Source organism: Perna viridis, chromosome 14 (genome assembly GCF_037379345.1).
Source record: "Perna viridis isolate PV_CMFRI_1.1 ecotype Kerala chromosome 14, ASM3737934v1, whole genome shotgun sequence".
In the NCBI taxonomy this organism is placed as follows: Eukaryota; Metazoa; Mollusca; class Bivalvia; order Mytilida; family Mytilidae; genus Perna; species Perna viridis.
This window is the reverse complement of record NC_142458.1, coordinates 32,255,431-32,399,609: the sequence shown is the minus strand read 5'-3', so window position 1 is coordinate 32,399,609 and position 144,179 is coordinate 32,255,431. Positions and strand designations below refer to the sequence as shown.

The following is a 144,179-nucleotide window of genomic DNA, read 5'->3' as shown; positions in this document are numbered from 1 at the left end:
CAATAATTGTGTTCATAAAAATTCATATAAGTAACTCATTTTCATGAAGAAAATGAATAAACATGTTATAGAATTATAAAGAATATTGAATATTCAACTTGAAGGGATGCGTTTTATGCAGGCCCAAAAACGAACTTACTCAGTGTGAATATTCGTCATATTAAGAAATGTGTGCTTACTTTGCCAACAAAGCCTTTTATGCAGTTCATCGACGAATTACAGGTAAACCGTAGTGCAAAACGGAGCCAAGAAGTATAAAGTTTGTTAAATGCGCAAAATACTTGATTTTATACCATTTTTCTTTTGACCAATGTGTTTTAGGTCATCGTAAATATATGCATTTCTTCGTTCATTGCTCCTTTTTTCCACTTCTACTGAAATAATGTTACAAAAAGATTTTGCATTTGGTAATCATTCGACTTTAATTCTTAGGACACAAACGAATGATGATGTGCGCATTTAAAGAAAATGAAAGCAATGCTCACACGGTAACATCCCCGCTCCCCTCCCTAGAGAAGATAAAGGAAACCAAATATTTCATTCAGATAGAAAAACAAGGAATGTTGTGCACAATAACAATATGTGATAAAGAAGGTATGATAAATACATAAAAAAAAATATATGCAGCACTTAAACGAGAGCTGCAGATTAAAATGTTTTGAATCCATAAACCAAAAGAGTCATTCAGATGGAAAAACAAAATAGGATTTGCACAATGACAACATGTGATAAAGATCTTGACTTTGGTATGTATCAATTCGTCTGTAGGCGTTCTTCCTCCGGAACATGTGCAGTTATTCCTGTTTTATATATTCGTAGGCTATTTTAAAAATGCCAACACTTAAGAAAGCAAACCATTGATACTTTGATGTTACTAGTAACAAGCTACAACAAGTAGAAATATTTGACGTCCGACCGTCTTGAATAAAAATACTCTTCCCACGAAACGTTATCTTTTATATTCAGTTTATACACAGAATAATCAAGCTAGACCTCCGTAATTGAAGATGTATATGTATTACTACTGTAAGGATGTAAATTTCATCATTTCATTCCGCACTCTCTTAATCCAATCACAAAGAAATGACCAATTAAGAATCAAACAAATACAGGAACACACATGTTTATAATCTTAATAGCCACAACAATAGATGGCTAAGACTAGAATGTATCAATAATATATGTGTACGGATAACAGGAAACCAGTGTTTCTACCATAAATGAATAAATGCATTTTTATGAATGAAACGACAAAGGCCACAAAACAACCAGAAATTCTGTTTAAAGCAGTGTAAAAAGCAAACACTAGTCAATTTTTATTTATTGGAAACATTTTGATCTGGGTGTCATTGATTCTTGTCACACCAATAATAATTATTAAAGGAAATAACATGCCCCTTGAATTCAAGATAATACCGTATAGTGGATAATTTTTGCGGATGCCAAATTTCCCGATTTGTTCTATAATAGGAGGGTTAAATTTCCCGATTTGTTCTATAAAAGGAGGGTTAAATTTCCCGATTTGTTCTATAATAGGAGGGTTAAATTTCCCGATTTGTTCTAAAAAGGAGGGTTAAATTTCCCGATTTGTTCTATTATAGGAGGGTTAAATTTCCCGATTTGTTCTATAATAGGAGGGTTAAATTTTCCGATTTGTTCTATAATTGGAGGGTTAAATTTTTCCGCGTCATTGGATTTAATGAATGAAAATTATACGTAAAATATTTAGACTTAAATTATGAGAGCTGTATTTTTTTGCAGTTCCCGTAACCTCACAAATATCGCAAAAATTAAAACCTCGCAAAAGTCCCCGCTATACGGTAAATATCTGGAGCAGTTACAGGTAAATAGCAAAGAATTATACTATTTGATTCGACAGAAATAGAGGCAATGTCGAAAATTGATTTTTCAATACGTTGAAAACACTTTACAAAATGATTAATTCAAAATTTCGAACATTACTGAAGTATGAACTATTCCCCACTATCACTCGTTTGTATCACATCGTCCCATGGTGTTACATAGCCAATATCTAGTCGCCCAAGATGTCAATAAAACAACACTAAGATAGAGAATAGTAATTTAGTGTTAACATAACTGCGACAGTGTTCAAAGTTCTATGTTTTGTTTGAAATACCCCAGGATAGCACATCTAACTCAAAGTAAGTATGATCAAAGGGAAAGGCCACCTTCACATTAATTTAGGCTCTCATGAAAAATCAAACACGTATAACTAAAATAAATAACGTTTAATGCACCTTTGTAATATGAACATAGTCAGTAAAGTCATTTTTGTACTAATAGGTTCATCTTAAAGAAATGATTTTCGTAATTTATTGTTTCTGTTATTCTGTATAATATTGTAACTGATATAAGTTTGTTATATAAAACAATGTTCCATATTTGGACCCTCATTACAAGATGTGATTGTACAGACGTCAGAGTCAGAGACCATCATATACTATATGACGACAAATCTCTCTGTACAATCTCTTCAATGGTTAAGGAGAAGTTAATTTTCTTACGAGGATTTAACATAAAAAACAATTGTTAGATTATCTCCCTTTAGGATTCCCCGACAATAATTACAATCCATCATGCACATCTACATAAAATGCTCATGCTTTCTATTTAGTATCAATAAAATTAAAAAACATATAAAACATTAATGTTATTAATATCATGAATATCTTCCTTTGGAAATAAACAGAAGCCGCTTATCCCACTGGTGCACGTGGTCAATGCTCCCAGTTTTAAGCGGAGTCCGAGTAACTTATCTCCTTTTGTTTTTTCTGTGTTATTTTGGTGATTGATTACACGTTCTTTGTTGTGCGAGTCTGGTTATCTTTGGATTATATTATTGTGATTACAGATCGAATCTAGGTTCCTTTGATTACTCATACATTCATTTATGCACATCTAAATACGATGCCCATAATGACTATAAAATTGCATCGAAATCCATCGATAACGGCAAAAAAATAATACCGAAGCGTCAGTTGTGTGCCAATTTAGATAGATCAAAATCCATATACATGGCCTTTACGTGAAAACAGGAAACGGTTTACATAAATAATGTTCGAGACCGAATAAAATAGATAACATATAAAAAGGAAAGAACAAGACGTGACACAAAAACTGTAACGCACTGGCAATATGGTCATGACATACCACAAAAAAACCAAGAGTGACATCAGGTATAAGTGAAGGGTAGTCACGTCCTGCTTCGATAGGGGTAACCGTCTCATTAAAAGTAAATACTCCGGTAACAAAAAGAGAATGGATATGATGAATATGTCAAAGAAACAACAACTCAACCGGGATGAAAAAAAAAATGTCAGCCCATGACCACCATGGGTCTTCAATGAACGACGAGGAAACCCTCACACCGTAGGGTAGGCTCCAGATGGTCCTAAAGCTACAGTATACAGATGTACAGCGCAATAGTTGCCCTCCATACTCCAACTACATAAAAGTAGACTGAAAGTGAGAACGAAACAGTGTAGCAACAATTCTATATAAATAAAATTTGTGAAGGGAAATGGTTTAATATTATAAAAAAACACAAATTTACGTAAGATAAATCACTATTACATTAAACATAAGATAATACTAAATTTGTATAAACGCGTGAATATTTGATCTTAAAGATGATATGACATAGCAATATCATTTGTAAGCTGACAACGTACAATTTCATCTCGAGCAATTTCAGAATTGTGCTTACACAATATGTTGACAGGATGTACAGACTGACAATTTACAAACAAGTGTAGGAAATGGAATTTTGAAAGCCCGGTTCCCGGATTTGTTTCCGTCCAATTTTCATAATTTTTTAAAAATATTAAACAACAACAATTTAGTTTCCATTTGAACTAAGATCGATTCAATACCATAAAGTCAGTTCTAGAACTCATGAAGGTCAATTCGGTGAAATGTCTTATAACATTTTGAATGAACTGAACATCAAAATGCCATCTGTCTTTCAAATGAATGAATGCGTATATTTTACTTACGCTTATTCCCAATTTATATGTCGGAAACCAAGTGACAAATGAAGGATGACAAAAAACAACATCCCATTTCTTGCAATATACTACGATTGTGGCATTTGTGGTTGTATGATAAAAAGTACTTGTTTATAAATAGATTTGACGTACTACTATAAATTTAGCACGAAATAGTAAAATGGTATTGCTGACCCAGTATTTTACGTAAATATAACCATGACGCACATTCTTTCATTAAAAAATCCGATGGGTTTACAACTGTCCTTAGTAGACTTATTCGTAAAGGAAACGATTTTCAAATCATTTCCTATTCTTTGAATCTTGTTTTCATAAATACAGATAGTCGACCATTATCGCATCTTTACGTAAAAACTGGGTAATATTGTAGTATTGAACTATATCAAATCCTGCTTAGTTAGTACTTGGCGTCAACAATCGAAATCCGGTCCATTGGAATTGTAATGATCAAATATTTTTAATTCTGTCCATAGGAATTGTAATGACCGAATAATTTTAATCCTGGCCCATAGGAATTGTAATTACCGATTATTTTTAATCCGGTCCATAGGAATTGTAATGACCGATTATTTTTAATTCTGGTAGTTTTGATGATATAGTCGAGCTTTCTTCAAGTAAATATCACTTGTGTCTATATTGTGTGTGATGACTTTCTGAACCAAAATAAACAAGAACGACAAAAGGAAAAGTATAAAATCATCTTATAGGTGGCGTGAAAGATGTTTTGACATCATCTAGCACAAACGGAAACGAAACTACATGTATTTACAGGTATTCAAACTGCAATCGTTTCCTTTTCCACGGAAAAGTACTTTAAACATACAACCGAAGTCTTAGGAGAAATTACCTTCCACTGAGTATTATAAGCGTGTATTGTGCCAGCAAAGAAAACTAATAGAAGAAATCATTTAAAAGTATTATAATCATTGTTTATTTCCAAAGATAATACAGACATTACTGCATATCCCCTTAATATTGATCTAGGGAATAGTTTCGAAGAAACCTTCCTGGTTAGATTCTTCCAGGTAATGATATCTGAAATTGTAAAAGACATACATTATTTAAATTAAGTAAACAGTTCACAACTGAAATTCCTAGTTTCTTATTTCATTTGTAAGTTTTTGTAGAAAACTATAAAAATAGTAGATTTGGATGACTGCCAATGAGATATCAATTCATCAAAAGCTAAGCAACGAACAAGTAAACTTCTACAGGTCACCACATGGTTTTCGATGATTAACAAAATCCATACCATAGAGCAAGCCAGCTGTAAAAGGCTCCAAAATAAATGAAGTGAAAATATGGGAAAGATACATTAAGTATGTGCCGGGGTTAAACATTCAAACATGTTTATTAGCGCTACACCATCCTCCTTAACTTGGACAGTGGTGGGAAAATACCACAGTAAAACGAAAAATTCTGTTGAATCCGGCTTTAATTCTTGAGACCGATACAAACTACAAACACTCTAACAAATAGGACAAAAGACAACAAATTGTATCTACAACGAAAGAGTAGTCGCTTTTTCTGTACAAAATCCAAATAGAACTCATAAACACACATTGTAGAATCAAACACAAAATATCAATAAGACACGTCAAATAGGACTTAGTGAAAATGTATCATAAAATGTCTAAGTAAAACAAGGTCTTTGTGTAAATACCTAGATAAAAAGCAATGGCGCTCACATGCACATTAACATAATAATATAACGTGGCATTCGTTTATCTTGAACTTAGTAAAGAATTATTAAACCCAACCGGCATACAAGAAAACATGAAAGAGTCTTATTAATTCAATTAATCATATAGGTGTTTATATGTTAACCAACGGGATTTATTGAAAGCATATACTAAAATGTCTAAGTAAAACAAGTCCTTCTTGCAAATGCCAAGATAAAAACAATAATGGAAGGAAGTAGGATGAAATATATATTTAATTTATTAAAAAGAAGGTCAATGTAAGAACCGATAAAAACAAAATTCAAATATTTAACAATGATACGGTGAAAAAAAACCCCTGTAGTAAAAGGGTTCAGTCGAAACTTTCGAGGTTTATTCATTATTACATAACCATATAGACTAGGATGTGAAATCCAACATTTGATTAAGTTACGACAAATATAGCAAAAGTTCTACATCATTGTATTCAGATAAAAATAGAATTTAGCGTCAATCTTTATATCTTATGGTAACGAATACCTTGCCTCAACAATTTACCGGTAATACAGAAAACATTTAGGATATGGTATGTCAAATTAAACCCTCCTCTTCGGAATAAATTATAAAGTACAAGTGTCTCATTTGTTTGCTAACTTTGATTTGTTTTTGTTGATAAAACATATTTTAGAACCTACCTAAATAATTCTTCTTCTCTTAAGTAAAGAAACAATAAGGCATCTATTAAAGAATGACTATGAAACAATCCACAATAAGGACACCGAAATACTTCCTGTATTTCCTGTGAGAAACCTCCTCTAGGAAATCTTTGGAAGTCATCCAGTACTTCTCTACGCCAATTCATGATGTTGTTATCTTTCTTGTATATCCTCTTGTAATACTTCGCGTTCCGTTTTGCATTCCGTCTCTTTCTTTTTAAAGTCTTTTTTCGCCTTCTCCTGTCTTCTGGATTTGAATGTCTCATTGCATTTGCTACGAAAAGAAATATAATATAACTACTTAATTTACTTTCAATTGATGTTGCAAAGAGTAGCTAAAATACCGAAAAAAACAAATCCTTAGACATAACACCTTCAGGAAGACAAAATAGAAAACAGAATGAATCAAGCAAAGAAATCGAACTAAAAACATACACACAGAAACGAGCAGAAGAAATCTAATATTACCCGATGTGATCTATATCGCTTGGAAATGGTGAGCTACCCTTATATCTTTTATACAGCCGCCGAACGGTTTTACTCATGTTCCTCGAAAAATCGAACAGTTAACATAAAATGAATGGGGAAAAATGAATTATCAAATTAAAGCAGTAAAGGATGATCTCCACTTTTTGTTGTTGTATAATAACTAATGATGCATCTTCTATGATCACGAAATGTAAATGTATTACCTTAATTGTAAAACATATTTTTCTCCATGATGTGTTGTGTCGTTGTAAACATTATACTTACAATCCTCGAAATCATTGACGCCTTATTCATGCTAAATCAAATGACCCAATTTCCCACAAATGTAAAAATGTAATAAAAAAGTAATAAAGTAAAATTATTGTTTCATTGTAATCTGTCTATAGTTAGGTCCTGGTATTTATTGATGCAAAATCTGGAAAAATGTTTACTGTTCTTTCTTTTCTAAATGAGACCGCTGAACAGGTTGTCGTGTGTTGTTTGGTTACGTCCCTTTGAAAAACTTGCTTAAATGGCCTGCATGTTGTAATACTATTTAGCGTCATACTTTTTTCACATAATACAATTAAAGTATTTACACTTACCGAATTCTTTACGTACATATGTCAGCTGATTCCTTAAGAGTGATTAGTGAATTAGCACTCATATACAATATAGGAAAAATGTACATATGTAGACTTCCTTTGCATTACCTCCCCCTCTTCACCACTAATCAATCAATCAAAACTAATCCACTGATTTGTTCAACTATAGCATGCACAGCATAACAGTCATAAATGCCTCCCCGCCTACCTTTCAGCCGGAGTAGGCGGAACCAAAGGTCAAAATAGAAATTTCAATACACCCGAATGCACGCGTTTCATGTTTTAATGAAAAACGTTTTTTTATACATGTGATCATGATTAAACAAACCATCAAATGTTACCTCTCATACTTCCCATTTAACATCCTTGTTAAATTCGTATAGCCATCTTACATACGATAAAATGTTGTATTAACTAAGCATACCTTATAAATAAGATCATTAAGAGTAATCACGGGAACCAAGGTTATATCGGTAATCAAAAGAATGTAATCCAGGAACAAAGACCAGACATGGAAAACCGACATACACAACAAAAAACATAAAGTAACTAAAATAATATACACAAAATAACAAAAGAAAATGAGCAACTCGATTTCCACTAAAAACTGGGAGCATGGACCAGGTGCACCGGTAGGGCAAGCGTCCTCTGCTTATCTAGAAACTCCCGCACTAGGCTAGTAATTAATTTTAAAAAAAACCGTAAAACATGAGAAGAATTTTAAGTGCTTAATGTTATTATGGCGTACAAGAAATAATAAAATTTAACGCTAAGTCTTATTGTTTGAGGCATTCTAAACAGGAGTAGAAACTGTTCAAAAGTTAACATTATGACTTTATGATTACCTATATTTCACCATTCGAAACTGTGTATAACTGATATACATATTATGAATATCAATAATTCTTCGTTTTAATGCTTTCCCTCCCTTTCTACTGAAGGTTACAAGCCATCTTTTTAATTGGCGAATCCAGGGGCGGACGGCGGGTGTGTGGCGCCCCATTTTTTTTCTGGAAAGAATATTTCCAATAAATTGACTGCACCTGATACCAATTCTCATCAGAAGTTGTTTATGTTGATTCTATATGTTACGGACATCCTTTGAGAAAGGTGATTCTTCGACACGGTCATCATGTCAATATTTTTACCTTGTAATTTACATTATCCATTATGCACCGATGCGTCCCGTTCTTCAAATTCCATGTAAGGATGAATTACGGACTATTTAGGGTAGTTATTTTGTTCAATATCTTAAATAAACCAATTTATGAAAGAAAAGTGTTCCAACCTTAATTTTCTTCTGTCGTCATGAGATTACCGTAACGACCGTTACGGTCATCAGCATTACCGAAGTAGTTTTTACAACGTAATAAATCTCTCTTTCAATGAACTTGTATTCGAAATTTGTACCCATGATCGTAAATTCACAAGCTAAAATTACGACTTATTTTCTATAAAAGTTAAGCACAATATTTATACCATTGACGAATATAAAAAAATACAACCCGTCGAACCCGGGTCCCATTACACTTAACTCTGGAGTCCAACTCCAGTCAAGTGTAATTGGTGAGTCAAACCCTGATCCCTTTACACTGAATTTGTGAGTCAAATCCAGATCCAGACACTACATGAACCTTTGACTCGACATAGGGCCTATTAATAACAGCTAATCATCTAAAAGTAAGCGGTTGAGAATTGCCACGGATGTATTGGTAGGCGGTTATGTGTGAACAAAATTCATTCTGTAGAATGTGCATTTTTTAAGCATACACTTTATTTATTTTCTATTATTCTACCACCAATATCGTATGTTTCCCTTAATACTTCTATTTTTTTTAAATTTTTTGTCTACTACGTGGTGTTTGTCATACCTAATCATGGACAGTATTGGGTACTCCACAATTTCTGGAAATATCCACTGTCGTATGTTGATTGCAAGTATTGATTGTTTTGCACATTAGTTTTCACTTGTAATCACCAATAAATACAAGTCCGTCACGTGTCTGGAAGCTTCATTATTATTTCTTGATTATAACCGGGTTATACACACTTGCAATATTGCGGATGCCAATGTAGGAACAGGTCATGCGTACACTTCCGGAGCACCTTCATATTAATTAATAGGAGGACAATATTGAATTTAATATGCAAGTGCAAATGCCGTATCTGATCGTGGTCAATATAATGAAAGACATGCTATTGGTCATGTTGAAATATGCATTCTGGGAATAATAAATCACCTCGGGCCTCTAATGAAAGAATGCTCACTTTATACAAGCCGATCAGTTATACTATAATCTATTCTATGATTTTAAAGAAAGAATTTTGTAGAAAAAATACATATCCGCAGTAAATAGAATAGAATTGGCTGGGAAAAAAATGTTTTCAGTAGATAAATAGAATAATCTTAAACTTGCATAAAAATCCGTTTAACCGACATTTAATGTTTCAATATATACAGACAAAGTAGGTGACATCATACTATGTTTCCCGCCATCTGTTTATTTATAATTAATACACAATTGTTCAAGCCGACCTAACACGCTAAAAACGGTTTTTGTTATGGAAAGTGCTAACCACTACGATATCAATGTTTCATGTTTCGATGTGGGAAAGACTAGAATCCTTTTTGGATTATAAAAAAAGTAATACTTTTAGAATAACTTGCATAAAAGGAGAACAAAAAATAATTAAACAGCCCAGAATCAAAGAATGATTAATTATGGATTATCGCGGTATGAAAAAGTCGATAAACGAATTTACATGACAAGTTGTCAAAACAAAATCAGAATCGCCATATCTAAAATTGAGTGCATTTTCTACATATTGAAATATATACATAAACGTGAATAATAATAAATAGTTTTAGTCTAGTGTAAGTCTTTCCTTTTTTGCGAGACATTACAAAACATCTTTGTAAAGAGCACATATGACTTTAAATGTATTTCTTATATGATTAAAGTAGATATGAATCATACAAAGGATGATGAGGCTTTGCATTTTGAAAACATGCTTCAGTTGTGTGTTTATTATTTATTTCAGTACCAATCGAAGAAATAAAACGGCAAGGAGTGGAAAAAAGGACTTGGTAGAACTTTTATGGTACACAGTCCATAGAAATGTACTCACGAGTTAATGATGCATATATTATCTATTTATAGACGTCACGAATCGATTACTGTAAAAGTACTTTAATTCGTGGATACACATTGTTGTAGATTGGGGGAAGAAATACAATTGGATTTTTGAATACGTGATTTTGAGGTTTTCAGGATACACACACATCAATTTGAATCTTCTTTTCGTTGGAAACCAAATATCGTTGTTTAATATGGTTCTCTCTAATCTTCTGATGTATCAATCTTATGTCCCATTCATTAAAATCCGGCTTGAATAAAAGGAAATATCACCGGATCAAATTGTTCCGATTGCTTTTAACCACACTTTTAACACACACATACATGTACTACTAATCTTGCTGTCATGCGAAAAGATAGTGAACAGATTGATATTTGAAAAAAGCATTGCAGCTTATTCATGATCAACGGTGTTGTTACTTTTTCGACAACCCCAACAACCCTTAACAGCTATCAAGGATCCCTTGAAAGTGATTAACATTTGTGACGGAAACTTGTTTGTTTGTTTGTTTCTTGGGGTTTAACGTCCGAGCAGCAATATTTCAGCTATATTTAGACGATGAACATGAAATTGATGATAAAATGAACATGAAATGATGATGAAATGAAAAAGGATGGGACACAAGGACAATGGGGTCGACAAATTTTGATTACCACTGGAAATAGGGAGAGATGGGTAGGGTCGGGCAATTTAGCCTCCTGTGGTGGAGCCCTATGGTTCCTACTCCGGAAGAATACCACAGTAGGGTTCTTTAACGTGCGACGAATGTGGCATCTTTCCCAACACGGTGCAGCATTATGGTTTGCGCTCAGGTTTTCCGTATTATAGCCTGACAACCCCAGCATGTAACACACCAGGGATATCCCATTCCACCACCTGGGGCACACATCCCAGTTGCTCTGTGGGCAGAGCGCCCTAGCCCCCGGCTAGGGTTCTGAGCACTATTTAGTCGCCTTTTACGAGAAGCTTAGCGCTGCTGCAGGCCTATTCTTTTAACACCCGGACCTGCATGGGGCTTTGTGACGGAAACAATTTCACCGATATTGCCAAAAGAACACGTTAATTTGAAGTCATTGCTTGTACGCTAAAAGTGCAACGTTTACTGATTAGAGTGCATGACTACTTTTTGGCTCGGGTAAGAATAATGTGTAAGTGCACACGATTTCTTATATTGCCAGATTATAAAAATCCGGCTCGGTGTGTTCAAAGCAGGGTCTGCATTATCGACAGTAAATAAATAAAATATTTAAACTCATCAGCCATAATTATATGTCGTTATCAGAAAGTATTGACCGAAAATGTAACAAATTTTTTTCTGACAAAAACAAACATTTTGTGAGAATATCACCATGTTTCGTATTGCATTTTCATCTCTTTACTTTTTGTTTGAATTTCATGCGTTAGATTTTCCTAAAAGTCAATGGAATTTATGCTTAAAATAGCATCCGAACTTGGCACATAATATTAGCACAAGTTTGAAATTTAGACGACAGTGAGTCACTCATCATACTTGTACGTGTATGTTATTTAGGGAAATATAATAGTTTTAATGTTTTTCAAATTATTGTATTCGGAAAATTATTATTTTAGCATGCTGCATTTGTAATTAAAGAACACCATTATGAAGTAGAAAATTTTAATCTCACTCTTGAAATGTCTGTACAAATGTACCACCCACTTATTTCTCCTTTATATTAAGTCAAGTCACAAGTAATATTAATGAAAATGATAAATGGATGAATGTCATATGAGTAACGAAACCAACAATGTGTAAAGCAAAAAATCGAATGAAGGTCAGTGCTGTTGCGAAAGGATAAACAACGGCATTGATTGTAAAGAAACCAAAATCAAGTTACACTATTTAGTAATCAATATACATGTATTTAAGATTTTAAGATATTCCATATTTTTACTGAGTTAACACATGTAATGTGTTGACTTTTCTATCAATTATCTATTATACTCCAAATGTGTCATGGTCATGAATGTGTCAAGAAACATTATTGGTCTTCTCCTAGGTATTTACACAGGTATTCATATAGGTAATCGAACAGGTCATCACATACGTATTCTGTGATATCAATTACAAAGAGTAATCAAGGGAACCAAGGCCATAGCAGTAATCAAAAGAATGCAATCCAGGGACAAAGACCAGACATGGAAAACAGACAAACACAACGAAGAACACAAAGCAGCCAAAATCATACACACAAAGCAACAAATGCGAATGAGCAACTCGGACTCAACTAAAAGCTGGGGAACATGGACCGGGTGCACCGGTAGGGTAAGCGTCCTGTACTTTTCTAGAAACACACGCCATATTGTTCATAAAAAGTCAAGTCCGGGGTAGACAAAGGAGGAAGGGAAAACTAGGACCTGTTAAATAAATCAGTTTTCATGGTTTAGATGGATACCTCGTAACGATCCACAAGTTCATCATGACGACCATAAAACTTCTGTAGTGATGACTTCAATCTTGTAACAGCATGACCCTGTTCCTGAAGGCCATTTGTTAGTGTTCTTTGCCCATTTGATTGATGTAACTCATAACTTCAAGTAACTTTGAATTTTATAACCCACTGGAAAGAGAGCAGATTCGTATTTTTTAAGCATCCATCCGGCGAATGATGAATGAAAGTTAATACAGATAAATGAAGCTTATTGTTATATAAGAACGGATGATTCATTTCGGTCAGTCAGGACAAAGTAACGGCAAGGCGAAGATATTCTCCCATAAAATTTGAATGCATGCCCTTTGAGAGTTTGTGTTTTACAATTTGTCTCTGTAATCGTTAAGAAGAAATTACAAAAACAACTTACCTAAAGTCTCCAAACTTCCAAGATGTATAAACTTTAAAAATTTTGTTTTATATACTATGATGTTCGGTAAATAGGCGTAATAACTCCTCCTTCTTCCGGGATAAGGTCCAATCCCTGAAACTATGATCTTGTTATAGCATGTTGAGATAGACTAGATCAAATTTCAATACAAAACTAAGTAAGTTATTGAGTAAATTAAATATTTTTCCCGGTAGAAATCTTTACTACATTATAACAGTGCATAAATCCCTTTGTAATAAATAGATGTCAAGAACAGAATCTATAATACACACTGTACGAGACGTTGTTTATACGTCAAGTTATATATTTAATCAAAGAATTATTTTACGTTCAGACGATGTTAAGAACGAAATGGGAAACAACTCACTCATTTCAGTGATATTAAAGAAAGTTACTTTCCATAAAATTATTTTCAAAGAAGTTGAAAAAAATTATTTAGGTTTTAAAGGGACAATATTTTATCAAACGACTGTTCTATATATACATGTAAGTAATAATTTTTGTAACAAATCGTGTTTGATATTATGTCAAGTAGTCGTGACAAAAAAATGAGGGCTATTTCAATGGATTAATTTAAATAACGCAATATTCAATTTTCATAAGTTATTTAACCTATTTCTCTATGATTCCTTTGAAATATTTTGGCGTTTGACATTCGGCATCTACCATGGCGACATTTCTAGCAAATGTACGTTTAGCACCTATAGTTTCCGTAAAATATCTTTAGAAACGTCAGATTTCCCTTCCGACGGAACAAATTTTACTGAAAATGATACACAATTATACAACAACCAAGCACATCACCGAACTCTTCATAACACCGGGTCATATCACATTGTAGATGATGGTATATCGCAAAATATCTAAACGTTCAAAAGTAGATACAACAAAATCATAGAGAACATACTTTATCTAAAAGAAAATTGCATTTTTTGTTATTTTAATCACTTTTAATACCTTATTGATGAAAAACTGTAAGTTTTTTATTACTCTTCTAACTTTTTTGTGTCCACACAATCAGGTTAATTAGGCGTATGTAGGTGTCACCAGGATGCCACCTTCAAATATCTTGAAGTGGAACCTCGAAAGTTGTGGTAGCACTTACGGCCTTGTAAGAAAAATGCAAAATATGTAACCTATCATAAACAAAATTCGCATAACTTTACAACTTTTTCAATGTCAAAACCCCTAGAGTATTCATGCTCCAGGAAAGTTGGTCAGTTTGGTATTTTCTTCTATAACCATCACAATTTATACTTTTCCGATTCCTTTGATGCCTTGTGGCGATCTGCATAGTCAGCCTAAATCAGGATGTATAAAAATTGCTTAAAATTGGATCATTGATTTCGACATCTCATTCGCATTAAATCGACTCAACAAGTTACGTGCAAGTTCCTGAAATAAGCCGATATTCAATTCAAAAGCTAAAACATTGGGCTACATGATGACACACACACACACACGTATAAGTATATGAAATCTCTTTAAGCATGATGCCCTATGATGACTAGATGCCTGAACAATTGAGTCACAAAAAATCTTGGATTTTTTATCCGGTGGTACATTTATTTCAGCTTCAACTGAAAGAAGAGTTCGAACATATTCCATGTTGACAAATTAATTTGGTAATGGGAGTATAAATGTACCTGAATATCACCATGAAGTTGAGGAATATGCACGGTGGGACCTCAAAGCCCATGAACTGTTAAGAATCTTAACGTATTGCTAATTAAGACACGATCAAATGGATATAATATCAAAAATTATAATATAGATGACTAAAGCCATATTGTATTAAGGTTACAGACCACCAATTCAACCAATGAGCATTTGGAACGTACGCAAAAATAGTCCTACGCAGAAATTACCCCTGTTCCTCATAGTGCTGTGAAAAAAGTTCTCATCTTATTTAAAAAATTTAAACAGTTTCTGAAAGGAAAAACATTTCTGTACATTTTATAGGTGCATTTTGCTTCTTGTGATGTGAGGCCTAATCTCCATAATGATTTTTAAATATACCCCTATCTTGTGAAAACACTGGGATTTCCCATGCTATTTATAGACCCTTCACTTCTGGTGACCAGTACTGCACTGCAAGTCTGCTAACCCCACATGCCATTCTGAGGATTGTGAGCTGACATATGTAGAATCATGCTGATATATAGTCCTCTGCAGGTTAAAGTTAAGGTAAAGTCCAGAGAAGCCATTGAATATTGTGAAATTAGCATAGAAGCCTATGGAAAGTGGAATTGGTGGTTTTTAGCCTTAAGTTGAAGCCATGGCAAAATGAAAAGTTTCTTGAAATAGCTTTAAACTACTTGAAGATCTTGTTAACTTTGCCATGAGAGGAATACACTACAAAAATCCTTCAAAATATGCATTTTTTTAAGTTATAGGTCCAAATTATGGAAAATTGGTCTTTTTGGCTGATTTTCATGTCCTATCTTGTAAAAAGTGTAGAAAATTTAGTAAAAATATCAAATATTAAATTTTGAGGGCTATATTTACCTAAATATGGTGGTAATAAGCACTTGAAATCAAGTTTTGTGTAGATTTGAGCAAAAATTAGGTTAGAAATGAGGAAAAACTCACTTTCATTACTGCGGTTAAGGCCATATCAGCATTTCCCTATGGCAACATGGAAAATCCATTACTGAGTACTTTTTTTGCTTTAGGTGCCCTTTACTGGTCATGTTTTAATGTGAAAACACTGTATTTACAAATGTAAAGCCAAATATATCACCTTTTGTGAAAATTTAAAGATTTAGGATTTTTGACATGTGATCAAGAAAAAGGGGGAGGCATGTCAGAAATAAATTTTTAAAAATAGACCAATTTCTCAGAAAATGATTACTTTTAAAACTATTTCTTCATTAATATTGTTAAAAAACAAGTTGTGATTGATATTTTTTATTTGAAAAGTCAGAAAAAGTTCTTTGCAAATATTTAATGCATTTATGTATGGTAGAATATTGTCACTTTTTTGCTCGCACAACTTGGTTACCCTATATTTAAAAATCAAATATTTAAAAAAGTGCTTGTCACATTTCACTGAAACTTTGCAAATGCATTCAGTATGTGTGTAGGAAGAAACCTGTATAGTTATTTATTTTTTCTAAGACAAAAAGTGACCCTTTAGGTTACAGACCACCAATTCAACCAATGAGCATTTGGAACGTACGCAAAAATAGTCCTACGCAGAAATTACCCCTGTTCCTCATAGTGCTGTGAAAAAAGTTCTCATCTTATTTAAAAAATTTAAACAGTTTCTGAAAGGAAAAACATTTCTGTACATTTTATAGGTGCATTTTGCTTCTTGTGATGTGAGGCCTAATCTCCATAATGATTTTTAAATATACCCCTATCTTGTGAAAACACTGGGATTTCCCATGCTATTTATAGACCCTTCACTTCTGGTGACCAGTACTGCACTGCAAGTCTGCTAACCCCACATGCCATTCTGAGGATTGTGAGCTGACATATGTAGAATCATGCTGATATATAGTCCTCTGCAGGTTAAAGTTAAGGTAAAGTCCAGAGAAGCCATTGAATATTGTGAAATTAGCATAGAAGCCTATGGAAAGTGGAATTGGTGGTTTTTAGCCTTAATCATATTTTTTAAGAGATAACAGGAAACAAGTATTTCTGTAGGAATGGGAAAAAATCATTTTTCATGAATGAAACGTCAAAGGAGAGACATCAAAATGAAAACATTAAAACGTGTAAATTAGTGTATCAGAGTTAACACATAAACTAGTCTATTTGGTCGTAGTAACATTCATATCAGAGGTAACATATAAACTAGTCCATTTGGTCGTAGTAACATTTGTATCAGAGTTACCACATACACTAGTCCATTTGGTCGTAGTAACATTTGTATCAGAGTTAACACATAAACTAGTCCATTTGGTCGTAGTAACATTTGTATCAGAGTTAACACATAAACTAGTCCATTTGGTGCGTGTAATATATTATGTCCATTGAAAACTAAAGCTTTAAATCGTTGCTGCTTTTATAAACAGAAATGATCTGACAAAGATTCTACTTGATAGTCATTAAACTTGCCTGATGTCGTCAATTTTAATAATGCCTAATCAGCAGATAGGTGAAAAGACCAATAAAAGGTTTCAAGATAAGTCGGTAAATTCAGTCCACTTCCTACATTTTTGTCATTAACATTTGCTGATGAGTAAGTTTACGTATGCATTTACACAAAATGGCTTACATTTTTATGTTTTGTTTTATGTTTTGTTATATAACAATGCTTTATGATTGGACTTTTTCGTTAAAGTAAAGTATTATCAAGTCAAATAAAAATAGTCCCTTTCCTTTAATGTTATAAATACCAGGCTAAGAAACATATCTACAGTTTTACTATTCCTGTTACAATGTCATAATGTTTTATACGATTTAACATTGTTTTGACCTTGACGGAAGACTTATATAGCTCAGTCAATAAAGAAGACATAATTTAACCTTGATGTCGTGACATAGAAAGTTCATTACTTTTCCTTTACCATAGATTTCTAAGTGTAGATCAAGATATGAGGCTGACTTCAGTGTCTGTAGTATCCTTTATGTCAAGTTCTTTGGGGTAGATGCAATGTATCAAATCCCCGAAATTAGGATTGTTTAAGGATAATACGTTAAGCATTTTCAAAAGAATCATTAAAGGACAACGGGAAAAAAACTCCCTGAGTACTTCAATTTTGGTGATAGGAAATTTAATGTTATACATACCAGGCTAAGAAACATGTTCAGTTCCCTAAATGCTGATTTACATCGTATAAATGTAGTGTCAACCCCTTCTTGTAGTTGTGGACATCCTTCCGAAGATTGCATCCACTTTTTTATGGAATGCAATTTGTATAATGAACATGGAAATTCTCTGTTGCCACAGTTAGGCGGTTTTAATGTTGGCTGGTGACGAAAACCTCACATACGCTGAAAACATGGATATTTTTGCTTGTGTTCATCATTTTATCAAATGACTGCATGTACATGTATATATGAAATTACTATCTCTCACGTTACTGCCACCCCGCTCTTTTGCCAGACCTCCCTTTTATTCCATTTCCTTGTTTTAATTTCATATCGTTCATGTTAATTTGCATTACCTTTTCATTTCTATTGTCATTTTTAGTTATATCTAATTGCCGTCATTATGCATTCTTTGTAATCATAATTGTTTGTATGGGAGAGGACCTCCATAATGTTGTTATAACTTGAGTCCAATCCCCTTGCTTGTAATTTTTATCTAATAAATATGTTTAAACTATACTAAAACTAGAAATGTTTATAAGTGGTTGTAGTGTAACAATTCTGGCGTGAAATTTTCCCATATATTTTCTTTAGTAGAGCATAATCATCTCCGTAAATTAATCGTTCGATAGTAAATTCTGTGCACACAAAAACAATCATGATAATTGTGTTCATATCATATTCACAATTTAATAAACCTAAGAAAATGTTTTTGTAAGCATGCGTGTTTATAAGACAATTACATTTTTAACTTCAATTTTCATATGTTTTTAGATAACGTTTTCAATTAGTTTCATTTCTTTTCACATTCAATTTTTCATTGATAATTTTACATAGAAATCGAATTGTAACCTTAAACTAGTTAAGATAAGATAGTCGTTGAAGAACTAATTGATTATTTTGATAGCAGTCAGCTGCTTAACATGTTTAATGATCTGTATCAGAAAGACACTGAGATAATAAAAATTCAAATTGATAATTTAGGGAATTTTCCGTTACATTTAAGTAAATTGGGTTCATTAGTTCAGGTTCGGCATATAATTATTGATAGTTGAAAATCAGAGTTCGATCGGTAAACATATTGTGTAAATAAACATTGTATTAGAAAGATCGTTTTTAATCGAAACCATAGTCGTAGAAAAAGGTTATAATGCTCAACGTCTAGCTTTCCAATTACATAAATGAACAAATAATCGTAAAATCGCTTCCACTGCGCAACCACTCTGCTACATTTTCTGGTAGCAGAGCGTTGTTAATATTCATAAAACAGACTTATCGAAATCGTATCGAAATTATAATTCATAATCGGAATTAATATTGATATTAAGTGATCGTTAATCGAAAATGAGCAATTGGGAGCTAGATCTTAGGAACGAAAAATGGAAGAGACAATGATCGAACGACAAAACGAAATAATCGAGGATATTAAAAAGAACAAGGCAAAAGCTAAATCGGCCTTCACAAAATTGAGACATAAACTTCTGTAGTTAATCGATTAACCGGATCACGATACCATCAAAGAATTAAGACAAAAACTTACAAATTCAGAAGAAAATGCTATGAACATTATGGAATTATTATATTACGAGTATAAGAAGAGAAACCAAATATCCAATGTGTGGAAAACAGCAAAAGAACTAGAACTAATGGAATTAGAATTTTGTGAAACGATAAATGAATGTCAAAACTTCTTGATAAGTACAAAAGACGGTTCTAGTGTTTCATCGCGTGCCTCGAACTATAGAGAATAAATAGATAGACAAGATGTTCCAGTTGCCGATGATAGTGTCGATAGACGTGAAATTACAGATGACATTGAACAATTAGCAGATCGAATTAATCATGACATACCAGTTCAAAGTGACAATCGTATCGAAATTGGAAATGACATGTGAATGCAGTTGAAACGAATTGCGATTCCAATATTTTCGGGTGACAAACGAAGTTATGGAGCATGATTATAATTTTTTGCAGTTAAGACAATATTTATCGGGAGAAGCATTAAATCTTGGATATTCGGAATTAGCGTACGTGGATGCAAAAGACAGATTGGAGCGTAAATATGGAGGTAAACGACGACAGATCGCACGTTATCTAGAAGATCTAGAAACTTTCAAACCGATTCGAATGGAAACTTCAAGAGATATTGACAAATTCGCACATTTAATTGACATAACTGTTGTGAATCTAAAGGATGCCGGTCGTAGAGAAGAACTTGGTAATGGATCGTTGTACAATAAATAACAGCAAAAGTTACCTGAGTTTATGCTTGCGCGGTACCATAGATGGGTATATGGAAAACGGAAACCGGAATCAGTCGAATCGTTAAGAGAGTGGATAATTCAGGGAGCGGAATTCCAAACTATCGCGGGCGAAACTGTCCGAGGATCAGACAACTTGAAAAAAAGTGACTTCAGGCGTCCGAAACCGGATACAAACAGAAATTTCGTCTGTAACATTGAAAACAAAGACAGAAATGCTCGTAGATGACTATGTAAAGTATGTAATGAGCCGCATGGTGTGTGGAACTGCGAAATGTTCAAAAGAATGGATGTGCGAAAAAGGTAGAATGTTGCAAAAGAGCATAAACTTTCCCATCGGTGTTTGGGAGTAATCACCTCCTACAAAGATGTCCGAGAAGTAGAACGTGTGGAATCGATTGTTGAAGGGAGCTTCATAATAGAATGTTACATTGTGCGAGAATTAACAACTTTAAACAACGCAGGCGAGTGGACAATAACAATGTGCATAGACACTCAGAAATATTCAAAAGTTTTTCAGAGTCGAACACTAAAGGGGAGCGTCAAAACAGAACAATGATCGCTAAAGACCGAAAAAAGGTAAATAATGTATTTTAATTGCCAGAAATGGTAATCGAAAGTTGAAAGCACTACTCGATGATGCTAGTACAAAGACTTATATTAATTCGGATGTAGCTGCAAAATTAAGTCTCCATGGACAGTTACAAACTATGACATTTTGGGACTTAATTTATTGTGACATGTAAATCTTGTAATAACTCGTAAATCAATTTTTGTCTGGATAAATTCATCTTTGAAACACATCAATCTATCAATGAGTAATCAAAGGAAACAAGAATCTAGCGGAAATCAAAAGAATGTAATCCAGGGACAAAGGCCAGACATAGAAAACAAGTATACACAACAAAGAACATAAAGTTCGTAAAATAATGCACACAAAGTAACAAAAGTAAATGAGCAACTCGGACTCCACTAAAAGCCGGGAGTATGGACCAGATGCACTGGTAAGGTAAGCGTCCTCTACTTTTCTGTAAACACCAGCTGAGTGGCTCATAGGAAGTCAAGTATAGGGTAGACGAAAATGGAAAAGAAAACTATGACACCTTGAACAAATCAGTTTTCATGGTGCAGATGGATACACCGTAACGATCCACGAGTTCATGTTGATGACCATAAAACCTCTGTAGTGATGACTTCAATCTTGTAGCAAAATAAACCTGTTCTTGAAGCATAATTGTAAGAAGTTTAGTGCGATACAAAAAGTCTGCGTAGTTACGGCAAGCTATGGTATAACGTATCAAATGTGATATGAAAACTCCAATGTTGCCATTGATGAAAGGAAAGTAGGAAAGTAAACAATTCTGAATGAAAAGTCATCATGTTTGTTGAAACGTTTTGTCAATAGTTTTATTTAACCATCGACCATCGATCTCTAAGTGTATGTAAAGATATGAGGTTGACTTCATAGTTTCTGTAGCATCCTTTATCTCAAGTTCTTTGGGTTAGATTCGATGTATCAAATCCCCAAAATTAGGATTGTTTATAGATAATACGTCATCTTTATAGTGGAGATTAAAGGATCTAGCTAAACGATGTTCTTTCTGTCGGATCAGATCAGCTATAAAGTCAGCCTCAAAAGAGTGAAGGAACAGGTCAGCAAGCAGAAGAGCACAATTTATTCCCATTAGAATGTCAACACACTGGACAAATATGTTATCGATAAAAAATTCCAGCGTTTTTAAAACATCTTCATCAGTATCTTTGGAAGACGACTGGGAATTATTTCTTACAAAGTATGAGGAATCTCTACCAAGAACAATATATTTGTATCTAGGTGTACCAACTTTTTGAAGAAACAACGATGTATAATGTTTTTGAGTCGGGATTTTAACTGAGAATCGGGAATATAATTAGAAAGTGTTGAAAAAACACTATTATTACTCTTCTTTAGAGAGTACAGTGGCAGTAAAGGTCTTATCACTGCTATTATTTCCTACGTCTACCTCTGATAATAAAATTTGGATGTAATACGTTTTGAGACAAAAACATTGTTGGTTTGGGATTTGTCTGCTGATACGACAACATATTTGTAATGTATAGCAAATAATGTTTTAGCTACATCGGTGTCCTGGAAAACTCATTGACATACTTAAAATGTTCATACGTTTCAAAATTAAAGACCGCACGGTCTTTACCCACTGACAAAGAATTAATGGCTTCTAGTTCTCGTTTTATCCATTTTCTTGCGTAGTCCACGGCATCTATAAAAACTTTAAAATTATAATTCCAATTTATGGAGCGTGGTTCACGGGGTTTGGGACCTTTAAAAAGGACCTTACACAGAGATTCGTTTTTGATTATGCTTTAATATCCCGTAACGACGTGACCGGAAGGACCATACTTGAATGAGAGTTTTTCAAAGAACAGTCAGGTGGTTTAGCCTTGCAGTCCTCAATCTCGAGGTTCTGCAATAGCCTTTAGTAATTGAAAATTTTGGATGCAATAGGTGAAGTATCAAAAAATCCTTACAGTGGTTAACTAAACGTTTCGGAAAACTATAGAGTCAGAAACAGATTTAAACAAATATACCTTTTTGTTGTAAAATGTCTTAAACAAAAAACTATGTAGGGCGCGAGAAGGACATCTGTATGTTACAAAAGACTGGTAATGCTAAGACTTCTTTCACATTTACCGACTAGTGCGAGACATCTCGCAGTTCCAACATATAGTAACGCAAATCCCCCACCCAAAATTTCAATGTCATCGAGTAAATCAAACAAACGATACTCGATTAAAATGAGCAATATTTGTGCGTTTACAGTATATAACAACCTCTCATAGATGGCACATGTGAATTTTTGACACAATGTTTTTGATGATGTCTTAGGTATACATAAATTATTGATTTTTTATATAAAAATAATATGATGAATTAATCATTTTTTAAAAAAAAAATTTTAAGTACAATCTTAAAAACCACTTTCCAATATCTTCATATGCATATACAAAACACATATATGATACGTGAGCTTGTTCCAGGAGTGATTTCATACACTTCAGATTAAAGGATGTGGTTTCTATATGTATACATGTATAAACAAAGGAAATTATAGACTTTACTAAATTTTCGCCTTTTTGATTCACCAACCAAAACGAACTCACTTTTTTACTTCAGGAATGTATCTATTTTTTTCATATGTTATTAGAATTAACCCGGCATACAGCAGTTTAATCTGCAAATTATAAACAAGTGTGAATTAACCAAAACCAGATTATTGCGTGTGTAAACTGTTAAAACATTGGAGACATTCTAATTTGTTTTTAATTTCTTTTAGGTTCCACGGTCCAATAACCAAAACGCAGACCAACCGACGTTAATGACTTTTGGACTATTTCGTGTGTATTGGCCGTTCAAACAATGACGTTGAAAATTACAATGTCATGTTCAAGCGATAACAGTGTTGCATCCACTTGACGGAAAGCTATGATGTTTTTCCCTATGGAAAATTTAGATCTTTTTAAAGTAGTCTTTCTACTTTTCTTGTCTAGATTTGAAGAAAAAACATAAGATTAATTAATTTTTTACGTGCAAAAAATTGCAGACACTTCCCCACATGACCTGAAAATAATTTACGCGAATTAGGTAAAAAACAAAAATGTTATCTCCTGTATTTTCTTGAAGGTTGGCAATATGTAAATTGAAATTCCTAGCTACATTTTCGTTTATGTCCGATTGAGAGTCACCGTTGAACAAAAAATGTACCTTATTTTAAATGAGGATTGTATTTTTTGTTAGATTTTCCTATATATGAAATCTTATATTTCGGTCTGATGCTTCTGGGTGGCAATCCATTTGATAATTTAAAACTACTAATCTACAACGACAGCATAAAAAATATCATTACAAAAGCATTGCTGTGTTTTTTATAGCCGTAAACTGGCTCGACCGCTGTCCGATTTTACTTTTAAATTACAGGCGACCGAATTGTAAACAATGTCGTTGCATGTGTTTGGTGTTATTCGAAATTTGACGGATGAAAGGGCTTGTCCATTATGCAGATCTACAGTCTAATCGGCATTTCGGATTTTGTTAAATGGACACAATATGCATTGTTACTACAGTCTGAATTATGACAAAATTGCTCCAACAGGTAGGTAGGAATATTCTCATCAGTCCAAGCATATGTCATGCAGCACCTAGTCTTGGTTACAGTTACTTGTACATATTTTCCTGTTTTGCCACCTTTTTTGTATTTTTGTTAAAATTGTTTTTAATTTACCAAAAACAACTTATAGACGTTTATTAAAAAAAAATTCAAATATTTTACTGAACTGGTATAACACACTCATACATACAGTACCTCAGTATGTATGAAAGAGTAATCAAGGGAACCAAGCTTATAGCGGTAATCAAAAGAATGCAATCCAGGGGAAAAGACCAGACATGGAAACAATACATACACAACAAAGATCATGAAGTAACTAAAATCATACATACAAAGTAACAAAAGCAAATGAGCAACTCGGACTCCACTAAAAATTGGGAGCTTGGACCAGGTGCACCGGTAGGGTAAGCGTCCTCTACATTTCTAGAAACACCCGCCGAGCTGCTTATAAAATGTCCATTCCAGGGTAGACGAAAGAGGAAGGGAAAACTATGATACGTTGAACAAATCAGTTTTCAAGGTGCAGATGGATACACCGTAACGATCCATGATTGCATGATGACAGCCATAAAACTTCTGTAGTGATGATTTCGATTTTGTAGCAACATAACCCTGTTGCAGAAGCCTAACTGTAAGCGATCTGTCGCGATACAAAGTCTATTTAGTTACGGCAAGCTCTGGCATAACGTGTGAGTTGTGATATGAAAATCCAGACGCAGGTGCTGAAGGGATGTTGCCACAGATGAATGGAAAGTTGACAATTCTGAATGAAAATTCACCACGTTTGTCGTAAAGTTCGATCAATAGTTTTGATCTACCACCATGGATCTCTACGTGTATGTCAAGATATGAGGCTGACTTTACAGTGTCTGTGGTAACCTTTATCTCAAGCTCTTCGGGGTAGATGCAATGTATCAAATCCCCGAAACTAGGATTGTTTAAAGAAAATACATCATCTATATAGCTGAGAAATTGAAATTAATCGTTGGTATATGCTTAAAAGTGCATTATCAAATATTTTATTGTAGTGAATATATACATTCCTTGTTTTCAAGTGATCTGAATAAACAAAAACAAGAAATAATTTATCTATATCAGTTCATGAAGAACTTACATTTCGTTTTTGTGCTTACTTAAATTCTTGCATGGTGTATCCATTATGGTGTATCCATCTGCACCATGAAAACTGATTTATTCAACGGGTCATAGTTTTCCTTTCCTCGTTTATCTACCCCGGACTTGACTTTTTATGAGCACGTAGGCGGGTGTTTCTAGAAAAGCAGAAGACGCTTAGTCTACCGGTGCACCTGGTCCATGATCCCAGTTTTTAGTGGAGTCCGAGTTGCTCATTTGCTTTTGTTACTTTGTATGTATGATTTTAGTTACTTAATGTTCTTTGTTGTGTATGTCTGTTTTCCAAGTTTTTACATTCTTTTGATTACCGCTATAACCTTGGTTCCCTCGACTACTCTTGCAATAATTAAATCATTTTTGAATGGCTTTTGCTTTTTGAAAGATATTTCTATCTTTTTTATGATTGAATTAATGTTTCTCACGACAAGTCATGTAAAACCATTTTCTGTAATCAAAACACACAGTTTATGAACAAGTGAATTATATTACAATGTTGTGAATTACGTTACACCTTAATAAATACCAATGCTTGATTTATATATCATACATAACAATATCATATTGTCATAACATCTTACCAATACATGTATTCTTCGTTTCTAAGTTAAATTAAACTGAAAATTAATAATATCTAAATAATTGCGATTAGCCTGTGGACTAAGTCTATTACATGTTTTATCTTTGCACATTTGGTTTTCATTGTATCTTTGTGACTTATTTCATTTAAAAATATCAAATGAAAAAAAAATCCTACCTACCGACCCTACAAATTTTAGAATAGTGCTCGGAAACATAACATTATTTTTTTTCGGCCTTGGAAATCTTTCTTCGATTGACTGGCATTCACCAATATCTCTCTTACATGCACTGGAAAGTGTTGATTTTATCCCAAAAAGTATTTTGATGGGTCAAAGATTCAGCAAATGCTGCTGTAGGCTAAATAACGCTGTATATAACGTGCATATTACAAACCGAATCACTACGTCACCGATCGACATTAAATCACGCAATAATGCATTAATTTTAATGAATTTAATGACTGACCGTGGTCACATGACAACTAATTTCCCCTAATACACAATGACCAACATTCACGGGTTTAACTATGCCCGGGGACGCTTTGATGCTTTACACCGCCCGTGAGAGACCCCAACCGATAGCCAAGAACGTTAAGAAACACCTCAGTCCGTCATGTATTACACAGATGAGTGCAAACCGGGTCTAACAATTTCGAGTATATATGTTAGCACGAAAACGACAATTAAACCAAGTATAGGAACAGTCAGCTGATTATCAACTCACTCATGTCGTGCAAATGATTAGCTAAAACTGTGTCACGAACGATTTTTTTGGGGGGGATTTTAGTGGTTTATATCCGCAAAGACAATCGAGTTATCTCCTAGAAGCAACGATGTTCTAGCTTCTAAATCTGTATTATTTGGCATATGTGTATATCAACCAGACTCTTTTATTACCCAAAGGGCCGCCGGATGATACCAATTTGTGATACAGGTTTTAACATATCGTATATTTTAACTCCCGGTTAGGGGTGTGATATATGGTATTTGATAGAGGTGTGATATATGGTATGCAATATACAATACATGATACAAGTTCGTGTCATAGTTGTTAAGCATATACAAGAGATAAATACTTGGTCCTTTTTCGATGTCCACTTGTCCTGAATATAATACAGCTCAACGTTCAATAAAGATGTACAATAATAATTCGCAAATAAAACAGAGAAAAAGTCCTTGACATATGCACAATGTACATGGACGTCTAATTTTATATATATTAAACTATTATACCTTTTTCAGGTTTGTTTTATAAGGAAATGAAATGAATCTATATTTATGATTTTCAGACGTACGCAGCCATTAATTTAAAAGAGTAATCAAGGGAACCAAGGTTATGGCGGTAATCAAAAGAATGTAATCCAGGGACAAAACTAGATTTGGAAAACAGACATACACAACAAAGAACATTAAGTAACTAAAATCATACATACAAAGTAACAAAAGTAAATGAGCAACTCGGACTCCACTAAAAACTGGGAGCATGGACCAGGTGCACCGGTAGGGTAAACGTCTTCTTAAGAAACGTTCTACCGTGTGTATCCAACGAATAATTCCTTAAGTTAGTTTTACAATAAAATCGATAATGAGGAGTGTATGCGCCGAGCGATTGAAATTGAGTAAGGATCTGTCATTGACAACCGTTAATTCCAGAGATTCTAGGTCGTATGTTTAGTCACGTTACAAACAGAAATTGTTTCTCAGCAGCAAATCTGAAATATTTGCCAGCTCTACTTGTCAGCCTGTTTAAGAAACATTAACACAGAAGTTTGTTTTCGGTTTACATCCGAGATATACATTTACACAAACATGATAAATGGAAATCTGTATTTATGTGGACAAATTATATTTTATTATCAAATATAATCATTAAATTTTCGTTGACTTTATCATGATGCACACTAATTGTCTTAGACGTTGATCGGGCAATGTTCTTGGGTGTCGTTTTTCCGGTCTTTGTATGGGTTAACATTAAATTCTTTAGCAAACTTTTAAAAAAGATATATTCGAAATGCAGACAAGGCAATGCTGAGAATGATCAGTAGAAGGGTTACCGCTCCTAGCCCCTTGCAGATTTGTTCATTGCTTGAACATCCAGGTGTATCGTTTAAGCTTGAACATCCTTCTAAGACTTTCGAAGTTCCAAAAACAACAATTGAAACTAAAAATCCGACCAGTGTAAACACAAACACAACCAAATGGAAAATTACCTGTAGATTAATGTCATTTATTTCTCTTATGTATAGTTGATTGATTTGCATAAACATTAACTACTAGAAACCCCCCCCCCCCCCACTCACACACTCCTCCATTTTATAACATGCACCATTTTGATTTGAGTCCAAATCTAAATAAAAATGCTGTGAAAGTTTCATTCAATTTCATTCAGTGATATAGAAGTACTTGGATTTGAAATTTCATCTTTTGACAGCGTTGTTTACGGAAATTTCCAGCCATTTTAAATAATGTTTTAATTGTAACGTTTAAGAAAATGAATATACTTTTTTTATTGTGCTAACGTCACCTCCGTCACATAGTCAAGCGAGAGAATGGTACCGTGATCGTGAAAGGAGTTTATCAGGATCGTTAACAAAGCTTTTACTACTTTTTGACAAAATTAGGAAATCTGAAAACTTTTCATGGTTGAAATAGCTGTCTCTATTCGCAAAAACCATACATGTATGTAGTAGATAGTTTTGAACTAAGGTACATGTATTAGCATAACGAGAAATGACCATTAAACAAATAGAAATATAGGCACATTACCAAGCTCTAAAAATACTTAATATTTGATTCAGAAAAAAAAATACGCCGAGTGAGTAACTATCCAATTCACTGTCATCTTGAATAGAGGGGCATTTCCGAGTGTATGTACTTTCTCGATTACTTTTGTTAATGGTGTTACAATCGAAGGCCACTTAAATTGAAATTTATTTCTATCATACACGGAAACAATAAAACCGGAAGTTAAAAGCCCCTTGAAGACTTAAATAATGTTTTCATTACTTCTTATGTAGTAATTGACATTAAAAACCACGGAAACATTAGCTAGCATTAAGGATGCAGCTACCGTTACTGTTAGTACGGAGGCTAAATGTCGTTGGTACTATAATTAACACTAAATTAAAGTTAAAAACGAGTTGTTTTTTGTTTTATTTCCGCAACCATATAAATATTGACTCCCCTCTTTCGTCCGCGGAATTCGTCGTGCTGATACAAATTCAGGTGTTTCACTTTTAAGGCAACAAATTCACTATCTCGTCTATTTGGAAAATATTCTTTTATTTTTTTATGGAAAGGCAAAATTGCTAAGAAAAATTGGCAGCCGCATGTCTACAGTTTAAGGGGTGGGGCATAGATTGTATGTAGTATGTATGTAAGAGTATATAATTCAATTCTGTTTACCTATGGTGTAAAAACTCCACAGAATAAACGATGCTTCTTTTGTTATCATATACTATATATTTATGTCTGCTCTGTATTTAGATCTGCACTTTCGAGAAAATTACACTCTGACCTCCGACTTAAATCGATTAAATCAAACCAAATAGTGAACGATAACTCTTACAAAGTGCTAAGTTCGTGTACAATCTATACAAAGGTTATCTCAAAAGCGCAAAACTCAAAGAGAAAATAAGACTGGTTATGTGGTCTATAGCTGCTTCTGAAACAAGAAATAAATATGAAATTGGTGGGTTTTTTACATGCATAAATCACCTTCTGTCTGATTTTTATAAAGACCGGTACTTAAAATCAAGACTTGCCGCCAGTAAGTTTGATTATAGACAATGACTACCTTTTACTCAATTCAAATAATTAAGAAGTTCGCTGAGATATTTTTTTCATGCAGTAAGGCGATCAAAATCAAAATCAGCCCCTCAAGAGGACATAGATATATAGAATACTCTTGGTTAAGAACGTCCATGTTTACATATAACCTTAGAATAATATTTACAAATGTGGAAATATAGTTTTGTATATTTACACGTATTGATAATTTTTATTATTTTTATCAGATACTTATGGCGAAAGTACCAGTGCTGTTTCGGGTTCATCCGGTTTTGTCCTTGACATAAAGTCCAAAGACCGAAAAACAACCACCAACCGTAGCTTTTGCCATTATCTGTAATAGAACATCGACAAAACAAATCATAAAAAAGGCAAGGGTTTTACCAAATGTTAAAAAGGCACCTAATCTCACCGAACAACTTTTTTACCTGAAAGAAGTAGGCAGATTTTTTTCTATATTGGTTCCGGCTCTGTCTTGGTACATATTCTATCAACAATGGATTTATAAATGCATAAATAGTAGCAATTGCGTGCTATGTATTGCTTCGAGGGTAGGTAAGCCTGGATTTTTAAAAATTAATGTCTGATCTGTGTAGTTACATGTACATTCTGTGCGATGTTTCGAATTTTGCACCGCGTACATATGTATTAAGCCAACCCTGTTGTTTTAATGGTTTATGGTATATTAATATGTGTATTATAAGATAATATGATACTCTAACATGATTAACAAATCACAATATCACATACCACGGTGGCCGACAAAAAAGATGCTACATAGGATGGTGGCGATGAGTAGTTCCCTCCATCCATATAAACTACCCCGGCGATTCCACATACCAGTAGTCCTGTCATCATAATTGTGCCCAAAACAAACAGCAGAAAGTGGGATTTGAAAGCGAAAACAGTAGCCATCATGCTATTCTCTGACATGTAATTTTTCGCACGTAAGGTAGCTCGAATCAGGTTTACCTTGATTACTCTTAGTTACAACCATAGTTATCTTAAAGTATTCACTCGGTCAACATAAGATTAATTCAATATAGTGTAGCGAAAGGAGTACTTTACTTACAGATGTAAAGAATGGACTGAGTACGATCTCTACTTTTTGTGGTAGTATAATAACTAATAATGCATTTCCTATGAAATATGAATGTATCGCCATAATTGTAGGAAAGTTTTTCTCCATGATGTGCTGTGTCGTTGTGGACATTATACTACCAATCCTTGAATGAAATTGGAAATCTGAGGCCGAGTCAGATTTCGTAGTAAAAAAATAAAATATGTTTTATTGTAAAGAGTTTGATGTAAACAGGACAAATAAAATCATTGACGCCTTATCAAGGCTTCATCAATTGACACTATCTCGCATAAAAATAAAGTTTTTGTTCCACCGTTATCTGTATATAGTAAGGACCTGTAGTAATTTTCACAAAAAATTGTAAATGTAAAATTAGTCGTAAGTTATGATGGCATAATAGATCAAAGTATTGTGACTTCACAACTTACAACTAAATTTTATTCTTACGATTTGTTTGTGAAAAGGGCTGCTGAAACTAAATAATGTGATTAATTAAGTACCTAATCTTAATTGGAATTGATTAAATTCTGGTATTTATTGATGCAACATATGGTTTACACTATTTTTAAAGATGAATTATTTCATCTTGTGTCATACCGAATCAACCGTTCAACTGAAAGATTATTGTGAGTAGAAATGTATAGGTACGTTTTTTCTATGGAAGAGATTATCTACAAACATCGGAGATACATTATGCAGACAATGGGGGAGAAGTGTCATGTCTATGTGATTTTACAAAATAGTGTATACAAAAAGTTTTTATACCACACCAAACAATTTAATCCTTACTATACTATAAACATCGACTCAAATTGCTATGATAAAGACAACTCTACAAGTGGTGACAATTAGATGTGGGTTTATAAAAACAAAACAACAAAGACAAAAATCAGAAGTCCTATAGAAGTGTCTCTTCCGGAGGCCTACCATTTGTAATACTAGTAGTATAAAACTGTTTCATATTTTTACGTTGTTCAACACATTTCCACATGGAAAGCTGAAGTCAGTTCTATGTGATGTATTTACTAATGTTTTTGAACTACGTACGACACTAAGATATTCACTGTCTAGTATTTTGAAGAGATAATTTTTATTCATAAAACAAACACACTTGTTTTGACAAGAAGTACACTAAATTTAATGTTGTTAGATAATTAAGAATTTTAAGACGTCAATATTTTTGTCGAATTAAAAAATAACGTGCGTTCTACCAGACAATAGGAATATCTTTGTGATAAAATTTTGAGACACTCTTATGAATCTGTAACTTAACAAAATAGAAACAGATAGACCAGTCCTTTATTTTCAGTATCCGTTAAATAAATTTAAATAATACCTATCATATAAATTCTGCAAATTTCAAATTAGTTTCATCTCTAAGAGTAATCAAGGTAACCAATATTCTAATGGAAATAAAAAAAAGTAATCCAGAGATAAAGAGCAGAGAGGGAAGGGTAATCAAGGGAACCAAGGTTATAGCGGTAATCAAAAGAATGCAATCCAGGTACAAAGACCAGACATGGAAAACAGACATTCACTACAAAGAACATAAAGTAACTAAAATCATACATACAAAGTAACAAAAGTAAATGAGCAACTCGGACTCCACTAAAAACTGGGAGCATGGACCAGGTGCACCGGTAGGGTAAGCTTCCTCTGCTTTTCTAGAAACACCCGCCGAGTTGCTCAGAGAAATCAGACAATACAACAAAGAACATAAAACAACCAAAATAATGCATACAAAATACCAAGAGCAAATTAGCAACTCAAACTCCACTAAAAACTTGGAGCATGGACTAGTTGCACCGGTAAGGTAAGCATCCCTTGCTTTTGTAGAATCCTACTTGTAAGAAACACAGCGCGGCACTAAATGTCTGCGTAGTAACGGCAAGCTCTAGTATAATTAAGGAGTTGTTATAAGGAAACTCCAATGTTGGTGTTGAAGGGATGTTGCTAATATGGAATTAAAAGTCATCACGTTTGTCCTACAACTTGGTCAATAGCTTTGCCTTCCTATCGATCTTTAAGTGTAGGTCAAGATATGAGTCTGACGTCATGGTGTCTGTAGTGTCCTTTATCTCAAGTTATTATTATTATTGGGGTAAATGCAATGTATTACATCCCTGAAACCAGGATTGTTAAATGATAATAGCGGTAAGTGATCTCAAATGATCTGTTTAAAATGATGGCCACAAGTCTGTTTATTGAGGAGGTAGGTTCAAAACAAGAGTGTCAAGACTTGTTTTGTAAAAGGGAGTATTGTAAAGTGAGAGGTATAGAAAAGAGCTTAGTTCGGATGTGATGAAGTCCAAGAGGTTATTGTATACAAGGAAGAAGACAATATATGGAGGCATCATGCATCTTAGACTTCGTTTTTTTTTAATTTTGAGCAAAGAAAGTAACTTTCCAACCCAACAGTCTGGTTAAATGTCTGATTGGAGCAATGTACACCAGTATCATATTGGTCATAAATTACACGTGTTATAGTTCTTTGATTGAAAAACTACAAGTAAATGTTAAATCATCACAAAATTAGTTGATAAATTGTCAAAACAAAATCAAAAATCGCCATATCTAAAATTGGGTGTTTTTTTCTATATATTAAGATGTATACATAAACATGTATAAAATTGAATTATTTTAGTTTAGTGAATTCCTGGGGGTGTTTTTTCAAGACATTTAAAAAAAACAACTATTGATCTCGTCTATATGCGTCTTTGTAAAGTGCACGTGTTTTATGTACATATGACCTTAAAAGTATTTCTGATATGACGTTAAGTAGATATGAATTATACAAAGGACGATGAGGCCTTGTGGTTTGAAATTATCCTTCCGGTGTGTGTTATTATTTATTTCAGTACTAATCGAAGAAAAAAAGGTAAGCAGTGGAGCAAAGAGACTTGGCAGAACTGTTGTGGTATACTGTTCATGGAAATGAACTCACAAGTAAATGAAATAATTTGGCTCTTCAGAAACGTCACAAATCGATTACGTTAAAAGTACTTTAATTCGTGGATACAAATTTGTGTGGGTTACGGAAGAAACACAAGTCCTTAGATTTTTGAAAGCTTGGTTTTGAGGTTTTCAGGATACATATCAATTTGAATTTTCTTTATTGGAAACCAAATTTCGTGGTTTTGCCACACTTCCCCTACCATAAGAGTCTTCATTTCGTGACGAACTCTTACAAAACTACCTAAAGCAGCAATTAAAAACCCATGCGTTTTTCCGACGCAGTCGTTATAGCTTCGCTTTTTACCCTTTGACCTTAAGGACGCTCTTCTATGGAAACACAAGTCACCTTTTTCCAGATTGGCCAAATACAGATAACTTAGTGGCGGTCGAAAAATCTGTATCGAAAATATGGAATTGCATTCTTTTGATTTCCGCTAGAATCTTGGTTCCCTTGATTACTTTTTCTAGGTAGAAATGTTTCCTACATTATAACAGTGCGCTCTACCTCTTTAACAGCAAACGCTTTTGTGTTAAATAGACGTCACAGAAACTGAATCTATAATACAAAATGTACTTATGTTGTGAAAACGTACTTTCCATATAATTATTATATAGATAGCAGTGTGTTATCGAATGTTTCCAATGAAATAGATTTCGATAATTCACACTGTGAAATAAATTTCGTAATTTTTGAAATTTTTGAAATCTTATTAATCTATACAATAAATACGATAACCAATTGGTTATCGTGAATAACCAAAATATGATTACCCATGCCAAGAACGCAGTAAGAGTTAATTCGTGCGCGGAACGAGTTCCGCACACTCGTTAAATCTATGGGTTCTTCGGCACTCGTGATCATATTTTGGTTATTCACTCCTTCCAAATAGTTATTGTATTATTATTTCCAAAGAAGTTTTAAAATAATTTAGGTTTTAAAGGGGCAATATTTTATCAAACGCGTGTTCTATATATATACATGTTAGTGCTAATTTTAGTAACAATGCTTCATGTTTGAACACGCCAAGAATTTATGACAAATACCAAAAATTAGCAATTCTTATAAAGTAACGTTTTAAACGGATTAAATTAAATAAAGCGGGTTGATATTGTTGCGATATTCAACTTTCATGAATTTCTTTATATTTCCTTCGAAATATTTTGGCGTTTGACAATTGGCATCTACCATAACTTTTCATATCATGCCAAGCTGTTCATATAACATCGTTGATGATGGACTATCGCAAAGTCTCTAAACGTTCAAGAAGTAGATAAAACGGTCAAATCATAGAGAAGAGACAGTATCTATACTAGAAAATTAGCAAATGTTTTTGTCATTTTAACCACTTTTGTACCTCATTGAGACAAAACTTCAGAAGTTTTTTTATTACTCTTCGAACTTTTCTGTCCACAAAACGAAGTAAATTAGGGGTATATAGGTATCACTAGTCTACCAAATTCCACGGCCGTCTAATTGAAGAATAATACAAAATATGTACCCCGATCCTAAACAAAAAAATTGGCAACTTTTTCAATGTCAAAACCGCAAGAGTATTCATGATTCTGGAAAGGTGGCCAATTCGGTATTTTCTGTCTATTACTACCAAAATTTATACTTCTCGGATTCCTTTGATGACTTGTGGCATTTTGCATAGCCAGCCTAAGTCAGGATGTGTTAAAAATTGCTAAAAATGAGATAATTGATTTCCCTATAATCCTCGCAAATTATTGATTAAGTGCCTGAAATAATCCGATTATTCAATTAAAAAGCTGAGACATTGGGCTACATGATCACACACACACACACACACACACACACACACACACACACACACACACACACACATATATATATATATGTTTGATGAGGTGGTGTGCTTGATGGAACCTTCCAGCCCATGGGCTATTAAATATTCTTAATTTTTGGTAAATAAGACGCTATCAATTTCACTCAAAAATCACAATATACATGACTTTAACTAGATTGTAGTTATCATATTTGTGTCGAGATAACAGGAATCAAGTATTTGTCATGGATGGATGAGATAATGCATTTTCATGAATGAAACTGCAAAGGCAAAACAACAACCGGAACTCACGATTAAATAAGTGTATAAATGTTAAATGCATAAACTAGTCCATTTATGCGTAGGAATATTTTATTCTGGTGCCATTTTTTTTCTTTTCACACTGCTATGAGCTATTTAAAAATGACATGTTTCTTCAATCATAGATCAGAAATATCTAGGTCAATGACAGATAAATTATAAAAAAATACTCTCCCAGAATAGAGGCAAAGTCAAACTTCGAGTTGTAAAATATAACATGATTAATTATATGTCTCGTGCGTGAAATGTGATATATCATCTGCCATTGAAAACTAAAGCTTTTTAAATCGTTGGTGCTGATAGTCTGACAAAATTGCTACTTGATACTGTTACTCATAAAACTTGCATGATGTCGTTAATATTAATAACGCTTAATCAGCAGATAGATGAACAGACCAATGAAAGGTTTTTAAGATACATCTGTTAATTCAATATTAACGTGCAACGAACGTGGCATCTTTCCCGACACGCAGCACCACTATGGTTTGTGGTAAGGTTTTCCGTATTATAGCCTGACAACCCCAGCATGTAACATGCCAGAGGTACCCCATTTCACCATCTGGGACACACATCTCAGTTGCTCTGTGTGCCCCCAGCTAGGTTTCTGAGCACTATTAAGTCGCGTTTTACGACAAGCTTAGCGCTGCTGCAGGCCTATTCTTTTGACACCCGGACATGCACTGTTCAATTAAAATTATTGAAATTCGAATTTGTTTCTTGTCTACGGAACCCTTTTAAGAGGTTATTTCTTATTTTGACTTTTACTTGAAACATTCTTCAAAATACGATATTACAGTGTAATGTTTCTATTAAACGTTTAATACAGTTTTGAGGTTTGCATAATATTTGTTGGTTTTTTTCATACACACAAATACAATGTACAAGTATTTACCTCTTGCTAAAATGAACTATATATTTTAGTAAAACTTGTTATGATTTGTTTTTTTAGTTGCATAATGAAAGTTTTCGACGCGTGCAACCGAACTCCGATGCAGAAGAAAGTGGAATACGAGAGCTTATGATATTGAAAACCTTGATGTAGTAATTTCTTGGTTATGTAAAGATTTCCGTAAAATCCGAAACATTGTTGCAAATACGAGCAAATTGAACCAATTCTGATATATATGAGGATGACTAGGAGAGGTCGCCATCTAAAACGGACAGATAACAATAGGTCCTGAAAAGTCGTCTCTTTAATCGTTGATTTTAAGTTTACCACTATTGATATGAATACTAGGATCAATATGAATTCGTTATTATCTGTATTTGCTTTATTCAAAGACAGTTCTGCAGGATATAAATCTTTAGTATAAATATCGAAGTCATCTTTGTTAAGAGCCAAAATATTGGCCAAACATTTAATAGTGTTGTAATTTTCTTCTACTAACTGTTGTTTGTAAGGGATTTTACTTATTGGTTTCCATAATTTGTGATTCATAACAATACAGAAAGAGGCCTGCATAAGTGGTGCATCGATGTTCCTCATGTGAATTCCAATCGGTATTTGTAAAATGAACGGAAAAATTGTCTAACAATATTGTTTAACAGGAATTCGAGCGCTGTCAACAGAAGTCCAATTATCGTAGTTTTATGTGTTTTCTTACTTAAAATGATCTAAAATGATTCAAACAAATTTATATCCATATCCCGATTTATCAAAGAACCATATGATATGCGAATTTTGTTTTTTGAGATTATGTGGAAGTGTTGTGTACAGAGTAGGAAAATCAAACCTTTAAATAAACGTATTTGAAAGAGTAATCAAGGGAACCAAGGTTATAGTGGTAATCAAAAGAATGTAATCCAGGGACAAAGACCAGACATGGAAAACAGACATACACAAAAAAGAACATAAAGTAACTAAAATCATACATACAAATTAACAAAAGTAAAACTAAAAACTGGTAGCATGGACCAGGTGCTCCGGTAGGGTAAGCGTCCTCTGCTTTTCTACAAACACATGGCATGTAATTTATCAGGTATTTCAAGCAAGTCTTTAACTCTTCTAAATAGTTAATTCCACTATTTTCATGTGCTTTTTTTATTACAGAAATATATTTTCAGATTTTTATGGCATCGAACGAACTACATGTAGTAAGTAACATAGAAAACTTACACATCATGGTTCAATCATTCACTAAGGTTCCATGTTATGTATGAATGAAGTGCCATAATATGTTAAACTAAAATCAATCAATCAATTAAATAATAGTCCCTATAAAAGGCAGACAATGCCTTTGGTACAGGTAATTCATGGTGTGGAAAAACCCTCCGAACAAACAATGTCTTTTCGGTCTTTCGATGCTATATATTTAGGTAACATTAGTCTTTTCTGTATTCCGATCTACACTTTTCATCATACATTCATCTCACACTAAAATCGACCAACTCAAACCAAACGAAGAACAATAACTCTGGTAAAGTGTCAATTTTATGTACAATTAATATAAATTTTATATTAAAAAGGCAATCCACCCAAATGAGAAACTAAGACTGGTTATGTGGTCTGTAACTGATTCTTCTGAATAGGAAATAAAAGTAAAGTTGGTGGTTTTATGACATGCATGAATCCCCTTCTGTCTGAGGATATCAAGTTTTTCATTTTACATTTCTCTTTGTTTACTTTGTTTTAGTGTTATACTTTGTGCTTCAGTTTTTCTCAAAAGTCAAGGGGATTCATGCACACAATATCATCTTAGCCTGACATGTATATAAATATTTATACCCTTGAAAATCACGCTATGTTGAGTCATATAATGACGGCATCATATTTACATCATTGTGTTCAGAAATTAATAATTCGATTGAATGAAATATTTTTGGGATCTCTTTGTCTCCCACACTGCATTTAGTATTAAATAAACACCACTATAACGATTAATATTTTAATCAAACTTTTAACGACGCTTCAACTGCTTATTGTATAGACAAGACTGTAACAAGGAATGTTAATGGCAAGGATAACTGTCATCTAAACGAACAGAAACAATGTTGCAAAAAGAAAAACGAATTCAATGGCATTGTTGCGAAAAGATAAACGGAGTTCTTATTCAAATTTTGCCCTTGATATAACCTCAAGTTACACTGTTTGTAAGCAATAGCTATATAAGTCATTTAGGCAATGCACATTTGTATTGATGAGTTTACACATGTAAATGTTATGCAAAAACATTATATGTTATTAAGTATATCTATTTACTTATCGGTCAATTAATAATCATCCTCTTAACGTTTCATGGTCAAAGAATATGTACAGAAACGTTATTGGCCTTCTTGATAATAGGTAATCAAACATGTGCCCAATCGAATTCCACCATGGCCGGGTGTCATTTTCTCTTTGGTTCATCCTCTTGTGATATCTTGCGTTTCGTTTTGCTTTTCGTTTCTTTTTCTTGAGAGCCTTTATTCGTCTTTTCTTGTCTTCGGGATTTGAATGCCTCATTCCTACAAAATATAGTGGTGATTAAACTATTGACCTTTATATTTTGCACATGTTTCATCTTAATTTTTCATATTTCTCTTACACTGTTTTGAGAATTTTTTCTGAAACACTAAAGGAAATATTAACATGATAGTTGTTCATTTTATTGTTGATAATTAGTAAAGTTTAAATGACCTTAGTCATGACTCGGTGTTATTTGTGCCCTGTTTGTGTGCATACAGTAAGTTTTCATATTAAGAGTTGTTTGATAATGTACAAATAATGGGGACAATGGCGCTTAGAGTATATACGGCTTTGGAAAATGAGGCAATGAGTTGAAGTGATAGACGGAACGGGGTGAGAGGCAATGGGTAGAAGGGAGTTAGGGAATGAAGTAAAAGGCAATGGGTTGAAGGGATGGAGGGAATGTGGTAAAAGGCGGTGGATTGAAGGAATCGAAGAAATGGTGTAAGAGGCAATGTGTTGAATGGATCGGGGGAATGGGGCAAGAGGCAATGAGTTGAAGGGATCGAAGGAATGGAATATGAGGGAATGGGTTGAAGGGATCGAGTTGAAGGGATGGAGAGAATGGGGTAAAAGACGATGGGTTGAAGGAATTGGGGGAATGGGGTAAGAGACGATGGGTTCAAGGCATCGAGGGAATGGGGTAAGAGGCGATGGGTTGAAGGAATCGAGGGAATGGGGTAAGAGGTAATGGAATTAAGGAAATAAAGGATGAAAGTATATGATTAAGGAAATGAGTGAACGGAGTTAAGGGAATTTAGAATGGGGCATATTCAAATGGGGTATAGGAAAAGGATGATATGATATGGGGCAAAGGAGAATAAGGCTTGGGTCAAAGCAGGAAAGGGTAAAGGGAAAATGAGGATAGGTATGGGTTAAATGATGATACGGCGTGGAATAAGGCGTTGGGCGAAGAATGATATGGTATGAGGCAAAGGCCGATATAATATAGGTCATAGGATGAATGGATATAGGTAAATGTGGATAGGGGTTTGGCAATGAAGAATGGTACGTGACGCAAGTACGTGAGGATATGGAAATGCAAAACGTAATTTCCCATTATTGTATACTTTATTATTTGTAATTTACCTTGTGAGAATAAAAAAAAAATCATTTATGTCATTTGTTGAAGGTTGTTGTTTTTATTCATTGCTTGATGGTAAACATGAACACTGGATGAACAAAATGAAATATGGATTTTCAATGAAGGGAAAGAAATTTCACCTTGTAAACACCTACAGACTGTCTTCAGCTAGCCAGTGAATTAAAATAAAACGGTTACTAACGTTACCTATCTGCATATACACGTTATACCAAAACTCAAATTCACACATGAAAATCAAAAGCAGGAGATAAAAATGAACTCTTAGCGAAATAGACAGTCAAATTTGGAAGAAACAAATTAAACTCTGTGTCAGGCAGTCAAGGTTAATAGTTTTTAACATAATTTTTACATGTCATGTCTCAGCAATGAGTTTGTTTCTGTTTTGAATAAACAAAGGACATTTTTTCTTTATTTACCTTTGATAAATCTGTGATATTTATACGGAAAGTTGTTTCCAAGCAGTTGACAGCTGTTGGTTCTACAATAAATATTAATATCTTTTAAAGCACATAAAGTTAACTTGTCTATATAATTCTGCCTTCTATTTTTCTATTCTAATTACCTTACTCTTCAGTACCCAATCAAACGAATTTAAGACATTTGCAATGGTAGAGGTGATTAACACCAATGGAAGAGGTGATCAATGCCAATGGTAGAGGTGATTAATGCCAATGATAGAGGTGATCAATGCCAATGGTAGGGGTGATTAATGCCAATGGTAGAGGTGAACAATGCCAATGGAAGGGGTGATTAATACCAATGGTAGAGGTGATCAATGCCAACGGTAGAGGTGATCAATGCCTGGCACCGTATATTTGCTCCTAATAATATTTGTTCCAAAGAAGAAGAAACAATGTTATAACAAGTAATATTGTACTTGCAAGTAAAACACAAAAGTGGCCAAAACCGACAAATGGTCGGATTTAGTCAAATTTTGGTAAGAATCGAAAAACCGGTCACCGAGAAATCGCCAGGATATATTTATGTGCAGATAAAGAAGCATAATAATAATAATTAAAATTTACGTTTCCACGAAACGTGTAGAAGTCGCCTCCCGTTTCCTAATCTGTCTTTTGAGAAACATATCGCCAATTGAACTGCTTATTACTAATCGAGGCAGAGTAAAGTACGTGAATATCAAATAACAATGAAACCGAAAAACATTTACTTTTCTGACCGCACTGGCGGCCATTTTGAAAATAACAGTCGATACGTAGCTCGAATGGTTTGAACCGCAGATTATTAATTAGGACGGCTCAGAGAACCTAGATATCAATTTTCATCAAAATTGGACAAATTTGAATTTGTGGACCGTGATGGCGGCCATTTTGAAAATGGCGGCCGAGAAACACCCGATTTTATTTTTCGGGATTGTATTTGATACATTAATCTTAATATATATACCAAGTTTCGTCAAATTCTGATCAGCAGTTTTTGAGATATTTGATGTTCCAAAAATCCGGTATAAAAAACGGGTACCTTCAGTCCGGCGGTCATTTTGAAAAAAATGGCGGCAGCTGGAAATTTTTTTTTGAAGTTTTGCATCCTTTGAAGAGTAGTCCTAACTTCTTGACAATTTTCATCTCAATCGGACCAGCAACTTTTGAGAAAAAGGGCGGACACTTTCAACAATTTTTATGACAGGAGAAATAAAATAATAATAATAATAATAATAATAATAATAACAATAATAATAATAATAAGTAGAAGAAGAAACACAGTCAAAACAATAAGTCACCGCCACTTCGTGGTCGGCAACTTAATTAAAATTTACGTTTCCACGAAACGTGTAGAAGTCGCCTCCTGTTTCCTTGTCTGTGTTTTAAGAAATATATCGTCAGATGAACTACTTATTATTAATCAAGGCAGCGTAAAGAATTTTGTCGAAATCGAATAACTTTAAATTTTTCATCGCAGCGGCGGCCATTTTGAAAATGGCAGCCGATACGTAGCTCAAATTGCCGATTGAGCCGCAGATTATTAACCAGAAAGTCTTAAAGAAACTAGATATCAATTTTCATCAAAATCGGAAAACTTTTAATTTTCGCTAGCATTGGCGGTCATTTTGAAAATGACGTCTGACATGTAGCTCAAATTTCCAATTCAGCTGCAGATTAATAATCGGGATGACTCAAAGAATCTAGATATCAATTTTCATCAAAATCTGACAAATTTGAATTTTCGACCACGTTGGCGGCCATTTTGAAAATGGCGGTCGAGACGTACGCGATTTTTTAATAATTTTGTTTGGAATATTACGCTTAAGTCATACACCAAGTTGCGTCAAATTCTGATCAGCGATTTTTGAGATATATGATGTTTCAATTTCCGGGGTAAAAAAATGGGTACCTTTAGTCCAGAGGCCATTTTGGAAAAATGGCGGCAGCTGGAAATTTATTTTGAGGTTCTGTTCCTTTAAAGAGTAGTTCTTACATCTTGAAAAGTTTCATCTTAATCGGGCCAGCCACTTTTGAGAAAAGGGTCGGACACTTTCATCATTTTTTATGACAAGAGAATTAAAATAATAATAATAATAAGAAGAAGAAACACAGTAAAAACAATAAGTCACCGCCACTTCGTGGTCGGCGACTTAATAATAATAAGAAGAAACACAGGAAAACTAATAAATCATCGAACAATGTTGAAATTTTGCCGATTTTTGCGTTCTGGAATTTTTTACGCCTATGATAACAGCAAGTGTTGTACAGCGTTCTGATTTATTTTCATACATCTAATGAGTTCCACTAATTTTATAAAAAAAAAATTTCATTCTTCCGGATTTTGTGTTGGCGGCCATTTTGAAATTCCGAAAGTGGCTTGCACACTTCTGAGCATGCTTGATTTTTGAGCCAAGTTTGGTATGAATCGAATAAATGGTCTCCGAGAAATCGCCAGGACATCTTTACGTGCAGATGAAGAAGCAAAATAATAATAATAATAAGAAGAAGAATTATAATAATAATAATAATAAGAACAATTATAATAATGATAATAAGAACAATAATAATAATAATAATAATAATAATAATAAGAAAAAGAAGAAGAAGAAGAAGAAGAAGATGAAATGGAGCAAAAACAATAAGTCACCGCAACTTCGTTTGGGCGACTTAATAATAATAGGAAACAGAGCAAAAACAATAAGTTGCAAAACTTCGTTTTGGCGACTTAATAATATATGTTCTGCAGAATTTCTGTCATGGAATATCTTTTCCTTCAGTATTGTTCTAGTAATATAAGGAACGGAATCAGAAAGGTGTTTTAATCAAGGGTTTATTATTGACAATTAATAATGTTCATTATGAGTTAGATGTATTTACCTGAGCACAATACATGTATGTAAAGCAAAGATGGAAGCTAATAAATATTTATGTTCTCTAATGATGGATTTTCTGTTGAAGATCAGTAAATATATTAAAAAATGAAGTTGTGATATAAACCTAAATTTCAATGAAAAAACTGTTTTACATTTTTTTTTTACATGCAAACAAGTGAATAGTTGTGACAAATTCTATAGATATTGCATTTTTCCAAATGAATATTATTATTACTCGAAATGAATATAGCATTATACTTTCACACTGCACCTTTTGTGGATTTATTATCAAATTACCGCACGAAACATCAGAAGAAATATTCTATAATACTTTTACATTCAGAACAAATATTCTATAATAATTTTACCATTCAGAACAAATATTCTATAATAATATTACCATTAGGAACAAATATTATATAATATTTCTACCTTTTTAATCAAGATACCATTAGGAATAAAAAGTTATATTTGTGTATTATTTTTACCATTTTAAATAAAAGCAGCATTATGTTCTTTTACAAAATATATATTTCTAAAGTCCAATGTTATTCAAATATACTAAAATATGTATTTTTTCAATTATTTTAAAAAAAAAATATTTCATATCCTTGAAAAAAAAAGAAAATATAAGAAAAACCCTAAAACATTTTTTTCTTTTATTATGTAGGCATGAGTGAAAATGAGAAGTCATAATATTTATTCCAAAGAAAATTTATTATGCAACAAAAAATCCGTTTGGAATTTATTTTATGTGATACTAATTTAGATGCATCGGTATTTTTATTATACATTAGGAAAATATATAACAAAATAAATTCCAATTGGAACTTTGTTCCTTAATGAATTGTCTTTGGAATAAATATTATGGTGGAACTTCTATTCCGTGACAACGACAATGGTAGAGGTGATTAATGCCCATGGTAGAGGTAATTAATACCAATTGTAGAGGTGATCAATGCCAATGATAGAGGTGATTAAGGCCAATGGTATAGGTGATCAATGCCAATGGTAGAGGTGATAAATGCCAATGGTAGAGGTGATAAATGCCAATGGTGGAGGTGGTTAATGCCAATGGTAGAGGTGATCAATGCCAATGATAGAGGTGATTAATGCCAATGGTAAATGGAATTAATGGTACAAAACAGCCAACGAATATATAATGTTTTGTTGTTGTTTATATACCATCACATATTTAATTGGAGTACTTTAGTAGATAGATCTGTATTTTTATTAGAAAAAAACATAAACTCATCTCCCAAATAAGTCAATGCCATCTGGAACAAAAACACTTACAAAGTATAGAAATAGACGTTGTGGCACGATTGTTAATAGGATAGTCATTCACCAAAAGCCAAGAAAAACATAATGACATTTTACTGTAATTTATTGAGTAATTATTTAATCTTAACATTTGTCTAGGTATCAAATCTACAATTTTAAGCATTCCTTTACAACTTGGCACATTGTTCTGTATTATGAGTGGATTTTAAGTATCCACGTCATATTGCATGTAAAATTCTTAGCACCAAATGTTTTATCAAAGGACCTCTGTATCCGCTACTCATAACAAAATACATAAAAGCAAAAATAAATTGTTTAGCTTCCTTTCCTTTACTGTCACAGGATTCAGCCACGAATCGCTTATTCACATTTTTGTACGAAAATGACGCTGTACATCCGACAAAGATTCTGAATTAGGTATAAAAATCGGACGTCATTTGAATTACAGTTCAGGAAACACCACAAATAATCGCATTTTTCTTGGATGATACACAACGAATTTGTGTCATTTCTAATGCTGCTGATTAGAGGTTACACATGTACACCATATCGAAGTTTACAATATATATGATTGGTATTTGTTTATTTTTTTAAATAGCCACTGGGTCGATGCCACTGCTGGTGACTAAAGGTCTCCGAGAATATGTACTAACCAAGAAGCCAGGCAAGTCTGACCCCGGACTATATCAGGTATAAATGTAAATAAATTGACACTAAAGAGACCAGAAATTAAAAAAAAACTAATGTAAAAGAAATTAATCTTTGAACTCTCAGAGGAAGTAGGCCAAACCAAGTTTGACAACACAAAAGAACTGAAAAACAACAGATAATTATGATCTGAAATATCATGAAGGGATCACAAAAAAACCGGCCTCATTTTGTGATAATCCAGAAGAAACCGGGGATTAATAATATGAAGAGCAAAATCAATAGGGATCCCGAACTTCGTTTTAGGAGTTTTATAAACAAAATCAGTTGCAGAAACTGAACCATTTACCTATTATTGTTTGGCAATTGAACAACAAACAATCTAATTTTTTGACAGTTAGGTCATGTGGAGGATGAATAATTTCTAATACAACAACAGCCGCGTGTTGTATGAGAACGGAGGTTATATGTGGTTGGGTAAATAATGAAGATGACTAGGTGCCGATTACAGAAATTGTTAAAATAAGGTTAGACAAAACAGGAATACAACGCTATTGTTTGCTATTTTGTCAAGGTTTTGCATTATATTAAATATATTTGTGAAAAAAAGAGCGTAAAAGGTCAACCTCGGAACCCTCCCTGGATCTATCACTGTAACTGCCTAATAGCTTTTTTACTGACTGAGTGCCTATGTATTCGTGGTTGAAATATTGAACTAATCAAACAGCGATTAGATTCTGATGTAGATCAATAAAGTAGCACCCACATGAATTTTAAGACCATACAAGATTGAAAGATTTTTCCGTAAACCTAGCCCCTACCTTTTACTTCGTCATTTACGATTGTTGATCTTTAATCAGAACGTTCACAGCACTGCGACATTATAAAAATTACTCTTTATGCTACTTTACAGTTTAAAGTTTCGTTTATAAACAGGATCTGTCAATCCAAGCAAGTTGGATGTTTTACAAGATATGCTACCACAGAACTCAAATGCATATAAATAGAAATGTGTGTTATAGATGTTTTCATGCAATAAAAACAAACAAAATTACAAAGTACAACTTACGGAAAGTTTGAGAGGTTTTAAATGCGTACAGGTTTCAGATCGTGTTTTATATATTATGTCATGACAAGTTTCACATCTTATGTAGGCGCCACAAAATGTGCAGTGTAGGCACTAAAAATTCAGCTCCTTCAATTTTTCAACTTGCAGTAACATGTTTTTAGCACAGACGATCTTTGGAATGAATTATCGGAAAGAAATTCATTTCGGTTATATTTATGAAACATAATTGTTATAAGTATTGTCTTAAGAAAAGGCAAAATAGTTATGGTATAAAAGCGAGATGCATCATTAAACATATGTTTTAGATTCTTTCAATTGATTTCCTTCACTCCGATTAGTCGTATAATAACTCTCCACTTTCGAAATGACCATAGAGGTTATACCCCATGCATATATATTTATGCGTGTGATGTTTTGTTTGTTGTTTGTTTGTTGGGGTTTAACGCCCGGGCAGCAATATTTCAGCTATATTCAGACGAAATGAAATTGATGAGGAAATGGTCATGAAATGATGAAATGAAAAGGGGATGGGACAAAAGGACAATGGGGTCGACAAAATTTAATTGCCACTGGAAATAGGAAGAGGTGGGTAGGGTCGGGCAATTTAGCCTCCTGTGGCGGAGCCCTTTGGTTCATACTCCGGGAGAATACCACAATAGGGTTCTTTAACGTGCGAGGAACGTGGCATCTTTCCCAACACAGTGCACCACTATGGTTTGCGGTCATGTTTTCCGTATTATAGCCCGACAACCCCAGCATGTAACACGCCAGCGGTACCCCATTCCACCACCTGGGGCACACATCCCAGTTGCTCTGTGGGCAGAGCGCCCTAGCCCGCGGCTATGGTTCTGAGTACTATTTAGTCGCCTTTTACGACAAGCTTAGTGCTGCTGCAGGCCTATTCTTTTAACACCCGGACCTGCACGGGGCATGCGTGTGATGAAAAAGATTACAAATTATGTTGGTTTTAACAAATACCAAAGGTAAGTATTTTTGATAGGAATATATTGTTTGTAACGATAATTATGTCTGGAATAGAAACCATGTGTACGTCAAGACTGGCCTAAAATTTGACATTCTTCCAAGTGGTTAAAATGTACAAATATTTGTGGTTGGAAACTAAAATACACTGTAAGAACTGAATTCAATAACTGGAAGAATTTGATAATTTTTTCTAATACATTGAAGAAAACATTGCTTTTTTTACTTTTGATGAGTATTATGCTCCTTAAATGGTAAGCTTTTTTTGCGCCTTGATATTCCATTAATAAATAAATATAAGGGGAATGGATGTCATGAATATGTCAAAGAAACAACCACCCTAACAAGATAAAACAAAGTCAGCTCATTGTATGTGAAGGGAATGGAAAATCTCATATAACAACTAACAATGCTTCTTAAATTTAACTTGCATCGTTTAAAATCAGAATTTAAGAGGAAATTCATATTATACTATTTAAGTAAAATGCCTGATAGAGCATAAGCTAGCATTGTTTTGCGTGATGACTTTTCATTCAGAATTGTCAACTTTCCTTTCATCTGTGGCAACATCCCTTCAGCACCTGCGTATGGAGTGTACATATCACAACTCATACGTTATGCCAGAGCTTGCCGAAACTACGCAGACTTTTTACATCGCGCTAGAACTCTAACAAATAGGCATCTGGACCAGGGTTATATTGCTACAAGATTGAAGTCATCACTACAGAAGTTTTATGGTCATCATCTTGAACTCGTGGATCGTTATGGTGTATCCTTCTGCACCATGAAAACTGTATTATTCAACGGGTCATAGTTTTCCTTTCCTCGTTTGTCTACCCCGGACTTGACTTTTTATGAGCAACCGGTGGGTGTTTCTAGAAAAGCAGAGGACGCTTACCCTACCGGTGCACCTGGTCCATGCTCCCAGTTTTTAGTGGAGTCCGAGTTGCTCATTTGCTTTTGTTACTTTGTATATATGATTTAGGTTACTTTATGTTCTTTTTTGTGTGTGTCTGTTTTCCATGTGGGGTCTTTGTCCGTGGATTACATTCTTTTGATTACCCTATAACCTTGGTTCCCTGAATTACTCTTTGCTATTCCACAGCACCATTTAGATATAAATCTTTGTTAGCTTTGTTTAGTTGTTGATTGAAATCTGAATAAAATTGTGAAAAAAATTCGACTATATTCACATTCGAAAAACAATGTCTACACCGTAGAATTAACTGTATGATCAGATATGTTCAACATGTAATAAACTAATGTAGTTATGATATTGGATACTCGAAATATGAAATTGCATCTTCTGTGTGGACACCATTTCCGTGCCAAATATATTACAGGAACTTGACAAAAGGTACGAAATGGACAGAATATCTGAATATTTGTTCACTTCAAGCAATTCTTTTGTCATTTTAATTCAAGAATTTTAAGGAAAAAGTTTAGGTTATACCGTTTGTTATGTTTCTTAAATAACAATTAAATCTATTAACACTTTTTGATTATTTTTTATTTTAGGCCATTGATAACCTTTATCACCCCTTCTCTCTTTCATATTCAAATGAATGGTATCATTACAATTCTAAAGAAAATCCTTTGATAAGTTTTGTCCTAGATTGTGTATATGGCAGAATCTTTTTGAAACATTTTGTACCGGAAATTACACTATTTTACGACAGAGCCATTTAAGACACAAAATGTTGTCTTCTAAACATAGATTATAGACAAAATGTTTTAACTAACTTTCCAGCGATTGTACACTGTAGGTACACTGTGTATAAAAGTTAAAAATCACTGAATTACTACTGCAAGTATGTATTTTTATCACTTTTGTAAACAAATTTTGTAGAAAGTTTAATCCAAGGCTAATTAAGACACAAACAAAAAATAGAAATACAAAAGTGTATCTCCTCAATAACCACAATAATATATCAAGATGACCAACACTAGAATGCATTAAGTATTTGTGTGTTCAGTAATCAGGAAACAAGTGTGTCCGGCATGCATTTTACATTTAAGCCCTTAAATTGTTGCTACGTAAGCTTATGAAGCGGCTTTTTAATGCAACATATTACTTAATTTCGTTTATATCAAACCATATTAATCCTCAGAGTGATTACAAGATCAAATAGAGGTTTTATTTTTATTCCGATAAAATCTTGGTTCCCTTGGTTGCTCTTTAAGATACCTTAAAAGAATAAGCCCTTATCTATAATTTTGTCTTTTGTGATTTTATATGACAAGTTTACGTTTGCATCATTTAGACATTGTGAGCATTTCTATGTATGGCCTTTATTTGGTAGTGTTTAGCAAAAAGCTCCCTTCCGAAGCCTCTGAGTTCATCCCGGAGATTTGGTATGGTTGCTCTTGTTGTTTATCATTATCAGTTTATATTTTTCAAACTCTTTTTGCCCATAAATTATATAATCTTTTTACCATCAGCTTTCAGCTGGGTGAAGCCCAATCCGGGGTACCCTTGACTAACGCCATGAATGAATAAGAAAGGAATTGCAGAGAGTTGTGGTGCATGTCATTACAATTGAAAATATTTATTAATTAGAAATATGTTTTTGGAAGCAAAAATATTAATCATATTATTTAAGCGGTAGTCATTGTAAGAATTGTAAGATTCTGTAAAAATTGATACACCTGAAAAAAGTCTATACATTTTTATTTTTGGTATTAAGTTCATTATAGGTCTATATGATGAAATGTATAATTATTCATTCTTATCCGTCTGCTTTTAGGAGATAATCCACGTGGAAAATCCAATAGTTTCTATTGTATCTTAATGTCCATTACAGAGCAATTTCCCTTAATTTTGAATTCTACAGGGCGTTCTATATAACTTTTATCTCTTATGAACAAGACTTATATGAAATGCCGCATGTTACTTTCTGTTTACTATGACATTTTAAACAAAATATAAAAAAACCAATAATATGTAGGCTATCCTACCATTAATCATATTTGCATGATTCTTTTGTGGAGTGCTACTTAATCATTTCATCCTAAAAATAAAATGTACCACATTGTAAAATGTATAAATTCTACACTTCAGTATTTACGTAATATTCGTCCCAGAAAACAATAATACTAGTAGCTATTGTTTAAATGACCGAAATCAAAAGGAGTCCGCAATTTTGGAATGGGTTTGGTAAAGTGGAATTTGGTTTTGAGAACCAAAATAGAAAAAGTCGGCAATTTGGACGCGGCAAACTGAGATTTGGTTTAAGGAACCGCAATAGGAAGAGTTGGCATTTTGGGCAGCGGCAATTTGGACTCGACAAACTGGGAGTCGGCAATTCGGAATTCGGCTATTCGGAATGTTACCGTTCGATATGCTAGTTTCAAGCTAAAGTACGTTTCCGCTATCTATATTGACAAATGTTTGGGTTAAGTAAATACCATCCTACAAAACATATGCTACATGTACCACAAAATTGCACGAATTTTCAGAAAAGACATAAAAAAATGTATAAAGTTCTTTAAGATGTATTTTCTATATATTTTACATACATCTGTACGTAACAGAATACAATAAACAAACGACAAACAAGTAAATCAATGCTATGAAACTAAATACACACACTGAAAATAAAGCAGGAGTAACTAAATATTAATTCAGTCGATCTATTGTGGTCGGAAAGGGTGAGCAATTCTTTCTTCTAAAGTCCGCCGAAAGTGTTTATCTAGTGTTGCTCAATAGTTAAAATATATGAATCACGGAAACTCCATTTTCTCATTTACGCATTATTTACCCACAGCGATAGCTAATGGTACTGTATCAACACAAATGGCCAATATGTGGTAAATCAATGATAATGATGAGTTTAAATGATTTATTTTGAGAAAAAACAAATAATTCATATCTTTTTAAGGACGTACCTTATATGCTTCACCAAATGGCGACTGTTATGAAGCATACGACTTAAGTGCTTTGATGCACGTCATTTAAGAATCGAACAGTTAACCTACAATAATTGTGTTCATAAAAATGCATATAAGTAACTCATTGTCATGAAGAAAATGAATAAACATGTTATAGAATTATAAAGAATATTGAATATTCAACTTAAAGGGGTGCGTTTTATGCAGGCCCAAAAACGAACTTACTCAGTGTGAATATTCGTCATATTAAGGAATGTGTGCTTACTTTGCCAACAAAGCCTTTTATGCAGTTCATCGACGAATTACAGGTAAACCGTAGTGCAAAACGGAGCCAAAAAGTATAAAGTTTGTTAAATGCGCAAAATACTTGATTTTATACCATTTTTCTTTTGACCAATGTGTTTTAGGTCATCGTAAATATATGCATTTCTTCGTTCATTGCTCCTTTTTTCCACTTCTACTGAAATAATGTTACAAAAAGATTTTGCATTTGGTAATCATTCGACTTTAATTCTTAGGACACAAACGAATGATGATGTACGCATTTAAAAAAAATGAAAGCAATGCTCACACGGTAACATCCCCGCTCCCCTCCCTAGAGAAAATAAAAGAAACCAAATATTTCATTCAGATAGAAAAACAAGGAAGGATGTGCACAATAACAATATGTGATAAAGAAGGTATGATAAATACATAAAAAAAATATATGCAGCACTTAAACGAGAGCTGCAGATTAAAATGTTTTGAATCCATAAACCAAAAGAGTCATTCAGATGGAAAAACAAAATAGGATTTGCACAATGACAACATGTGATAAAGTTCTTAACTTTGGTATGTATCAATTCGTCTGTAGGCGTCAAAATGTTTTCTTCTTCCGGAACATGTGCAGTTATTCCTGTTTTATACATTCGTAGGCTATTTTATTAATGTCAACACTTAAGAAAGCAAACCCTTGATACTTTGATGTTACTAGTAACAAGCTACAACAAGTAGAAATATGTGACGTCCGACCGTCTTGAATAAAAACACTCTTCCCACGAAACGTTATCTTTTATATTCAGTTTATACACAGAATAATCAAGCTAGACCTCCGTAATTGAAGATGTATATGTATTACTACTGTAAGGATGTAAATTTCATCATTTCATTCCGCACTCTCTTAATCCAATCACAAAGAAATGACCAATTAAGACTCAAACAAATACAGGAACACACATGTTTATAATCTTAATAGCCACAACAATAGATGGCTAAGACTAGAATGTATCAATAATATATGTGTACGGATGACAGGAAACCAGTGTTTCTACCATAAATGAATAAATGCATTTTTATGAATGAAACGACAAAGGCCACAAAACAACCAGAAATTCTGTTTAAAGCAGTGTAAAAAGCAAACACTAGTCAATTTTTATTTATTGGAAACATTTTGATCTGGGTGTCATTGATTCTTGTCACACCAATAATAATTATTAAAGGAAATAACATGCCCCTTGAATTCAAGATAATACCGTATAGTGGATAATTTTTGCGGATGCCAAATTTCCCGATTTGTTCTATAATAGGAGGGTTAAATTTCCCGATTTGTTCTATAAAAGGAGGGTTAAATTTCCCGATTTGTTCTATAATAGGAGGGTTAAATTTCCCGATTTGTTCTAAAAAGGAGGGTTAAATTTCCCGATTTGTTCTATTATAGGAGGGTTAAATTTCCCGATTTGTTCTATAATAGGAGGGTTAAATTTTCCGATTTGTTCTATAATTGGAGGGTTAAATTTTTCCGCGTCATTGGATTTAATGAATGAAAATTATACGTAAAATATTTAGACTTAAATTATGAGAGCTGTATTTTTTTGCAGTTCCCGTAACCTCACAAATATCGCAAAAATTAAAACCTCGCAAAATTCCCCGCTATACGGTAAATATCTGGAGCAGTTACAGGTAAATAGCAAAGAATTATACTATTTGATTCGACAGAAATAGAGGCAATGTCGAAAATTGATTTTTCAATACGTTGAAAACACTTTACAAAATGATTAATTCAAAATTTCGAACATTATTGAAGTATGAACTATTCCCCACTATCACTCGTTTGTATCACATCGTCCCATGGTGTTACATAGCCAATATCTAGTAGCCCAAGATGTCAATAAAACAACACTAAGATAGAGAATAGTAATTTAGTGTTAACATAACTGCGACAGTGTTCAAAGTTCTATGTTTTGTTTGAAATACCCCAGGATAGCACATCTAACTCAAAGTAAGTATGATCAAAGGGAAAGGCCACCTTCACATTAATTTAGGCTCTCATGAAAAATCAAACACGTATAACTAAAATAAATAACGTTTAATGCACCTTTGTAATATGAACATAGTCAGTAAAGTCATTTTTGTACTAATAGGTTCATCTTAAAGAAATGATTTTCGTAATTTATTGTTTCTGTTATTCTGTATAATATTGTAACTGATATAAGTTTGTTATATAAAACAATGTTCCATATTTGGACCCTCATTACAAGATGTGATTGTACAGACGTCAGAGTCAGAGACCATCATATACTATATGACGACAAATCTCTCTGTACAATCTCTTCAATGGTTAAGGAGAAGTTAATTTTCTTACGAGGATTTAACATAAAAAACAATTGTTAGATTATCTCCCTTTAGGATTCCCCGACAATAATTACAATCCATCATGCACATCTACATAAAATGCTCATGCTTTCTATTTAGTATCAATAAAATTATAAAAAACATATAAAACATTAATGTTATTAATATCATGAATATCTTCCTTTGGAAATAAACAGAAGCCGCTTATCCCACTGGTGCACGTGGTCAATGCTCCCAGTTTTAAGCGGAGTCCGAGTAACTTATCTCCTTTTGTTTTTTCTGTGTTATTTTGGTGATTGATTACACGTTCTTTGTTGTGCGAGTCTGGTTATCTTTGGATTATATTATTGTGATTACAGATCGAATCTAGGTTCCTTTGATTACTCATACATTCATTTATGCACATCTAAATACGATGCCCATAATGACTATAAAATTGCATCGAAATCCATCGATAACGGCAAAAAATAATACCGAAGCGTCAGTTGTGTGCCAATTTAGATAGATCAAAATCCATATACATGGCCTTTACGTGAAAACAGGAAACGGTTTACATAAATAATGTTCGAGTAACGCACTGGCAATATGGTCATGACATACCACAAAAAAACCAAGAGTGACATCAGGTATAAGTGAAGGGTAGTCACGTCCTGCTTCGATAGGGGTAACCGTCTCATTAAAAGTAAATACTCCGGTAACAAAAAGAGAATGGATATGATGAATATGTCAAAGAAACAACAACTCAACCGGGATGAAAAAAAAAAAATGTCAGCCCATGACCACCATGGGTCTTCAATGAACGACGAGGAAACCCTCACACCGTAGGGTAGGCTCCAGATGGTCCTAAAGCTACAGTATACAGATGTACAGCGCAATAGTTGCCCTCCATACTCCAACTACATAAAAGTAGACTGAAAGTGAGAACGAAACAGTGTAGCAACAATTCTATATAAATAAAATTTGTGAAGGGAAATGGTTTAATATTATGAAAAAACACAAATTTACGTAAGATAAACAAAATCACTATTACATTAAACATAAGATAAAACTAAATTTGTATAAACGCGTGAATATTTGATCTTAAAGATGATATGACATAGCAATATCATTTGTAAGCTGACAACGTACAATTTCATCTTGAGCAATTTCAGAATTGAGCTTACACAATATGTTGACAGGATGTACAGACTGACAATTTACAAACAAGTGTAGGAAATGGAATTTCGAAAGCCCGGTTCCCGGATTTGTTTCCGTCCAATTTTCATAATTTTTTAAAGATATTAAACAACAACAATTTAGTTTCCATTTGAACTAAGATCGATTCAATACCATAAAGTCAGTTCTAGAACTCATGAAGGTCAATTCGGTGAAATGTCTTATAACATTTTGAATGAAACTGAACATCAAAATGCCATCTGTCTTTCAAATGAATGAATGCGTATATTTTACTTACGCTTATTCCCAATTTATATGTCGGAAACCAAGTGACAAATGAAGGATGACAAAAAACAACATCACATTTCTTGCAATATACTACGATTGTGGCATTTGTGGTTGTATGATAAAAAGTACTTGTTTATAAATAGATTTGACGTGCTACTATAAATTTAGCACGAAATAGTAAAATGGTATTGCTGACCCAGTATTTTACGTAAATATAACCATGACGCACATTTCTTTCATTAAAAAATCCGATGGGTTTACAACTGTCCTTAGTAGATTTATTCGTAAAGGAAACGATTTTCAAATCATTTCCTATTCTTTGAATCTTGTTTTCATAAATACAGATAGTCGACCATTATCGCATCTTTACGTAAAAACTGGGTAATATTGTAGTATTGAACTATATCAAATCCTGCTTAGTTAGTACTTGGCGTCAACAATCGAAATCCGGTCCATTGGAATTGTAATGATCAAATATTTTTAATTCTGTCCATAGGAATTGTAATGACCGAATAATTTTAATCCTGGCCCATAGGAATTGTAATTACCGATTATTTTTAATCCGGTCCATAGGAATTGTAATGACCGATTATTTTTAATTCTGGTAGTTTTGATGATATAGTCGAGCTTTCTTCAAGTAAATATCACTTGTGTCTATATTGTGTGTGATGACTTTCTGAACCAAAATAAACAAGAACGACAAAAGGAAAAGTATAAAATCATCTTATAGGTGGCGTGAAAGATGTTTTGACATCATCTAGCACAAATGGAAACGAAACTACATGTATTTACAGGTATTCAAACTGCAATCGTTTCCTTTTCCACGGAAAAGTACTTTAAACATACAACCGAAGTCTTAGGAGAAATTACCTTCCACTGAGTATTATAAGCGTGTATTGTGCCAGCAAAGAAAACTAATAGAAGAAATCATTTAAAAGTATTATAATCATTGTTTATTTCCAAAGATAATACAGACATTACTGCATATCCCCTTAATATTGATCTAGGGAATAGTTTCGAAGAAACCTTCCTGGTTAGATTCTTCCAGGTAATGATATCTGAAATTGTAAAAGACATACATTATTTAAATTAAGTAAACAGTTCACAACTGAAATTCCTAGTTTCTTATTTCATTTGTAAGTTTTTGTAGAAAACTATAAAAATAGTAGATTTGGATGACTGCCAATGAGATATCAATTCATCAAAAGCTAAGCAACGAACAAGTAAACTTCTACAGGTCACCACATGGTTTTCGATGATTAACAAAATCCATACCATAGAGCAAGCCAGCTGTAAAAGGCTCCAAAATAAATGAAGTGAAAATATGGGAAAGATACATTAAGTATGTGCCGGGGTTAAACATTCAAACATGTTTATTAGCGCTACACCATCCTCCTTAACTTGGACAGTGGTGGGAAAATACCACAGTAAAACGAAAAATTCTGTTGAATCTGGCTTTAATTCTTGAGACCGATACAAACTACAAACACTCTAACAAATAGGACAAAAGACAACAAATTGTATCTACAACGAAAGAGTAGTCGCTTTTTCTGTACAAAATCCAAATAGAACTCATAAACACACCTTGTAGAATCAAACACAAAATATCAATAAGACACGTCAAATAGGACTTAGTGAAAATGTATCATAAAATGTCTAAGTAAAACAAGGTCTTTGTGTAAATACCTAGATAAAAAGCAATGGCGCTCACATGCACATTAACATAATAATATAACGTGGCATTCGTTTATATTGAACTTAGTAAAGAATTATTAAACCCAACCGGCATACAAGAAAACATGAAAGAGTCTTATTAATTCAATTAATCATATAGGTGTTTATATGTTAACCAACGGGATTTATTGAAAGCATATACTAAAATGTCTAAGTAAAACAAGTCCTTCTTGCAAATGCCAAGATAAAAACAATAATGGAAGGAAGTAGGATGAAATATATATTTAATTTATTAAAAAGAAGGTCAATGTAAGAACCGATAAAAACAAAATTCAAATATTTAACAATGATACGGTGAAAAAAAAAACCCTGTAGTAAAAGGGTTCAGTCGAAACTTTCGAGGTTTATTCATTATTACATAACCATATAGACTAGGATGTGAAATCCAACTTTTGATTAAGTTACGACAAATATAGCAAAAGTTCTACATCATTGTATTCAGATAAAAATAGAATTTAGCGTCAATCTTTATATCTTATGGTAACGAATACCTTGCCTCAACAATTTACCGGTAATACAGAAAACATTTAGGATATGGTATGTCAAATTAAACCCTCCTCTTCGGAATAAATTATAAAGTACAAGTGTCTCATTTGTTTGCTAACTTTGATTTGTTTTTGTTGATAAAACATATTTTAGAACCTACCTAAATAATTCTTCTTCTCTTAAGTAAATAATCACTAATCTGTTGAAACAATAAGACATCTATTAAAGAATGACTATGAAACAATCCACAATAAGGACACCGAAATACTTCCTGTATTTCCTGTGAGAAACCTCCTCTAGGAAATCTTTGGAAGTCATCCAGTACTTCTCTACGCCAATTCATGATGTTGTTATCTTTCTTGTATATCCTCTTGTAATACTTCGCGTTCCGTTTTGCATTCCGTCTCTTTCTTTTTAAGGTCTTTTTTCGCCTTCTCCTGTCTTCTGGATTTGAATGTCTCATTGCATTTGCTACGAAAAGAAATATAATATAACTACTTAATTTACTTTCAATTGATGTTGCAAAGAGTAGCTAAAATACCGAAAAAAAACAAATCCTTAGACATAACACCTTCAGGAAGACAAAATAGAAAACAGAATGAATCAAGCAAAGAAATCGAACTAAAAACATACACACAGAAACGAGCAGAAGAAATCTAATATTACCCGATGTGATCTATATCGCTTGGAAATGGTGAGCTACCCTTATATCTTTTATACAGCCGCCGAACGGTTTTACTCATGTTCCTCGAAAAATCGAACAGTTAACATAAAATGAATGGGGAAAAATGAATTATCAAATTAAAGCAGTAAAGGATGATCTCCACTTTTTGTTGTTGTATAATAACTAATGATGCATCTTCTATGATCACGAAATGTAAATGTATTACCTTAATTGTAAAACATATTTTTCTCCATGATGTGTTGTGTCGTTGTAAACATTATACTTACAATCCTCGAAATCATTGACGCCTTATTCATGCTAAATCAAATGACCCAATTTCCCACAAATGTAAAAATGTAATAAAAAAGTAATAAAGTAAAATTATTGTTTCATTGTAATCTGTCTATAGTTAGGTCCTGGTATTTATTGATGCAAAATCTGGAAAAATGTTTACTGTTCTTTCTTTTCTAAATGAGACCGCTGAACAGGTTGTCGTGTGTTGTTTGGTTACGTCCCTTTGAAAAACTTGCTTAAATGGCCTGCATGTTGTAATACTATTTAGCGTCATACTTTTTTCACATAATACAATTAAAGTATTTACACTTACCGAATTCTTTACGTACATATGTCAGCTGATTCCTTAAGAGTGATTAGTGAATTAGCACTCATATACAATATAGGAAAAATGTACATATGTAGACTTCCTTTGTATTACCTCCCCCTCTTCACCACTAATCAATCAACCAAAACTAATCCACTGATTTGTTCAACTATAGCATGCACAGCATAACAGTCATAAATGCTTCCCCGCCTACCTTTCAGCCGGAGTAGGCGGAACCAAAGGTCAAAATAGAAATTTCAATACACCCGAATGCACGCGTTTCATGTTTTAATGAAAAACGTTTTTTTATACATGTGATCATGATTAAACAAACCATCAAATGTTACCTCTCATACTTCCCATTTAACATCCTTGTTAAATTCGTATAGCCATCTTACATACGATAAAATGTTGTATTAACTAAGCATACCTTATAAATAAGATCATTAATTAAGAGTAATCACGGGAACCAAGGTTATATCGGTAATCAAAAGAATGTAATCCAGGAACAAAGACCAGACATGGAAAACCGACATACACAACAAAAAACATAAAGTAACTAAAATAATATACACAAAATAACAAAAGAAAATGAGCAACTCGATTTCCACTAAAAACTGGGAGCATGGACCAGGTGCACCGGTAGGGCAAGCGTCCTCTGCTTATCTAGAAACTCCCGCACTAGGCTAGTAATTAATTTTAAAAAAAAACCGTAAAACATGAGAAGAATTTTAAGTGCTTAATGTTATTATGGCGTACAAGAAATAATAAAATTTAACGCTAAGTCTTATTGTTTGAGGCATTCTAAACAGGAGTAGAAACTGTTCAAAAGTTAACATTATGACTTTATGATTACCTATATTTCACCATTCGAAACTGTGTATAACTGATATACATACTATGAATATCAATAATTCTTCGTTTTAATGCTTTCCCTCCCTTTCTACTGAAGGTTACAAGCCATCTTTTTAATTGGCGAATCCAGGGGCGGACGGCGGGTGTGTGGCGCCCCATTTTTTTTCTGGAAAGAATATTTCCAATAAATTGACTGCACCTGATACCAATTCTCATCAGAAGTTGTTTATGTTGATTCTATATGTTACGGACATCCTTTGAGAAAGGTGATTCCTCGACACGGTCATCATGTCAATATTTTTACCTTGTAATTTACATTATCCATTATGCACCGATGCGTCCCGTTCTTCAAATTCCATATAAGGATGAATTACGGACTATTTAGGGTAGTTATTTTGTTCAATATCTTAAATAAACCAATTTATGAAAGAAAAGTGTTCCAACCTTAATTTTCTTCTGTCGTCATGAGATTACCGTAACGACCGTTACGGTCATCAGCATTACCGAAGTAGTTTTTACAACGTAATAAATCTCTCTTTCAATGAACTTGTATTCGAAATTTGTACCCATGATCGTAAATTCACAAGCTAAAATTACGACTTATTTTCTATAAAAGTTAAGCACAATATTTATACCATTGACGAATATAAAAAAATACAACCCGTCGAACCCGGGTCCCATTACACTTAACTCTGGAGTCCAACTCCAGTCAAGTGTAATTGGTGAGTCAAACCCTGATCCCTGTACATTGAATTTGTGAGTCAAATCCAGATTCAGACACTACATGAACCCTTGACTCGACATAGGGCCTATTAATAACAGCTAATCATCTAAAAGTAAGCGGTTGAGAATTGCCACGGATGTATTGGTAGGCGGTTATGTGTGAACAAAATTCATTCTGTAGAATGTGCATTTTTTAAGCATACACTTTATTTATTTTCTATTATTCTACCACCAATATCGTATGTTTCCCTTAATACTTCTATTTTTTTAAAAAATTTTGTCTACTACGTGGTGTTTGCCATACCTAATCATGGACAGTATTGGGTACTCCACAATTTCTGGAAATATCCACTGTCGTATGTTGATTGCAAGTATTGATTGTTTTGCACATTAGTTTTCACTTGTAATCACCAATAAATACAAGTCCGTCACGTGTCTGGAAGCTTCATTATTATTTCTTGATTATAACCGGGTTATACACACTTGCAATATTGCGGATGCCAATGTAGGAACAGGTCATGCGTACACTTCCGGAGCACCTTCATATTAATTAATAGGAGGACAATATTGAATTTAATATGCAAGTGCAAATGCCGTATCTGATCGTGGTCAATATAATCAAAGACATGCTATTGGTCATGTTGAAATATGCATTCTGGGAATAATAAATCACCTCGGGCCTCTAATGAAAGAATGCTCACTTTATACAAGCCGATCAGTTATACTATAATCTATTCTATGATTTTAAAGAAAGAATTTTGTAGAAAAAATACATATCCGCAGTAAATAGAATAGAATTGGCTGGGAAAAAAATGTTTTCAGTAGATAAATAGAATAATCTTAAACTTGCATAAAAATCCGTTTAACCGACATTTAATGTTTCAATATATACTGACAAAGTAGGTGACATCATACTATGTTTCCCGCCATCTGTTTATTTATAATTAATACACAATTGTTCAAGCCGACCTAACACGCTAAAAACGGTTTTTGTTATGGAAAGTGCTAACCACTACGATATCAAATGTTTCTTGTTTCGATGTGGGAAAGACTATAATCCTTTTTGGATTATAAAAAAAAGTAATACTTGTAGAATAACTTGCATAAAAGGAGAACAAAAAATAATTAAACAGCCCAGAATCAAACAATGATTAATTATGGATTATCGCGGTATGAAAAAGTCGATAAACGAATTTACATGACAAGTTGTCAAAACAAAATCAGAATCGCCATATCTAAAATTGAGTGCATTTTCTACATATTGAAATATATACATAAACATGAATAATAATAAATAGTTTTAGTCTAGTGTAAGTCTTTCCTTTTTTGCGAGACATTACAAAAAATCTTTGTAAAGAGCACATATGACTTTAAATGTATTTCTTATATGATTAAAGTAGATATGAACCATACAAAGGATGATGAGGCTTTGCATTTTGAAAACATGCTTCAGTTGTGTGTTTATTATTTATTTCAGTACCAATCGAAAAAATAAAACGGCAAGGAGTGGAAAAAAGGACTTGGTAGAACTTTTATGGTACACAGTCCATAGAAATGTACTCACGAGTTAATGATGCATATATTATCTATTTATAGACGTCACGAATCGATTACTGTAAAAGTACTTTAATTCGTGGATACACATTGTTGTAGATTGGGGGAAGAAATACAATTGGATTTTTGAATACGTGATTTTGAGGTTTTCAGGATACACACACATCAATTTGAATCTTCTTTTCGTTGGAAACCAAATATCGTTGTTTAATATGGTTCTCTCTATTCTTCTGATGTATCAATCTTATGTCCCATTCATTAAAATCCGGCTTGAATAAAAGAAAATATCACCGGATCAAATTGTTCCGATTGCTTTTAACCACACTCTTAACACACACATACATGTATTACTAATCTTGCTGTCATGCGAAAAGATAGTGAACAGATTGATATTTGAAAAAAGCATTGCAGCTTATTCATGATCAACGGTGTTGTTACTTTTTCGACAACCCCAACAACCCTTAACAGCTATCAAGGATCCCTTGAAAGTGATTAACATTTGTGACGGAAACTTGTTTGTTTGTTTGTTTCTTGGGGTTTAACGTCCGAGCAGCAATATTTCAGCTATATTTAGACGATGAACATGAAATTGATGATAAAATGAACATGAAATGATGATGAAATGAAAAAGGATGGGACACAAGGACAATGGGGTCGACAAATTTTGATTACCACTGGAAATAGGGAGAGATGGGTAGGGTCGGGCAATTTAGCCTCCTGTGGTGGAGCCCTGTGGTTCCTACTCCGGAAGAATACCACAGTAGGGTTCTTTAACGTGCGAGGAATGTGGCATCTTTCCCAACACGGTGCAGCATTATGGTTTGCGCTCAGGTTTTCCGTATTATAGCCTGACAACCCCAGCATGTAACACACCAGGGATACCCCATTCCACCACCTGGGGCACACATCCCAGTTGCTCTGTGGGCAGAGCGCCCTAGCCCCCGGCTAGGGTTCTGAGCACTATTTAGTCGCCTTTTACGAGAAGCTTAGCGCTGCTGCAGGCCTATTCTTTTAACACCCGGACCTGCATGGGGCTTTGTGACGGAAACAATTTCACCGATATTGCCAAAAGAACACGTTAATTTGAAGTCATTGCTTGTACGCTAAAAGTGCAACGTTTACTGATTAGAGTGCATGACTACTTTTTGGCTCGGGTAAGAATAATGTGTAAGTGCACACGATTTCTTATATTGCCAGATTATAAAAATCCGGCTCGGTGTGTTCAAAGCAGGGTCTGCATTATCGACAGTAAATAAATAAAATATTTAAACTCATCAGCCATATTATATATGTCGTTATCAGAAAGTATTGACCGAAAATGTAACAAATTTTTTTCTGACAAAAACAAACATTTTGTGAGAATATCACCATGTTTCGTATTGCATTTTCATCTCTTTACTTTTTGTTTGAATTTCATGCGTTAGATTTTCCTAAAAGTCAATGGAATTTATGCTTAAAATAGCATCCGAACTTGACACATAATATAAGCACAAGTTTGAAATTTAGACGACAGTGAGTCACTCGTCATACTTGTACGTGTATGTTATTTAGGGAAATATAATAGTTTTAATGTTTTTCAAATTATTGTATTCGGAAAATTATTATTTTAGCATGCTGCATTTGTAATTAAAGAACACCATTATGAAGTAGAAAATTTTAATCTCACTCTTGAAATGTCTGTACAAATGTACCACCCACTTATTTCTCCTTTATATAAAGTCAAGTCACAAGTAATATTAATGAAAATGATAAATGGATGAATGTCATATGAGTAACGAAACCAACAATGTGTAAAGCAAAAAATCATATAAAGGTTAGTGCTATTGCGAAAGGATAAACAACGGCATTGATTGTAAAGAAACCAAAATCAAGTTACACTATTTAGTAATCAATATACATGTATTTAAGATTTTAAGATATTCCATATTTTTACTGAGTTAACACATGTAATGTGTTGACTTTTCTATCAATTATCTATTATACTCCAAATGTGTCATGGTCATGAATGTGTCAAGAAACATTTTTGGTCTTCTCCTAGGTATTTACACAGGTATTCATATAGGTAATCGAACAGGTCATCACATACGTATTCTGTGATATCAATTACAAAGAGTAATCAAGGGAACCAAGGCCATAGCAGTAATCAAAAGAATGCAATCCAGGGACAAAGACCAGACATGGAAAACAGACAAACACAACGAAGAACACAAAGCAGCCAAAATCATACACACAAAGCAACAAATGCGAATGAGCAACTCGGACTCAACTAAAAGCTGGGGAACATGGACCGGGTGCACCGGTAGGGTAAGCGGCCTGTACTTTTCTAGAAACACACGCCATATTGTTCATAAAAAGTCAAGTCCGGGGTAGACAAAGGAGGAAGGGAAAACTAGGACCTGTTAAATAAATCAGTTTTCATGGTTTAGATGGATACCTCGTAACGATCCACAAGTTCATCATGACGACCATAAAACTTCTGTAGTGATGACTTCAATCTTGTAACAGCATGACCCTGTTCCTGAAGGCCATTTGTTAGTGTTCTTTGCCCATTTGATTGATCTAACTCATAACTTCAAGTAACTTTGGATTTTATAACCCACTGGAAAGAGAGCAGATTCGTATTTTTTAAGCATCCATCCGGCGAATGATGAATGAAAGTTAATACAGATAAATGAAGCTTATTGTTATATAAGAACGGATGATTCATTTCGGTCAGTCAGGACAAAGTAACGGCAAGGCGAAGATATTCTCCCATAAAATTTGAATGCATGCCCTTTGAGAGTTTGTGTTTTACAATTTGTCTCTGTAATCGTTAAGAAAAAATTACAAAAACAACTTACCTAAAGTCTCCAAACTTCCAAGATGTATAAACTTTAAAAATTTTGTTTTATATACTATGATGGTTCGGTAAATAGGCGTAATAACTCCTCCTTCTTCCGGGATAAGGTCCAATCCCTGAAACTATGATCTTGTTATAGCATGTTGACTAGATCAAATTTCAATACAAAACTAAGTAAGTTATTGAGTAAATTAAATATTTTTCCCGGTAGAAATCTTTCCTACATTATAACAGTGCATAAATCCCTTTGTAATAAATAGATGTCAAGAACAGAATCTATAATACACACTGTACTTACGTTGTTTATACGTCAAGTTATATATTTAATCAAAGAATTATTTTACGTTCAGACGATGTTAAGAACGAAATGGGAAACAACTCACTCATTTCAGTGATATTAAAGAAAGTTACTTTCCATAAAATTATTTTCAAAGAAGTTGAAAAAAATTATTTAGGTTTTAAAGGGACAATATTTTATCAAACGACTGTTCTATATATACATGTAAGTAATAATTTTTGTAACAAATCGTGTTTGATATTATGTCAAGTACTCGTGACAAAAAAATGAGGGCTATTTCAATGGATTAATTTAAATAACGCAATATTCAATTTTCATAAGTTATTTAACCTATTTCTCTATGATTCCTTTGAAATATTTTGGCGTTTGACATTCGGCATCTACCATGGCGAAATTTCTAGCAAATGTACGTTTAGCACCTATAGTTTCCGTAAAATATCTTTAGAAACGTCAGATTTCCCTTCCGACGGAACAAATTTTACTGAAAATGATACACAATTATACAACAACCAAGCACATCACCGAACTCTTCATAACACCGGGTCATATCACATTGTAGATGATGGTATATCGCAAAATATCTAAACGTTCAAAAGTAGATACAACAAAATCATAGAGAACATACTTTATCTAAAAGAAAATTGCATTTTTTGTTATTTTAATCACTTAAAAGTGATACCTTATTGATGAAAAACTGTAAGTTTTTTATTACTCTTCTAACTTTTTTGTGTCCACCAAAACAGGTTAATTAGGCGTATGTAGGTGTCACCAGGATGCCACCTTCAAATATCTTGAAGTGGAACCTCGAAAGTTGTGGTAGCACTTACGGCCTTGTAAGAAAAATGCAAAATATGTAACCTATCATAAACAAAATTCGCATAACTTTACAACTTTTTCAATGTCAAAACCCCTAGAGTATTCATGCTCCAGGAAAGTTGGTCAGTTTGGTATTTTCTTCTATAACCATCACAATTTATACTTTCCCGATTCCTTTGATGCCTTGTGGCGATCTGCATAGTCAGCCTAAATCAGGATGTATAAAAATTGCTTAAAATTGGATCATTGATTTCGACATCTCATTCGCATTAAATCGACTCAACAAGTTACGTGCAAGTTCCTGAAATAAGCCGATATTCAATTCAAAAGCTAAAACATTGGGCTACATGATGACACACACACACACGTATAAATATATGAAATCTCTTTAAGCATGATGCCCTATGATGACTAGATGCTTGAACAATTGAGTCACAAAAAATCTTGGATTTTTTATCCGGTGGTACATTTATTTCAGCTTCAACTGAAAGAAGAGTTCGAACATATTCCATGTTGACAAATTAATTTGGTAATGGGAGTATAAATGTACCTGAATATCACCATGAAGTTGAGGAATATGCACGGTGGGACCTCAAAGCCCATGAACTGTTAAGAATCTTAACGTATTGCTAATTAAGACACGATCAAATGGATATAATATCAAAAATTATAATATAGATGACTAAAGCTATATTGTATTAATCATATTTTTTAAGAGATAACAGGAAACAAGTATTTCTGTAGGAATGGGAAAAAATCATTTTTCATGAATGAAACGTCAAAGGAGAGACATCAAAATGAAAACATTAAAACGTGTAAATTAGTGTATCAGAGTTAACACATAAACTAGTCCATTTGGTCGTAGTAACATTTGTATCAGAGTTAACACATAAACTAGTCCATTTGATCGTAGTAACATTTGTATCAGAGTTAACACATAAACTAGTCCATTTGGTGCGTGTAATATATTATGTCCATTGAAAACTAAAGCTTTAAATCGTTGCTGCTTTTATAAACAGAAATGATCTGACAAAGATTCTACTTGATAGTCATTAAACTTGCCTGATGTCGTCAATTTTAATAATGCCTAATCAGCAGATAGGTGAAAAGACCAATAAAATAATAATAAGACCTTTAATGTTATAAATACCAGGCTAAGAAACATATCTACAGTTTTACTATTAACATGTTTAATGATCTGTATCAGAAAGACACTGAGATAGTAAAAATTCAAATTGATAATTTAGGGAATTTTCCGTTACATTTAAGTAAATTGGGTTCATTAGTTCAGGTTCGGCATATAATTATTGATAGTTGAAAATCAGAGTTCGATCGGTAAACATATTGTGTAAATAAACATTGTATTAGAAAGATCGTTTTTAATCGAAACCATAGTCGTAGAAAAAGGTTATAATGCTCAACGTCTAGCTTTCCAATTACATAAATGAACAAATAATCGTAAAATCGCTTCCACTGCGCAACCACTCTGCTACATTTTCTGGTAGCAGAGCGTTGTTAATATTCATAAAACAGACTTATCGAAATCGTATCGAAATTATAATTCATAATCGGAATTAATATTGATATTAAGTGATCGTTAATCGAAAATGAGCAATTGGGAGCTAGATCTTAGGAACGAAAAATGGAAGAGACAATGATCGAACGACAAAACGAAATAATCGAGGATATTAAAAAGAACAAGGCAAAAGCTAAATCGGCCTTCACAAAATTGAGACATAAACTTCTGCAGTTAATCGATTAACCGGATCACGATACCATCAAAGAATTAAGACAAAAACTTACAAATTCAGAAGAAAATGCTATGAACATTATGGAATTATTATATTACGAGTATAAGAAGAGAAACCAAATATCCAATGTGTGGAAAACAGCAAAAGAACTAGAACTAATGGAATTAGAATTTTGTGAAACGATAAATGAATGTCAAAACTTCTTGATAAGTACAAAAGACGGTTCTAGTGTTTCATCGCGTGTCTCGAACTATAGAGAATAAATAGATAGACAAGATGTTCCAGTTGCCGATGATAGTGTCGATAGACGTGAAATTACAGATGACATTGAACAATTAGCAGATCGAATTAATCATGACATACCAGTTCAAAGTGACAATCGTATCGAAATTGGAAATGACATGTGAATGCAGTTGAAACGAATTGCGATTCCAATATTTTCGGGTGACAAACGAAGTTATGGAGCATGATTATAATTTTTTGCAGTTAAGACAATATTTATCGGGAGAAGCATTAAAAGTGGTCGAAAATCTTGGATATTCGGAATTAGCGTACGTGGATGCAAAAGACAGATTGGAGCGTAAATATGGAGGTAAACGACGACAGATCGCACGTTATCTAGAAGATCTAGAAACTTTCAAACCGATTCGAATGGAAACTTCAAGAGATATTGACAAATTCGCACATTTAATTGACATAACTGTTGTGAATCTAAAGGATGCCGGTCGTAGAGAAGAACTTGGTAATGGATCGTTGTACAATAAATAACAGCAAAAGTTACCTGAGTTTATGCTTGCGCGGTACCATAGATGGGTATATGGAAAACGGAAACCGGAATCAGTCGAATCGTTAAGAGAGTGGATAATTCAGGGAGCGGAATTCCAAACTATCACGGGCGAAACTGTCTGAGGATCAGACAACTTGAAAAAAAGTGACTTCAGGCGTCCGAAACCGGATACAAACAGAAATTTCGTCTGTAACATTGAAAACAAAGACAGAAATGCTCGTAGATGACTATGTAAAGTATGTAATGAGCCGCATGGTGTGTGGAACTGCGAAATGTTCAAAAGAATGGATGTGCGAAAAAGGTAGAATGTTGCAAAAGAGCATAAACTTTCCCATCGGTGTTTGGGAGTAATCACCTCCTACAAAGATGTCCGAGAAGTAGAACGTGTGGAATCGATTGTTGAAGGGAGCTTCATAATAGAATGTTACATTGTGCGAGAATTAACAACTTTAAACAACGCAGGCGAGTGGACAATAACAATGTGCATAGACACTCAGAAATATTCAAATGTTTTTCAGAGTCGAACACTAAAGGGGAGCGTCAAAACAGAACAATGATCGCTAAAGACCGAAAAAAGGTAAATAATGTATTTTAATTGCCAGAAATGGTAATCGAAAGTTGAAAGCACTACTCGATGATGCTAGTACAAAGACTTATATTAATTCGGATGTAGCTGCAAAATTAAGTCTCCATGGACAGTTACAAACTATGACATTTTGGGACTTAATTTATTGTGACATGTAAATCTTGTAATAACTCGTAAATCAATTTTTGTCTGGATAAATTCATCTTTGAAACACATCAATCTATCAATGAGTAATCAAAGGAAACAAGAATCTAGCGGAAATCAAAAGAATGTAATCCAGGGACAAAGGCCAGACATAGAAAACAAGTATACACAACAAAGAACATAAAGTTCGTAAAATAATGCACACAAAGTAACAAAAGTAAATGAGCAACTCGGACTCCACTAAAAGCCGGGAGTATGGACCAGATGCACTGGTAAGGTAAGCGTCCTCTACTTTTCTGTAAACACCAGCTGAGTGGCTCATAGGAAGTCAAGTATAGGGTAGACGAAAATGGAAAAGAAAACTATGACACCTTGAACAAATCAGTTTTCATGGTGCAGATGGATACACCGTAACGATCCACGAGTTCATGTTGATGACCATAAAACCTCTGTAGCGATGACTTCAATCTTGTAGCAAAATAAACCTGTTCTTGAAGCATAATTGTAAGAAGTTTAGTGCGATACAAAAAGTCTGCGTAGTTACGGCAAGCTATGGTATAACGTATCAAATGTGATATGAAAACTCCAATGTTGCCATTGATGAAAGGAAAGTAGGAAAGTAAACAATTCTGAATGAAAAGTCATCATGTTTGTTGAAACGTTTTGTCAATAGTTTTATTTAACCATCGACCATCGATCTCTAAGTGTATGTAAAGATATGAGGTTGACTTCATAGTTTCTGTAGCATCCTTTATCTCAAGTTCTTTGGGTTAGATTCGATGTATCAAATCCCCAAAATTAGGATTGTTTATAGATAATACGTCATCTTTATAGTGGAGATTAAAGGATCTAGCTAAACGATGTTCTTTCTGTCGGATCAGATCAGCTATAAAGTCAGCCTCAAAAGAGTGAAGGAACAGGTCAGCAAGCAGAAGAGCACAATTTATTCCCATTAGAATGTCAACACACTGGACAAATATGTTATCGATAAAAAATTCCAGCGTTTTTAAAACATCTTCATCAGTATATTTGGAAGACGACTGGGAATTATTTCTTACAAAGTATGAGGAATCTCTACCAAGAACAATATATTTGTATCTAGGTGTACCAACTTTTTGAAGAAACAACGATGTATAATGTTTTTGAGTCGGGATTTTAACTGAGAATCGGGAATAGAATTAGAAAGTGTTGAAAAAACACTATTATTACTCTTCTTTAGAGAGTACAGTGGCAGTAAAGGTCTTATCACTGCTATTATTTCCTACGTCTACCTCTGATAATAAAATTTGGATGTAATACGTTTTGAGACAAAAACATTGTTGGTTTGGGATTTGTCTGCTGATACGACAACATATTTGTAATGTATAGCAAATAATGTTTTAGCTACATCGGTGTCCTGGAAAACTCATTGACATACTTAAAATGTTCATACGTTTCAAAATTAAAGACCGCACGGTCTTTACCCACTGACAAAGAATTAATGTCTTCTAGTTCTCGTTTTATCGATTTTCTTGCGTAGTCCACGGCATCTATAAAAACTTTAAAATTATAATTCCAATTTATGGAGCGTGGTTCACGGGGTTTGGGACCTTTAAAAAGGACCTTACACAGGGATTCGTTTTTGATTATGCTTTTATATCCCGTAACGACGTGACCGGAAGGACCATACTTGAATGAGAGTTTTTCAAAGAACAGTCAGGTGGTTTAGCCTTGCAGTCCTCAATCTCGAGGTTCTGCAATAGCCTTTAGTAATTGAAAATTTTGGATGCAATAGGTGAAGTATCAAAAAATCCTTACAGTGGTTAACTAAACGTTTCGGAAAACTATAGAGTCAGAAACAGATTTAAACAAATATACCTTTTTGTTGTAAAATGTCTTAAACAAAAAACTATGTAGGGCGCGAGAAGGACATCTGTATGTTACAAAAGACTGGTAATGCTAAGACTTCTTTCACATTTACCGACTAGTGCGAGACATCTCGCAGTTCCAACATATAGTAACGCAAATCCCCCACCAAAAATTTCAATGTCATCGAGTAAATCAAACAAACGATACTCGATTAAAATGAGCAATATTTGTGCGTTTACAGTATATAACAACCTCTCATAGATAGCACATGTGAATTTTTGACACAATGTTTTTGATGATGTCTTAGGTATACATAAATTATTGATTTTTTATATAAAAATAATATGATGAATTAATCATTTTTAAAAAAAAAATTTTTAAGTACAATCTTAAAAACCACTTTCCAATATCTTCATATGCATATACAAAACACATATATGATACGTGAGCTTGTTCCAGGAGTGATTTCATACACTTCAGATTAAAGGATGTGGTTTCTATATGTATACATGTATAAACAAAGGAAATTATAGACTTCCTCTTTACTAAATTTTCGCCTTTTTGATTCACCAACCAAAACGAACTCACTTTTTTACTTCAGGAATGTATCTATTTTTTTCATATGTTATTAGAATTAACCCGGCATACAGCAGTTTAATCTGCAAATTATAAACAAGTGTGAATTAACCAAAACCAGATTATTTCGTGTGTAAACTGTTAAAACATTGGAGACATTCTAATTTGTTTTTAATTTCTTTTAGGTTCCACGGTCCAATAACCAAAACGCAGACCAACCGACGTTAATGACTTTTGGACTATTTCGTGTGTATTGGCCGTTCAAACAATGACGTTGAAAATTACAATGTCATGTTTAAGCGATAACAGTGTTGCATCCACTTGACGGAAAGCTATGATGTTTTTCCCTATGGAAAATTTAGATCTTTTTAAAGTAGTCTTTCTACTTTTCTTGTCTAGATTTGAAGAAAAAACATAAGATTAATTAATTTTTTACGTGCAAAAAATTACAGACACTTTCCCACATGATCTGAAAATAATTTACGCGAATTAGGTAAAAAACAAAAATGTTATCTCCTGTATTTTCTTGAAGGTCGGCAATATGTAAATTGAAATTCCTAGCTACATTTTCGTTTATGTCCGATTGAGAGTCACCGTTGAAGAAAAATGTACCTTATTTTAAATGAGGATTGTATTTTTTGTTAGATTTTCCTATGAAATCTTATATTTCGGTCTGATGCTTCTGGGTGGCAATCCATTTGATAATTTAAAACTACTAATCTACAACGACAGCATAAAAAAATATCTTTAAGAAAGCATTGCTGTGTTTTTTATAGCCGTAAACTGGCTCGACCGCTGTCCGATTTTACTTTTAAATTACAGGCGACCGAATTGTAAACAATGTCGTTGCATGTGTTTGGTGTTATTCGAAATTTGACGGATGAAAGGGCTTGTCCATTACGCAGATCTACATTTGCGTCTGGATTTTCATATCACAACTCACACGTTATGCCAGAGCTTGCCATAACTACATAGACTTTGTATCGCGACAGATCTCTTACAGTTAGGCTTCTGCAACAGGGTTATGTTGCTACAAAATCGAAATCATCACTACAGAAGTTTTATGGCCGTCATCATGCAATCATGGATCGTTACGGTGTATCCATCTGCACCATGAAAACTGATTTATTCAACGGGTCACTGTTTTCCTTTCCTCGTTTGTCTACCCCGGACTTGACTTTTTATGAGCAAGTAGGCGGGTGTTTCTAGAAAAGCAGAGGACGCTTACTCTACCGGTGCACTTGGTCCATGCTCCCAGTTTTTAGTGGAGTCCGAGTTGCTCATTTGCTTTTGTTACTTTGTATGTATGATTTTAGTTACTTAATGTTCTTTGTTGTGTATGTCTGTTTCCCAAGTCCAGTCTTTGTCCCTGGATTACATTCTTTTGATTACCGCTATAACCTTGGTTCCCTTGACTACTCTTGCAATAATTAAATCATTTTTGAATGGCTTTTGCTTTTTGAAAGATATTTCTATCTTTTTTATGATTGAATTAATGTTTCTCACGACAAGTCATGTAAAACCATTTTCTGTAATCAAAACACACAGTTTATGAACAAGTGAATTACATTACAATGTTGTGAATTACGTTACACCTTAATAAATACCAACGCTTGATTTATATATCATACATAACAATATCATATTGTCATAACATCTTACCAATACATGTATTCTTCGTTTCTAAGTTAAATTAAACTGAAAATTAATAATATCTAAATAATTGCGATTAGCCTGTGGACTAAGTCTATTACATGTTTTATCTTTGCACATTTGGTTTTCATTGTATCTTTGTGACTTATTTCATTTAAAAATATCAAATGAAAAAAAAATCCTACCTACCGACCTTACAAATTTTAGAATAGTGCTCGGAAATATAACATTATTTTTTTTCGGCCTTGGAAATCTTTCTTCGATTGACTGCATGCACCAATATCTCTCTAACATGCACTGGAAAGTGTTGAATTTATCCCAAAAAGTATTTTGATGGGTCAAGGATTCAGCAAATGCTGTTGTAGGCTAAATAACGCTGTATATAACGTGCATATTACAAACCGAATCACTACGTCACCGATCGACATTAAATCACGCGATAATGCATTAATTTTAATGAATTTAATGACTGACCGTGGTCACATGACAACTAATTTCCCCTAATACACACAATGACCAACATTCACGTGTTTAGCTATGCCCGGGGACGCTTTGATGCTTTACACCGCCCGTGAGAGACCCCAACCGATAGCCAAGAACGTTAAGAAACACCTCAGTCTGTCATGTATTACACAGATGAGTGCAAACCGGGTCTAACAATTTCGAGTATATATGTTAGCACGAAAACGACAATTAAACCAAGTATAGGAACAGTCAGTTGATTATCAACGTCACTCATGTCGTGCAAATGATTAGCTAAAACTGTGTTACGAACGATTTTTTTTGGGGGGATTTTAGTGGTTTATATCCGCAAAGACAATCGAGTTATCTCCTAGAAGCAACGATGTTCTAGCTTTGCCAAAATCTGTATTATTTGGCATATGTGTATATCAACCAGACTCTTTTATTACCCAAAGGGCCGCCGGATGATACAAATTTGTGATACAGGTTTTAACATATCGTATATTTTAACTCCCGGTTAGGGGTGTGATATATGGTATTTGATAGAGGTGTGATATATGGTATGCAATATACAATACATGATACAAGTTCGTGTCATAGTTGTTAAGCATATACAAGATATAAATACTTGGTCCTTTTTCGATGTCCACTTGTCCTGAATATAATACAGCTCAACGTTAAATAAAGATGTACAATAATAATTCGCAAATAAAACAGAGAAGAAGCCCTTGACATATGCACAATGTACATGGACGTCTAATTTTATATATATTAAGCTATTATACCTTTTTCAGGTTTGTTTTATAAGGAAATGAAATGAATCTATATTTATGATTTTCAGACGTACGCAGCCATTAATTTAAAAGAGTAATCAAGGGAACCAAGGTTATGGCGGTAACCAAAAGAATGTAATCCAGGGACAAAGACTAGACTTGGAAAAAAGACATACACAACAAAGAACATTAAGTAACTAAAATCATACATACAAAGTAACAAAAGTAAATGAGCAACTCGGACTCCACTAAAAACTGGGACCATGGACCAGGTGCACCGGTAGGGTAAGCGTCTTCTTAAGAAACGTTCTACCGTGTGTATCCAACGAATAATTCCTTAAGTTAGTTTTACAATAAAATCGATAATGAGGAGTGTATGCGGCGAGCGATTGAAATTGAGTAAGGATCTGTCATTGACAACCGTTAATTCCAGAGATTCTAGGTCGTATGTTTAGTCACGTTACAAACAGAAAGTGTTTCTCAGCAGCAAATCTGAAATATTTGCCAGCTCTACTTGTCAGCCTGTTTAAGAAACATTAACACAGAAGTTTGTTTTCGGTTTACATCCGAGATATACATTTACAAAAACATGATAAATGGAAATCTGTATTTATGTGGACAAATTATATTTTATTATCAAAGATAATCATTAAAATTTTCGTTGACTTCATCATAATGCACACTAATTGTCTTAGACGTTGATCGGGCAATGTTCTTGGGCGTCGTTTTTCCGGTCTTTGTATGGGTTAACATTAAATTCTTTAGCAAACTTTTAAAAAAGATATATTCGAAATGCAGACAAGGCAATGCTGAGAATGATCAGTAGAAGGGTTACCGCTCCTAGCCCCTTGCAGATTTGTTCATTGCTTGAACATCCAGGTGTATCGTTTGAGCTTGAACATCCTTCTAAGACTTTCGAAGTTCCAAAAACAACAATTGAAACGAAAAATCCGACCAGTGTAAACACAAACACAACCAAATGGAAAATTATCTGTAGATTAATGTCATTTATTTCTCTTATGTATAGTTGATTGATTTGCATAAACATTAACTACTAGAAAAAACTGTGAGCAATGTTCACTAACTTGATTAACCCCCCCCCCCACTCACACACTCCTCCATTTTATAACATGCACCATTTTGATTTGAGTCTAAATCTAAATAAAAATGCTGTGAAAGTTTCATTCAATTTCATTCAGTGATATAGAAGTACTTGGATTTGAAATTTCATCTTTTGACAGCGTTGTTTACGGAAATTTCCAGCCATTTTAAATAATGTTTTAATTGTAACGTTTAAGAAAATGGATATACTTTTTTTATAGTGCTAACGTCACCTCCGTCACATAGTCAAGCGAGAGAATGGTACCGTGATCGTGAAAGGAGTTTATAAGGATCGTTAACAAAGCTTTTACTACTTTTTGACAAAATTAGGAAATCTGAAAACTTTTCATGGTTGAAATAGCTGTCTCTATTCGCAAAAAAACATACATGTATGTAGTAGATAGTTTTGAACTAAGGTACATGTATTAGCATAACGAGAAATGACCATTAAACAAATAGAAATATAGGCACATTACCAAGCTCTAAAAATACTTAATATTTGATTCAGAAAAAAAAATACGCCGAGTAAGTAACTATCCAATTCACTGTCATCTTGAATAGAGGGGCATTTCCGAGTGTATGTACTTTCTCGATTACTTTTGTTAATGGTGTTACAATCGAAGGCCACTTAAATTGAAATTTATTTCAATCATACACGGAAACAATAAAACCGGAAGTTAAAAGCCCCTTGAAGACTTAAATAATGTTTTCATTACTTCTTATGTAGTAATTGACATTAAAAACCACGGAAACATTAGCTAGCATTAAGGATGAAGTTACTGTTAGTACGGAGGCTAAATGTCGTTGGTACTATAATTAACACTCAATTAAAGTTAAAAACGAGTTGTTTTTTGTTTTATTTCCGCAACCATATAAATATTGACTCCCCTCTTTCATCCGCGGAATTCGTCGTGCTGATACAAATTCAGGTGTTTCACTTTTAAGGCAACAATTCACTATCTCGTCTATTTGGAAAATATTCTTTTATTTTTTTATAGAAAGGCAAAAATGCTAAGAAAAATTGGCAGCCGCATTTCTACCGTTTAAAGGGGGGCATAGATTGTATGTAGTATGTATGTAAGAGTATATAATTCAATTCTTTTTACCTATGGTGTAAAAACCCCACAGAATAAACGATGCTTCTTTTGTTATCATATACTATATATTTATGTCTGCTCTGTATTTAGATCTGTTCTTTCGAGAAAATTACACTCTGACCTCCGACTTAAATCGATTAAATCAAACCAAATAATGAACGATAACTCTTACAAAGTGCTAATTTCGTGTACAATCTATAAAAAGTTTATCTCAAAAGCGCAAAACTCAAATGAGAAAATAAGACTGGTTATATGGTCTATAGCTGCTTCTGGACAAGAAATATATGTGAAATTGGTGGGTTTTTGACATGCATAAATCACCTTCTGTCTGATTTTTATAAAGACCGGTACTTAAAATCAAGCCGTGCCGCCAGTAAGTTTGATTATAGACAATGACTACCTTTTACTCAATTCAAATAATTAAGAAGTTCGCTGAGATATTTTTTTCATGCAGTAAGGCGATCAAAATCAAAATCAGCCCCTCAAGAGGACATAGATATATAGAATACTCTTGGTTAAGAACGGCCATGTTTACATGTAACCTTAGAATAATATTCACAAATGTGGAAATATAGTTTTGTATATTTACACGTATAAATAATTTTTATTATTTTTATCAGATACTTATGGCGAAAGTACCAGTGCTGTTTCGGATTCATCCGGTTTTGTCCTTGACATAAAGTCCAAAGACCGAAAAACAACCACCAACCGTAGCTTTTGCCATCTGTAATAGAACATCGACAAAACAAATCATAAAAAAGGCAAGGGTTTTACCAAATGTTAAAAAAGCACCTAATCTCACCGAACAACTTTTGTACCTGAAAGAAGTAGGCAGATTTTTTTCTATATTGGTTCCGGCTCTGTCTTGATACAGATTCTATCAACAATGGATTTATAAATGCATAAATAGTAGCAATTGCGTGCTATGTATTGCTTCGAGGGTAGGTAAGCCTGGATTTTAAAAAAATAATGTCTGATCTGTGTGATTACATGTACATTCTGTGCGATGTTTCGAACTTTGCACCGCGTACATATGTATTAAGCCAACCCTGTTGTTTTAATGGTTGATAGTATATTTATATGTGTATTATAAGATAATATGATACTCTAACATGATTAACAAATCACAATATCACATACCACGGGAGCCGACAAAAAAGATGCCACATAGAATGGTGGCGTTGAGTAGTTCCCTCCATCCATATAAACTACCCCGGCGATTCCACATACCAGTAGTCCCGTCATCATAATTGTGTCCAAAACAAACAGCAGAAAGTGGGATCTGAAAGCGAAAACAGTGGCCATCATGCTATTCTCTGACATGTAATTTTTAGCACGTAAGGTAGCTCGAATCACGTTTACCTTGATTACTCTTAGTTACAACCATAGTTATCTTAAAGTATTCACTCGGTCAACATAAGATTAATTCAATATAGTGTAGCGAAAGGAGTACTTTACTTACAGTAGTAAAGAATGGACTGAGTACGATCTCTACTTTTTGTGGTAGTATAATAACTAATAATGCATTTCCTATGAAATATGAATGTATCGCCATAATTGTAGGAAAGTTTTTCTCCATGATGTGCTGTGTCGTTGTGGACATTATACTACTAATTGAAAAATCTGAGGCCGAGTCAGATTTCGTAGTAAAAAAATAAAATATGTTTTATTGTAAAGAGTTTGATGTAAACAGGACAAATAAAATCATTGACGCCTTATCAAGGCTTCATCAAATGACACTATCTCGCATAAAAATTAAGTTTTTGTTCCACCGTTATCTGTATATAGTAAGGACCTGTAGTAATTTTCACAAAAAATCGTAAATGTAAAATTAGTCGTAAGTTATGATGGCATAATAGATCAAAGTATTGTGACTTCACAACTTACAACTAATTTTATTTTTACGATTTGTTTGTGAAAAGGGCTGCTGAAACTAAATAATGTGATTAATTAAGTACCTAATCTTAATTGGAATTGATTAAATTCTGGTATTTATTGATGCAACGTATGGTTTACACTATTTTTAAAGATGAATTATTTCATCTTGTGTCATACCAAATCAACCGTTCAACTGAAAGATTATTGAGAGTAGAAATGTATAGGTACGTTTTTTCTATGGAAGAGATTATCTACAAACATCGGAGATACATTATGCAGAGAATGGGGGAGAAGTGTCATAACTATGTGATTTTACAAAATAGTGTATACAAAAAGTTTTTATACCACACCAAACAATTTAATCCTTACTATACTATAAACATCGACTCAAATTGCTATGATAAAGACAACTCTACAAGTGGTGACAATCAGATGTGGGTTTATAAAAACAAAACAATAAAGACAAAAATCAGAAGTCCTATAGAAGTGTCTATTCCGGAGACCTACCATTTGTAATACTAGTAGTATAAAACTGTTTCATATTTTTACGTTGTTCAACACATTTCCACGTGGAAAGCTGAAGTCAGTTCTGTGTGATGTATTTACTAATGTTTTTAAACTAGGTACGACACTAAGATATTCACTGTCTAGTATTTTGAAGAGATAACTTTTATTCATAAAACAAACACACTTGTTTTGACAAGAAGTACACTAAATTTAATGTTGTTAGATAATTAAGAATTTTAAGACGTCAATATTTTTGTCGAATTAAAAAATAACGTGCGTTCTACCAGACAATAGGAATATCTTTGTGATAAAATTTTGAGACACTCTTATGAATCTGTAACTTAACAAAATAGAAACGGATAGACCAGTCCTTTATTTTCAGTATCCGTTAAATAAATTTAAATAATACCTATCATTTAAATTAGTTTTATCTCTAAGAGTAATCAAGGTAACCAAGATTCTAATGGAAATAAAAAAAGTAATCCAGAGATAAAGAGCAGAGAGGGAAGGGTAATCAAGGGAACCAAGGTTATAGCGGTAATCAAAATAATGCAATCCAGGTACAAAGACCAGACATGGAAAACAGACATTCACAACAAAGAACATAAAGTAACTAAAATCATACATACAAAGTAACAAAAGTAAATGAGCAACTCGGACTCCACTAAAAACTGGGAGCATGGACCAGGTGCACCGGTAGGGTAAGCTTCCTCTGCTTTTCTAGAAACACCCGTCGAGTTGCTCAGGGAAATCAGACAATACAACAAAGAACATAAAACAACCAAAATAATACATACAAAATACCAAGAGCAAATTAGCAACTCAAACTCCACTAAAAACTTGGAGCATGGACTAGTTGCACCGGTAAGGTAAGCATCCCTTGCTTTTGTAGAAGCCTAATTGTAAGAAACACAGCGCGGCACTAAATGTCTGCGTAGTAACGGTAAGCTCTAGTATAACTAAGGAGTTATTATAAGAAAACTCCAATGTTGGTGTTGAAGGGATGTTGTTAATATGGAATTAAAGGTCATCACGTTTGTCGTACAATTTGGTCAATAGCTTTGCCTTTCTATCGATCTTTAAGTGTAGGTCAAGATATGAGTCTGACGTCATGGTTTCTGTAGTGTCCTTTATCTCAAGTTATTATTATTATTGGGGTAAATGCAATGTATTACATCCCTGAAACCAGGATTGTTAAATGATAATAGCGGTAAGTGATCTCAAATGATCTGTTTAAAATGATGGCCACAAGTCTGTTTACTGATGAGGTAGGTTCAAAACAACAGTGTCAAGACTTGTTTTGTAAAAGGGAGTATTGTAAAGTGAGAGGTATAGAAAAGAGCTTAGTTCGGATGTGATGAAGTCCAAGAGGTTATTGTATACAAGGAAGAAGACAATATATGGAGGCATCATGCATCTTAGACTTCGTTTTTTTTTTTAATTTTGAGCAAAGAAAGTAACTTTCCAACCCAACAGTCTGGTTAAATGTCTGATTGGAGCAATGTACACCAGTATCATATTGGTCATAAATTACACGTGTTATAGTTCTTTGATTGAAAAACTACAAGTAAATGTTAAATCATCACAAAATTAGTTGATAAATTGTCAAAACAAAATCAAAAATCGCCATATCTAAAATTGGGTGTTTTTTTTTCTATATATTAAGATGTATACATAAACATGTATAAAATTGAATTATTTTAGTTTAGTGTATTTCTGGGGGTGTTTTTTCAAGACATTTAAAAAAAAAAAAACAACTATTGATCTCGTGTATATGCGTCTTTGTAAAGTGCACGTGTTTTATGTACATATGACCTTAAAAGTATTTCTGATATGACGTTAAGTAGATATGAATCATACAAAGGACGATGAGGCCTTGTGGTTTGAAATTATCCTTCGGTGTGGTTATTATTTATTTCAGTACTAATCGAAGAAAAAAAGGTAAGCAGTGAAACAAAGGGACTTGGCAGAACTGTTGTGGTATACTGTTCATGGAAATGAACTCACAAGTAAATGAAATAATTTGGCTCTTCAGAAACGTCACGAATCGATTACGTTAAAAGTATTTTAATTCGTGGATACAAATTTCTGTGGGTTACGGAAGAAACACAAGTCCTTAGATTTTTGAAAGCTTGGTTTTGAGGTTTTCAGGATACATATCAATATGAATTTTCTTTATTGGAAACCAAATTTCGTGCCACACTTCCCCTACCATAAGAGTCTTCATTTCGTGACGAACTCTTACAAAACTACCTAAAGCAGCAATTAAAAACCCATGCGTTTTTCCGACGCAGTCGTTATAGCTTCGCTTTTTACCCTTTGACCTTAAGGACGCTCTTCTATGGAAACACAAGTCACCTTTTTCCCGATTGGCCAAATACAGATAACTTAGTGCCGGTCGAAAAATCTGTATCGAAAATATGGAATTGCGTTCAAAAAAAACTTTATGGGAACCTTAAAAATTGTTTAAGAGATTTGAATATTATGATATTGTAAATTTCTTGTAGCAGCAATTTAATTGTTCTCTCTTTTCTTTTGATTTATCAATCTTAAGTCACATTCATTAAAATCCGTCATGAATAAAAAGACATATCACCGGAACAGATTGTTTCGATTGCTTTTAACCGCACTCTCAACATACATACACATGTATTACTAACCCCTATGTCATTCGAAACGACAGTAAAAAGATTGATGGTGGATCTCTGTTGTTACCTTTCCGACCCCCTCCCACCTCGTGAAAAATGCGCCTTATTTATCAAAGTGACGAAAAATTTTATTTCTAGGGACCATTTCACCGAAAATGCGGAGAGCAACACGTTTTTTGAAGTCATTGTTTCTACGCGGCATATAAGGCATAAAGTGACGACTTGTTGGCTCTGGTCAGAATAAAGTATGTTAGTGCACGGTTTCTTCTGTGCTCCAGCTTATACAAATCCGGCTCAGTGTGTTCAATGTGGGGTATGCATTATCGACAATAATCAAATCAAATATTTAGATTCATCAGGAGTACTTATTTAAGTAAGCAGTCGCCGAAAAAGTTACGAATTTGTGTAAACAAAAACAACAATCACGTGAGAATATCGCCTTTTCATTTTCATTTGTTTACTTTGTTTTTGTTTGATATTTTTTGTGTTAGGTTTTCCCATAAATCAAAGGGATTTATGCTTAAAATAGTATCCAAGCCTGACACATAAATGTTACACGCATTTGAAATCCGAAGACAATGAATCACTCATCATATTTATACTAGTATGTTCAGGAAACATGATAATTTTTCAAATCATTGTGTTCGGAAACTTATTATTTTATCAAATAGGCATTTTTGTGATTAAAGCAAAACAATACCACTATGAAGTACAAACTTTTAATATCATACTTAAATTTTATTTAACAAATGTACACACTATTTTCTGCTTAATGGTGATAAGTCATATTAATGGCAATGATAAATGTTATCTGAATGAACGAAATTAATACTTTTTAATGAAAGCAAAAACGAATAAGGAAAAACAACGGTATTGCTCTAAAGGTAACATCAAATTACAGTATTTTGTAATCACCATACATGTATATAAGATATTTCATAATTATTGATGAGTTATTATGTATAGATGTGTTTTCTTATCTATCAATTATCCTAAATGTGTCACGTTCATGAATGTGTGAAGAAACATTTCTACTCTTCTTCAAGATAATTACACATGTAATCATATAGGTAATAAATCAGGTCATCACATACTTCTTGCAAGCAACATATATCATGAAAACATCTACAAAAGGGGCATTGGCGTATAGCCTGTGGAATGATGTCGTCATCAATAAGTATCCTCCAAGCTATGGCATCAATCGAATTCCACATTGACCGAATATGATTTGCTCTCTTGTTCATCCTCTTGTCATAGTTTCGTTTAAGATTCCGTTTCTTCCTTCTGAGAGTTTTTCTACGTTTTTTCTTGTCTTCGGGATTTGAATGTCTCATTGCTGCAAGAAAATATTTCGGTGGTTAAATTGTTGTTTCTTTTTTTTTCATGATTGGTAAGTCAATTTATAATGTTTTGAAAAGTAAGTTTCAAAACATTGAAGGAATATAAATGCATTTTATTGCTGCTATTGAGTTGCTTTTTACAATCGTGACTAAGTGTCTTGAATTGCCTACACATAAATAACTACCGTACAAAGAATGGGATGAATGTCAAACAAGGATAGGGTATATGAAGCATAGGAGAATATGGAGGAAAAGAGGATAAGAAATGGGACAAATAAGGATAGATATGGGGCAAAAAAGGAAAGTGCAAATAAAAACAGATAATAGACCAAAGGAGAATAGGCCTGGACAATAAAGAATGGGGTGTGGAAAATGAGTGAGCGGAATTGTGCAAATGAGGATAGGGTATGTAATTGTGAAATTGCTAATGTTCGTGGGTACCAATTTGATAGGCCAAACCACGAAATCTGGTTCTTAACGAAAAGGAGATTTCGATTGATGAGTATACTGGAAACCTTAAAACCACGAATTTAATAATCCACGAACTTCTGTGTGTTCCCTAATCCACGAATTAAAGTACTTTTACAGTATTTATAGTTTATATTTAATATTTGTAACTTACCTTGTGAGATTAAATAATCATTTTATGATAACATGTTACATTACTATTTATATTCGATGGTTAATAAGAACATCGGACTGAACAAAAAAGGTACATGGACTTCCAATGAACGATGAGAAGTTTCTCGGACCCGGAGCTTGCGCCAGACTAACCAGTGTAATATGGGTTATGTGCTTTATTACATATTTTCCTCCACACATAAAACCATTCACACAAGATATACAAAGGCTAGAGTCAAAACTGAGGACTTAGTACAATAGATTGTAACAGGAATAAAAAAAATATTCTAAATGTCAAGCTGTAAAAATTGTTCACAGTTTCTTGAACAAAATGCTTACATGTCATGTCATGTGATGTTGTGCAATGAGATTATTTCTGTTCTGAAATTGGTCAGAAGTCTTTCTGATTTTTCGAAATTAAAATATGAAGTCTCATATATACCTCGGATAAACGTGCGTGATTCCCACAATAAGTTGTTTCCAGCAGTTGACAGCTGTTAGTTCTACAAATATAATACAGTAAGAATAAAATGTGTGTTGTGTAACACCGAATAGTCAACTCGTTTCATCATGTCTATGACAGTAACTTTAATCTAAAGAACGGATCCCGATAGATGCTGCCAATGGTGAAAGAGTATTCAAGAGAACCAAAATTCTAGCGGAAATCAAAAGAATGTAATCCAGGGACAAAGCCCAAACATGGAAAACAGACAAACACAACAAAGAACATAAAGTAACTAAAATCATATATACAAAGTAACAAAAGTAAATGACGGTGAATGAACAAACGGTGGTTTTAGTCATCAGAAGTACACCTTAGTTAATTAGAAATTCTGCATACGATGTAAATACAAAATGCTTTTAATGTTGGTAAATAAGTATAGAAATTTGGTTTATAAAAAATAATCACGAAAAATTGCTTTTTGGTGCGTCATGATGTTTATATTTATAAAACTTAATTCTCAGAGCAATAAAACAAAAAAAAATACCATGAAGAATTAGACAATTCAAACTACGTTTGTCTGAAATCGTGAGCAATTGACCGTTAACTTAATATGATAAAGCAATAAAACGTGCAAAAAATGACAACGTGTCACTGACTTACTTCACGATTTAAAAGGAAATCACATTTATCTTCAATATATCACATGATGGTAGTATGATTGAACTGCAATTAATGAAATAACGAGTCATATGACCTAGCTTTTGACATGCTTTAACAAAGTATATTTAAGATGTTTCATCAATGAAGAAATATTTCAAATTTAAACTTTACGACAAACGTGATGACTTTTCATTCAGAATTGTCAACGTTCCTTTCATCTATGGGAACCCGTACACCTGGTCCATGCTCCCAGTTTTTAGTGGAGTCCGAGTTGCTCATTTGCTTTTGTTACTTTGTATGTATGATTTTAGTTACTGTATGTTCTTCGTTGTGTATGTCTGTTTTCCGTTTTATTTATGGACTTATACATATTTTTCTGTAATCTTTAAAACAAATACAAAAAAAAAACTTACCTGAAGCCTTAAAAGTTAAAAGTCGTTTAAACTTTAAAAATCTTGCCTTATATACTACGATGGTTAAGTGAATAAGCGTAGTAAGTCCGCCTTCTTCCGGGATAAATCCAACCCCTGAAACTGTGATTTTACTACAAACATGTTACAGAAGGTTAAAATAGAGTAGGTATTGAGTAAATTAAATAGTTTTCTCAGTTTCCGCTATATGGATGAAGTATTATCGTTAAACAATCCTAGTTTTGAGGATTTAATACATTGCATCAACCCCAAAGATCTTGAAATAAAGGATACCACAGACACTGTAAAGTCAGTCATATCTTGACATACATTTATACAAATTGATGATAAAGGAAAACTTTATGACAAACGTGATGACTTTTCATTCAGAATTGTCAACTTTCATCTGTGGCAACACTTAGAGATCGATGATCCGAGTTGCTTATTTACTTTTGTTACTTTGTATGTATTATTTTGGTTACTTTGTTTGTTTTTTGTTGTGTTTGTCTGTTTTCCGTGTCTGGTCCTTTTGATTTCCGCTAGAATCTTGGTTCCCTTGATTACTTTTTCTAGGTAGAAATGATTCCTACATTATATAGTGCGCTCTACCTCTTTAACAGCAAACGCTTTTGTGTTAAATAGACGTCACAGAAACTGAATCTATAATACAAAATGTACTTATGTTGTGAAAACGTACTTTCCATATAATCATTATATAGATAGCAGTGTGTTATCGAATGTTTCCAATGAAATAGATTTCGATAATTCACACTGTGAAATAAATTTCGTAATTTTTGAAATTTTTGAAATTTTATTAATCTATACAATAAATACGATAACCAATTGGAACTCTTATTGCGTTCTTGGCATGAGTAATCATATTTTGGTTATTCACTCCTTCCAAATAGTTATTGTATTATTATTTCCAAAGAAGTTTTAAAATAATTTAGGTTTTAAAGGGGCAATATTTTATCAAACGCGTGTTCTATATATATACATGCTAGTGCTAATTTTAGTAACAATGCTTCATGTTTGAACACGCCAAGAACTTATGACAAATACCAAAAATTAGCCATTCTTATAAAGTAACGTTTTAAACGAATTAAATTAAATAAAGCGGGTTGATATTGTTGCGATATTCAACTTTCATGAATTTCTTTATATTTCCTTCGAAATATTTTGGCGTTTGACAATTGGCATCTACCATAACTTTTCATATCATGCCAAGCTGTTCATATAACATCGTTGATGATGGAATATCGCAAAGTCTCTAAATGTTCAAGAAGTAGATAAAACGGTCAAATCATAGAGAAGAGACAGTATCTATAATAGAAAATTAGCAAATGTTTTTGTCATTGTAACCACTTTTATACCTCATTGAGACAAAACTTCAGAAGTTTTTTTTATTACTCTTCGAACTTTTCTGTCCACAAAACGAAGTAAATTAGGGGTATATATGTATCACTAGTCTACCAAATTCCACGGCCGTCTAATTGAAGAATAATACAAAATATGTACCCCGATCCTAAACAAAAAATTTGGCAACTTTTTCAATGTCAAAACCGCAAGAGTATTCATGATTCTGGAAAGGTGGCCAATTCGGTATTTTCTGTCTATTACTACCAAACTTTATACTTCTCGGATTCCTTTGATGACTTGTGGCATTTTGCATAGTCAACCTAGGTCAGGATGTATTAAAAATTGCTAAAAATGAGATAATTGATTTCCCTATAATCCTCGCAAATTATTGATTAAGTGCCTGAAATAATCCGATTATTGTAAATAAGACGCTATCAATTTCACTCAAAAATCACAATATACATGACTTTAACTAGATTGTAGTTATCATATTTGTGTCGAGATAACAGGAAACAAGTATTTGTCATGGATGAGATAATGCATTTTTCATGAATGAAACTGCGAAGGAAAAACAACAACCGGAACTCACGATTAAATAAGTGTATAAATGTTAAATGCATAAACTAGTCGTCCATTTATGCGTAGGAATATTTTATTCTGGTGCCATTTTTTCTTTTCACACTGCTATGAGCTATATAAAAATGACATGTTTCTTCAATCATAGATCAGAAATATCTAGGTCAATGACAGATAAATTATAAAAAAATACTCTCCCAGAATAGAGGCAAAGTCAAACTTCGAGTTGTAAAATATAACATGATTAATTATATGTCTCGTGCGTGAAATGTGATATATCATCTGCCATTGAAAACTAAAGCTTTTTAAATCGTTGGTGCTGATAGTCTGACAAAATTGCTACTTGATACTGTGATACTCATAAAACTTGCATGATGTCGTTAATATTAATAACGCTTAATCAGCAGATAGATGAACAGACTAATGAAAGGTTTTAAGATACATCTGTTAATTCAGTCCCCTTCCTATATTTTTGTCATTAACATTTGTTGATAATTTATTTTAAGTTAATCAAAAGTAAGGTATGATGAAAACATATAAAATTCCCTCAATTGACCTCAACCCTAAGACATGTAAAGCTCAATCAATAAAGACGACACAATTTGACTTTGATTTCGTGACATAGAAAGTTCAATCTGAACGCCAAGACAAATTGAAACGGTTTTATGAAGCGACACAGGAAGGATGCGATGACCTTAAATGTAGTTTAATTTAATACAAATGCAAGAAAAACATTTATGTTTCATTTTGATATGAAGTCCTTAAAAGACTTTGAGACCACAACTGAGGTTTCTTTAAGATTGCTTTATAAGCAGTACACGTTTTATTAGGCGTAGCTTGTGTGTGCGAAATTACTGCCCACCTTAAATCATGTACACAAACCACACGTGACATTCCAATGTGTAGCAACTGTTTTCATTCATTCCAGTAGCGTGAATGAACATCAAATCCATATTTAATAAAGATATTAAACGTTATATTATATTATCTTATATTCCATAAAAAATACTTGCACGTGTAGATGGTAACAGTCGCCACGTGCGCAATCATGTAAGAAAACAAACGTTGTACCTGTCCATGTGTGAACACTTTGTTCTTATAATGTAAACATTTTTTTCCATATCTAAAATCGTTCAACTTAATTCGCTCTTTCCTTCGTTACAAATAATACAAAGAATTAGGTTTCACTACCGACCATTTCAACTGACATGGCGTAAGATGTATAGCCAAATATTGACAAATATGGCGAGTCTACGGTTTCCGTATAAAGTCACAAAAATGAAAAGTACCGTAATTGTCCTATTATAATCGAAAAAATCACAGAAACTCCAGTTTATCATTGTAATTTTTTTTCACCCGCTGACCATTTATGTCGCATTACTTTTCCCCGAGCAGGACAGCGATATTTATTTATAAATTACTGCAACAAAAAAATACAGTGGCATTACACAACAATGAAAAGCACATAGGGTCAATGGACCGGGCTTAGTAGAAGGTCAATGGGCCGGGCCTAATTTATTGTCATGTGACGGTCGTAAGTAACATTGGAAGAAAAACAAGTTGGGGAATTCGGCTAAGGACTCATCCTCCCACAGATCAACTGACTGACTGCCTTAAGAACAAAAGAGCTTATAACTTACTGTACATAGTTTTAGGGCAAAACCACGGAATAGTACTTGTAAACAAGTATAATAAAGCACCTTAGTCTCATCATTTTGACACAGTCCTTTCATTTATAGCGATAATGGAAATGGTGAATATGTCAATGAGACAACAAACCCAACGAGATGAAAAATACCAGCTAAAGGACACCTATGGGTCTTCACGAGTAAACACACAAAAAAAAAAAAACAGGGCAGGATGCAGCTGGCCCCAACACAACATTATACACAGGTACAGCAAAATAGTAGTCACTTGCCCTTAAAATCATGCAACTGTGGAAAAAATGTTACACAATTAAACACACCAAAAAAGGTCTGAGTCCCTTGTTGAAACAGAAAACAGTGATTTTACAACTCTTAAAGTCATATAATGAATGCAATTTTTATATCTGGATAAATTGTGGCATATTTGTTATACATAATAAAATACTTACCAATTGGTAATAAATCCGATGAATCCTATGCATGTATATTATCTTTATGTATATGTATGTTCTTTGTGTTGAACTTTATTCTTCCGGAAAGCGTAGGTTTTTCTACAGATGAGGTATGAAGATGTGTAAGATGAAACGTCAATGCATTCATTCACTTAAGAGTTGTTAAACGTTAAATATGAACATAGGACACATACTATATGGGATGTATGTTCTATTTAATTGTTGAATTTACTCCAGCAAGTCGTGAGTTTAAGAAATAATGTAACAAGCCGAGTGCTTTACAGAAAACAAGAATTACTTAGCCTTATAAAATAGACGGCTCATTAACGTTCATTGTCACTAAATTTGAATTCTTAGTATTTCTAAGTGAAAAATACTTACTACACATTTTAAACAAGCGGTTTTTTTTTCTAGAAAGAAATTGAACAAACAGTCAATTCAATTGTACATATCGTTTCAGAGTTACTGAGTAAATGAACACATTCATACAATTGGTAGAAATCACTGATGATGATTTTTTTAAGTATCTGTTTCTATTAGTCTGCAAAATATAAACATCCATTCAGCAAACATTATAATTAAAGAGTTAACAAGGGAACCAAGGTTATAGCGGTAATCAAAGGAATGTAAGAGTAATCAAGGGAACCAAGGTTATAGCGGTAATCAGAAGAATGTAATCCAGGGACAAAGACTACACATGGAAAACAGACATACACAACAAAGAACATAAAATCATACATACAAAGTTATAAAAGTAAATGAGCAACTCGGACTCCACTAAAAACTGGAAGCATGGACCAGGTGCACCGGTAGGGTAAGCGGCCTCTGCATTTCTAGAAACACTCGCCGAGTTGCTCATAAAAAGTCCGGGGTAGACAAACGAGAAAAGGAAAACTATGTACCATTGAATAAATCAGTTTTCATGGTGCAGATGGATACACCATAACGATCCACGAGTTCATGATGACGACCATAAAACTTCTGTAGTGATGACTTCAATCTTGTAGCAACATAACCCTGTTCCAGAAGCCTATTAGTTTGAGTTCTAGCGAGATACAAAAAGTCTGCGTAGTTTCGGCAAGCTCTGGCATAACGTATGAGTTGTGATATGAACTCTCCATACACAGGATGTTGCCACAGATGAAAGGAAAGTTGACAATTCTGAATGAAAAGTCATCACGTTTGTCGTAAAGTTTGGTCAATAGTTTTCCTTTACCATCGATTTCTAAGTGTAGGTCAAGATACGAGGCTGACTTCACAGTGTCTGTAGTATCCTTTATCTCAAGTTCTTTCGGTTAGATGTGATGTATCAAATCCCCGAAATTAGGACTGTTTAAAGATAATACGTCACCTATATAGCGGAAACTGAGATTGAAGGATCTAGCCAAATGATATTTTTTTCTTTCTGATCAGATCAACTATAAAGTCAGCCTCATAAGAGTGAAGGAATAGGTCACTATGTCAATGTAATCCAGGGACAAAGACCAGACATTGAAAAACAGACAAACACAACAAAGAACATAAAAAACTAAAACCATACATACAAAGTAAAAAGGCAAATGAGCAACTCGGATTACACTAAAAACTGGGAGCATAGAGCAGATGCACTGGTAGGGTAAGCGTCCTCTGCCTTTCTAGAAACACCCGCCGAGTTGCTCATGAAAAGTCAAGTCCGGGGTAGACGAAAGAGGAAAGGAAAACTATGACACGTTGAACAAATAAGTTTTCATGTTGCAGATGGATATACCGTAACGATCAACGAGTTCATGATGACGACCGTAAAACTTCTGTAGTGATGACGTCAATCTTGTAGCAACATCACCTTGTACCAGAAGTTTGTTAGAATTAAAAGAAGATTATACATCATAAAACAATGTGCCAAAATTAGACGCTCAATACAATATATTAGCGGACAGAAACAAGCAGGCTTACTTTTACAGAAAACACACTATGTGATCACGATTGCATAAAGAACTTCAAAAAAACATTTTTTTATAGTATTTAGGGTGGATGCGCTCATAGAGATGTTGGCAAATGATCGGATCGACGAACACAAATTTGAAGTAATCTGACAATGTTGCATAATACCAAGCGAGTTTAATGCCTGTTATACCGATTTATAACAAACTTGATTTTTATTTACATTGTATTGACATTTAGCAATATGATACTTTAGTTACTGAAATGGTACTTTCTAAATATATCGTATTCTTTAAGACATCTCGTTTGATTTTAGTATTCCGATGTTTAATAGCTTCAGACAAAACCACAAAAGAAAACAATTTAATTTCCATTTGAATTATGATCAGTTGATAAACTAAAAACATTGCCAAGACTAATATAAAAGTAAAATCAGAGATAAAATCACTTTTGTTACAGTTTGTCTTTTGCTGTAAATAAATTACTTTTATTTATTTTAATTAATGTTATTAAAAAAAAACATCTGTCGGAAACCGAGTGAATGAGGATGGAAATTCAAACATCCGCATTCTAATAATACCATACAGATGAAACATTTGTGGTTGTATTAGTATATGTTATTAATAGATTTTACTTATTACTTTAGCTTTAGCACTGAAAAAACATTTTGGTTCTTAATATGGTATTGATCACCAAATATTGTACTGAAATATAGTCTACAAAGCACATTCTGTAATACAAAATCCTATGGATTTAATATATTGATTCGTACAACGTATTTTCCTTATTTTTTTAACTTTGAAACACATCCATATATCAATAAGTAATCAAGGGAACCAAGAATCTAGCGGAAATAAAAAGATTGTAATTCAGGGACTAAGACCAGACATAGAAAACAGACACAACAAAGAACATAAAGTTACTAAAATAATACACACAAAGTAATAAAAGTAAATGAGCAACTCGGACTCCACTAAAAGCTGGGAGTATGGACCAGGTGCACCGGTAAGGTGAGCGTCCTCTGTCTTTTTCTATAAACACCAGCTGAGTTGCTCATAGAAAGTAAAGTATGGGGTGGATGAAAATGAAGAAGAAAACTAGAAACGTTGAACAAATCAGTTTTCATGGTGCAAATGGATTACCGTAACTAGTTCATGTTTACGACCATAAAACTTCTGTAATGATGACTTCAATCTTGTAGCAAAATAACCCTGTTCTATAAGCATAATTGTAAGAAGTCTAGTGCGATACAAAAAGCTCTGGTATAACGTATCAAATGTGATATAAAAACTTAATATGCAGGTGCTAATTGGATGTTTCCACAGAAGAAAGGAAAGTTAATAATTCTGAATGAAAAGTTTATGTTTGTTGAAACGTTTGGTCAATAGTTTTACTTAACCATCGATCATCGATCTCTAAGTGTAGGTCAAGATATGACGCTGACTTCGATGTTTTTTTTAGTATCCTTTATCTCAAGTTCTTTGGGGTAGATGCAATGTATCAAATCCCCGAAACTTGGATTGTTTAACGATAATACGTCATCTTTATAGTGGAGATTAAAGGATCTAGCTAAACGATGCTCTTTCTTTTGGATCAGATCAGCTATAAAGACAGCCTCAAAAGAGTGAATAAATAGGTCAGCAAGTAGAGGAGCACAATTTATTCCCATTAGAATGCCGACCGTTTGGTGCAAATCTCGTCCACCACACTGGAAAAATATGTTATCGATAAAAAATTCCAGAATTAAAAAAAAAAAATTCATCAGTATACATGTTTTGTATTTGGAAGATGGCGTGGAATTATTACCCACAAAGTATGAGGAATCTCTACCAAGAACTAAATATTTGTATCTAGGTGTACTAACTTTTTGAACGAAACAACGATGTATGATGTTTTAGTTGGGATTTCAACTGAGTAGCGAGAATAGAAGTAGAAAGTGTTGAAACAAAATAGGTTTTAATGCTATTATTATCTGATAATACTCTTGAATTAAGGGTTTCCAGAAGATCTTTCGAATTTTTCAGGGCCACATTGAATTAATACTACTATGGGTGTAACAAGCGTTATGATAGGACTCTTGGATTAAGGGTTTCCAGAAGATCTTTCGAATTTTTCAGGGCCACATTGAATTAATACTACTATTGGAGTAACAAGCGTTATGATAGGACTGGGGAACCTCTTTGACAGCTATGAGTATAGAAGTTAAAAGTTTTGTAAGAGGTTGGGTGGTACATTTTGCAGATCCAGCTTTGTAGCGTTGTTTGTATGGATTCTTGTGGAGTTTAGGAATCCAGTACAAAGCCGGCAAAGCACAATCATCATGTTTGGTCAAGAGACCAAAAGAGGACAGCTCAGATTTATGGTTTTCAACTACCTTTTCTTTAGAGAGTATAGTTGCAGTAAATGTCTTATCACTGCTATTATTTTCTACGTCTACCTCTGATAATAAACATTGGATGTAAAACGTTTTGCAGAAAAAAACAATGTTGTTTTGGGCTTTGCTGGTACGACAACATATTTGTCATGTATAGTAGACAATGGTTTTGCTACATCGGGGTCTTTGAAAACTGATGTAGCCTTGGCACTCATAGACTTACTAAATGTTCCCCTTTTTGATTAACCAAAACTAACTCACTTTTTTACTTCAGAAATATATCTATATTTTCATATGTTATAAGAATTAACCCGGCATGCAGCAGTTTAATATGCAAATAATAAAAAAAGTGTGACTTAACCAAAACCAGATTATTTAGTATGTAAACAGTTAAAACATTGGAAACATTCTAATTTTTGTAATTTATTTTAGGTGCCACAGTCAAATAACCAAAACGTACACCACCCGACTTTAATGACGTCATAGTACAAAATAATCTGTTTGTTTACAAATGAGAAGCAGCCAATCAGAAAAGTTTGACAAATCAAATTAGATTATTATAAGGTAGCATGTACACATAATGTTAAAATTAAATTTGCCCCATGCATTATTTTCGCTTTATTTAAGGTCTTTGGTTGTTTTAGCAAGTGTACGTGAAAACAAAGGTTAAATGAGAAAATTCCATATGGACACATACATGTACAACTTTTTGCGTCTTAAGCTAGGGTCAGACAATGTCCGCATATGCTCCTCAATACAGTTTAGTTTGAAGTTGACAAAGTGGAGTATAAAATTATACAAGATTAAAGAAAGCATAAAATATTACTTATAAAATATTTGTGTAATTTTTATTTTGGACTCCAATTTAAGAAGAGCGGATATGGTAAAAAGTTCAACGTTTGGATTAAATCCTAAACAGTAATTACCATCAGAGATAACCATAAGGTCGTCAAGAGTTGTACAAGGTCTGAATGGCAATAAAATTCAGATAACAAATCCATGGCGACAGAACTTAACAATACATCAAGTAATATCACGACAAAAAACATGTTAATGACCGTGATCAGGCTCATGAAACCTGTGTTGGACTTAAACTAGTTAAAAAGGTCTTTACCAAGTTTTAGTTTTGATTGAGACAATAGGGAACGTACATGAAATAATATTCCAACTTTCTCTATACCTTATTTTACTATTCTCAGCTTTGTATTAAGTATGGTTCTGCCTAAAAACCAGGCAGGGGTAATTCCTCATATCTTTGGAAAATAAAAAAAAAACTGTATAAATACATTTGTTTGGTCCTTCAAACAACTCTTCCTATTATGCATTGCATCAATAAAAAATACCTCAGTTAAATGTGAAATGTTTTCCAGCTATTATTTAAGCCTTGGTTGACATATTTTTTTCGTTGTATTACTTTCCCTTTCCGCTCTGAATATTACAAGCTGGTTTTAGTGTGAGTTTGTGTATATATGTTTTCTGTATTAGTTCGATAGTTAATATTGTGCACACAAAAGTAATCATTATAATAGTGTTCATATCAGATTCAGAATTTAATTAACCCAAGAATACCTAAATAATGTTTTCGTAAGCAAACGTTTGTAAAGTATAAATAATGAATAGCCTGCATTTTTCGAGTTGCTATAAAAGCATAGACTATAACATGGCATTTTTCATATCATATTCATTATCAACTAAATGTTACATGTATGATACATGTATCAGCCTTCGAAATCGATCTATTTTTAATAGATAAAAATAAATAAATATAGAATATCAACATGTTTTTATGAATGGTCCGACTTTTGAACAATCTAGCGACTCTACAAGGTGAGATCTTGATTACTGGTGACCTCAATTTCCATTTAGACAATCTTAATGACAGTTTTCCAAGAAAAAATCTGGACACGCTCCGTGGTCATGGTTTACAGCAGCATGTAATGGGGTCGACTCATGTTTACGACCATACCCTCGATGTGGTAATCACTCGTGAAAATAACTGTATTTTGTCGGATACGCTAATGATCTTCGACTCGAATCTAAGCGGCATTAACGGAAAATCAATTTGTGACCATCTCGCTATATCGACCCTTCTCTGTGTCGCAAAACCTGCCAGAGAACGACGAACGGTTTCTTTCAGAACACTTCGTAATATCATATCAGAAAACTCTTAAAGGGTCTGTCGAACCCCGTTCCTTTACAAACATGCATAACTGAAGGTACTTTAGACGAAATCGTGCAAACGTACAATACAAAGGTTAGTTTGATCAACACGATCCAATTCAGTCAAAAACTCTTATTTCGCGTCCTAATACTGAATGGTACGGCAATGAATTACGAACTGCCAATCAAGAACGGCGCAAAGCTGAAAGAGATATAACAAAGTTGAATCTGGTAGTGCATTAAGAAATATACCGAGAAACTTGCGTTAGAGTTAATAAACTACTTTACGCTAGTAAGAAAGAGTCATATTCTTCTTAAATTAGTGAAATCGGTACAGACCAAAAGACACTATATCTATTCTGCAATGACATCATGGCAAACAAAAAAGAAGTTGTACCTCCATCACACACAGACGATGAAGAACTTTCTAACAGGTTTGGGGATTATTTCCTCGGTAAGATTGACACAATTCACGATAACCTTAACGTGTCTCGAGCAAGTCTAGAAACAACAGATGATCTAAATGCTGATATTGAATTCAGCGGCATCAATCTGACACAATTTCGAATATCGTCGATAGAGGAAATCCGTAAAATAATACAGAAATACCCCGTGGAATCGTGCGAGATGGATCCTTTACCAAATTTCCTATTGAAAGACTGCTTGGAAAGTTTGCTTCCCGTCTTTACAAAAATCGTAAATAAATCTTTAATTGAGAGCTATGTTCCATCTGCATTCAAGAAGGCAATCATCCGTCCGTTATTGAAGAAGCCATGACTCGACTCAGATATACTTAAAAACTATAGACCAGTGTCGAATCTTCCTTTTGTCTCTAAAATACTTGAAAAAGTGGTGGCAATCCGTCTTGAGAAACATTTAGAATTCAACTCACTGCATGACAACCTTCAGTCCGCGTACCGAGGCTGCGTTGCTCCTTGTACACCACGACATCTCAATGGCTATAGATAATAACACGTGTGCTGTACTTGTTATGCTTGACTTATCCGCTGCTTTTGATGTTATAGACCATCTGATTCTACACCATTCTTATGGAATAACCGGACAAGCATTACAGTGATTTCAGTCTTATCTACACAACAAATCTCAAAGTGTTTACATCGGGAATGTGCAATCCGTCGATAAATTTCTGTCTTTGGTGTCCAACAAGATCTGTGTTGGGACCAAAGAAATAGTCTATGTTCTCTAAACCACTCGACCAGATATGCAAACGACATATCATGAATTATCATTGCTACGCGGACAACACACAGGCGTACCTGGTGATCAAACTTTCGGACAACTGAACCAACATCGCTACTCGCATGGAAGCTTGTCTCTCTGACATAAGTGCATGGATGAAATCAAACATGCTCAAACTGAATGAAGATAAAACGAGTTAATTTTTTACAACACAAAGGAACCCTCCAAGGAAATTACAAACTGCATTGTTCGATTTGATGGCTATATTGTTAACGAAGATTCTGGAGTGTCTTCTTCGATAAAAATCTAAACATGAAGAAACGAATCAGTGCAATTTCAAAATAATGTTTTATTCAAATTGGGAAAATTAGAGGAATTCGATTATATAAACCGAACGATGTGTGTAAGACATTGGTCAGCTCATTGGTAACGTCTAGACTATGGGAATGCCCTACTTTAATGGTATAAATGCGACCAGTATATCAAAACTACAGCGAGCGCAGAACACAGCCGCACGTTTAATTTCTCTAACACGAAAACACGATCATATTACACCGGTACTAGTCTCCTTACATTGGTTGCCTGTTAGATTTCGAAGCGATTTCAAAAGTCTGTTGTACACGTACAAGGCCTTCAATAACTCAGCGCCTGTTTATCTTCAAGAACTTGTTTCTCCTTATCAACCAACCAGAACTTTGAGATCAGAAAACATGTACCTTCTTAACACCCCACGAGTAAGAATAACAACTTTTGGCGAAAGCCGTTTCGACAAAGCTTCCGCAACTTTATGGAACGATTTCCCACTAGCCATTCGAAACAGTCAGTGTTTTTAGAGACTCATAAAGACACGTCTTTTTAGAGTAGCCTACGGAGAGAATGCTGAACTGTGATCACTAGGGTATATAGTACTGTGATATTTTAGGTGCTTTTTTGTTTTTATTTGAACTGTTAATGTATATATATTCTCGTTTTTTTTCTCGGTTCTATATGTTTTTTTAAAGGTATAAATTAACCCTTAAATATTTTATGGCGTTTGCTGCCGTTCATATTTTATTAATCTTATAGATATTTTTTTTTTTTAAATTCCAAATTTTACTGGTATATATCAACTTGTAAATGTATGTGATTTTTTCCTTTAAATATTTTAGATTTGCATGCACTTTTCTTTGTTATAATCATGCAATCCATTTTTTAAATATTATTATTATTATTTAAGGGGAAATAGTGTTTATTTGTTACTTTTTGTATGTTATGTACAGCAGTGAGAGTAATTTTAGTATTAGATAGGCGCTTTATAAGTATCGAATAATACTAAGATAAATAGATCTGAAATAAAACAAAAATACATACACTGTACGATCAAATTCTTATATACTTAATTACCTGTAACTTTTTAAACAACTATTAATATATCTAACAATACAGGAATTTCCCACTACATCCTGTTTACAATTCAACCATAAAAATATTAAGGATAGTCTTCTTATCGTAACATTTTTTCTCGGTGAACGGATTAAGAGGATTTCTATAGTCAATGTACATGTAATCATGACGTTTGCTTCAAAGCATCTGTATGCCACGTTAACATAGAGAGGCGACTAAGCAAAATACAATTCTGCATTCCGAGACGGCATATTTTTTTTCTAAATACCAAGTACATAGACTGTTATCATCTTAAACTGCGTGTATATCAACCAGCATCCTTTATTACCCAAAGGGCCGCCCGATGATATAAGTTTGTGATACAGATTTTAACATATCGTATATTTTAACTTCCGGTTAGGGGTGCGATACATATGGTATTTGACAGAGGTGTGATATATGGTGTGCGTTATGCAATAAATGATATAGGTTCTAAACAATCACTCCTGATACTATACAAAGAACGTATTTTCTCATTCATATACAGCATGTATATTGGAAACAGCTGATACAATCTAGAAGCAGTCGATATCAAAATTCATATCATACGGTGAGGCATTTTAAAATGACAGTTTATCAAGGGAAGTAATTATACCTTTTCTGTACGTACATGATAATAGTTATTCAGTAAATCCGAAATTCTCGAGTTCCATAATTAATGAATTGTCAACATCAGATTTGCGTCAGTTGTGAAGCATATACAAGAGAAAATACTTGGTCCTTTTTTTATGTCCACTTGTCCTGAATATAATACAGCACAACGTTCAATAAAGATTATAACAATAATTCGCAAATGAAACAGAGAATCCTTGACATATGCACAATGTACATGGACGTCTAATTTTATGTATAATAAGCTAGTATACCTTTTTCAGGTTTATTTTTTAGAAAATGAAATGAATATATATTTGTGATTTTCAGACGTATGCAGCCATTAATTTAAGAAACGTTCTACCTTGTGCATCCAGTGAATAATTCTTTAAGTTGGTTTTACAATAAAATCGATAATGAGGAGTGTTTGCGCCGAGCGATTAAAATTGAGTAAGGTTTTGTTATGTGACAACCAAAAATTCCAGAAATTCTATGTCGTATGGTTAGTCACGTTACAAAAAGGAAGTGTTTCTCAGCAGCATATCTGAAATATTTGCTAGCTCTACTTGTCAGCCTATTTATAACATTAACACAGATGTTTGTTTTCGGTTTACATCCAAGACATACACAAACATAATCACTGGAAATGGGTATTCATATGGACATATAATCTATTATCAAATATAATCATTAAAATTTTCGTTGACTTCATCATGATGCACACTAATTGTCTTAGACGTCGATCGGGCAGGTGTTCTTGGGCGTCGTCTTTTCGGTCTATTGTATGGGTTAACATTAAATTCTTTAGCAAACTTGTAAAAAAGATATACTCCAAATGCAGACAAGGCAATGCTGAGAATGATCAGTACAAGGGTTACCGCACCTAGCCCCTTGTAGATTTGTTCATTGCTTGAACATCCGGGTGTATCGTTTGAGCTTGAACATCCTTCTAAGACTTTCGAAGTCCCAAAAACAACAATTGAAACGAAACATCCGACCAGTGTAAACACAGACAGAACCAAATGGAAAATTACCTGTAGATAAAAAAAAATAATGTCATTTATTTGTCTTATGTATACTTGATCGATTTGTATAAACATCAACTACCAGAAAAAACTGTGAGCAATGTTCACTAACTTGATTACCCCCACGCACACATTCACACACACACACACACATACACACACACACATTCCGCCATTTGATAACATGCACCATTTTACCTCCATTTTGATTTGGATTAAAATCTTAAATAAAAGGTGCAAAATGAGAATATGTAATAAAAATTCTGGGAAAGTTTCATTCAATTCCATTCAGTAATATAGAAGGAGTGGGTCTCCTGTCTCCGTATAAGCAAATGACACAATTGTTTGCTACGTTAACCCCCCAAATTGATTCGGTTTAAATTCTAAAATAACAGAAGAGCATGTAATAAAGATCTGGGAAAGTTTCATTCAATTCCAGTTAGTGGTATAGGGGCAGTTACGGAAAAGAGATGGGTTCATCTGTGCACCTAAGGGAAGGAAGGACGGACACTACTATCCCTATATATCCCTGCTTGTAAGTGTGGGGGTTTGTATAATAATCTAGATCCATTTTAGATCCTGTTTTGTCACAGACCATATGAAACAAGAAAATAAATAATAAATAAATAACTCTTTGTCAGAAATCGGAGCTACTCGGCGATTTCAGCTATTCATTGTTCTCTGCCGAGTGGTTGTTCAGCCACTCCCTGTGTTATATAAATTACTAACATTTTATATTTTTTCTCCAAAACTTTGATTTGAAATTTCATCTTTTGACAGCGTTATTCAGGGGATTTCCAGCCATTTTAGATATTGTCTTAATTGCAACGTTTTAGAAAATGGACATACTTTTGTATAGTGCTAACGTCACCTCCGTCACATAATCAAGCCAGGGAATTGTACCGTGATCGTGAAAGGAGTTTTTAAGGATCGTTAACAAAGCTTTTACTACTTTTTTGACAAAATTAGGAAATCTGCAACTTTTCATGGTTGAAATAACTATCTCTATTTGATATTTTTGAACTAAGATACATGTATTAGCATAGCGAAAGAGTAATCAAGGGAACCAAGGTTATAGCGGTAATCAAAAGAATGTAATCCGGGGACAAAGACCCGAGATGGAAAACAGACATACACAACAAAGAACATAAAGTAACTAAAATCATACATACAAAGTAACAAAAGCAAATGAGCAACTCGGACTCCACTAAAAATTGGAAGCATGGACCAGGTGCACCGAGTATACCCAGTAAACAAATAGATAGATAGGCACATTACCAAGCTCTGAAATACTTAATATTTGATACAGAAGAAAAAAACGCCGAGCGAGTAACTATCCACTTCACTGACATCTTGAATAGATGGGCATTTCCGAGTGTATGTACTTTCTCGATTACTTATGTTAATCATGTTACAATCAAAGGCCAATTCAATTAAAATTTATTTTTATCGTACACGGAAACAATAAAACCGGAAGCTAGACGCTCCTTGAAGACTTAAATGATGTTTTCATTACTTCTTATGTAGTTATTGGTATTAAAAACCACGGAACCTTTAGCTAGCATTAAGGATGAAGCTGCCGTTACTGCTAGTACGGAGGCTAAATGTCGTTGCTACGACATGCGGTACCTATAATTAAAAGCATTCTAATTTTTTACTTCGAGTCTTTTATAGACCCTCTCTTCTAGAGTAAAGATTTGTGATTATTTTTATGATTCAGTTTTGAAGGCAGTGGATTTTAATGTAGACATGAAATCCAACAACTCTGCTCATAATCACCTTAGAAACATATTACAGCGTCTTAATTTGTATAATTTTGTATAGGAAGCTACAAACTTTTCAGTAGTGCCTGGTACATACAGAGACTTGTTTATATCAAATAACAGAAGTATGGTTAAAACTTGTCAAGTACTGAGTCAATTTTTGTAGTTCCCACTCTGTTATTGTGGCTGATATAAATGTTAAGGCTTATAAGCAACTGTCATATAAACGAACAATTAGAAAAAAAAGATATTGCAGATTATAATGGTTTTGTTGACGAGTTAAACCATGTTGATTGGGATTAAGAGTTTGATAATTGCAATAATATTGATGATATGTATTCTAATCTTGTAAATATTTATACCCACAATGTGACAGATTCATTCCCACCAAAGAGGTCACAATTAGACCTTTAGATAAACCTTTCATGAACAATGAAATACGTAGGAAGATGAGACAGAGGAATAGAATTCACTACAAAGCTAAATCCTCTGAAAACCCTATTCATTGGCAAAAATATAGGGAATTGAGAAATGAAGTAACAGACATGGTTAGAAAATCAAAGGAGCAATATAGATTAAAATTAACTAGTGAACTTACTGATAGGTCAATTCCACCTGGAAAATGGTGGCGAATTTTAAAATCAATCTCTAAATTGTCAAAGAGTTATCAACCAACCGCCCCCTTTAAATTATGATGGTCAAATACTGCCTCATCCAACTGACAAGGCTAAGGTACTAAATACTCATTTTTGTAATATATCAAAGATTGATAATGAACCTGAGTTACCTGGTGTTATACCAGATCCTCCAGTTATGATGGAGGAATTTATCATTAATGAAAATTAAGTTCTTGATCAATTAGGCCCAAAACAAACCAGCTGGTCCTGATGGTATTTCACCTCGAGTATTGAAAGAGGTTAAATTGGGGCTATTTAAACCCCTCACAAAACTTTTTTAACTGCTCTCTTCGTTTGAATCGGGTACCTCACGCTTTGAAAATTTCTCATGTTACGCCTATTTATAGGGTAAAGGTAGTCGTCATAATACTTTAAACAACCGACCCATTTCTCTTACTAGTATTGTTTCGAAGATTGTGGAAATACTATTTAAGCACCTTTTCAACTACATGAAGTTTAATAACCTACTTACTATATATCAATCAGGGTTTCAATCTGGTGAATCAGCTCCTTGAGATTAATAATATTATTATTTCCAACCTTGACCAGGACAAAGATGTCAGATTTATTTTCTACGATATATCTAAAGCCTTTGATAAGGTTTGGCACAGAGGCTTAATACATAAACTTAAGTCTTATGGTATTCATCATAATCTTGTCCAGTGGATTGCTGACTATTTGAATGATAGATGTCAAAAGGTTGTTCTTGATGGTTTGGCCTCTAGTACACAAGGTATCTCAGCAGGTGTACAATAAGGTTCAGTACTTGGACCCTTCTTATTCTTGATATACATAAATAGTATTGTTGATGATGTAAGCAATCACATTCGACTTTTTGCTGATGATACCTCACTATTTGCAATAATTAATAATAATGTTAATTATGTTACTTAATCTTTGACAATTGATCTCGGGCATATTAATACATGGGCAAATTTCTGGGCTGTGAATTTTAACCCGTCTAAAACTGATAGCATGAATTTTTCACGAAGAAATATAAACTTCCCTGTTATGTTCTTTGGTCAAGGTGGAGAAGAAATTGAGCAAGTTGACCATCATTGTCATTTTGGCTTAAATTTCCAAAACCACGCAAATTGGAAGTTGCATATTAATACTATGTATAAAAAAGCCTGCTCTAGACTTATTTTATTACGACAGCTGAAACACTCACTTGATATAAAATCCCTTATTACTATTTATTCAGCATTTATACGACCAGTTGTCGAATACGCAGATTCTGCCTGGGACAATTGTACTCAACAGATGTCAAATTTATTAGAGAGTGTTCAAACTGAAGCTGCTCGCATTATAACTGGTTTAAGAAGAACAACATCTCTTAACAAGTTATATGCTGAACTTGACCTTGAGAAACTTTGCAACAGGCGAGAAAAACATAAACATATAACATTTTACAAGATAGTAAATGGTCTTACACCTGACTACATGTAATAAATGGTCTTACACCCGACTACGTGCGAGAAATGGTCTTACACCTGACTACATGTAATAAATGGTCTTACACCTGACTACATGCGAGAAATTGTCTTACACCTGACTACATGTAATAAATGGTCTTACACCTGACTACATCCGAGAAATGGTCGCTCCATATTTTCAAAAGCAACATAATTATGCCTTGTGACAGGAAGGTCAGAACTTCATTCTGCCTCAATGCAGGGCATGATCTTATTATAATAGTTTTTTACCTGCTACTATTAGATTATGGAATGAACTTGATCATGAAACTAAGAATAATTCACCAACTGTAAGTTTATTCAAAGTGAAACTTGATAAAAAATATCAACCAAATACTCCACTAAAGCACTTTGACTATGGAATAAGGAAATTCAATATCATGCTTTGTCAGTTGAGAAATGAAGCCAGTGATTTAAAATCCCACTTGTTTCATGATTTCTTAGTAGATGATCCTCTTGTCCATGCTGCTCTAGTCCATGTGAGGATAATTTGCATTACTTCTTTGACTGCCCAGCATATATTGATATTAAAAACATTCTTTTTGAAAATCTGTCTTATGTGGGTGTAGATGTTGATCTTGATCTCCTGTTATTTGGTGACCCGAACTTGAATTATGAGAACAAAATGTTTATTATTAACCAAGTTCATCAGTATATTAGAGATTCAAATAGTTTTGTTTGACACTCTTTTATCTAGTTAAATGATATTGTGACTTTGTAAACCTTTTTCTCAAACATCTCCTATGACTACTATTTGTATATACTTTACTACTTTGTTCATCTTTGTTCTTTTTATTTTCATTTACAAAAAATGAAAATTTCCTGCTATTGCCAAATAGTTTATTATTTACACTTCTAGTGTCAGTAATATCTGTATTTTCCCTCTCTTGTATTTGGTCCTTTTCATTTCATTTGAAAATTCCTTTCTTCTTTCTTTTGTTTTGTTCTCTCTATCTCACAATATGTACACTATTAATATACTGATGAAGATAACTGTTGTTGGACTATGTACTTATCCTAGGTACGTTAAGTCAGAAATTAAAATTTACAGTTTCTATGTAATAAAAGGCAGTATCAATAGGTCATTTCATATAGTGACAAATAATCAGTAATAATTCAAATCATTTATATTCTATTGCACTATTTGTATTTACATGTTACTCTAAAATCCATTGTCCAAAATGGCTTAATCCTTTTATGGATTCGGCGGTGGTCAAAGCAAAAAATTTCTCCAGCCCCGAATCCCTAAAGGGATTACAAAATGGCCATGGCCTGCTGCCACATCTCTATTGATTAATAATTCATATATCAAATATTGTGTTATATTGATAATTGTAATTTTGTATCATGGAGATGGCTTATAAAGGCTTAGCCTGCTGCCCAATCCATTTCAGCTTTATACTGAATAAATACTGTTTAAACTATAATTAACACTACATTAAAGTTAAAAACGAGTTTTATTTTGTTTTATATTCGCAACCATATAAATACTGACTCCCCTCTTTCATCCGCGGAGTTTGTCGTACTGATACAAATTCAGGTGTTACATTTTTAAGCCGACAATTTACTATCTCGTCTATTTGGAAAATATTTTTTCATTTTTTTTATGGACAGGCAAAAATTCTAAGAAAAATTAGCAGCCGCATTTCTACAGTTTAAGGGGGCATAGAGTCTATGGAGTATGTATGTAAGAGTATAGAATTCAGTTCTTTTTGCCTATGGTGTAAAACCCCACTGAATAAACGATGCTTTTTTGGTTTTGATATGCTATATGTTTATGTGACAATGGTCTTCTCTGTATTTAGATCTGTACTTTCGAGAAACCTACACTTTGACCTCCCACTGAAATCAATCAAATCAAACCAAATCATGAACGATAACTCTTACAAAGTGCTAATTTCGTGTATATATAAATATATAAATTTTGTCTCAAAAGTGCATAACTCAAATGAAAAAAAATAAGACTGGTAATGTGGTCTATAGCTGTTTCTGGACAAGAAATAAATGTGAAATTGGTGGGTTTTTGTCATGCATGAATCACCTTCTGTCTGATTTTATAAAGACCGCTACTTAAAATCAAGCCTTGCCGCTAGCAAGTTTGATTATAGGCAATGACTACCTTTTACTCAGTTCAAATGATCAAGACGTTCGCTGAGGTATTTTTTAATCTGATTTTCATGCAGTAAGGCGATCGAAATAAAAATCAACCTCTCAAGAGGACATAGGGATATAGAATACCCTTGGTTAAGAACAGCCATGTTTTACACGTAATATTAGAATAATATTTACAAATGTGGAAATATAGTTTTGTATATTTACACGTATTTATAATTTTTATTATTTTTATCAGATACTTTTGGCAACATTACCAGTGCTGTTTCAGGTTCATCTGGTTTGTCCTTGACATAAAGTCCAAAGACCGAAAAACAACCACCAGCCGTAGCTTTTGTCATTATCTGCAATAAAACATAATGGACTTCTATTTCGACAAAACAAATCATGGAGCAGGCAAGGGGTAGAACAAATGTAAAAAAGGCACCTAACCTCATCGAACAACTTTTTTACCTGAAAGAAGTAGGCATATTTTTTTCTATATTGGTTCCGGCTCTGTCTTGGTACAGATTCTAACAACAATGCATTTATAAATGTTTGATAGGACAAAAAGTAGCAATTGCGTGCTATGTATTGCTTCGAGGGTCGGTAAGCCTGGATTTCAAAAATTAATGTCTGATCTGTGTAGTTACATGTACATTCTGTGCAATGTTCTGAACTTTGCATCGCGTACATATGTATTGAGCAAACGCCGTTGTAAATGGTTGATGGAATATTCATATTAAAAGGCTAAAGGATACTTTAACATGATTAACAAATTACGATATCACATACCACGGTGGCTGACAAAAAAGATGCCACATAGAATGGTGGCGTTGAGTAGTTCTCTCCATCCATATAAACAACCCCGGCGATTCCACAGACCAGTAGTCCTGTCATCATAATTGTGTCCAAAACAAACAGCAGAAAGTGGGATCTGAAAGCCTCCCTTCTCAAGCCTGGTACAAACAAAACACAATATGTGAAGATAATAGTTTATTAAAAAGAAGAATTCGGGTTGGAGAAGATCAAAAGAGTTTCAGGATTTTCAAAACTTTCTACTTAAATTTTCAAAACTTTTTGGATAGATAAAAGGAAATTGATCATTCAGATACATGCAATTCCTTATTTTTTTTTTAAAAATATGAATTAAAAGGTAATGTTATGCTGCACTGCTCTATCGAATAGCAATAAGAGAGGTCACAAATATACCTGTACGGTATTTGTCGTCGTTAATTTGGTCATCCAATAACTAAACTTTGATTGTACTTCTTGGCCGGGAGTTTCTAAAAAGCAGACGACACTTTCCCTACGGTACACCTGGTCCATACTCCCCTACGGTACACCTGGTCCATACTCATAGTTTCTAGTAGAGTCCGCGTCCCTCATTCACTTTGTTTCTCTGTACGTATTATTGTGTTTGTTTGTTTTGTTTTGTTTTGTTTTGTTTTTGCTTTGTTTTGTTTTGTTTTTGTTTTGTTTTTTGTTTTGTTTTTGTTTGTTTTTTTCTTATTTCGTGTTCTTTATTGTGTGTGTCCATTTTCCCTATTTAGTCTTTATCCTTGAAATGTATTCTTTTGATTTTAGCAGAAATTGTGGTTACCTTGATTACCCAATCGTGAACTTACTTACTAGCATTCACTTGGTCAAAAAAGATTAATTTAATATAGTGTAGCGAAAACAGTGGCCGTCACGCTATTCTCTAACATGTAATTTGTCGCGCGTAAGGTAGCTCGAATCGTATTTACCTTGATTACCCTTTCGTATCGTGAACTTAGTTACAATCATAGTTATCTTAAAGTATTCACTCAGTCAACATAAGATTAATTCAATATAGTGCAGCAACAAGAGTGGTGATCATGATATTATCTGACGAATGAACTACATGCAATTTGTCAGGCGTCAAGTAGCTCGAGTCGTGTTTACCTTGATTACCCTTTCGTATCGTGAACTTAGTTACAACCATAGTTTTCTTAAAGTGTTCACTCGGTCAACATAAGATTAATTCAATATAGTGTAGCGACAAGAGTGGACTTAATGCTATTCTCTGACAAATGAACTACATGTAATTTGTCGCGCGTAAGGTTATAAAACATATAGAACATATTGGAGGGATATATTAAAACAAACGATATTTTAAAGATTAACAGTTTACCTTTGTTTGGTGTCCTATACTCAACAGGTGAACCAGCCGGGTGATACATCGTATACACGATTACTTTTGACTTATTGTAGAATGTACTGGTTTCAAATGTTCATTCTTGCATCTCTTTTGGGTGTAAAAATATAAAAAATACTCGTTAACTAAAAAAATATTATATACTAAGCTCCAAATGTTTTTAGCCTTTCGTAAGGACACGTATTTAAATGTATAGTTTTAAAGAAACTCTTCGATATCAGCGTACAATGGTTATTGCAGTACGACGGAAAATTGAGAAAAGAGAACTTCAAACCTTACCTTCACAGGTAATAATAACACAATAGTTGAAAACAATAAAGAAAATTAAATGTTAAAGATATGATCGGGACATTGGTAGTTACAAACAAAACAGACCGCCTTTGTGTATCGAACCGTTAATTAAAAGTCTTTTTTCTTTTTAAGTGGTTTCTAAACCTACAATGTGGTTAAAGTTCAATCTATTCTGTAGACCTACATGTTTATTCTCTTCGTGGTTTACTTCTCTAGCTTATCGATATAAAAGTTTCGGAATACGGAATATACCCTATGCCCCACTTAGTGGATGTTTGAACAAAATTTGCAAGAAAATAATAACCACAACCTAGTTTAAATTTGATGTGTTTAATTAGAATACAGTACAAATAATTTTCCTACATGATTTGTTTAGTAAATTTTGTGGGATCAAACGATTTGAAAACAAATCATAAAGTACGTTTTACGCAAATAGATGTTTTAGATTTGACAGAAAATACATATATAGCTTAAATTCAATGTGCCCGGTTAAAAAATGGTTTAATTCTCCTGTTAATTGTTGTTTTACAAACTGTTGTGTCATGTACCAAACATCGCATGCAAGGCCACCAATAAGACGTACATGGCTCGCTGAAATGGATCGCAGAAATGGATCACGGAAACTGAATCCAATGTAGCTCTTACATCAAAATGAAGATTACAATATAGTTCATAAACATAGACAAAAAATACAGTATCTAGATTCCATACGATGAATTATCTTTCTTAAATAAACAATCATTTACCTATCCTATCTTGCACCTTTCAGCTATCGTCCCGTTCAGTGACTCAACAATGCATGAAAAATATCAGTGCTCAGTACATATATGTATAAGTGCGATGCTCGGTCGTAGGCTGTGCCTAACTCAAATTAGAAATTGAAAAAAAAATAAATTATGTTTTTTTTGATCTTTTTTGTAAAAAAAGTATGTTTTAGAATCATTGATTAGATGTAACAGCAGGACGACCAGTGTACTGGGAATCATTCACTGATTAATGGTTGACACATTAGTGTTTTACCTAGAATTTGTTTTTTGTTTCTTAATTAATAAGTTCATCACTTATATCAATAAATGAAACAGCAGTATCATAATACTTGTCATTATTTTACCATCATATTAATATGAGATACTGGATATTAATCATACTAAAAAAAACTAGTAATCTGTAGTCATAGATGCACTAGTTTATGGATGACCAACAACTTCACCATGAACGATTTTATCTAATAGTGGTCAAATTAACAAGACAATGCTGGTGGCATTATAATGATTGAAAACAAATACAAATATTTGGTTTAAAAACGAAAGCGTTTATAAGCTTTCGATATAATCTTATCTGCCTACGAGGGATTCAATGATAGTTTATTTTAATTATTTTTCCTCCCCCGTAATTACTACAGTATAAGGCCAAGGAGATGTAATTTTATGTAATGGAAAGTTTGATATAATCCGATTGAAAACATATAACTTTCTTCTAAGAGAGGATTATCGTTTTATTGTTTATATAAAAAATATACCTTTTGAATTATGTTTAGATTAGTGGCATTGACAAGGAGACAATTAAATACAATATTGTCTTATACGAAGGAACCGTAGAAAAATATTATCTACGTGTATGTTTAAGCCCACGGCATTGTTTTATTGTTTGAACAAGCATCAATGAACATTGCGTGGATCGAAAATTTAAAAGCCCCATCGTCGGTGAACATATCTCAGACTCTCTGTAAACCGTCATGGAAAAGAGAGGAATAGTTGGTTTGATAGTAGCTTTGCTTCTGAATTTTGCTGATGCTTCTTGTCCAGACGACGATCCGACGTTGATGTTATGGTCGGATGCAGCAACATGGACAGATAAGGGTCTCAGTGTAAGTACTGATTAATTATTATTATCTAACGAAGGAGGATGCTATTCTACAATATTAATCTATACCTTTTTAACGTCATACGAACCGGAGCGCCCATTATTGACACGACCCATTATACGAAATTTTAAAATTCTGAAGTTTGGAAAATGTCTAAAGATTTTGATTAAAATTTGGAACACATGTAGTAATTGAAGCATCTATCTAGTATAAGATGAGTTTTGATTTTTTTTCAATGTCTACAAAGTTGTAGACCATAAAATATTGTTTTCTAATTGTGATGGGTTTGTATCCCGTGAAATAACTTATAACAGAATATACTTCGTTTTCAGGAGTTATTCAAAAGTACTTTTTAATGTATCTAACCTTTTGATAGAATTTCCTATTTTAAAATATTTTATTTTCATAATAAAAAAAAAAACAAAACAAAATCAAAATAACAATAAACACCATATGAGGGTTAGTACCCGATGGAGGTTATTCCAGTCGGAATTTCCATGATTTTGTTTTTATGCAAAACCTATATCAATTCCACCGAACACTTGTATCAGCCGAAATTATGTACATGAAAAGATAAATTATGTCGGTACTGTTCAGTGGTGTTTTTAAACTTACAGGTCCCCAGTTCGAACGCTGACGTAAAAATAACAAATGGAATGAACGTGAAGCTGAACGTTGACCTCGATGTGAGAAGTATCTCCATAGAACCGACTGGTCGACTGGTGTGGGACAGACAGAGGGACAGTGTTGTCAGGACTCATTATATTTACATACAGGGTACAATGGAAATAGGATCAGAGGACTGCAAGTTCAACAAGAACGCTCAGATAATACTGAAAGGTATCATACTCATTATATAAGGTTAATGCTACTGAAGCGTTTCATGTGCAAAACAACAACTAAATATTTAACCAAGATACACTACTTGATACCTCAAGGTTTCCAACACGCATGATACCCAAACGCACGCTAAACGCTCTCCAAACGCTCCTATCGCGCGTTTAAACGAACACTTATATCGTGCGTTTAAACGAACGCAAAAGATGTGAAAACGCACGATAATATTATATTATTTAATATTTTTTTATAAGTGTAAAGTATTAGTTTTCTTTTATTTTTTAGTTTTCCTGACCTAAATATGTAAATTTTGTTAGCGCTGCAAAGTTTCCTTTCGGGACTATTTTACGGCGACGTGCTGCGTGACGTCACGTATGTTGTGCAGCTGTGATATATGTCATTTGAAAAAAAATGTGGTTAACTATATCGGTAGCATTTAAAATTTGTGAAATAATTTTGGTATTAATTCATTCTAATTGGATAAGTTACTGTATTTGTTGAATAGAAAATATTACCACAAATTAGGCATATACATGTATTTACTTCATAAACAGTAAACAAACAGACGGTTATTTGGGTCGTCAAATATTCCTATGCTGTTGCTTGTATGTCACGCGAGGACATAGAAATTAGCGATAATTTTCATTCTCACTCGACTGGCGTGAGATTGAAAATTATTGTATTGCAAGATCAAAGAAATTTTTAACAAAATAGCGATAAACGCGATGCACGAACGCTAAAATGGGAAACGTGAACGTTTCAAGGAGTGTATCTGTTTATAAGCTATTACTTTTTAATAAACATAACAAGCTGTAAAGGCTTGTAGGGCAGAAAATATTTCAACCCCCCCCCCCACCCCCATAAACAAGAGCATATAGGTGAGTACGGTGGGACAAGTTTTGTCCTTGTTATAGTGGAAAATAATGCACCTGATAGTAATGAGAATGCTTCACCGCTTACGAACTAGTATATTGTTCTAAATACGTCCCTGGCTACGACATCCGTCATGCGCAATCACACCAACATTGTCGCTGTATTGGCGGCATATGATAAACCGCTGAATGTGAAGGTTCCAAAAATGTCCCTATTACAATGGATATATTCATATCAGCAGCAACTACATGTTAAAAATTTTGTACAATTTCAAGTACAACTACATTTACTATATGTAAGCCTATCCATTTCACTTTTCTTTAATCTTTATAATGATATTTTATAGGAACAAGAGATGAGGTTGACCCTCAACTTGCTGGTTGTGGTCAGAAGTTTATTTGTGTTGCTTCTGGAGGAACTCTAGAACTTCATGGAAAGGACAAATTATCTTGGACCAAACTTGTCAATACTTTGAATCCCCTGAAACAGGGAGATGGCATATTTTACCAACACCAAGTAAGTACATGTATTGTACGGTCAGAATATATATTACTATCTAAAACACACTTGACACGTTTTGTACTAATGACTTATTATTCTTATACATTTATGATGTCCTTAAAAGGCTTTGAGACCACAAGAATGGATGATTTTCGATTTCCATATGAGTAGGATGCGCTAAAATGGGTGTGGTTTGTGTCTGTATGAATTACCTTCTACAAATTCTATAATCGTGCAAGCAATAATGGGTATCATTCAGATACGGATTAGCTATTCTAATTTGACGTGCTTCAAAGCTCTTAAGACCACAGCTATGGTAAAAAAGACATTAACACATGACCAACATTTCGTGCAACACATATGCTGCATCTATTCAAAAATGTGAAGAATTTAGTCTTATTAGAATCGGAATGAATCATAAAACACCATGATTTATTTCTTAACCAATAAACACATTTTCATTCATTCCGAAGTGATGGAACATCAAATTTGATATTCATATTGAGTAAAACAGGAACTGTTTCTTTGCTAAATTGCTTTTAAGAAATAAATCACGGAAACTCCATTTTAACATCGTTCCACAACGGGCTAGCAATTTTAGTCGATCTTTATCACCTCGGTATAGCTCTGGGTAAAATAAATCGACATAAATGGTCAACTCGTGGTAAAACAATGATAATTTAAAATGGAGCCTCCGTGATTTATAATTTCTGAAAGTGCTGTAGACGCAAAAGGTTCAATTTTTATTAATTTTTACAGAAATCGACCGCGGTTAAAAAAGATTGGGTCCAAGGACTACGGGTATACGAATTTGACTCAACATCAAAAAAAGTTGTACAAGAGAAAGAATTCTATCTCTCCGGGGGCCATGCATATTGGACCAACCAACATTTGCCACAATTTGGACCTTTTATTGACAGTAAGTATTACATGTAGAAGCCGTGTCTTCCTTTTAAGATGTGTACTGAGACTATTAGATTCAAAAGTTTCAAATGTTTAATAAAACATAAGTACACACTTGCTGGTCCAGTATGACAGGTTTTAATCATTCGTCAAGCTCAATGCTCCAAATAGCGTTTGACGCCCGAAATTCACTCAAAACGTTGCAGAAAGCCACCCCCCTCCCCCCCAACGCAGCCCAATCGGATTATTAAAAAGAAACTCACGACATATGGTGGTTTTTAATCCAAAATTGATACAGCCGTAGGGGAGTATTTTAGCAACAGCGTTTCAGATTACAGAAATTGCGCAAAGATGCTTTTTAGATTTTAGTGGAATTGGGGAACCAACGTACGGAAATAGTATTGTGAATAACCTAGAATATATCCAAAACAAAACTCGGCATATTTTATTCTCGGTACACCCACAACATTGACTTAAAAAAGACTGGTTAAATGGTATGCTTGTTTTTAATATAGCACCCTGTATGCCATACATATTGGCCAACAATTGTTTGCGATACATGGATACAAAGGTACTATAATAATAATATGTATTTGCTAAAAGAAACAAAAGTGTCAAAGGCTACAAAGAATAAGACATATTCAGACATATAAATAGAGACACAATATAAAAATATAAATGATACAATATTAAACAGGTCAAATAATATTTCAGAAAGAAAAAAATAAAACAAACACGATTTCATGATTTTACAGGCATTACGGACGGAAATGTTATTGCTGTTGCCCTTTTACGTCAGTTAGTTGGAACAGAAGATCTTTCGGAGGTTTACAACAAAATGGAATCGCTAGGTTCTAAACGCATCCGTGATGTCGGTACCGACAACGCTTATGCATTCATTGCCTTAAAAGGTATAGTAAAATTCATTTACATATTATGTTTGTGAAATTTTTAACATTTTAAGCATTTTGGATTGCACCTACAAACATGCATTTTTCAATTTATCTAAAATGGTAAATTTTCTTTTTTTTAACAAATAGACAACTAGAATCATACAGTAGTAACAGGCAAGCAGACCGGATTAAGTCGCCAAAAGTGTATGCCTCGGTCATGTACTTACTATCGATCTCACGCTTTTTCTTCAATTTTAATAGGTGATCCAGCATCTGTCATTGAAGATATTAACAACTCTGCAAATACAAAACGCATAGCAACCGTTTCCATGGATATCAAGTCATCCAATCAGAAGATTGTGGTAACTAGTCAGATTACAGTTGGTTCCTGGAGTCGCACTAAAGTTGATTTCGTGGTTTTTGATTGGGACAGGGCTTACCCGATTATAGATTTGGTTGACAATCCCCAAGGATGGGAGGAGGGTAATGATTTTCTTATATTTTTAAAAATATGGTCAGGGTCAAGTGTTATATATGTACATGTAATATAATTGCATCGTACTCCTGTTCAATCACTTGAACTTTTATGAACTGACTTAACGTATTTAACTACTTGATATATAAATCACACCTGGCATGTACATGAATGTTGCTGTTTAAAGCAGATTGCCCAAGCAATAACGCAATGAGAATTGACTTAATTTGTTGTGGTAAGTTGATGAGCTTGTTCAAAATACACTTCCGCGTGGTAGGCTTAGGTAGAACAAAAGAAGTTTCCTAGCGGAAGTGTATATTGACTATCCCACAGGTACAAATTTACCACACAATAATTTTGATCGCTATTAACCTTATTATAATAGCTAAATAAAATCCATGAACTCACGAAGTCACGAAGTTGTGAAAATGGTATTCGAATTCGGTCAATGCAAAATGTATTGACGCGAGAAAAATATATTGACCTCAGATTTGCTCCACGGTCTACTGATAAATTTCTGTATTTGATATTAGTCGCTACGAGTGAATAACTAGTTCTCGGTTTGATAAATCGTGTTATCATACACTTATTATAAATAAAGACAAACTTTTACCCCACGATAGAAAATGCCCCTTTCCGGAATTTATCGCATTCCTCTTCGTCATTGATTGGAAGCTTTATCAAACCCTTTTCCGGTAATTCCCGGAAAATTAAAAATTGTTTTCCAACGTGCTCCCTAATGAATATCCACACCGGGTCGATAAAGATGTACTTCCAGAACTTATTGAACGCCTCTTTAATTGTCATTGATCGATACCTTCCGGTCATTTCAGAAATTTTCAAAATAGTTTACAAACATGTACACAATAAACTTTAAGGCAGTTCTCGTTCAAGTTTTCTTAGATACGTGTATTTGACTTTACTTTTTATAAGCAACTCGGCAGGTATTTCTAAAAAAAAAGTACGCTCATCCTACCGGTGCACCTGATCCATGCTCCCAGTTTTTAGTAGATTTCGAGTTGCTTATTTTCTTAAGTTACTTTGTTTTTATTATTTTATAATTTTTACATTCTTTGTCGTGTTTGTCTGTTTTCCATGTCTGGTCTTTGTCCCTGGAATACATTGATTTGATTTCCGCTAGAATCTTGGTTCCTTTGGTTACTCTATCACATATTATGCGTTGTAGCCCACGTTCATGTATAATCATCATCTCTCGAGCCTCACGGCTCTTCGGCTGATAAAGCATATGAAATGGAAAATGCTATGTAATAATCTATATTTATCATACTTATAATTAAAGACAAAATTGAGTCCCTCGATAAATCTTAAAACGCAAGTGGTTTTCCCAAGAAAAGCACTTCGAGAATTTAGCGCCTGTTCGTCATTGATCGGAAGCTTTATAAACTGACTGACATGTACTTACTGACATGTACTCACTGACATATACATACTGACATGTACTTACTGACATATACATACTGACATGTACTTACTGACATATACATAATGACATGTACTCACTGACATGTACTCACCGACATATACATACTGACATGTATTTACTGACATATACATACTGACATGTACTCACTGACAAATACATTACTGTCATGTACTCGTCGGCATGCACTGACTAGCATTTACTTAGAACAGAAGCCCATATTTACTTATGTAATTGCTTAAAGCAAACAGTACTGGAAAAAAATAAAACCGACAGTAATTTTCAATTACAAACATGAAACTTTTGTTACGTATTGTTTGAAGTGACAGCTTCATTTGAGTTTAGTGGCGTTGATTTCTTCCGACATGGTAATGAAACATATTTTGTAATTTATAAACCTACAGAATAGTTTGTATAAATGTGTGCTTTACATAAGTACAACGAATACACTCTGTACATATTTATGAACGTACACCCAGTATACTGAATTAGACTATCTAATGGTTAAAGTTAAGTATCATAAAAATTCTGAGATAAGTATAATATATTTGGTTCAACAGAAATACGATTCATTATGAAAAATACTTGCTATCCCTGTATATATTCTCGGTAGGTGACAGACTTCTGTTTACTTCTACTGACTTTGACATGGAGCAGGCTGAGATTGGAGTTGTAGAGAGCTGTAAAACTTGTGGTCAAAAACAGATCAGAGTAGATCGTAAGTATTGGGTCAGATTATATATGACGCTGGTTTTCCTATTGTAAAGTTTCCATTTTTTAAACTTTTTATTTTTAACATCATGCTCACCTAATTCGCCATTGTGTCACATAGCTCTTATCGATATTAATTTATTCTTGTAAACTTGTAAACTTTATTGATAACGCTCAGACACATAATATGTGTATCATGAGGTCAAACATATATACAAATCATATATGACTGAACGAACACACAAACAATGCACATACTAAAATAATTGACTGATTTTTTCTTATAAAAATAGCTAGATTTTTGTAAACTTAAATATGACAGTACGTAAGTAATTTTGTACATTTGTCCATTCTTGTTACTGTATATAATAGTTGGGAATAATTATGCTCCTGTTACTACATTATTATTGCTCTTAAATAAAATATGATATTCATCCCCTATTCTATTCGTACACAAAGTACACAATCTTTCTTGTCTTGGCATATTAAACCATCTTCCAGTTTCTATTGGGAGATGTAAATTTGACGTACGTAATTTAGTTATCCAAATTCTACTAGATTCTGGAAGTCTTATAAGATATTTTCAAGTGAAAATTCTAATTTAAATGAGCCAAAATTTGACCTCTAGAAGAATCATTTAAGTCACTAAACCACTTTTGTATAAATTGATCTTGTAAAATTTTAGTGACATGATTTATGTCAAACTGACCATCTTGACTTAAAAACACATATCTCATGCTTGTTTCATTAAATATACATTCGATTTGACTCATCCATCTAAAGCTCTCAGTTCCATTTCATTTCAGTTTATACAATGAAGAATACAACAAATTACTTAACTTATCTTTGTTATTGATAAGTCTATACCAAAATGACAACTTTCTTTTTTAACTCTCACTTCTAAAGGAAAACGCCCCAATTTTGCATAAACTATAAAATTGGGGGTCGAGCTTCGAACTTTCAAAATTCTTTTACAAGAACTAAGGTGCGTTCTTTCTATAATTTGTAAATTTTCATATCCCCAAATTTCAGAACTATAGAGTAAAAGAGGTTCAATCACAGCATCAAAATGTTTTAGTTGAAGATCAACAGGAATGTTCTGGTTTCTAATGTTTTAATAAATAACGCTCTTTGAGCTTGGTTAACAAGCTTTTGTTTGGCGTTTGAAAAATTGCCATTGTACTTAAAAAATAATCCTAGGTCAGAAAAGGTATCTATAATTTTTATATTTTCGTCATGTAATCTGAATTGAAAATTAATATTGCATTTCCGTTTACAAAATATCATAATTTTTGTCTTCTCTACATTAACTTTTAATTCCCAATAATTACAGTATTGTTGAAAATCCGTTCTGCATCCCATCAGGAGTTTCGGCTAATAGTACAGTATCATCGGCATACAAAATTACAAAATTTCTGAGTAAAATATGAAAATCACAGTCAGCTAGATCTTGCACCAAATGCAACGGAGAGCATCCACGATCTTCAAGAAATTCCTAAAGATCGTTTAGAAAAATTGGGAAAAGGAAGGGAGACAGGTTTTCACACTGTCTGACACCTGTCAAACAGGGAAAAAAATCTGATTGTTCACCATCATATTGAACACAGGATTTAATATTATCATACATGTTGTATATAACAGTGAAAATCTTTCCCTTAATTCCATTCCTCAGTAACTTCTTCCACAAGCCTGTTCTCCACACAGTGTCGAAAGTCTTGCGGAAGTCAATAAAGGCGTAGAATAACTTCTATCTGTTAGATGATAAATTGATACGAGGGAATTCAAAGTAAACAGGTTGTCTATTGTTGAATGTCCCTTTCTGAATCCAGCTTGCTTTTTCGATAATAAGTCAACCTCATTAGCAAAGCACGTTAGTCTAGTGTTTAGTATCGAGGTGAAATGTTTCCTAAACAACTTATCTACATGACTGCTCTGATGTTGTCTGGGTTCATGCTATCTCCCTTGTTTTTACACACAGGTCAAATTATACCCACGGTCCAACTGTCTGGTACAACACCCATATTCAAAACAAGGTTGAATAGTTTAACCAAAAACGCGATTTTTCATTCAAAAGCTTTGTCGTATAAACAGTTTTAACGTGTTTATATTTAATTTTAGCCTCGTGAAATGCATCCCGCTTAATACTGCATTCTTTAGTGAACCACGGTTTACAATCATCTTTTAAATTAGTCTTTAAATTGTGTGTACCAAATACAGATGTAACACTTTCATTATAGAATAAACATAAATCATTTACATTGGAATTTACCTGATCAAGAGTCACATGACTGTGTTCGACATTTATTAGTTTGTAATCAATATTTTGTAAAAGAAGAACATTCAAATTCAGTAATTACATCGAACATATAAGGCAAGTGTAACAAATAATCAACTAAACTGACATTTTTACAGATAGTTCGTCCTATACATTGGTCACTACATATATGGCCATTGGCCACAAAAAAGTTACACCTTTTACATAGTTCTAACAGTTTTAAGCCGTATATATTAACACTGTCAGCATTATTCACATGTTGATATATATTATCCATTACTCTGTGAGTTCTCTCTCTTGATAGTTTTAATTGTTGCGTTTTTTGTTTTTTTTTTGTGCATTTAATATTTTGTTAATTTCAAATTGTGTCATTGTTTTTATTATTCTTTCTTTTAAGTGATGCCTAAATATATGCATTGGGCAACAGTGGATAACAATATAGACATGCGTGGTGAAGTTGCCATGTTGACAAGAAAAATACAGATCAGAGCGGAAATTGAGAAAACTTGTCCACCTTCAAATGGCAATTGTAATGATTACGACTTTGATACATTTGGAGGTCATGTCAAGGTTAGGATGGTCAAGAATATTTAAACGACGTTACTGTGCAAGTCTTGGTTATTCTTACAATTCCAGCTCTTTTGCACTTAACTAGAATTTAAATTTTAAAAAAAAATATGACATCAAGTAGTTATAATATGGCTAGGAGAATGTGGAAACCTGCAACAAGAGTCATGTTTGTTGACAAAATGTCCTATCCTACCTATTTTAATTTTGATCAGACATAACAAGTCATAAATGTTTTTTTTGAAACATATACCGATTTGACGATTAATTAGACACTCCTGGCGTGACCATTTTCGTTTTCCATATTTCGTTTCCCGTTTCAGCCGTTTAGAAAACTCCTGTTTAATAAACACAATATCAAAATAACAATTCATCGTTAAATTATATCACATTAAAAGGCAAATCATTAATTACGTCAAAACCTAATAAATGGTAACCTGGTTATACATATTGAATTTGCAGTTTTTAAGAAACTTTAAAAATGTCCATGTAGAAGGCGTACAATTGGACAACATGGGACAAGCAACAAGTCTGGGTGAGTAGAACAAAATTACCAAGCTGATAAACTCGAAGCAAAAGGTATAGTCAAAAAGCAAAATTCCGAAAAACAAATGGCATTAGCAAGGGAAAATCCTGTACCGCAACGGTCCTAACATGGTTTAAGCATGGTAAGTTAAACCAGGTTTTATAGCGTGCTAAACCTCCCGTTTCCATTACGACTACATACCGTAGTTATTTCTGTTATATTACAATACAAACGAGCAGTACAATATTGTCACCGGTCAAAGTTTGTAAAATCAGAAGTAAAAAAAGTACAGAATATATGAAAATTAAAGGAACTAATTACAATTATACTACATTGTAAATACAATCATACTAATTACAATTATACTATGTACAATCATACTAATTACAATTATACTATGTACAATCATACTAATTACAATTATACTATGTACAATCATACCAATTACAATTATACTATATACAATTCGTTATGTACACATTTTACTGAATAAAGTCAATATAAGTTACGTACAGAAACGACTTAATACATTTAAATTTTTAAACTTGATAATCAAATCCCATATAATAGTTATAACTACGAATTTAACCTATGACTTTAGAATCACTGAGGGTCTGATTCAATGGACAACTCGGCACACAGACAAGTCATCCCACGTCAACTTTGGCAACGTATGATAAATGACATTGTACTTGTATCTATCGATAAATCCCATGTAGCTGATTATTTCGTCCTTTATTACAATTCAAGTGTCATATCTTTATATCCATTAAGCTCTCTCTAGCTTAACACTCGTTCTCTAAAACATTAAGATCATACAGCACGTTTTTGGTCTGATAGGCTGTCAATTTACGTTTAACTACACTGTATGAAATCAATTCATAGATCAATAGTAATACTGGAAAAAGTGCGGATATTATATAATACAATAAATGCACCAGCTTATAACCGAAATCCTAAGCATGAAATACCTTTCAAAATTCACCATATGGATGGTGCATTTTGTACGAAAACACTCCTAAGCTATCCCTGAAAGGCCCCAGCGACAAAAGTAATAAATCCATGGTAACAGAACGATGAAAATTTCTCATAAACTAAAACGTAATATAACGACAAAGACAAAGGTATGACCAACATCTCCTGACAAACCTGTAATGGTAGACCAACATCTCCTGACAAACCTGTAATGGTAGTTATCTTGTTTTATAAGGCCTTAGCCATCCCCCTTCAATGTGAGGTAAAACATTAACTTAAACAACTAAAACACAAACGCAAAAATAGATAAGAGCTAAATTTTATAATTGAAAATATACAGTCGTCTTGAATGCGTTTCTTTCATTTTCTTCTGTTTCATCATACATGTACCAACCATGGACATCCGTGTTTTTTTTTTAATTTTCTTTCTCCACTGTTCCTTTAGTTGTCCAAGAAATTAACCCGCCTTGGAAATAAATATAGCCCTGACTGTATTATTCAATGATTAGCATATTAGCTTTTCTAAGACAGGAAATGCAGTCATTTTTGGAACTTATGCAAAGCTGTCAGTTGCGTCATTTGATTTGCATTTATTTTGTTTACGTCACAGGTTATACATGTATATGTGCAACATATTACCACCATCCATGGACAACTGTTGTATTTCCGAATTTGTATATACTTTGAATCAGATGCGCTGAAATTAAAAGGAAAAATAGCTGGGACTACTCGTAAGGTAAAAATGAGAAGCACGAACGTTAAAGCCCATGGTGCTCACTTATGTAGGCAATGCCTGCTACATATTATCAGTTTTTAGTCATCTAGGCAACGCCATTCAAATATGTTTCCTTATAATGATTTTTTTAGGAAATTACCCTCTTCACTTTCACATGTGTCATGATACAGATGGACCTGAATATCCTAACCCACCGTATCTGAGAAAGAACACCATTAATCGCTCGTTTGCTAGATGTGTGACAATACATGGAAGCCACGGGGTCACGGTAGGTTTACTTTTACAATCTAAACGGAATAGGCCATGGATGAACATTCGTGGTAAAGCTGAAGACAGAACTTGGGATAAACTTGAGTACCTAATATTGTATATACCAGAGAGTCTGTTTGCACCTCCACAGCCTTTCTGAAGGTGTGTCGCATTTAATGCTCTAATTTGTAAGTGAAAGGTCAGCGTTAGGAATTTCACATTTAAGCAATGTCTATGAAGAAATTACCTCAATCACATGGTGCGTAGCAGGTTACTTCCATGTGTGTTCAAGGCATTGAGGCTATTTCAGATAGACCATAAAAAATATAATAGTAATTTCTTGTAATTTAATTCAATCAATTTTAAAATAATTCTAAAATGGTTACACTACTAAATTCGGTCTATAAGATGATGGATAAAGTTTTTATCCAATCAGAAAGCGTGTTACTTTTAAAATCAAATTATATATAGAAATATGCACAAGTATTGTTAAAATGTATGGAAATTTCAAACATCTATTTCTTGAAATAAATACTTAGAATAATGATAAACTCTTCTTCAGGTTCAGGATAACGTATGCATGGATACTTTGGGTCATTCTATTTTCCTTGAAGACGGGGGTGAAAAGAGAACAGTGGTGGATGGTAACCTTGTTGCACTAACAAGAAAAGGGAAACTCATTCCTTCAGACGAGTACGTTCAGATATGTAAAATTTTCTAACTTGTACCGCTTCCATTTGTTTAAAATTAGTTATTTTCTACGAAAATGTCTAATATGAGCAAAAAATAGCCTGGAATCCCCGTTTTGAAAATATATGGATCCGCACCTGCTGACACTCTACGTAGCAATACAACATTCTATATGTTTTAAGCATTCTGAATAACAAACCCCTTAGTTAGTGGCAAAAACAAAAATGGGAAAAGAGGTTGTCATTGGTTTCAACCCCCTTTTTAGTTAAAAAATGTTAATTTAATGCAAAATATGTGCAAACATGAGCAAATAATGGTCTAGATCCTACTTTTTTTCAAAGTCTATGGATCCGAACATGCAGTCGACTCTATATAACACTGTAACATCTGTATATTATAGGCAAGCTACATCATTTTGGATAACAAATCCCTTGACAACTCTGCGTAACAATGTAGCGGCTGGGTCAGAGGTGAGGTTACGGTAAACTTAATGTGTTATGTGAACTTAACACATAAAATCTAAAGCTTGAGGAAATAATTCATTTATAGTCAGCAAGTCTATGCTAACCATAATCTGCTTTTTAAAAGTAACATTCCATTTAAGAATCAGGCAATGGGTGGCACATCGTAATTCTCAATTTGGTCCTTTTTGCTTCAGATTTATTCAATACGTCTAGAAAACAAACGAAAAGCTATTTAAATTTATCCTGAAGCAACTGTGCGGTAGATTATTTTTTCTGCTTATACAAGGAAAAAGGGCGGGAAAATTTTACCCGCCGATTTTCCATATTGCATTTTATCTAAATTTGACCTATCAATATCTTAAAAAGGCAAACTATACAAACACTTTAATAATTGTTCCTGAAAGTTATAAGGTATAAATACTTGGATATTTCAATAAAATCTCTGTTTTTTCTTTATGTGCCACACGTTATACAAATTTTGCCCCATTTTTATACGGAGAAGTACTTAATTTGAAGTCTAAGAACAAAACATGTATACATGTACTGTATACTTTGATATGCCCGTCTTATGGTATAACATCGCCTGCCCTTCTTATGGTATACCACCGCCTGCCCGTCTAACGTTATACCACCGCCTGCTCTTCTTATGGTGCCCCATGCAGGCCCAGGTGTCAAAATAATATGCCTGCAGCAGCGCTTAGCTTGTCGTAAAAGGCGACTTAATAGTGCTCAGGAATCCAGCCGGGGGCTGGGCGCTTTGCCCACAGAGCAACTGGGTTGTGTGCTGCAGGTGGTGGAATGGGTTGCCCCTGGCGTGTTACATGCTGGGGTTGTCAGGTTATAATATGGAAAACCTGACCGCAAACCATAGTGGTGCACCGTGTTGGGAAAGATGCCACGTTCTTCGCACGTTAAAGAACCGTGCTGTGGTATTCGTTTGAAGTAGGAACCTAAATTGCCCGACCTTACCCATCCCTTTTTCCATTGTGAATCAAAATTTGTCGACCCTTTTATCCTTGTGTCCCATCCTTTTTTTCATTTCATTATCATTTCATGTTCATTTTATCATCCATTTCATGTTCATCATCTGAATATAGCTGAATTATTGCTGCTCGGACGTTAAACCCCAACAAACAAAACCTTCTTATGGTACACCACCGCCTGCCCTTCTTATGGCACAAATGTATACCACCGCCTGACCGTCTAACGTTATACCACCGCCTACCCTTCTTATGGTTAACCTCCGCCTGACCGTCTTGTGTTATAACACCGCCTGCCTTTCTTATGGTATACCACCGCCTGCCGTCTAACGTTATACCACCGCCTGCCCGTCTAACGTTATACCATCGCCTGCCCTTCTTACGGTACAAATGTATACCACCGCCTGACAGTCTTACGTTATAGCATTGCTTGCCCGTTTTATGATATACCACCGTCTGCCTTTCTTATGGTATGCACCGCCTGCCCGTCTAACGTTATACCACCGCCTGCCCTCCTTATGGTATACTACCGCCTGCCCTTCTTATGGTATACCACCGCCTGCCCGTCTAACGTTATACCACCGCCTGCTCTTCTTATGGTGCACCATGCAGGCCCAGGTGTCAAAATAATATGCCTGCAGCAGCGCTTAGCTTGTCGTAAAAGGCGACTTAATAGTGCTCAGGAACCCAGCCGGGGGCTGGGCGCTTTGCCCACAGAGCAACTGGGTTGTGTGCTGCAGGTGGTGGAATGGTTTGCCCCTGGCGTGTTACATGCTGGGGTTGTCAGGTTATAATATGGAAAACCTGACCGCAAACCATAGTGGTGCACCGTGTTGGGAAAGATGCCACGTTCTTCGCACGTTAAAGAACCCGGCTGTGGTATTCGTTTGAAGTAGGAACCTAAATTGCCCGACCTTACCCATCCCTTTTTCCATTGTGAATCAAAATTTGTCGACCCTTTTATCCTTGTGTCCCATCCTTTTTTTCATTTCATTATCATTTCATGTTCATTTTATCATCCATTTCATGTTCATCATCTGAATATAGCTGAAATATTGCTGCTCGGACGTTAAACCCCAACAAACAAAACCTTCTTATGGTACACCACCGCCTGCCCTTCTTATGGCACAAATGTATACCACCGCCTGACCGTCTAACGTTATACCACCGCCTACCCTTCTTATGGTTAACCTCCGCCTGACCGTCTTGTGTTATAACACCGCCTGCCTTTCTTATGGTATACCACCGCCTGCCGTCTAACGTTATACCACCGCCTGCCCGTCTAACGTTATACCACCGCCTGCCCTTCTTACGGTACAAATGTATACCACCGCCTGACAGTCTTACGTTATAGTATTGCTTGCCCGTTTTATGATATACCACCGTCTGCCTTTCTTATGGTATGCACCGCCTGTCCGCCTTACGTTATACCACCGTCAGTTCCGTTAGCGCGATAGTTAAATTATGCATTATGGAAACAATTCGTTAAAAAAATTTATACATTTGTATATATTTATATGTCAATTGAAGTCGAATCAAGTCAAGTAAACTTTATCTAAAGTCGAAAAATCAAACAAGAAAACATAAGCTTTTAAAATCGACTAAGTTAGAAGCCATTAGAAGATGGGGCGGGAATGGCATGTACTTTTGATCATTATCCGGATACGTGAAAATAAATCAGACATTTGTATAACCTGGTCAAGACAATACTCAAATTTAAGTTTTCTTGATGGTTTTCCAAGCCAATGACAATACATAGTCGGTAAAGAAATTTGAGCTTTTTTAACGAATAAAGCTACCATTGATGCAATACTATCTCAATTTTATCATTCTTTACATTGTACCATGCTAAACCTCCCCACTTCCATAACGGTTAATTATTTCCGGTATAGAACAATATGATTTAATACACCCCGAAGGGAGCGTAATGGTTGTTTTATCAACTTGGTTCTTCATACTTATGGCAAGAAAAAGCATCAATATCCTGTTTGTGCCTTCATTTCAGGAACTGACAAACAGCATCATGGCAGTTTCATTTGCCTATACTTGTATTTATGCGATTGAGAACTAAACCAGTCTCGGAAATTATTCGCTAGTTTCGATGATAAAAGACCCCTGCAGGGCCGGGTGTCAAAAGAATAGGCCTGCAGCAGCGCTAAGCTAGTTGTAAAAGGTGACTAAATAGTGCTCAGAACCCTAGCCGGGGGCTAGGACGCTCTGCCCACAGAGCAAATGGGTTGTGTGCCCCAGGTTGTAGAATGGGGTACCTCTTGCGTGTTACATGCTGGGGTTGTCAGGCTATAATACGGAAAAACCATAGTGGTGCACCGTTTTGGGAAAGATGCCACGTTCCTCGCACGTTAAAAAACCCTACTGTGGTAAAATACAAATCAAATCCAAGATAGGGTTGGCAGTAACAGTCTGCAGCATGGGCCCAGATATTTACGAAAATTATGTAATCAATATTACCCATAATTATTCGGTACTTACAAATTTCGAAACGATAACGAACCAAACCAAAACGAAACGAAAATAATCGATAAAAGAAAGAATTAAATAAAAGAAATATTTTATGACGCTGGACAATTTGTAAGTACCGTATGTTTACCAATGCCGGAAAATTCAAACCAAAGTCATTTTGGACCATGACAACCCAAAATTTCTTACGGATGCCAGACATTTCGGCCAATAAACATATCGGAGCATGACAATTAGTTTAACTCTTAAGGACAATTAAAAACATACATGTATAATATTTACAAAATTTACCATATTTGAAGGTAATAAGTATGAAATATCAAATCAGAGCTAACAAGAAATACATGTATCAAAGGTGTTTTTAATTAATGTTTCTTCGTGAGCGTTAAAAGGTCTCACCTTCATCATATTAAGACAATTTGTACTGTTAGAAAAGATGCCGTTGTTTTTATTTTATCTAGCTTGAACACAAATTGTTCCTATCACCTGATCAATAAACAAGGCCATGAACTTTAAACCACGCCCCTTTTAACCGACTACTGTTACCAATGATTGAATAATCATGTCAAAAAAAAAAAAAAAAAAAAAAAAAACGCGTGTGAACTTTGTGGGGAAGACAAGTCAAGTTCAATTTTGAAAATAATAAGATTTAAGTGGGAAAAAAAAGAAATAAGGTTGACATCATCTGTATTCTCTTTTTTTTAAACTGAATATTTCTCAATAAATATTTGGATATCGGATATTCAACTTTTTAGGCAGCTTATGAGACTTATTTTTTTACCTGTCTCTCGGGAAATGATGTTAAGTATAAAAAAAGTCAGAATACTTGCTACTAGCTCTGGAATACCTTAACTGAGAAATAGAAACACGCTTGTACAATTGAAATTTATAATTTTGAAATCAAATTCTTCTCGTTTGTCATATGGCTGCTGTACTGAGATGTATGTCAGTTACTACTGTTGTACTGTTGTCAAATTCGAGGTGTATGTCTCTTTGGTAGTCTCCTTGTTGGATAAATAAATGGAAGCTATTCTCCACATTTTGACTTATTAATGGAGTGATCATTGTCAATGTGTCAATTTGTGAATTAAAAATCATGCTTCTTTAATATCTTGTCTTTTATAAGATTTTGTGACGCGTAATTTTCTCTAAAGCGAATAAATATCGCGCAAATGTCACGAGCGGAATTCTCAATACACTGAATATCATGAATAAATGTATGTTTAACCAAGTTATGTAAAATCACGTTTTCATGAATATGTTTTTTATTCAAGCACACTGGAATCTGGATAATATTTCCTGATGAGCCGTCTGGACCATCTGCTGGACTGGGGTTCATGGCCTTAAATGAAGCTAAACATACAAAAGTAACAGAAGTCAGTAATAACTTGGCTCACTCAAATATGAGGGTAAGTCAATCAATAACTATGGTGATCTACAGGCTGCATCTATGTTAAGCAATATTACAAATCCGGACAGGTCTTCCTGTATCAAGCTACATCTGTCTCTGTCAGTTTTATACATTATTTATAGTCTACTTGAACGTGTAGCATGTAATATTAAACCGGAACCGGAACTTGAGGGGTTGTTTCAATGTCAGATAACTCTGATAATGCTCACTTTGCTTTCATTTTATAGAGAGCTGAACGACATACAGTAACAATATATGAAAGATAATAAGCAACTTTAATTACTAATATATTAATTTATCAAATTTTTATTTTGAACATCCCAACTCTGTTGTCAACTCCACAAGCTGTGAGTTTTTAAATGTTTTAACCATCTTTTGTTCTGTTATTGTTTTGGGGAAAATCTCAGCGTTAGTTATGAATGTTCCATTTGGCAGTAGTACATTGGGATCTTTTCTTCATCAGATTTTGGAACCCACAATAAATTACATGAACTTGACTTTTACTCTTTGTACCACTTGTATTTTAGTCTGGATTCTTTATGGACAATATGATAGATAAAGACCAAAAAATATCTGGTAGTAACAGGTACTACCCACGAACAATGCCCACAGATCCAAACAACCCACTTGCTGAGGATGATCCCCTATATATAGAGAAACTTACTTGTAAGTCAGCTATTTTCTACTTTGTAAAGTGGTAAGCCGGAAGGATCTAGGGATTAAAAAAGAGGGTTCCAGGCCAATAATTGTTGATTTTTGCCAAAACTTTGCGCGGAATTTACAATTTTTTCCAAGATTACGATCCCCAACGCCTCCTGGATCCGTCACTGGTAATCACACTGTGTGAAATTGTCTAACACTCCTGCTTATAAGCCCAGCTTAGGTTTATATTTCCTCGGACATCTAGTAACTCCGGGGATTACCAGTATTCCTTTTTCCGAAACAATCGGTATAGTTTCGCTTTTTACCTTTTGACCTTAAAGACGCTCTTCTATGGAAACGCAATTCACCTGATCGCAATTCTGTTTCCCGATTGGCCAAATACTGATAAGTTAGTGGCGTTCAAATAAACTGTATCGAAAATTGAAATTGCGTGCCATGTGTCATTTTCTTGAATGAAATGTAGAAAATAATAAAAAGAACGGATTTTTTTAATACTGCGTCACTATTTTTTTAAAGCTAGTATACTTGTTTGAATGTTGGGTTTCTTCTTCAAAACCCATGATGACCACACGTTTGAGGACCAGTCTAGCACTTAGCAATAAACCAAGACTTTCCATTCTCTACCACTAAATGTACTTGGAGGATTTTAGCAAATGGTTGCGGGATTCATACAAAAGTCATAACAGCCTTCCAAATTTACACAAAGTAAGAAATACGGGTACTTACAATTTCAAAAATGGTATCGTTGTATTTATTAAAATACGCATTCGAATGAACTGGGCTATAACCAATATATGGTTTTGTATGTACTTCCGTGTTGGTGTTTTTAAAACAGACTCGCCGATTGCGTATGTTTTTGTCTTCTTTCTCAATTTTATCCTTCTAAAATATAATGCATACACTTTCGGATTGTAGGTTGGAAAAATAGGGTCCAGAATGTTTGGGCAAGAGGTGGTCTTATCATATTTAAGAAGTTTTCGTAAGTATTGAGTTGGGTTTAGTCTATAAACACTAATGATCTGTAGAAGTCCATTTTCGTGTTTTGCTTAATTGTGGATTTCCACTTTAATTCAAGAGATAAATGTAAAACAAGCATTCGTCACCATACCATACGAAACTAAATGACTGCATTTTCGATATGTAATTATTTTATTTCTCATACTGTGTACATAATTATTTTATTTCTCATACTGTGTAAATATTACATTTTTTTCGCAGGCAATACATGTAACCTGACCGTTGTATTGAAATAAATTGCGATTACACTTTACGTCTACAAGTTTTATTTTGGCAACTGAATTCGTGCCTTTTGTTATTTCTGTTTTAGATCTTCTGATTCGGCTGTTGGTATGATCTTAGCACGGTGAGTACATAGCACTTACCTCTATATGCATTTACATTTTTTTTTATAACGTGAAAGAGTAATCAAGGAAACAAAGATTCTAGCGGAAATAAAGACTGTAATACAAAGACAAAAACCATACCGGGAAAACAGACACACACAACAAAATACATAAAAATAATCAAAACAATACTTAAAGAGCAAACAAATCGAATGAGCAACTCAGACTCCAATGAAAACTGGGAGCATGGATCATGTGTACCGGTAAGGTAAGCGTCCTCAGCTTTTCTAGAAACATCCGCCGAGCTACTCATAAAAAGTACAGTCCGGGGTATAGACGAAAAATACACTATTTTGGATATACTAGTACATTTCAATGAATACGAGTTATCGCCCTTTTTTTAAACTAATTTTGATTGATTTGCTGCTTGTATTCTCCATTAAATTTAAAAACTACGAAGTAAGTACTCTAACAAAATACGTATATTTAGGGGAACTCCCCAGGAACAGTTTGTTGAAGAGAGTGTATTTGTTGGTGAATCTAACAATATTGGGATGATAACAGAAGTGTATGACCGATCTACAAAACGGCTTCTAGGATATCCAAGGTCACTGGTGTTTCCATGGGACGAGTAAGTATAACAGAAAATTGCATGGATGATAGCTACATGTAGGTCCCATCCAAGGTCACTGGTGTTTCCGTGGGACAACTAAGTATAATAGAAAACCGCATGGATGATAGCTAGGCCCCATCGAAGGTCCCTGGTGCTTCCATGGGACGAGTAAGTACATGTTTAATAGAAAACCGCATGGATGATACCTAGGTCCCATCCAAGGTTACTGGTGTTTCCATGGGACAAGTAAATATAACAGAAAACCGTCAGCATGCTTGATAGGTCCCATCCAAGGTCACTGGTGTTTCCATGGGACGAGTAAGTATAACAAAAAGCCGTATGCATACTAGGTAGGTCCCACCCAAGGTCACCGGTGTTTTCATGCGACGAGTAAGTATAACAGAAAACCGCATAAATGCTAGGTTAAATGAATTATGAAATTATGGTGAAATTTATTCTTATCAAGTGACTCAGCATGTCCGTCTCAAACAAAGCAGGGCCTATTTTTCAAATGTACATGTATTCGTCAAGAATAAATATATCTGTCAATCAATCAATCAATCAATCAATGTCATATAGTCTTTTCTGGGCTTTTTGAAAGTTAATGTGTGTTTCCAATGGACAGAACAAGCAACGTTAACGCTCACTCATATCCATCATTGTAAGATTATTAACATCTCTATTTTCCCAGCAAAACCCCAATACAAGGATTCAGTTTTTATGATGGACCAATTTTCGTCAAGGATGTTTGGTTCGGCGGTTTCCAGGCAACAGAGAACTACACGAGCGGGGCACTAGGGTTCAGACGATTTAACAGGCATGGAAGTTCTCCTGTCAGCTCTACTATAAATGTGAAGTTTGGTTTTGATGATGTAAGAGTTATAAGTTTAGGTATATAATCCTGGCTTTCTCCTGCATGGAGAAGTAAGCAATGGTACATGTAATGCAATTTGCTAACAGTGTACTCATTTTAGCAGAAGTTAGTAAAGCGTCAGTATACAAACGTAGATCTCCGACTGAATTTTGGCGCGGATTTACTTTTTCATTTAAAACTACAATTAAAACAATCTGAACTAAAACGAATTTCAAAGACAGGAGCTATGTTATTTATAGCCAAGTAAACAGAAAGAAAGGTCTGAAATTTGCATTAATATGTTAGTGGCTGAAACAAAACTTAGTCTATGGCAATCACAATGTATGTTTACCTACCCTGATATGATCAAAATGTATGTAAAGTAACATGATGACATAAACTATCACTATATAGATAGACTTTGTTTGAAACAATCAAAATGTGAGTGTAGGTAAAGTTTTTTTTTTTAAAGCCACTGTGATGTGAGCAAATTTTCTCTGTAGTATTGTAGCGTAAGTAAAGTAACTATGAAGCAATCACTTTGTAAACATACCTAGAATGTCAAAGTAAGTTTACTTACTGTGACACAATCACAATGTAAGTAAACTTACTTTGACGCAATTACAATGCAAATATACTTAGTCTGAAGTAACCACAATGTTAGTAAACTACAAAATGTCGGTTAACGTACTCTGAGGTAACCACAATGTCGGTAAACTTACTCTCAAGCAAATACAATGTCAGTAAACTTACTCTAAAGTAACCACAATGTCAGTAAACTACACCATGTCGGTAAATTTACTCTGAAGTAAACACAATGTCAGGAAACTTACAGAACCTTCCACAATGTCAGTAAATATACTCTGAAGTAACCACAATGTCGGTAAACTTACTCTGAAGCAACCGCAATGCAAGTAAACTTACTTTAAGGAAGCCACAATGTTCGTAACTTACTCTGTAACAACTACGATATCAGTAAACTTACTCTAGATCAACCACTATGTAAATAAAGTGACGCAGGAACAATTCCTATGTAAACTTACTCTGAAAATAATCACAATGTAAGTAAACTTACTTAACTTTGGGGAAAAATCATTGAAATAGCGCTTTGTGTCTTAACAGTTTTGATAAATAGATTTACGCCTATTTAATACAGCCTGCTGAAGGTAACCGTGTATACGATGGAGATGCGACGGTCCATGGGTTTGACAACAAAAATGGGGACAGAAGCTCTACCTTCAGGGATGTTGACAAAACTGTGACCGGCCTACAACCAATTCAGCAGATCGTAAAACCTGGTCCTTTCTATACAACACATGAGTGTCTCTTTAGAACTAACTGGAACATGGCTATCTGTCCACATAGATACGGCAAGGTATGTAACTATCCAATGTTAAGTTCACTGTTACATTAGCCGGTATACATGACTATGTATACCCAAGCTACATAATTTCTTAATTGTACCCTTTCAAATAAATGGAAATTTTGTATTTTCAACTGACAATGGCGGAGCAAGTGATACAGTTTACATCCTTACTGATGTTTTACTTTAAAGTCAATGGATAAAGACGGATACATGAGTTTATAATAATTTATTCAAGGACGAATCACTGCTAAACGAATACACAAACATGGCCCATACATGAGCCAAGCCAAAAATGCACCGCATGAGAATCTTATGAAGTGTAACATATGGTTATTATATGCAACAAAGGGGATATGATTAATATATATTTCAGTTTACATATGCACATGTATAATCATTGTAGTTTTTCACCAAAAAAAATATGACAATGATATATGTGTAAGCAAGCCATATGACTTTCATGTATATTATCATAAAATGGCAACCATATGATTTATATGCTCAACATATGAATCGAGTAACATGTAATTATCATATGTAGCATTCACTTAAATTCCTATATTTATGCTTTTTTTACATGTTTGTGGAATGGAAGACAGAAAAAATAAATGCTTCTGAACTGTATTTCTAATTTTCTCCAGCTTGACGTGCAAATCGACAAAAGTTCACCTGACCGCAGTAAAACAGAAGCAATGATGTTACGAGATGACCTTCCAAATGACCCGGAAGTGTTTAACGACAATTTCATTGCCCAGTTCATGGCTGTACTGGGAGGAAGTTACAGCTATACACTTCACTGGACAAAACAAATTCCCACCAAATTCAGAGTTATAGGATTTGGTGTTGAAAAGTAAACATCACTAGTCTCAGTGGCGGATCCAGAGATGGGGTCGAGAAAAATGGGGTTCCAGGCTATTATCGATCAATTTGTTCTCTGGATTCGCCTCTGCAGGAGTTAGACAAAATTCATAGAATGAGTGCTTTTTTTTTTAAATTAATCAATATGAAGACTTTTGAACGAATAAGAAGAATTTGGGCTTTTTTTCGGATTTATCAGTTAGACTGGGGATTAAATTACTTATTGTAAAGTAAAAGAAAGTCAAAATATAATTTTCGGTCAACAACATTTTTTTTCACTTATTCAAGAAATCACACTGAAGCTATAGTGTATTTGCCATGCAAGATGCAGTCAATTGTATTTCATTTAAAATATGCAGTAGATTCACTTTCATAAAACTCGTTCTGAAACGTTTTGCGCATGAACATCGCCATTTTCAAAGAAACTGTTAATTTGGGTGTTCTTGAGGAAGTACACTATAAAACATTGATTGTTCAACAACCATCCTTGTAACATTAAAAAGAAGTTGATAAGCCCTATAGTCTTATTTTTACCGGTAATGATCAAAATGCAGCATGTTGACTGCAGTGAAACTTTTCTAATTCTTTTAATGAACATAAATTGTTTATTTTATAACGGATATATTATGAGTCACACGAAAAAAACTGTATGCAAGATATGTCGATCATATACCTTCATCGGTATACACCCTAAAGTTAACCTTGGTTACCTTGATTACTCTCTCATACACCCTAACGTTAACCTTGGTTCCCTTGATTACTCTCTCATACACCCTAAAGTTAACCTTGGTTCCCTTGATTACTCTCTCATACACCCTAAAGTTAACCTTGGTTCCCTTGATTACTCTCTCATACACCCTAAAGGTCACCTTGGTGTCCTTGATTACTCTCTCACACACCCTAACGTTAACCTTGGTTCCCTTGATTACTCTCTCATACACCCTAAAGTTAACATTGGTTCCCTTGATTACTCTCTCATACACCCTAAAGTTAACCTTGGTTCCCTTGATTACTATCTCATACACCCTACAGTTAACCTTGGTTCCCTTGATTACTCTCTCATACACCCTAAAGTTCACCTTGATGTCCTTGATTACTCTCTCATACACCATAAAGTTAACCTTGGTTCCCTTGATTACTCTCTTATACACCCTAAAGTTAACCTTGGTTTCCTTGATAACTCTCTCATACACCCTAAAGTTAAAATATATCCACAAAACAAGCCATCATTATAGAAACACTTACATAATACAACCAATCAACACATTGATAGGACAACTACTAAACAAATAAGGTCCAACTATACCACTAGACGTTAAATTAAATTAAGAAGTTCCATATTTCTATTTTCATTTGAAGAGATAAGCATGTGAGATTCGGGATGTGTGTTCCACCAGATGGCACATTCGATCTCGCGATGATGTACCCGATAAGGCGTATGACACTGTCTGCCTGGACAGAAGTATTTTCTATTGAGGAACTGGACAGCGATACTGTAGGAGATAGATATTTCCATGATAAAACAGCCAAGTAAGTCACACGGACTTCTTAAGCACGGATACAGTGGTCCAATTTATCCATATTTATGTTCTCTATAATACAGAATAGATAATACAACGAGTTGACTTTAAATTAGCAAAGTTGGTTGTGGTTGATTTTACATTACACATTTCGGAAGAGTTTTTAAATTACTTTGATGCTGTTTCTATACCCAAGTAGATACGCTAATCAAATATCTGATCAGTGCGAACAACTTTCAACTATGATGTTTCGTAAATCAACACAGTTTGTTACATGTACTGCATTTATGAAGTTGAGTCTCTATTTTATAGCATGGTATTTGTAAAATTTATGAGTTACTCAGTCCGTTCAGATGACTCAACAGAAAGCTGTGGTGGCACGTGTCCGGGGGTTTGGGTAACCATACTGTCAGGTGACCGCAGTAATGGCGACTGTAGGGATGCAGCGTATGTCAATCCCGGTAAATACAAGCAACCGGCTACGGTGAGTTACATGTATTATATGCATTTTAAGCAATTAATGTCCTCCTTTCATTGAAGAATCTGGTTAATTATCCTGATGTAAAGCCCCCTTAACACACACTTAAGAATAATACCACATGACCGTGTTTTATCTAATAATAAAAATAGCTTAATCATATCTGATATGAAAAAGAATGTAATGTATTGACTCTCTTAAATGTTTGTTTTTGTCTAATTATACTGCAGTCTTACTCATTTAATTTGATTAACATTTCCTTTTATCGGTACTGTCTTTGCTTTATTTCCTTCTTGTTTTAAATCCTTTAAAGCATTTTCTTCCGAAAAATACATTTTGTGTGTTACTTATTTACAGTCCTTCAATCCATTGACTTTAAATCCGAACTTAAACATATATAAACACCCAGTTACTTTTTCATTGTTAGATTCAGAATTTCTACAGACAATAATGAAGTTTAAACTACTTGTTGCATATCATTTAAAAAAAAGAAGACGACTAATTGTACATTTTCTTTTCATACTTCATTATCGTTTGTTGTTTCAGCAAAAATCTAGTACTGATACTAGTGTATTAAAAGGTACAGCAGCTAAACCGCCGTCGAATTGGGGCGCAGGGTCACAACTTCCGTTTACCTCAAGGCAAGTCGTCGATGGTGGATGGTCGGACTGGACTGGTTATGACGCATGCTCAGTAACTTGTGGAGGTAGATATTTAAATGAAAACAAACCAAAAGCCAAAATAATTTTACAAAAAATCATTTTTAAAAACCGCATAGATCAAACGCAACATTAATACTTTCAAGTATTAGATTTAAATCGTAACAATACATGCACATGTATATACCAGAAGATGATTCTGAAGTAGTACAATTGTTTTAGGTGGCTCACAGGCAAAATATAGATATTGTAACAATCCATCTCCAGCCAATGGAGGCACTGACTGTACAGGCGTCACTATGGAAACAATCTCATGCAATGGACAAGCTTGTCGTAAGTACAGCGTAAAACATGCAGCCACCGTCACCCGTGATTACACGGTTCATTATTCCTCAAGATGCACGAATCATCGTGAGAATATGCTATTCTAAGTTTGGGTCGAAAGTAATGTTTTGGGAGTAGTTTAACCCACTTTCAATTGAAATTTGGAAACTATCCTAAAAGCAGTCCTTGTAGTTGGAGACCGGTAAACAGCAAAGAGTACAGTTAATATCTTCGGTCAATTATCTAATCTAACAATACACAGAAATAAAATTATTTTGATAAGAAATAATTATCCAATTCAAAGTCTTGATATAAAAAAATCATAATTTTTATATCACTTTGAATATAAAAATACATATTTTTGTATTAGCATAACGATGTGGATTATAGAGTAGGCAGCATTGTTTCGTAGAATTAAGTTTTAAACATAAAGACTGCATTTGGATTGAGTCTACTACAATCTACTTATACAACCACGGAAAATGAACGCAACAAATAACACCTGCATACTTTTTCTTCTCAGCCGTTGGTGGTGCTTTTAGTAACTGGTCATCGTGGACAGTTTGTAAGACTTCTGGTAATAATTGTCAGGGTTATAAGGAACGTAGTAGAACATGTTCGAACCCACTTCCGGCCAATAATGGTAAACATTGTACAGGATCTAAGATGGAGCAGGAGGCGTGCGATGTCTGTCCATAAAGTGCTGGATATATCTTAATAAAGTATACAATACAATGGTGTGATTCCTTATATTTCATCTATTACATGTATGTAGATAGCATTTATTTTTTTATTGTTCCCGGTGTTGTAAAATTCGATAATTCTGTCTGAAATCATCATAGAATGTTCAAATCTCCTCATTTGTCCAATTAATTACACGGAAAAACTACTCGGGTGATTGTCATTAATATGACGAGAATGAATATGGTGAATATGTAAAGGAGACAACAACCCACCGGGATGAAAATTGTCAGCTCAAGATGACGCATGGGATTTCAATGAACGACGAGGAAACCCTCACACCACAATGCAGGCTGTAGCTGGCCACTAAACAACATTATTCACAGTAACATCGAAATAGTTTCTCTGATAGACTCCAGGAACATTAAAGAAAACTAAAACTGAAAAGGAAACAATACTACATGCAGAGGACAGAAATTCCAGACTTTAGAAAGGCGCTGAAATGGGGCGGGATTAGAAGTCTTTATCGTGATCACAGCCCTCCCTTTTTAGCTCACCTGGTCCAAGGCCATGTGAGCTATTGCCATCATTTGGCGTCCGTCGTTGTCGTCATCGTCAACAATTTTTCAAAACTCTTCTTCTCTGACACTACTAGACCAATTGGAACCAAACTTGGTATGAATGTTTCCTGGGGTATCATGCATAGAAGTGTTGTGGAGATTTTTGATCTGTCGGAAAACATGACCGCCTTTAGTAAAATATTAAAAATAGAACATAGGGGTCTTGACGGTAGTTTTTCGCATATGTCTCCAAAACCGTTAGGTTTAGTCAAATTATGACACATAGTAAAAGTGCTCAGCATGATGAGATCTACTGTATTGGTGGTCAAATTTTCATTTTAATCTGTTAAGCCATTTTGGAGTTTTTGCCCTTTTCGACATTTTTTTTTTGGCTTTTTTAACGTTATTTCTTTCAAAAATCATCTCATCCGACACTACTTGACCAATTGGAACCAAACTTGGTATTAATGTTTCTTGAGGTATCCTACATAGAAGTGTCGTGGGGATTTTTGATCTGTCGAAAAACATGGCCGCCCTTACTAAACATAGAACATAGGGGTCTGACAGTAGTTTTTCGCATATATGTATCTCCAAAACCGTAAGGTTTAGCAAAATTATTTCAATTGCTGATAGGACTCTGTAAGGCCTTCAAAAGTCTTCAGGGATCAAAGTTGTCAGGCCAATGTTAATTAAAAAAATGCTATCTTAGTTAAGTGATTTGACAACAATATCATAATTACACGAATATCCCTTAAGATATTGTTAACTTATTGGGGGTAGTATCGAGTTTTCCGTGCATTGTGAAGAATATTACCATAAAATACAAGGGTTGGAAAGACCAAATAAATTATATCCTTTGACATATTGTATGCGCTGTAATTTTCTTTTCAATTTACCATTTTCAAACCCTCCAAGGTTTACGTCTATATATATCATGAATAACGTTTTGGAAATAAAACTAAGATAATAAAGCTAGTTTTTAACAAAATGAATTCAGTCAAATATATTTTTTTCATATGTATGCAACATTCTAAGATTCATGTCTCAGTTGCTCATTTACTTTTCTTACTTTGTATGTATTATTTGGGGTATTTTATGTTCTTTATTGTGTTTGTCTGTTTTCCATGTCTGATCTTTGTCCCTGGATAACATTCTTTTGATTTCCGCTAGTCTTGGTTCCCTTGATTACTCTTTCAAGCTTTCTAATAAAAATATTACAAAACATGTTCATGTGCTAACGTGATTTGACTGTCATTGCATGGAAGTTACTCCATAACACATGTGTGAAGAACTCTTACATTTCCTCTGGAAATTTGATTCTAATATTTATTACTAACGAAGAAACCATGATTAATTGTTGGGGTTTAACGGAGAAACCATTGATTGATTGTTGGGGTTTAACGAAGAAACCATTGATTGATTGATTGTTGGGGTTTAACGGAGAAACCATTGATTGATTGTTGGGGTTTAATGGAGAAACTATGATTGATTGTAGGGGTTTAACGGAGAAACCATTGATTGATTGTTGGGGTTTAACGGAGAAACCATCGATTGATTGTTGGGGTTTAACGGAGAAACCATGATTGATTGATTGATTGTTGGGGTTTAAAGGAGAAACCATGATTGATTGTTGGGGTTTAACGGAGAAACCATTGATTGATTGTTGGGGTTTAATGGAGAAACCATTGATTGATTGTTGGGGTTTAACGGAGAAACCATGATTGATTGTTGGGGTTTAACGGAGAAACCATTGATTGATTGTTGGGGTTTAACGGAGAAACCATGATTGATTGTTGGGGTTTAAAGGAGAAACTATGATTGATTGTTGGGGTTTAACGGAGAAACTATGATTGATTGTTGGGGTTTAACGGAGAAACCATTGATTGATTGTTGGGGTTTAATGGAGAAACCATTGATTGATTGTTGGGGTTTAACGGAGAAACCATTGATTGATTGTAGGGGTTTAACGGAGAAACCATTGATTGATTGTTGGGGTTAACGGAGAAACCATTGATTGATTGTTGGGGTTTAAAGGAGAAACCATGATTGATTGATTGTTGAGGTTTAACGGAGAAACCATGATTGATTGTTGGGGTTTAATGGAGAAAACATTGATTGAGTGTTGGGGTTTAACGGAGAAACCATTGATTGATTGTTGGGGTTTAATAGAGAAACCATTGATTGATTGTTGGGGTTTAACGGAGAAACCATTGATTGATTGTTGGGGTTTAACGGAGAAACCATGATTGATTGTTGGGGTTTAATGGAGAAACCATTGATTGATTGTTGGGGTTTAACGGAGAAACCATCGATTGATTGTTGGGGTTTAACGGAGAAACCATGATTGATTGATTGATTGTTGGGGTTTAAAGGAGAAACCATGATTGATTGTTGGGGTTTAACGGAGAAACCATTGATTGATTGTTGGGGTTTAATGGAGAAACCATTGATTGATTGTTGGGGTTTAACGGAGAAACCATGATTGATTGTTGGGGTTTAACGGAGAAACCATTGATTGATTGTTGGGGTTTAACGGAGAAACCATGATTGATTGTTGGGGTTTAAAGGAGAAACTATGATTGATTGTTGGGGTTTAACGGAGAAACTATGATTGATTGTTGGGGTTTAACGGAGAAACCATTGATTGATTGTTGGGGTTTAATGGAGAAACCATTGATTGATTGTTGGGGTTTAACGGAGAAACCATTGATTGATTGTAGGGGTTTAACGGAGAAACCATTGATTGATTGTTGGGGTTAACGGAGAAACCATTGATTGATTGTTGGGGTTTAAAGGAGAAACCATGATTGATTGATTGTTGAGGTTTAACGGAGAAACCATGATTGATTGTTGGGGTTTAATGGAGAAAACATTGATTGAGTGTTGGGGTTTAACGGAGAAACCATTGATTGATTGTTGGGGTTTAATAGAGAAACCATTGATTGATTGTTGGGGTTTAACGGAGAAACCATTGATTGATTGTTGGGGTTTATCGGAGAAACCATGATTGATTGTTGGGGTTTAACGGAGAAACCATTGATTGATTGTAGGGCTTTAACGGAGAAACCATTGATTGATTGTATGGGGTTTAACGGAGAAACTATGATTGATTGTTTGGGTTTAACGAAGAAACCATGATTGATTGCATGGGTTTAACCAACTATAACAAATGTTCCAAAGGAAACTTTTATTACCAAAAGTAACCAAGGGATGCAAGGTTCTAATAAGAAATGTTCCATTGGAACATCTGTTATAAGGAAAAACATTCACTATTTGTCCCCTGGAGTATTTGTTGGACAAAGAAACAGACAAATAAACATAAAAAACAATGAAAAAAAAACAAAACAAAATACGCAAGACCCTGTGAATACATAAAATAAACAATGACGACATTTGAACACGAATTACAAATAGTTTTGTTTGTTATCTGGATATATAGAACCAGATGCGTGTAACTGCTTTAAATATTAATAAATTTATGCATGATCAGGAGCAGAAAGTGTCCAATACAACGGTCATTCATTGATTGGACACAAGGGGTTATACTGAGGTTACAGAAATATCACAGTATCGGTCATACATATGGTTTAGTAGGAATAGAAATGTAAAGGTAAGAAAAATAATGTTAAAAAATAAACATTACTTAATTGGTAGGACCGTCGGAATATATCACCGATATTAATACCGAACATGCAAAGCTAACGATAGATGTTCAGTCAAACCGAAATAGGTATCAGACAGGCCTACAGAAATGGGTCGGGGAAGAATTTAATGTGAAAGTAACCTTTTAATTAGTTTAAAATCAAAATATGCAATTCAAAAACAAAGGAAAAAAAACTAAAAATGTTTACAATATCTAGATCTGGTACGCCTAATTATTTAAACAAAAGGGACAACATGAACAATTACTTTACAGGAACAGTAACGTACAAGTAGGAAATGCAATTTATAGGTAAGAACTGCTGTGTATAGGAAGGAACTGTAATGTTAACACATATGCACAACGCTATAAAAGACATTAAGAGCAAACATTCAGAAAAAAACAGATCTAATGCAATCCGAACTTTTCAGTCGATTCCGAAACCCTTAAAAACTAATTCAGAAAAGAGGATTCCTCCTTTAACAGCAAAATACTGGCCGGAGTTTTGATATATACACGAATGAAAGTAGTTCTTTCCACTAAGTCGTGATAAGTCGTGATAAAAATCTTAGTAGATATCACTGGAAATAGAGAAATACCTTTCTTAGAATTCTGGCGCGAAGAGAGGATCGAGACAAGAAAAAAATTAACCAGTTTATCAATATTTTCAGAAATGGATTGGACTAATTTCGTACAGAATTTTCCATAAAATTTTCCATTCCATAAAAGATTGTCTTTCGTGTTACATGTCAAGGAACGACGAGTAGCTCCGGAAAGCCAATGTTTCTATTTCTTTAGCTTCTGTTATGATTAATTTGTGTCTGTTTAGTTTTGTTTTTGTTTTCTTTTCGTTCTGATCTCTGTAATCATTTATGAACCTCTGGTTTTCATTTTAATGTATGTTTCAAATCTATATCTGCGTTTATTTTGTCCAAACTCGCTTTTTTCGACTGTAATGCTTTGTTTTTTTTTTTTTGTGTGTGTGTTTTTACATAAATTATGGTGTCTGTTTTTTTTTTGTTTTTTGTATATCTATAAACAGTGCAACACGTATTGTATGGTACAGATCTGTATATGGAACGGCAAAGTGCTAACAGAAATAGTATATAATACGATGAACATGAAATGGATGATAAAATAAACATGAAATGATGATGAAATGAAAAAAAAACAGGATGGGACACAAGGATAATAAGATCGACAAATTTTGATTCCCACTAGAAAAAGGGGGGATCGGTAAGGTCGGGCAATTTAGCCTCCTGTGGCGGAGCGCAAAGGTTCCTACTCCTATCGACTACCACAGCAGGGTTCTTTAACGTGCGAGGAAAGTGACATCTTTCCCAACACGGTGCACCACTATGGTTTGCGGCCAGGTTTTCCGTATTATAGCCTGACAACCCCAGCATGCAACATGCCAGGGGTACCCCATTCCACCACCTGGGGCACACATCCCAGTTGCTCTGTGGGCAGAGTGCCTAGCCCCCGGTTATGTTTCTGAGCACTATTTAGTCGCCTTTTACGACAAGCTTAGTGCTGCTTCAGGCCTATTCTGTTAATACCAGGACCTGCACGGGGCCCATCCAATTCGAGCAGAATGGGAGGGCACTCCGGACCCTATTTTTGACCAGCCTATAA

General features: G+C 34.0%; 3 protein-coding genes, 2 long non-coding RNA genes and 2 pseudogenes across 8 annotated transcripts; 1 reads left to right on the top strand and 6 right to left on the bottom strand.

Annotated features, from left to right (window-relative positions):
• Positions 1 to 4,807: 4,807 nt before the first annotated feature.
• Positions 4,808 to 6,676, bottom strand: LOC148599017 (uncharacterized). Its single transcript, XM_088562394.1, has 2 exons — positions 6,385 to 6,676; positions 4,808 to 5,063 (listed from the first exon to the last, which is right to left on the bottom strand). Exons 1-2 carry the CDS (start codon positions 6,669 to 6,671, stop codon positions 5,009 to 5,011), a joined length of 342 nt encoding a protein of 113 aa, XP_088418520.1. The 5' UTR covers positions 6,672 to 6,676; the 3' UTR covers positions 4,808 to 5,008.
• A 21,524-nt stretch (positions 6,677 to 28,200) lies between these two features.
• On the bottom strand, positions 28,201 to 31,061 carry LOC148599016 (uncharacterized; annotated as a pseudogene).
• An 8,100-nt stretch (positions 31,062 to 39,161) lies between these two features.
• On the bottom strand, positions 39,162 to 41,320 carry LOC148599015 (uncharacterized). Its single transcript, XR_015918590.1, has 2 exons — positions 41,257 to 41,320; positions 39,162 to 39,734 (listed from the first exon to the last, which is right to left on the bottom strand). It is a non-coding gene; the product is annotated as an uncharacterized LOC148599015 (long non-coding RNA).
• A 34,545-nt stretch (positions 41,321 to 75,865) lies between these two features.
• On the bottom strand, positions 75,866 to 78,732 carry LOC148599014 (uncharacterized; annotated as a pseudogene).
• A 4,431-nt stretch (positions 78,733 to 83,163) lies between these two features.
• On the bottom strand, positions 83,164 to 86,079 carry LOC148599013 (uncharacterized). 2 transcript variants are annotated; one of them, XR_015918511.1, is made up of 3 exons: positions 85,940 to 86,079; positions 84,864 to 84,924; positions 83,164 to 83,796 (listed from the first exon to the last, which is right to left on the bottom strand). It is a non-coding gene; the product is annotated as an uncharacterized LOC148599013 (long non-coding RNA). The 2 variants fall into 2 exon arrangements; XR_015918512.1 differs by lacking the exon at positions 85,940 to 86,079 and adding an exon at positions 85,527 to 85,590.
• A 13,418-nt stretch (positions 86,080 to 99,497) lies between these two features.
• On the bottom strand, positions 99,498 to 109,144 carry LOC148599012 (uncharacterized). Of its 3 annotated transcripts, XM_088561617.1 has the most exons (5): positions 109,126 to 109,144; positions 108,823 to 108,936; positions 107,463 to 107,626; positions 106,946 to 107,032; positions 99,498 to 100,670 (listed from the first exon to the last, which is right to left on the bottom strand). In XM_088561617.1, the coding sequence occupies exons 2-5, from the start codon at positions 108,869 to 108,871 to the stop codon at positions 100,314 to 100,316; spliced, it is 657 nt and encodes a 218-aa protein (XP_088417743.1). In that variant the 5' UTR covers positions 108,872 to 108,936; positions 109,126 to 109,144; the 3' UTR covers positions 99,498 to 100,313. The 3 variants fall into 3 exon arrangements, with proteins under 3 accessions (XP_088417743.1, XP_088417742.1, XP_088417744.1); XM_088561616.1 differs by lacking the exon at positions 109,126 to 109,144 and having other exon boundaries at positions 108,823 to 109,109; XM_088561618.1 differs by lacking the exons at positions 106,946 to 107,032; positions 109,126 to 109,144 and having other exon boundaries at positions 108,823 to 109,112.
• Positions 109,145 to 111,642: 2,498 nt separating this feature from the next.
• LOC148599011 (cell surface hyaluronidase-like) lies at positions 111,643 to 138,388 on the top strand. Its single transcript, XM_088560913.1, has 24 exons — positions 111,643 to 111,841; positions 113,058 to 113,227; positions 113,972 to 114,131; positions 114,871 to 115,026; positions 115,270 to 115,491; positions 117,538 to 117,642; positions 120,308 to 120,480; positions 120,940 to 121,012; positions 122,846 to 122,982; positions 123,526 to 123,656; positions 124,054 to 124,123; positions 128,850 to 128,984; positions 129,514 to 129,652; positions 130,565 to 130,628; positions 130,977 to 131,012; positions 131,483 to 131,623; positions 132,297 to 132,477; positions 133,615 to 133,833; positions 134,466 to 134,674; positions 136,042 to 136,212; positions 136,515 to 136,686; positions 137,227 to 137,386; positions 137,562 to 137,672; positions 138,187 to 138,388. Exons 1-24 carry the CDS (start codon positions 111,658 to 111,660, stop codon positions 138,360 to 138,362), a joined length of 3,495 nt encoding a protein of 1,164 aa, XP_088417039.1. The 5' UTR covers positions 111,643 to 111,657; the 3' UTR covers positions 138,363 to 138,388.
• Positions 138,389 to 144,179: the final 5,791 nt, after the last annotated feature.

Coding starts and splice junctions, on each gene's coding strand:
- LOC148599017 (XM_088562394.1), bottom strand. CDS start 6,671: ATGAGACATTCAAATCCAGAAGACAGGAGAAGGCGAAAAAAGACTTTA. Junction 5,064..6,384: donor AGAGAAGAAGAATTATTTAG/GTAGGTTCTAAA, acceptor TTACAATTTCAG/ATATCATTACCTGGAAGAAT.
- LOC148599012 (XM_088561617.1), bottom strand. CDS start 108,871: ATGTATCACCCGGCTGGTTCACCTGTTGAGTATAGGACACCAAACAAA. Junction 107,627..108,822: donor GTATAGGACACCAAACAAAG/GTAAACTGTTAA, acceptor TGTTTGTACCAG/GCTTGAGAAGGGAGGCTTTC. Junction 107,033..107,462: donor CTTTTTTGTCAGCCACCGTG/GTATGTGATATC, acceptor GTTTTATTGCAG/ATAATGACAAAAGCTACGGC.
- LOC148599011 (XM_088560913.1), top strand. CDS start 111,658: ATGAACGTGAAGCTGAACGTTGACCTCGATGTGAGAAGTATCTCCATA. Junction 122,983..123,525: donor ATGGAAGCCACGGGGTCACG/GTAGGTTTACTT, acceptor ACTCTTCTTCAG/GTTCAGGATAACGTATGCAT. Junction 137,673..138,186: donor ATGCAATGGACAAGCTTGTC/GTAAGTACAGCG, acceptor TTTTCTTCTCAG/CCGTTGGTGGTGCTTTTAGT.